Consider the following 120,859-nt stretch of genomic DNA (forward strand, 5'->3'; position numbering starts at 1 on the left):
AGAAAGGAATTCGATACTGTAAATATAGTGGCGACTTTTCAAGGACTTCTGAAAGGGGAGCAGAGAAATGGGGCAGTAGCTGGAGGGAGGAGTTAGAATTCAAGAGGAATTGTTTTAATTATGGGAGACATTACAGCATGTGTCCACACTGATGGGAACGGACTTTTCTGTACTGTCTTTTTCTTTGCTCATTCTGTCCCAACTCCCTCAGATCCTTCAGGGCTCAGCTCAGGTGCCGTTCTTCTCTGAAGCTGCCCCATCTTCCCTGAGCCAGACAGGGAAAGGACTCTTTTCCCCTCCCCACCCCTAATTCCCGTAGCACCTTGTTAAGGGCATTTATAATTTGCATTGTATGATTATTTGGGTACAAGTTTCCTGAGAACTGCTCCATATCTTGCACACCTTTGTATCCAAAGCCTCCCCACTTGTCATTTTTCCACTCAGGAATACACCTAGAACTGCTTGATAAATGTTTATTGAGTGAACAAGTGAATTCCAGGGAGCTGGATTTGCACTGGCTGGTCCAGGGACCTAGAAACAGCAATTTTATAAGTAGTGTGTCTCAAATTCTTTCCTTGAAATAGCCTTCGTAAAGTGAATGTTTATGTAGGATGGTCTGGGGAAATAACTAGAAGCAACTGAAATTTCCTTGAAGGCACATGTTTTCTCTGAAAATTCCTAAAAATTTTGCAACCTACCCTGATATAGCTCTGGGTTTATCTTATTTCCAAATAATGCTGTAATTTACTTACCATTTATTATTCAGTTTCTCCCAGAAGTCTTGAAGTAAAAATTATGCTTCAGAAAGTGGCCCACCCTCAGCAGTATGTGTCTCTTGGTTTGAGTATCTGATAGAGGATTTGACATTGAAGAAGTTGCTTTACAAAATAGTAATAATTTGTTAGCCTGCAAGATATTACGATAGTATTCTGCCTCTGGTTGGTGCCATGTTTTAATTATAGGAGAGAATATATGGAACATGTATATCTGCTTATAAGAGGCAATATTTTCTACTTAGGTAGCATAGTTTGGTGATTAATAATAAAACAAAAGCTTTGGAGTCATGCAGACTTTGGTTGAAATCTTGGTTATATTTTCATTCTGACTTTATACAAATTAACCCCTCTAAGCCTTGGTTTTCCCACCTATAACACAGAGATGGGAAGAATAATGTTCCCCGACTCCTTGGGTTGTTGTGGATATTGAGTGAGCTATTGCTTGCATAGCCCTTGGCACTGTGACTAGTACATAGTAAGTGCTCAATAAATAAATAAGTGGGCCAGAGACCCAGACCAGCAAACAGGTGATTACAGTTCTCAGTGAGAAGTGCTGGGGCAGGGGATACCGGGTCCTGTGGGAGTTCCAAGAAGGACATTGGGGAAGGCTTCCTGGAGGAATTGACATCCAATTTGAGCAGTTGAAAGGAGGTCGGGGAGTGCTATGGGCAGAAGGAAGAATAATGAGGGAGCTTGGCTCATGGCAGGAAAGGAGGGGTGAGAGGTAAGGAAGAAAATGAAAACGGCAGCAGCAAAAGATCATGCAGGACCAGGTAGCCATGAAAAAAGTTTGTCTTTCATCCAGAGAGCAATGGGGGCCATTGAAGAGTTCTAACCAGGCGAGCAACAGATCAGATATGCAAGACTGGGCACAGAGAGACTGGTGAGGAGGTCAGAGGTAGTGTGGCCTGGACTGGGGTTGGCCAGGAGCTGGAGAAGGTGGCTATATTTGTGAGACATTCAGGAGGTAGTGATAATGATTGAGTGTAGGTTGGTGGAAGGAGATGGGGAGGATGATCCTCAGGGAGTGCACAGTGGTGCCTTCCACCAAGACAGGGACAGAGAAGGAGCTGGGACCAGAAGTGAGGTACAAGATGCCCAGTTCGGTTTTGGCCATATAGACTGTCTGTGAGATAGTCACATGAAACCATCCTATAAATGGTTGGATACATAGATCTTAAGCCTTGCAAAATGTGGTAGGCTCAGTAATGGCCCGCAAAGATACCCAGGTCCTAATCCCTGGAATCTGTAAATGTTATCTTATATGGCAAAAGGAATTTTGCGGATGTGATTAATTTAAGGTTCCTGAGATGGGGAGATTATCCTGGATCATCTGAGTGGGCCAAAAATGTAACCATAAATGTGCTTATAATATGGAGATCAAGGGAGATTTGACCACAGAAAGGTAGGTAATATGACACAGAAGCAAGATGCCCTTTGAGATGGAGGAACTTGGCCACAGGCCAAAGAATGCAAGGAATGCAGTTCTAGAAGCTGGAAAAGGTGAGGAAACAGATGCTCCCCTAGAGCATTTGGAGGGAGTGTGGCCCTGCTGATACCTTGACTTCAGTCCAGTGAAACTCACTTCAGACTTCTAACCTCCAGGATTGTAAGAGAATAAATATGTGTTGTTTTAAGCCACCAAGTTTGCCTTGTTACAGAGGAGTCGAATACAGGAGACATCAACATCAATGGTGTAAAGAGAACTGGTGGAGTTGGATGAAGGTGTTCAGGAAGCCTGAGTAGAGTGAGAAGAGCAGAGGGTCCAGCATTTAAGATACATGCAGAGGAAGTGTACCTCAGAAAGGGCCCTAAGAAGGAGCAGTCAGAGAGGAGGAGGACCACTGAGGAAAATGGTCCTTTTTCAAAAAATGAAATTACTGTTTGCAGTAGTTCGGGCTGAAAACAGGCTAGAGTGGGTTGAAGGGTGACTGAGGGGTGAACCAGAGTTGTATTTCACAGTCTATTGGTCCTGTCTCCTCCACCAGATTGTACACATTTTTTCCAACTTTCAATTCTATTCCACAAATAGTATAAATTCATTACCAAAACGTTAGGATAGACAGATTAGCTAAAAGAAGAAATTACTCATAACATCCTCAGCTGGTAATATTTTAGTGTATATCTTTTCAGGTTTTTTTTTTTTCCCACTTAAACTACATAATCCTCTCAGTCACTTAGTGGGGTGAAATACCATTAGGCCATTTCAAGAGGTGGAAAATTCAGGCTTAGAGAAGCAAGCAATTTACTCAGCTGTACACAGCTGGTCAACAGCAGCACCAGGTTGGGGACTTAGACCTATCTGACTCCAAAGCCAATGTTCTTCACCGCAGTGCTTCCCTGATATTTTCCAGAGGACTTCGGGCTCCAGAACTAAATCTAAGTGGATTTTTATCCTGAACAGCATCCCTCATCCACCCAAATATATAGGTGGTTCCCAAGAGGCAGAGGATAGTGGGTGGGGAGGAGTGGCAATCTTTAGCCTGGTGGGGTTGGTGAGCCAGGTTGAGGAGTGAAAGGCAGGAGACTGAGCCCAGGAAGAATGAAGGTGTGGGTGAGAAGGCCGGATAAGAGGGAGCCAGTTCCTGAGCGCCTATTGAGTACACGCACGTGTAAGGTTCCCTCCTCGTAACATCACAACCAAGTGGGCATTAGACTTCCCATTCTGCAGAGAAGAAAACTGAGGTTCCAAGAAGGGATATAATTTTCCCCAAATCACACAGCTATCCGAGGCGCCGAGCCACAAAGACCCTGGAGGCGGGGCACACTATTTAGGGGAGGAGCGAAGGGGCCGTTGGGCGGCCCTGGCTGCACGCTGAGCAGAGGCCGAGAGCGGGGTATGCGGAGCAAGGGAGGGGTGGGGCGACTCGGGGCGGAGCGGGGCACCGAGATCCTCCCCCCCGCACCCCGGGCTTGGGAGAGAGACGAGGGGCTGGGTGAGGGCGAAGCTGACGGGGTGAGGTCATGAGGACTGAGAACTAATGGGTAGGAGAGGAAGACGCAAGGCGCATTAAGGAGGGATGCGGTGATAGGGCACCGAGGCTTTGGGAGGCAGGGAGACTTCGGAGGCCCGGGAGCGGGACAAAGGGGCGGAGCCGTGGACGCGCCGAGAGGGAGGTAGCTTTAAGAAAGGGAGGCCAAAGGACCCTGCAGAGAGGCATGGGCCGGGACCGCGGAGCCGGGTGAGGGGCCGAGGGCGGGGAAGTGAGCCAGGGGCGGAGCTCTCTGGGGATGGGAGGCCAGAAGGCTGGGTCGATGGGCCGGGGGCGGGACAGTGAGCCAGGGGCGGAGCTCTCAGGGGCTGGGAGGCCAGGTGGCTGGGTCGATGGGCCGGGGGCGGGGCAGTGAGCCAGGGGCGGAGCTCTCAGGGGCTGGGATGCCAGGTGGCTGGGTCGATGGGCCGAGGGCGGGGCAGTGAGCCAGGGGCGGAGCTCTCTGGGGATGGGAGGCCAGAGGGCTGGGCCGAGGAGCCGGGCGAGGGGCCAGGGGCGGGACTCTCAGGGCTGGGAGGCCCGCGAGGGCGGGGGACGGGCGGTCCAGGCTAAGGTGGGGAGCGAGGCTGGAAGGCCGTGGGCGGGGCCGAGAAGCGGGCGGAGTGGGAACGGTCTGGGCTCCCAGGACTAGAGGGGACGCGGCTGTGCGGGGCAAAAGCAGTCGGGGGCGGGGCGGCGCGGAGGCCAGGACGGCGCCCGTGGCGGGCTGGGAGGCCGGCCCAGAGCACTGCGGCGAGCGCCCCCCGGGCCCCACTCCGGCAGCCCCGGCGACCCCACCACGCGCCCGCCATGCCCGAGCAGCTCAGCGTCGCCGAGTTCCTGGCCGTCACTGCAGAGGACCTCAGCTCCCCGGCCGGGGCTGCCGCCTTCGCCGCCAAGATGCCCCGGTGCCGCGGGGCAGCACTGGCGCGGGAGGAGGTGAGAGGGCCGAGGCGGGAGGGGTCTGGGGTCTCGGCAGGGCTTCGCCTTGACCTTCACAGGCGTGACCGGAGCTGCGATGGCCCTCCTTACCGCGCCCCAGAAACCTTCCCCCTCCCTAGAGCTGTGAGAACAGAGTGCATCTCAAACATCTGCGTCCTCACCGTCGAGTGTTTGGGGGAGGGCCCGAGGGACCATTTGGGGGGTCCTCGAGGTCACCTCGACGACAGACTTCACAGGTCGAGGGACATACCCCCAGTGCTCTTCGTGACCTGCTGCGCCGTCGCTTGTGGGTTTGCTCAGCGCCTCACTGCATCTGTTTGGGTTTTCATCTTTGGAGCCCCACAAGTTCGCCCCCCAAGTCACTCCCCTTCTGGGAAGCAGACCTTCCAGCCTCAGTCCTGAACTTAACTTCTCCCTGGGAGCAGTGAGGCGCCCTCCCCCAGACTGCTGGTTCTGAGATTTGGCCGGTGTTTGTGGAATGAATGCGAATGAGAAGGCGTCAGGAGCCGGGGTTCACCTTGGCCAGGCTGTTCACAAGTTTACAGTCTCCTCTCCCCTCCCCTCTCCTCTTTGTCTTTCCAGAAATGCATCCCAGGCCTTTTCTTTGGCCCTTGCAGGCTGCCCCACCCCGTTCCCCTGCTCATTGGAGTTAGTTCCTTTTCTCCAGACCCGCTGCAGTTTCCCCGGCCTCCTCTGCAGGAATATTCTAGGGCAGACACCCTGAGGCTTTGGGCCAAAGGAGAATAATGTGTTTTTGCAGCTCCCTTTCAGAAGATGCCCTGAATTGGGGTGGCATTTTGGACCTCAACAGCAGCTCTCACCTTCCATCCTTCACCATAAGAATATTGAGCACCTACTGTGTGGTAGATACAAAGATTTATAGTTCATAATACCCTGGGCCAATGTCTTGGGATATCTCTTCTTCTCCTCCTCTCCCCAGCAGTCTGAACCCCCATCCCACAGTCTGTGTGTATCACTTGGTAAGGGTGATAGAGGACTGTGGAAAGATCACCCACTTTGGGGAAGGCAGACCTGTGTTCAAATTTTGGCTCTGCAGTTTGCCAGCCGTGTGAGCTTGGGCACGTGACCTGATCTGTTTGCGCCCTGCTTTTGGCATCTATAAAATGGGGATAATAATGTTTACCTCACAGGACTATGGTATTACATGAGGCCATGTATGTAAGGCATGCATTTTGATTAGTGGAATGATTATGGGGTTAATTGACAGACCTCTTTAGACAGGGACTGAGTCTCTTTTGTCCTCATTTCTCTCACAGAGCCTAGCCTAGTGCTTTGCATATAGTGGGGGTACAGGTTTTAATTAAAATAAGAAGCTTTGGCTTCCTTCCTTGGGCAGAACCAGTAGCTTAGAGTCCACCGCCTATGAATGTAGATTGTATTTTACTGGAGGCTCACAGGGAAACTGCCTCAGAGCCTCATCCTGAGGAGAGAGAGCTTCCTGAGGTTTGTCTTCATTTTGTGACCTAGAAGAGGTCAGTACGATCAGCATCCTTAGGGCTTTCACAGTTCACACACTTCTCTGGGTTGTTCATTAAAGTGTTAGAGCAGGATCAGGAGAAAGGGCTGTACTATGAACCCTTCTCCAGGGACAGAAATGCCCATTTATGCCCGTGCATCTGGCCTTGCCTGGCTTCGTGTGTGTAAGCACTTGTGTGTGCCTGGGGGAGAGAGCCCTTAGGATGGATGTGGAGGCCACAGCAGACTCCCGTCAGGGCTCAACTTTACCCCAGGTTAAGCCAGACAAAACCCAGTCTCCTTTGCCTTTGGGACTTTAGTTTGGTGCGTGCAAAGGTTCATTTTTGCAATAGAAAGGTTTCTGACACCCAAATACAGTTTTTCTCTTCAGCATTTCAGTGCCTCAAAAGTTAGAATCTGACCTTTGGATTGGACTTTCCTGAGGTTTCCTGTTTGGCTTTGCATTTGTGTTTATATTTACATGTAGTTTGATGCTGTCATTACCCCGATCTCAGTTCTGGGCATGACTAACCCCCAGGCTTGAAGCTCCATTTGGCAGAATCAAAATTTGACTGATTCTCAAAGCAAGTGTTCCAGTCCCAGCTGGTTTCCTGGGAGTAACTAGGGACTCTGTCCTGGGACTTGCAGTCTTTTTTTTGCAGTCCTGCTAGGAAGGACCCTGGGCAGGTTACAGGAAGCTAGAATGTCAGTGCTGAGGGACCCTTTAAGATAGAGATCACCTAGGAACTCTCTCATTTAAGATGGGGAAACTGATGTCCAGAGAGTGCTACAGACTTATCTAAACTCCCACAGCTGGGTAGTGGAAGAACTGGCATTTCTACCCAAATGTTCTAACCCCTGGTCCTATTCTCTTTCCTTCTAAAGTCCCTATGTAATTTCTCTGAACCTTAGTTATTTCACCCTTAAAATTTCACCCTATTTCACCTTCCTTGCTTACCTCTCTGGGTTGTTAAATGTTTTTTGTTTTTAATTAAAAGCTGCTCAAGTGTGAGGGAGTATTAAGACAGATGATCATTCTGTCAACCGTCGTCTTCCTGTCCTGGGCCCTTTACATCCATCATCTAATTGATATTCACAATAACACAGGTGAAAATGGGCCCAGGGAAGTTAAGGCAGTTGCCTTGTGCCACATAGTGGCTTTGTCTGACTTTAAGGCCTGTGCTATGTCAGTTCTCCATGGCATTTCTCTGCTAGGCACCAAGAACATAAAGATGCTGCTTAGCTTTGCTGGCTGGCTGGGGAGAAGTAGCCTGTCTTAGCGAGGTAAGTGGAACCCCAGGAGTCTGTCCAGAGTACACAGAGAAGGTATGGTTAGTGCCATAAGAGGCCAGTGGAGCGAGGGAGAGAGAGAGCAGTGAGGACTGGTGCAGTCAGGGAGAGCTTCCTGGAGGAGGTGACACTTCCAGATGGTTCTTGAAGGATGGAAGAACTCCATTAAGTGGAGACGACAAGTGAGTGAATTTGAAGACAGATGGGAAGAAAGCATATTCAGGAACCAAGTAAGCCACTGTGACAGTGCTGAGAATTCATGCTATATCATGTGTCTCAAACTACTAGTGAACTTAAATCTCCCAGTGGGTCTTGGATGAAGCAGTCCACCACAAACAGGGGATCTTCAAAGGCTTGTGTTTTATATATATTTTTTGAGATTTAATGAAGTTTTTTTTTTTTTTTTAATTTATTTATTTATTTATTTATTTTTGGCTGTGTTGGGTCTTCGTTTCTGTGCGAGGGCTTTCTTTAGTTGTGGCGAGCGGGGGCCACTCTTCATCGCGGTGCGCGGGCCTCTCACCGTCGCGGCCTCTCTTGTTGCGGAGCACAGGCTCCAGACGCGCAAGGCTCAGTAGTTGTGGCTCACGGGCCCAGTTGCTCCGCGGCATGTGGGATCTTCCCAGACCAGGGCTCGAACCCGTGTCCCCTGCATTGGCAGGCAGATTCTCAACCACTGCGCCACCAGGGAAGCCCTAATGAAGTTTTAATTGAACAAAAGACGTACTAATTTTTAATTAAAAATTTAAAATATATAACAAAAAAGACTAAAGTCACCTCTGACCATGTTTCACAATTCCTGTACTCTCCCCAGAGGTAACTGCTATGGAAATGTGCATGCTTCCCAATATCTGTCCTCAGAGAAAATGTATTATCAATAAAGGGGTGGTGGTTAAGAGGAATGTTTGCCTAAGTCGGTATCATGTCTTATAATGCATAGTTTTAAGTTTCATTGGAGTCAAATTTATCTTTTCCTTTGTGACTTTAGTGTTTTTGAATCTTATTTTAGAAAGGATTTCATTCTTAATTCTTAATATTCTTGTGAATTTTCCATTCTGCTTCATCACGTGTCGATGTTTGTTTTACCAAAATAATAACATTTTTATTTTGCAAAAAATAATAAAAATTATGTAGTCTTAGAGATTTTTTTGTCTGCAAGAAACAGAAACCCTCTAAAGCTTATGTTGAAGGGAAATTTGTTTTAAGGATCTAGAGGTGCCTCATGGGACTGAAGAACAGTAAGTCAAAGTAGACCTCACCCCGGCCTCACCAGGGCCTCATTTGAATCTGGGAAGTCATCAGGAACAAAGGCAGCTGCTTCCTCATTCCCGCTGTCTCTTGCCTCTTGTTTCTTTCTGCACAGCTAAACGGTGCTTTTGCTCACTTGTCATCACACAGGCCCCAAAGGGCATCACACAGTCTTCTGGGGAAGTCAGGCATCTTCAGCCCCCACATTCACGTGACCTCACTGGTCCAGCATCTAAAGGCAACCAAGCCAGTCTTGCGTCCAAGTTCCTGGCAGAGAGGTTGATGGCCCAGCCTAGCTTCTGGATTGGTTCCAGAAGCTGGGTCCCCACCCCTGGTTTCATCAGCAGAGGTCATGGAGGGATTGACTCAGGCAGGGAAACATGGCCACAGAGACCTACATTGTGGAAGGGGACACTTCTCGGAGAAGAGGAGCAGGGCCTGGAAAGTCCCCACCCGCACCCCCATGTGTCCATGGCCATTTCTCTTCATTTGGCACAATCTAGGCTCCAGGGAGAGGCACTGTGTTCATCCTGTTTTGTGCCTCTGGTTATCCAGGTGTAAAGGAACCCCAGTTTGGAATGCTCAGGTGTAGTGGAATTAAAAAGATGGATTGGAGAGCTCAGGGGGTACAGCATGACTTGGAGGGCCTTGACTGTCATTTAGGCATTTGGGCTTTTTGCTGGGCAGTGGAGACCAGTGGAGACCATGTTATCTAAGGAATGGATGAGGCCGGCCCTGCCGAGGGACACAGTGGCCAGCATCATGCATGGGAACTGCTCCATGCCAGGCCCTGTATTAGGCACTGGGTAGACACATTGCTTGTTAAAGAGACGCAGTCCCTGCTCTACTGAGCTTACAGTCTTCTGGGGAAGACAGGCAGTAAACAGGTAAACAAACAAGTCAGTAATTGCGCGTGTAATAAATGTCATGAAGGCTCATTCTCCCTGTCCAGGCCTGCCTTGAGGTTTGGTCCTGGGTCCTCATCTCTTGGCATGCTAGCCTCTCTCCCCAGGCAGTCTCATCCACACCCATGGGTTCAGTCCTTTTCCATCTTCAGGTGACTCACACATTTGTACCTTTAGCCCAGACCCTCATGTCCAACTGCTCACTCAGCTGTTTCATTTGGACATCTCAATGTGTCCAAAGCCACATTCATGACTTCCCCCCCAGGCTGGCCATTCTGGTGTTCCCTTCTCAGAGAGTGGTCCCTCCCTCTCTTCTGGTAAGCAAGCCAGAAGCTCCACATGCTCCCTTCATCACCAAGGGTCATCAGTGTTACCTTCTAAACATCTCTGCCGTCCATCTACTTCTCTACATCGCTACCCTAGTCCCCATCATCACCTCTCCCCTGGAACACTGCACTGGCCTCCTAACTTGTCTTTCCACATTTACTCTATAGCTCAGTTCTCCCTAATAGCACCGTGTGTCTCTCTCCTTTGCGGCACACATCCTAGATAAATTTTACATTTATTTGCATAATTACTTTATTAAAATCTGATTTCTCACTAGATTTTGACTTCCATGAGAAAATAACCTATCTCACCATTTTATCCCTAGTATTTACCACAGCACCATAGTAGGAGCTCGGAAAATATCGATGGGAGTAACAAATAAAGAAAAGAAGAAACCTGAGAAGGAGCATTAATAGAGAATAATGGTGTGAGGGTGCTCCAGTTGGAGGGAACATCTTAGGCAAAGGCCCTGAGTCAGTAAAGAACCTAAAGTATTTGTGACACTGAAAGGAGGCCAGAGGAGCAGAAACATAGCGATGGCAAATGGAAGAGTGACAACAGATGAGTTTGGGAAGGTAGGCTGGAGCCAGATCATATTCAAGTTTGTAGGCCCTGGTGGCAAGTTTGGATTTTATTTATTTTGCAGGCAAGCAACATGATCCAATTTATATTTTAGGACAGTCATATAAGCTGTTGTGTGGAGATGAGATTGGAGGGGGCAGGAGAAGACCCAAGGAGGCTGTTGGCAGTTGTCCATGGAAGAGACGATGGTGCTGTGGATAGGGCCATGGTTGGTGGAGAAGTGGACAGATTCTAGAAGTATTTTATAAGTAGTAGCATCAAGATTTGTTGATGGAGTGCATGTGGGGAGTGGTCAAGAATGGTTCCCAAATTCCTAATGGAAGAATGCCATTGCCCCTTCCTAGGAAGGGGAAATCTGGGAGAGGAACAGGTTTGGAGGAGAGTCAAGAATTCTGTTTTTACATCTTACAGGTCTTTGAGACATACAAGCGGAGAAGTCAAGAAGACATTTAGATGTATGAGTTTGGAGGTCAAAGGAGTGGGTGGGCTGGAGATACACATTTGAGAGTTGTCAGCATTGAGATAGTGGGTTTCAAACTTGGATCTGTGTAAGAATCACCTGGCATCATTCCCAGAGAGTCCAATTCAGTAGCTGTTTCTTACTTAGGCTTCTTATTGCAAGTAACAGAAACCAACCTGAGCCGATTTAGACAGAATAGATGTTCACTGAAAGGGAATATTCAGTAGTTCACAGGATTTCTGGGAAGCTAGAGAACTGGGGCGAGGCAGCAGGGGGGATCTCAGCCAAAATCACTCCACTGATCCAGTCTGGCGAGGACACTACTGCCTCGCACTAAATGCCACAGCATATACCACCACTGTCCCCTGGGGACTGGGCACCTTCACTGCTGTTGCCATCAGTATAAGAATGATCTTCCACTCCCTCTGCTCCTGATTCAAAGTCTGTAGTGAGTGCCTCTGATTGGCCAAGGCTAGCTCATACTTACCTGTACCCTAGCTGCAAAGGAGTCTGGAAAAGCATGAATTTGGTCTCGTCAGCTTTTGTAGGAGGCAAGCTCTGCTGAGACTTGTGCAGCAAGTAGTTTCCCAGGTGTAGGAGAGAGGTTCAGATACCAGTCTGGCAAAAATGACAAGTGTCCGGGACTTCCATGGTGGCACAGTGGTTAAGAACCTGCCTGTCAATGCAGGGGACACGGTTTCAAGCCCCGGTCCGGGAAGATCCCACATGCTGCGGAGCAACTAAGCCCGTGCGCCACAACTACTGAGTCTGTGCTCTAGAGCCTGCAAGCCATAACTACTGAGCCAGCATGCCACAACTACTGAAGCCCGCACGCCTAGAGGCCGTGCTCCGCAACAAGAAAAGCCACTGCAATGAGAAGCCCACGCACCGCCACGAAGAGTAGCCCCTACTCACCGCAACTAGAGAAAAGCCCACGCTCAACAACGAAGACCCAATGCAGCCAAAGATAAATAATTTATAATTAATTATAAATTAATTGTTATTTAATTAATAATAATTTAATTAATTTTAAAAAATGACAAATGTCCTTGGCAGGTTCACCAGCCTGCAGGAGGGTGTCCGGGAATCTGCATCTTAACCAGCACCCCCAAGAGTTGCCCATGCAGGTGGTCCATGAACCACATAACGCGTATAGTGCATTAGCTGGTTTTAAAGAAGTGGGAGTGGATAAAATCACCCAAGGAAAGGAATGAAGAGGACCTGGGCCCAAGCTCTGGGGAGCTCAGGATCGAGAGATTAGGATGGGAAGAGTAGTTAATGAAGGAGACTGAGAAGGAGCTGCCAACGAGGAAGGAAGGAAATCAAGAGAGGACCATGCCTCAGAAGCCAGGGGAGGAATGTTTCGATGAGGGAGCCACGCTCGGCTTTGTCGGATGCTGCCTAGATGTCCAGAGGTCACATAAGAAAATGACAGAGACACGACCCCTGACGTCGGCAACACGGAGGTCATTGATGACCTTGAGAACTGATTTAGGGGGAAAAAAAAACAGATTTAGTGCTATTTTCCCTTCCACGCTGGCCTGGACTGGATTTGAGGAGGAGGCAGATGAGAATTTTTCCTGAGAAGGGAAGTAGAGACATGGGATGGTGGCCAGGGACCTGGGCCAAGAGGGTTTTCCAGGCCAGACTTAGAACCCAGCTCCATCTGAGCCTAGCCTCTTCCCATTCCAGGCTGCCTCTGCACAAGGACACAGGGTTCTCCTGGAGTGTCAGCCTCAAGCCCAGTCTCACAAAGGCTCCTCACCTCCCCAGTGGCCGTCTTTGAGCCCAACTTCCTTGCCTGGTATTCAGCTGTTCTGGCCAGCGAGGTGACACAGGCATATTTGGGGACAGAAACTGGAGCTTTAGGTCAGAGCAGAAGGAAAATGCTTTCCTCAAAAGCAATTTGGTAGTATAGTCCTCAGACATCTTTGCTAGAAAGTCTCTTTGATGGGCCCAGAGTACATGAGGCAGTGAAGCCCACGGAGGCACAATGAGATCCCCAGAGTCTGAGGCAGGGCCCTGGGCCCCCTTTGTCCTGGGAACTTTGTGAGTGGGCATCACTGGGGTCAGAGAGTGGGCCTCACTGTGAAGGGTACAGGAGGCTGAGCCGGGAACAGCTGCTAAAGGTTTTCTAACTGGGCTGGGTTTTGACCTTGACCGAGCTTTTAAGAACTTCAGATGCTGTTGGCTCCATGCAGACCTACAAATCAGAATCTCCCAAGGGTGAGGCCTGGGTGAGGGAACAGTTAGAAGGTTCCTAGGCAACTCTGTTGAGCAGTCAGAGTAAAAACTACTGTGGTGAACTATTGCATGCCCCCTTAAGGTTAGTTATTCATTAAACACTATTTATTGAACACCTGCTGTATACGAAGGCGAGATGGTAGGTTCTGAGGGGATGGAGATGACAAGACAAGGTCCCCATCTGGGAAGAAAGACTCATGCCCTTGAAAAGATGATTGACAGCCCACAGCATAGAGGGGTGTGGCTGAGATCTGTGGAGACTGTCCCGTAAGTGAAGTCAGGCAGACCTGGGTTTGAATTCCTATTGGTTGTGTGACCTCGGGTACATGACTTGAATTTTCTGAACCTTGGTTTCCCCATCTGCAAATCAGGGTGATAATAGCTATCTTATGGGGTTGTTTGAGGGGATTACATATAAAGCATCTAGCATCTACCTGGCGCATAACAGATACTTAATTTTATTTAATTCTCTTTTACTAAAAACACAAATACACCTGCATATAGGATGGTTAAATAGATTAGGAACCACAGAGAAAAGGGGAGGATAATTGCAACAGGGATGAGGTAATTACTGTGAGTACGCACTAAAATTGTGCAGTCCTGGCACCAGAGCAAAAAGAGAAATCTGTGTACCTTGTGGGTGTCCGGGAATGAATAGCTGAGCCTAGGTCTGGATAAAGCAGGTTCTCCCCTCTGCTCTGCCCTTCGCTCTCTCCTCTCTCCCATCCATTCATTTCTTCATCAAACATTCGTTGAGAGCCTACCCCATTCTCAGTCCTGGCTACACGTTACAATCCCCTGGGTTGCTTTTAGGTAGATTTTTAAAAATAGAGATAAAATGCATATTACATAAAATGTACCATTTAAACCATTTTAAAGTGTACAGTTCGGCAGTCTTTATTCACAGTATTGTGCAACCATTACCACTAATTCTAGAACATTTCCATCAGCCCAAAAAGAAATACTGTGCTCATTAGAAGTCACTCCCCACTGTCACTTCCCCAGCCTCTGGCAACTTTCAGTCTCTATGGATTTGCCTATTCTGGACATTTCATGTCAGTGGAATCCTACAATATGTGGACTTTTGTGTCTGGCTTCTTTCAGTTAGCATAATGTTTTCAAGTTTCTTCCATATTGTCTGGATTGCTTTTTTTTTTTTTTTTAATTTATTTATTTATTTATGGCTGTGTTTGGGTCTTCGTTTCTGTGCAAGGGCTTTCTCCAGTTGTGGCAAGCGGGGGCCACTCTTCATCGCAGTGCGCGGGCCTCTCAGTATCGCGGCCTCTCTTGTTGCGGAGCACAGGCTCCAGACGCGCAGGCTCAGTAATTGTGGCTCACGGGCCCAGCTGCTCCGCGGCATGTGGGATCTTCCGGGACCAGGGCTCGAACCCGTGTCCCCTGCATTGGCAGGCGGATTCTTAACCACTGCGCCACCAGGGAAGCCCTGGATTGCTTTTAAAGCAATAAAAATAGGAATAGCAAACACACTAGGCAGTGTTGTAAGCATTTCCCATATACATTTTAACTCATGTAATCCCCACCAAAGGCACAGAGAGATGAAATAACCCAGTAAACAGGATTGCCAAAGAACATACAGGATGTGCATGCAAGGTATGGGACATGCTTATACTAAAAATTATTCACTGATTATCTGAAATTCAAATATAACTGCATGTCCTGTATTTATTTTTGATAAATTGGGCAACTCTGCTAGCAGTAAGTGGCAGAGCCAGGATTTGGACCTGGGCAGTTCAAAGCACACTTGAGTGCCTTACCTCTCACTCCTCTTCTTCCTACTCAGGGACTCTGACTTAACAGGTCTGAAGTGAGGCTCTGGAACCCTTATTTTTTTAAGCACCCCAGCTGATTCCCCTGGCAGCCTGGGGATGTGTCACAGGGCCTGGGAATACAGAGATGTCTGCTGGGCAGGATGGCTATCATGCAGCCCTCCCTGTATACCTGGTACTGGGCTAGGTACTTAAATGCCCGATCACATTCAGTCTCATGAGATAAGTGCTATTATTATCCCATTTGACAGGTGTGAAAATGGAGGCTCAGAAAAACTAAGTCACTTGCCCTAGGTCACACAACTAAGAGTACTGGAACTAGAATTTGGACCTCAGAACAGTGTGATGTCCTGAATTCTTAACCCCTGCTGCCTTTTCTGTGTTCCCACAGGGCCTTGCTAGTATCTATTCATTCATTTACTCACTCATTCATTCCACAAACGTTTACTGCTACTCATGTGCCAGGCCCTGTGCTGGGTGCTGTGGCTATAAAGGCAAATGAGCCAATCCTTGCCCTTTTAGCATTTTCAGCGCCATAGAGATTCAGACGTGGTAAATAAGGGCCACGAATGCTCTGATAGAAGGCTGTAGTGGGCACAGGGTGGCATAAAGTCAGTTTTGTTGTGATGGGGAGGGGGTGCCCTGTAAGCTGAGAAGGGAAAGATGGAGTGTTTACTAGGCAGAATGGGAAAAAGGCTTTCCTGGCAGAGGTCTAGCGGCTGGAAACAGCGTGGCACGTTGAGGAAACTGCAGAGTTGGGGAGGACTGGGGTTTAAGGCAGCGGTCCCCAACCTGTTTGGCACCAGGGACCGGTTTTGTGGAAGATGGTTTTTCCACGGACGGGGGTGGGGGGGGGGGCGGGGGATGGTTCAGGCGGTAATGCGGGTGATGGGGAGCGATGGGGAGCGGGGAGTGGCAGATGAAGCTTCGCTGGCTCTCCCGCCGCTCACCTCCTGCTGTGCGGTACCGGTCTGGGACCCAGGGGATTGGGGACCCCTGGTTTAAGGGATTCATGATGACTGTCGAGTTGGGGCAGGGAGGGATTCATCCAGGCCAACAAGGGAACCCAGAGGATGGGCGGCGTGGGGCCCTCTGCTGCTGTGTCCAGGAGGGCAGGCTGGTTCTCCCCAGGGTGGGGTGGAATTCAGGGCTTGGGGCCAGGAGTCAGATGGGAATCTTCAGCGATCCTCCTGCAGAGTTCTTGGTCTCTTAGCTCATCACCGCCGAGCAGTCTCCCGAGGAAAATCCCAGCCAGGAAACTTGGGGTTTGTGGAGGCCTCAGCACACACAGAGGGTGCGGCTCCCTTCCTGCAACCCCTCTTCCTCCCCGCTTCCCACCATGCTGCAAGGGGCAGCTGCTGAGGCTGAGCTGGCAGGGCTGGCCGGGTTCCCGGGCTGGGGAGACGGCTTCAGGGGCCCAACTGAAGGGGCGCACAGCCCGCCACAGGCTCCAGCAGCGCAGGAAGGAAAACAGCGAGAGACTGAGGGATCCTGAAATAATAAATGTCAGAGCTGGCAGGAGCCTTCCACGTCACCGCCCAACCCCTCGTTCCAGACAGGGAGTCGGCCCAGGGAGGGAAGGAGACTGCTCAAGGTCGCACCAGGGGCCGGGGCAGACCTGGGGCTGGCCCCAGGTCCTGCTCCAGGCCTTAAAGTGTAGCTCCTCCTGACTGTCCCAGCCTGGACTCTTGGGGGCTGGGGCTGGGGGCTTATCCAGATGAAAACCATTTGGAGACTTTTGCTCCTGCTGGTGGCTGAATTTGGGGCAGTCTTGCAGGATATGATTAACCCCGCCTCTGAGTCCCGGAGCTTTGACCTGGAAAGGTCATGTCTGTCAGCTCTAAATTGTATAGGTGGGGAAACGGAGGCACAGACGGAGGAAGGAACTTGCTCAGAGGGATACAGAGGGCCTAATGGCAGAGGCAAGCCTAAAATTCAGTGCCTCCCCTCCCTTCCCCCAAAGTGTTTCTGCATTGCTTCTGAAGATGCCTGACTTCCACCGTTAGAAAAAATATGACCTAACTTAATCTTCACAGTGATCCTTACAGAGATAAGTGGGGCTCAGAGAGGTGTGATAGTGAGAGAAGGCTCTGGAGGCAGAGGGCTCTACACTTCCTAGAGCTACTGACATGCCCCTGAGCCGGTTGCCTCACCTCCCCCAGCCTTGGTTTTCTCATCTGTAAAATGGGGAAGATATTAACTACCTCACAGGAATAAACAAGGTAACAAAAATAAAACGAGCACTTAGCAAGTGGGGTGGCGGTTGGATTCATGTAATCAGATCAGCCTGGGAGCTTGGAATCCGAGTGTCTCCTGTTGGCCATCTGCTTTGAGCTGGGCTGGGCTGTGCTCTCCGTCACACAGTCGAGCCTGGGGTTCAGGGCTGCACCCCCTTTCTCCCACTTGGCCTGGGTCTGCAGATGAGCCCCAGAGTCAGTCTTTCTACCACAAGAATTTTTTTTTGGCCACGCCACGCGGCTGGCAGGATCTTAGCTCCCTGACGAGGGATCAAACTTGTGCCCCCTGCAGCGGAAGCGTGGAGTCCTAACCACTGGACCGCTGGGGAAGTCCCATCTACCATGAGAATTTATTGAATCACTCCTCTCTTGTTCAGAACCCTGCAGGAGCTCCTCATCACCTGTGGGATAAAACCTAGAGGTTTGGGTTAAAAGCATGGATTCTGGAGCCTGACACCCTGGGCTGGAGTCTAGGTTCCACCACTTATCAGCTATGTGAGCTGGACAGATGCCATACCCTGGGCCTCAGGTTCCTCATCTGTAAAACCTCCTGGGGTTGTGGACAGGATTTGGTGAAATAATGCAAAGTCTGTCAGGTGCTTAGAAGAAGCCTGGCATGTGGCAGTGATACAAAAGCATCCCCTCACCTCTCATTAGGAGCATGGACTCCCAGAGGGTCATTCGGGGCCCTGCTTAGCCTGAGGCCTCACTGCTCACCACTTCCTCACCGGCCCTGGTAGGTGCCTGCCCCATAAGCTCCAGGCTGCTCCCCAAATGTGCTGACACTCCTACCCGGGGACTTTACCGAGGCGCCTCTCCCCTCTTAGAGTCACCTTCCCCGTCCTACTTTGCTCCACCAGTGTCTCCTCATTTTTCAAGGCTCTGGTGAAGCATCACTTCATCCCAGGGTGGGGTGGGTGCTCCTGGTCTGTGCCCCCCACAGGCTTCTCTTCTGCTCCAGCCTCACCCAGGCCTCCTCAGCTCTTAGCAAGCACATCCTTGTCTGTGTTCTGTCTTCCCCACTGGGCTGTGAGCACCTTGAGGGCAGGGCCCAGCCTGACCTCCCTCTCTTCCCAGCACCTTCACGGCCAGGCAAGGTACAGCCGGACACTCAGTATGTGTGGACGAGCCCCTACTGTGTGCCAGTGACTCTGTTGGAGACCTTGCCCCAGCCCCTCCCTCTACCCCACTGGGTGGAGAGGGGCAGGCTTGCAGATTTGAGGTTCCAGGGGAGATGCTTGTTCAGGGAGTAGAGCTGAGCTGGGATTGCCTGGAGGAGGGATGCTAGCGAATACTTCCCAGTCCCACCCTTGCCCCTCCTTGCTGGCCACCCACAAAGGGCCCTGTGGGGCTCCCTGCTTTCTTTGGATCTGCTGATTGGGCAGGTGGGTGAGCAAAAGCAAACTCTGAGCATGATGTGAACAGGACAGCTCACGTTTGCAAGGGCTACAAACTTAGCCAGTCCTTATTGATTCGATTCCCAGTGGGAGGTGGCTGGAACGGCACTGACTATCATTCCCATTTTGCAGATGTGGACCCTGGGGCCCAGAGACTGGAGAGATTGCAGACTTGCTCAGAGTCTTGGTATTGGGTCCAGAATAGAACCCCAGTCTCCTCTCTCTACATCCTGTGCTCTTTCTGCTACGTGCCCTCTTTGGAATTAGGCAACAGAACTTGTGCAACTTCCTTTAGCGAGCAGGTCAGCCTTAAGCCCTTCCTGTCTGCCCCTCAAGGACCCTCCCGCATGGCCCTTGCCCTCCTTTGCCTCTCTCTCAGGCCGACTTCTCCAAACCCCACTCTCTCCCATCCCATTCCTCTTATCAAAAGCTGTGCCCAGACAGCTGTCCATTGAAAGGGGCCCGCTCGTATACTAAGGTGTCAAGGGGTTTCAGGTAACAGTGCAGTGGTCCTCAACTTTTCTGAACATAGGAACCTCCTGTCTTCTTTCATTAACTTCACGTTGTAGAAATTTTCAAACACACAAAAATAGACTCACCCAGCTTCAACAACTTATTTCGCCAATTTTATGTTTTCATCTACTAGCCCTCATTTTTTCTTATGGAGAATTTGGTATACTCACAGAAAACAGAACAAAATGATGAACCTCCATTTGCTCATAACCCAGTCCTGCCCCGTGCCCATGCCAACCTGCTTCCCCAACTCTCATCTTGTTTTGAAGCAAATCCCAAACATCATATTGTTTCAGTCTTAAATATTTCAATACATAGCTCTAAACAGTAAGAACTTCTTTTTTTGCTTACATAACTAAAATGGGATGCCATTCTCGTACCCCGAAACATTAATAATAATCCCTAAATCATCAACTATCCAGTTTTCAAATTTCCAGTTGTCTCATAATTATCCTAACTTCTTTTACAGTTTATTTTTTAAAAAGCAGGATTCAAGTAAAGTCCATTTGTTGATGGGTGTTTTCAGGCTCCTAAGATTCCCCCTCCATCATTTTTGGTTTCGTTTTTTGTAGTCCACAGGAAAACAAACCAGTGGCTTATTCTGTGGTGTCGCATCGTCTGACTGTGCTCACTGTTGCGTTCCCCAGGTGTGGCTTAACGAGTTTCTCCATCTTCTGCACTTTCTGTAAATAAATCAGTAGTTAGAAATGAAAAGCCCCAGGGTTTTCTGTGCATTTTTTGTCATTTCATTAAATATTTGAAGTGTAACTCGGTTTGCTCATTAAAATATTGTATTTTATTTTTCACAGTTAACATGTAGTACATATAATTTCATCTTCTCTCGGACATCAAAGATCAAAGGAGCCAGGATTCTGCCACCTCACAGAAGGACCCCCTTTCTTAAAAATTTATCTTATTCAAGTATAGTCGATTTACGGTGTTGTGTCAATTTCTGCTGTATAGCAAAGTGATTCAGTTATACGTATCTATATATATATAGAGAGAGAGAGAGAGTTACACACACATATTCTTTTTCATATTCTTTTCCATTATGGTTTATCAGAAGATATTGAATAGTTCTCTGTGCTATACAGTAGGACATTGTTGTTTATCCATTGTATATATAACTGTTTGCATCTGCTAATCCCAAACTCCCAGGCCATCCCTCCTTCACCTCTCCCCTTGGCAAACACAAGTCTGTTCTCTATGACAGAAGGAACCCTTTTTAATGTCAAGGTTTCACTGACCTTTCCTTTACACTTGTACTTTTAGTATAGATTGATTGATTGATTAAGAAATATGGAAAAGGACAAAAAGCTACCATGAATTCAAAAATACATTTAAAGATTTGTGTCTTATTGATCATAACAGCTGCATTCATATTTGGAATGTGGTCATACTAATTTGTGAGACTTTTTTATTGGTCTGTAGTGCTTACTATATAAGTGTGCCTTCATAGGGCCATGGTAGTAACTCCTTGGACCTCCAGGGCCTGGGGCCCACAGACTGGGAATAAACGAAGGAGTTAGAGTCCAACTGTCCCAGGTCTATCTCGGCCACTTCCTGGCTGTGTGAGCTCAGGCAACTGTCTTTACTTCTCTGAGCCTCACTGACTCATCAGCCAGATGGGAATAAAAGCAATGACTGTCTTATCAGGATGCTATGAGTCTTAAAGGGTGGATGTCAAATTACTTTACAAACTGTAAAGCCCTGTGCAAGTTTTGGATTGTATTCTTTCCTTAGTTTGTTTGCATTTCCTATGAGACCTGGGGCAAGAAACTCATCTGAGCTTTTGTTTTGCAGTCTGTAAAACGAGGAGGTAATGTTAGATTATCTCCAATATTCTGTGATTTAGTCTCTCAAGGGACAACATCATGGTCCAAAACAAAGCTAGAAATTGGTTTTCTTCTCCTGTGCCAACTATACTCTAATTGGTAGAGGCTACCTGAAGAGCTGCCTCAACAGAATGATGGAACAAAACCAGAGTCAGTGGGAAAAATACTGTGACTGATTAATGATGGCTCCATTGGTCATGGGATGCCACAAAAGGGGTGCCTATGCCCCGTATTATAATGGTCCAAAGGAGTGAATGTCTAATGGTGAAATTTAATCTGCAGCTCTCAAGGCCTTAGCTTTAGCAGCTCTGCCCCCTGGGCTGGGTCGCCATGGTTACCACAGCTGGCTCTGAGAAATCACAGGAATGAAGAATGGCTGCTATTGATGAATCCTGACCCAGGAAGGGGGCATGCAGAAGGCCCTTCCAAGCAAGGCAGCTGGGCATGGCCCTAGTGCTGCCATCTATGATCTTTTGCCTTCAGAGAGCGAGAGCACAGTGTGTGTGTGTGTGTGTGTGTGTGTGTGTGTGTGTGTGGAGGGGGTGGGGGGGCCACCAAGGGCAGTATCACCAACTGGAATTCAGACTTTGTCCAGGCCTAGCCAGGCAAGGCTGCCTGAAGGACTCCAGTTGGTTTTCCAAGTTCAGACATGTCCCTGGTACTCTGAGTTTCGCCTGCCTTTGCCCAGTGCCTGCCCAGGCTCTTGCATGGACTCTTAGCTTTGAGAGAAATCTAAATGGCCATCACTACTAATCCAAAATCTGGTGCCTGAATCATGCTCTACCACCTGAAGTCCCTAAATACTTCAAGGTCACTCCCTCCAGGGTCACTGATTCTTGCTTAGGAACTTCTTCCTGTGTTTGAGCTGAAATCTGTTTCTGTGTCTCTAATTCTACCTCTCAGTCCTGGAAATCCTCTTCAGGGCCAACTTCAATAAATCTGTTTTCTCTCTAGTAGGACAGCCCTTGGAGTATTTGCAGTTGGGGCCCTGACACTGCTGTCAACTTCCTTTTCTTTGGACAGGTCTCCCTCTGTCCCTCCCTCCTCCCTTCCTGTGTGAGGGGATGTTGAGGGGATATGGTAGAGATGGTTGAGCTGAAATTTAGGCTCAGAGGCAGATCCAGTCCCAGGGTCAAAGAAGCTGTGTCCCTTAACCTCTGTGGGGCAGCTTGGTGTTATGGAAAGAGCATTGGCCCTGGATTTGACCAGACCGGGGTCTAAATTATGACTCTGCCACTGTTCAGCATTATGTGACCTGGACATACCTGGACATGTTCCTTCCCCTGACAGCTTCATCTATAAAAATGCAGATGGTGATGCCTGTCTCAAACGGTGGCTGGGAGGGTGACAAGTAAGAGTCTGGCCTAGAGCCCTTACTCAGGCACTCAGGACATGTAACATCTTGCACTTTGTGTCTGCCCAGTGACAGAGGTTTCACTGCGGTCCCTCTGTACCTGTGGTTCCCACATCTTGCTGAGCAGGATCATGGGGGTGGGGGGAGGTATCTTTAATTAGCTCAAGGAAAGTTGAGAAATTCCTAAACCAAATTCCGTTTAATTTTGCAATGGATAACATCATTAGCAATCAAATAATAATGTTCTAAGCACTTTACCTATGTGAGTTCATTTAATCTCCCCAACAACCCTATATAGTAGAAACTATTATCATCCTCATTTCGTGAATGGGGAAATTGAGGCACAGAGAGGTCACATAGCAAATACCAAAATGGAGCTAGAATTCAAAACCAGGTAGTTTGGGGCCAGCCTCATACTTTTAGCAATGATGGTTTACTGCGTCTCTGAAAGGTGGAATTAGACCAGTGATCCCCAAACTGGAGCATGCGTCGGAATCACCTGGAGGGCTCGTTGAAACTCAAATCGCTGGGCCCCACCTCCAGATTTTCTGATTCAGCTGAAGAATCTGCATTTCTAACACGTTCCCAGGTGAAGCTGATGCTGCTAACCCTACTTTGAGAATCACTGACTACTGGGGATTAAAAGGACTCCCTGAGTCCAGAGGCTGATTTTTGGGTTTTGTTAACCTATCCAGTCACAGGCATGGGGAATGAGGGCTGATCTCATACAGAGGCAGAAAACAAATCACAGTAAAAATCATACTCATATTTTCCAAATGCCCCAAGCCTTGGCACCATGCTGTTATGTCTGTGATCTCATCTAAGCCTCACAGTAACTCTGTGAGTTAAGTGGAGAATGGATTTTTTTCCCCGTGTGATATTATCTTTCTCCCATTTTAAAGAAGGGGAGGTTTAGAGATCTGGCTGGACTAGTATCACCCAGGTAGACAGTTTTCGGGGGACTGGGGCTAGAATCGTAGCTTGTCCCATCGTGCTATGGTAGCCTCATTACTGGAGTTCTAAAAACCTCTGTGCCTTTCTCCCTTCCCATCCCCAGGCTTTGATCCGAATTTTCTCCTTAAAACGGTATTTCTTTAGCTTAAATTTTTGCCCCATTGTATCATAGAGGGTAGGTGTTATCAGTCATTTATACCCCAGTGTGAATGATTTTCAAATATTTTCTTGAGAAAAGGGTGATTAGAATTCCCCCCTCTTTGTTTCCCCTTCGGGCACTTTGTGTTTATATGCCTGTGAGCCTTTTGAAGGAAGGGGCCATAAAATAGGCACCAGGAGATGCTTGTTGAAATGAATGAATGAATGAATGAATGATCCTCTCCTTGCGCATCCTTCCCAGAGCGAGCCTCCCTCCTCTAGCACTTCTACCATTTATACCTAGTACTCCCCCACACCGCGTCACAGAGCAGCCTCTTAGTCCAGTGCTCACGGCCAAGCACCACAGCTTAAAGCTTTCCCTGTTCCTCCTAAGCAGACACAGCTCTGCTTTCCCTGGGCTCTGAGGTACCTTGTCCATCTTCCATTATAACCCTAATCACATTGCATTATAAATATCTATTTACTTGGCTCTTTCTTCCCTTAGATGGTAGTGTCCCTAAGAGCTGAGATTGTGTCTCTTATGCAGGATGTGAACACATAGCAGATACTCAATAACTAGGTGAATGAATGAATGAATAGCTGTGTGAACCTTGGTTGCTAAGAGCAGTAGGGGCAGGAATGGTATCTTGCCAGGAAGCCATTTCCTGATACATTTCTGACAAGGGCATCAAGGGACAGTTTGTGGGTGATTAGGATGACTTGCCTGCCTGTACCAGTAACAGCTAGGTTCAGCTACAAGTGACAGAATACCTAGCATAACAGTGGCTCAAATAAGATAAGATATTTACTTTTCTTTCATATAAAAGACATCTACAGATAAGTAGTCCAGAGCTGATAAGGTGGCTCCACAGTCACCAGGGACAAGGCTACTACTTTGTTGCTCCACTATCCATAATATGTGGCTTCTACCTCATGGTCCAAGATGGCTGCCTGAGCTCTAGACATCACAAATGCATTCTAGATAGGAGAAAAGTATGACAGGACACCCCTCCCTTCCTTTTTTTCTTTTCTTTATTAAATTTTTTTTTCTTTATTTTTGGAGCGGTTTTAGGTTCACAGCAAAATTGAGTGGAAAGTATAGAGAGTTCCCAAACACCCCTGGCCCTACACAGGCACAGCCTCCCCTACTATTACCATCCCACACCAGCGTGGTACATTTGTTATAATCAATGAACCTACACTGACACATCATTATCACCCAAAGTCCATAGTTTACATTAAGGTTCACTCTATTTTTTAAAATTTATTTATTTATTTATTTTTGGCTGCGTTGGGTCTTCGTTGCTTTCTCTAGTTGCGGCAAGCAGGGGCTACTCTTCATTGCGGTGCACCAGCTTCTCATTGTGGTGGCTTCTCTTGTTGCAGAGCACAGGCTCTAGGCACACGGGCTTCAGTAGTTGTGGCGCGTGGGCTCAGTAGATGTGGCTCGCAGGCTCAGTAGCTGTGGCGCACGGGCTTAGCTGCTCCACGGCATGTGGGATCTTCCCGGACCAGGGATTGAACCCGTGTCCCCTGCATTGGCAGGCGGATTCTTAACCACTGCGCTACCAGGGAAGTCCCTTAAGGTTCACTGCTTCACCAGGGAAGTCCCTTAAGGTACATTCTATGAGTTTTGACAACTGTATAGTGACATGTATCCACTATCCTGGTATCATACAGAATAGTTTCACTGCCTAAAACTCCTTTGTGCTCCACCTATTCATCCCTCCCTTCCCCCAACTCCTGGCAACCACTGATTTTTTACAGTTTCCATAGTTTTGCCTTTTCCAGAATGTCATATAGTTGGAATCCTACAGTCTGTAGCCTTTTCATATTGGCTTCTTTCACTTAGTAATATGCATTTCAGTTTCCTTCATGTCTTTTGTGGCTTGATAGCTCACTTCTTTTTAGCACTAAATAATAGTACATTGTCTTCCAAGTTTTGGCAGTTATGAATAAAGTTGCTATAAACATCCATGTGCAAGTCTTTATGTGGAAATAAGTTTCAACTCATTTGGTAAATACCAAGGAGAGCAGTTGCTGGATCATATGGTAAATGTATGTTTAGTTTTGTAGGAAACTGCAAAACTGGATTCCAAAGTGGCTGTGCCCTTTTGCATTCCCACCAGCAATGTATGAGAGTTCCTGTTGTTCCACAGCTTCACTAGCATTTGGTGTTGTCAGTGGTTTGGGTTTTGGTCATCCTAATAGGTGTGTAATCCCTCCCTTCCTTTTTTTTTATAAATCCATTTATTTTATTTATTTATCTTTTGGCTGCGTTGGGTCCTCGTTGCTGCGCGCGGGGTCCTCGTTGCAGAGTATGCGCTTCAGTAGTTGTGGCTCGCGGGCTCCAGAGCGCAGGCTCAGCAGCTGTGGCGCACGGGCTCAGTTGCTCCGCGGCATGTGGGATCTTCCCGGCCCAGGGCTCGAACCGGTGTGTCCTGCATTGGCAGGCGGATTCTTAACCACTGCGCCACTAGGGAAGCCCCGGAAAGGTAGTCTTTATTGTGAGTGGCCAAGTGGCCATCTGAAAAGTCAGAGTTCTAATTGCTAAGGAGGAAGAGAGAATGGATTGGGAGCCAACCAGCAGCCTCTGCTACACTGCAGGGAAGAGAGATCCTCTCATACTAGCTTAAGCACTAAAGGGAATTTGTTTGCTAGGTTCAGGGGTATTTCATGGAGGCCCAAGGACAGGAAGTATGGAAGGGCCTCTGAGGGTGAAGGATCTGAAAAGTTGCCAGAAACCAGGGCAGCTCTTCTCTTGTGCTTCTCTGTGGCAGCATGGGTCTCATTTGCTTCTTTCTACACATTACTTTGTTCTTTTCCCTTTGCTTAAACACTTCCAATCAATTAGCTAGCTTTCCAGAGCCCAATTCCAAATTCCTTGGAAAGAGAATCTGATTGGCCCAGCTTAGGTCAAGTGTCAACCCTGGTCCAGTCAACTCTGGCTGGACAAACAAGGCAGCGAGGGCCCAACTGTAGAGGGGTTTTCAGAGAACGGGTGTCATGGGATAGGAAGACTCCCCAAAGGGTATCTAGAGCATGGACATAGACCTCTCAGGTCTGTGTCCCAGGGCTTTGCAAACCATCATTCATTTAGGTAAACAATTATTGAGCACCTTTTGTATGCTAGGCACATGGATCTGCCTTCTAGGGAGTTTTCTAAATCTCTTTGGAATTTGTTCATATCTTTAACCTGCACTGTCTTTTGGAGTGAAGTCCTAGCTCCTTAAATTAATCAACTCTTATCTTTCCCTTTCAAGTTTCAAGGTGGGAGTCAAGGGCTTTGGCAAACACGTGTTTCCCCGTCTAGGTCTTTGGGAACTACAGACATGTCGGCGTTCTCCCCTCTTGTCTTTGTCTCTCAGATAGAAACGTCTTAGTTCTTTAGCTGAGTCAGTTATGGCCCCCTCTCCCCAATTTCCCTAAGTCCTCAACTTTCTTTCTTCAGCTCTGGGATGGGCCTCTACTGGTCCCAAACATGAAAGTATCTCAAGGTCATACTCAGGGGACAGACTGTTAGGTTTCTATTCCCTGGAGGAAAAGTACCCAGAATTTGATGGGTACTTTTTAGCATCAGGAGCAACTGCTGACAATCAGAGGTACTGTTCATTTAGGACACACTCTGTGCTCAGCACCAAACTAAACCCTTTACGTGCATCATCTCATACATACAGTCCTCATAATAACCCTGAGAGGTAGGCATTATTTCCCTCATTTTACAGATAGCTTATCAGGGAGCTCAGAAAGAATAGGCAACTTGCCCAAAGTCACACAGCATCTGGGCAGTGGAGCTGGGCTTCAAAACCAGACCCCTCTCCCTCCAGAGGCTTCCCGTGTGCCCAAGGCGTCTGAAAACACTCCGCATTGCCTCCAAGGACTGCCTTGTGCTTGTCCTCCTGTGAGTTTGGTTTAGAATCTTTGCAGATACCATTCCAAATGTTTGCTAACTCTTGCCACATTGAAGTAACTCTTTGGCGATCAAATTTTGATCCCATTATCGTCACTGGACAAAATAGGCGGGGGCTGGGGTCAGGGTGCAGCCATCGTGTGTGGATGGAGCACTGTATTAGGGCACCCCCGGAAGCCCAGCTCTGCTGCTTCCCCACTATTTGACTCTAGGCAAGACCCTCCCCTCTCTTGGCCTCAGTTTCCTCATCTGTGGCTCTGTGGGCCCTTTGCAGCCCTAATTCTATAATTTAGCACTTAACTATGCATTTCATGAGGATTTCATGAGGCTGGCAGCTTCTATACCCCACTGAAAGAGGGGTGTGTCTGGGAGTTTTCCACCCGGGCTGAGCCGCCTGGGGTATGTGACTCCTGCACGTGATGCTGTCACATCTTCTGGCTTCCCCACAGTCTGCTGTTTGTTCTGCAACCCCTGGAATTTGGGGTTGCCTGATATCGTCCCAGCAATTCTCTCCAGGGGGGGCTGAGTGTCCACCTCTACCCTCCTCATCTCACTGCCCACCGATGGTGTCCCAGCCTCTTCCTCCTTATCCTCACGTGGCTGCTGACTGAGCCTGGGGTTTGGGGAACAAGTCTTTCCCCATCTGAGTCTTTCGAGAATATAGAGATGTCCATGTTTTCCTCTGGTATTTTGCTAAGCGTCGTGTATGTATCGTCAAATCATTCTCTCAGCAACTCTGTAGTGTCATCCTCATTTTGCAGACGAGGCACCCTAGGCTCAGAGAGGCAAACAGATTTATCTAGGTTGACACACTAGTTAGTGCCAGAGCCGAGATTCAAACCCCGGCCTGGCATACCCCACTATGCCACGTGCCTTGGAATTGCTGTGTTTCTTGTCCCGCATGAGGAGAAAAGCCTGGCCTTCCTGGCGTGGTGTGACTGATCTGTGGCTTCCCACGTGGTCTGGGTGGGGGAGGGTGGTCTGTTTATGTTTCGTCGGGGTGCAGGGGGACCCTAGGGAGGGAACTATGGGTGTGTTTGGAGGGTGGGATCGCAGAGTCAGGCACCCTTCCCGGCTGAGCATCCCTGAACCTCTGTCCACATTTGTTTCCAGATGCTGGAAGGAGACCAGGCCATCCTACAGAGAATAAAGAAGGCTGTGCGGGCGATCCATAGCTCCGGCCTCGGTGAGCGAGCCTGCTTGGTGCCAGCCTGGAGAGGCAGCCCTTTCCCCAGCTCCAGCCTGGAACTAACTCTGCGCCTCCCTGCTCCACAGGGCACGTGGAGAACGAGGAGCAGTACCGAGAGGCCGTGGAGTCCTTGGGCAACAGCCACCTGTCTCAAAACAGTCACGAGCTGTCCACCGGCTTCCTGAACTTGGCCGTGTTCACCCGCGAGGTGGCCGCGCTCTTCAAGAACCTGGTGAGGCCCTGCTCCTCTTTCACTCAGCCTCAGCCCAGGCTCAAGGCAAATCTAATCAGTGACTTAAAAACCTGACTGGGAAAGGGTTGGTTTCCACCCTTCTTCCAGGTTTCCCTTGACCTCTAGTCTCCCTTGATCTCTGACCCATGACCTGAGGTTCCTTTCCAGTTCTTTTTTTTTTTTTTTTTTAAATATTTATTTATTTATTTTGGCTGCGCCGGGTCTTAGTTGCAGCATGCAGGATCTTTAGTTGCGGCATGCGGACTTCTTAGTTGCGGCGTGCGTGTGGGATGTAGTTCCCTGACCAGGGATTGAACCCGGGCCCCCTGCATTGGCAGTGCAGAGTCTTACCCACTGGACCACCAGGGAAGTCCCCCTTTCCAGTTCTGACCTCCTATTTGCATTCTTCTTCCTCTCTGACTTCTTTCCGTCAGGCGTCTCCTCTCCCCTCTCTCCCTCCCTCCCTGCCCTCCTCCTTCTCCTCTGTGGTGAGCACCCAGGAGCAAAGGGGGTCTCACAGTGGGGAGGAGCCCCACTCAAGGGAGGGCAGGCTCAGGTTCCTGTCTTTGCACCACTGCCTCTCCTTCACCCTCTTTGTCCTCTGCTTTCCCAAGCATACCTGCTTTGTCCTCAAAGGCAAGAACGTGCCTTGCCTCAGCAAGCCTCTCAGCTCCTGCACGTAGCCCAGTGGCCTCAGGTTCCTTCCTGAGATGGCCTCCTCCCCGTCCGCCAAGTCCCCGCCTCAAGGCTACCCCAAGATATGAGCTCTTTCCTGGTGCAGGCATGGTTCTCAGTACTTCACGTGTGTTAACATTTCATCCTGGAGCACAGCTCTGTGGGGTTGTTTTTACTATTGTCCCCCCTGTACAGGCTAGGAAACTAAGACATGAGGTTAAGCACCTTGCCTGAGGCCACACAGCTGATTTGAACCCAGCATCCGAGCACAAGCCTGGCTGTACCACCTCCCAGGAAAGCCTCTCTCCCTTCTCCCTCTAGGCTCCATAGCTTTTGGCCCAGCTTTCGTGGCTCAAGCTCCACCCAGGGCCCTTCCTGGCTGGCGGGGACCACATCATCTCTACGAGGCAGTTTGCTTAGTGATCAAGCACCCACACCTCAGGCTTAGACTCAGGCCTTGAATCCCTGCTTTGCTGCTCACTAGGTGTATGACCCTGGGCAAGTCCCTCAGTCTGCCCAAGCCTCATCTGTAAAATGGGGATAACAATGGTCCCCACCTCACAGAGTGGTGATGAGGATTTCGCAAGTTAAGTGCCTGCTCCGGGGTAGCGCTCAGTGAACATTAGCTAATATTGCCGTCTGTCATCATTTTGTCTCTTTGCGTAGCACTGCCTCGCACCCTGTCCTGCATGTAGAGGCCTTTAACAGTGTTTGGGTTCAACTGAATCAGTGCCGTCTTTTGTCTTTACCTCTCCTCCCCTTGTTTCAGTCAAACTAGTGTTTGCTGAGGGTCTCCTCAGTGGTGGGCGATGTACCAGGGGCTGGTGACACAGGGAAGAGTCAGACTGCCTCGGAGAGCCACAGCCTAGTCGAGGAATTGAGATGTGAAATGACACCAAGCAAGACCAGCAGTGTGGCACAAACTCAAGGACCCAGAGGCTTGGGTCAGAGGCCTAGGGCTGCCATGGCTCAGAACAGGGGAGGTCAGGATAGGCCACAGGAGGAAGTAGTCAGGAAGGCTTCCTGGAGGAGGGGAGGCCAGAGCTGTACCTTGAAAGGTGGGCTGAAATATTAGATAGGCTGTTTTGAGTTGCCAAATGACAGAAATTCAACTCAAACTAGGTTAATCTTTTTTTTTTATGTCTTTTTCTCTCTTTCAATCTTTTTTTTTTTTTTTTGGCCACTCCACATAACTTGTGGGATCTTAGTTCCCTGACTAGTGATTGAACCTGGGCCCACCCAGCCCCAGCAGTGAAAGCACCGAGTCCTAACCATTGGACCACCAGGGAATTCCCTAGGTTAATTTTTAAAAAGAGAATTCACTGGCCCCTGTAATGGGAAGTCCAGGTTTGCAGCTGGTCTTAGGCTCCTTTTCGTTCTCTTAAAGAGTTTCTCTCTGTCTCTGCTCAGTGGGCAGGCCCAGATTCACACCTTACATAAGAAAGACAATCTTTCTTCCGTGACTTTGGCAGAAAAGTCCCAGGAAGTATTCTGATTGGCTGGCTTGGGTCACGTGCCTGTTTCTGATCCAATCACAGTAGCCAGAGGGTGGGGCACTCTGGTCAGCTCTGACTCCTGTGTTCACCCCATGTGACCATAGGGAATGGGTTCCCCACATTATAAGGGGAGTGGAGGAACTAGCCAGACAGAAACAACAGATGGGTGCTACAGGTGGACCTCAGAGGGTCCGAGAGGAGAGGTGAGGGTGTCCCTCTGGCAAAGGGACAAAGACAGGCTGACCATGGATGCCGTGGATTGAGCAGTGAGGTGATAAGGCGGATTAGTCAGGGGAGGGGAAGAGCTTTCACAGGAGGCCGACCCCACCACCCCTTGTACTCCTTCACCTTCTTGTCTTTCTCTCCCCTGCCTCCTTTACCCCAGTGCTGTCCTTGGCCTTGTGATGCTTCACCGTACCCTGAGCCCCTTGGGGCTGGATGGACGGTCACCCAAAGTGGGGTATGGGGGTCTCTGCTTTTTCCAGGTTCAGAACCTGAACAACATTGTCTCTTTCCCCCTGGACAGTCTGTTGAAGGGGCAGCTGAGGGACGGGCGACAGGTGAGTTTCCACGTGGGCAGCAGGGGGAGTGCAGAGGTGGTGGGATGGAGCAAGACAGGGGTGGGCAGGAGACCATAGGGGAGGCAAGGCTGGACTGAGGACGGAGGCCAAGCGAGGCTGTCACAGTGGGTGTGCTGACCCCATATTACTGACCCTCAGGATGACAGGAGGACCTGGCCCTGGGGTGAGCCTAGGATGGCTGACTTACTGTCTGCCAGGGCCCTTTACAGCAACCCAATGTGGGGGGTTCTGTAGGTGCTGTTATCCCCATTTTGCAGTTGAGGAAACTGAGGCTCAGGGAGTTTGGTACCTGCTTACAGTTTACACAGCTGGTCAGTGGAGGAGCCAGTGTGAGAGTCAGGCCTCCTGACTCCCATGCTTGGCTGCTCTCTCTGCAGCAGGCAGCTCCTGGCTCGAGGCAAAGTAGAACTCAAAGAGAGTAACAGAATAATCTCCCTAGGAAGTCTGCCCCAGAAGGCCCCTGAGAGGTTCTCCCCGCAGAGGCTTTCCTCCTTGCCCCAGGAACCACCCAAACCAGACCAGCAGCTTTTTCTCCTGGTAGACTGGGGCACCTTGGAAGTTTGGGGGTGGGGGGAGGGGGGCTGTTCTGAAGGGTGTGAGCAGCCTGCTGGATGAGGCCCAGGCAAACTAGGCCAGGGATCAGCCAGGTCTCTCCGGCTTGCTGTGTGGCCTCGGGTAGACTTCTTAGCCTCTCTGTGCATATGTCCCTCCACCTGTACCTTCCTGTTGAAAGGGTGAGCAAGTACCAGGCAGGAGAAAACAGTGGGGTAAAGTTAGGGGAGGATTCTGATCTTTATCCTCCATCCTTTTCCTCATGGTGATCTCCATCTTCTAAGGGAGGGGACTCAGGGCAGACCCCCCAAAATCTCCCCAATACCCTAGGCCTGAGCCTACCAATTCAGACGGATTACTGGCAACTGCGGGAAGAGGTCAGTTGGGAGAAGGGGCTCAGCTCTGAGAAATGGGGTTGGTTGGGTCTATTTTGGGGGGTCAGGTTTGCAGTCAGGGCTATGTGGGCAGGGGGTGGTTGGATTGTGGCTCTGAGCGGCACAGGGGAGCATGCAAGTGCAGGGTCCCCCTCATGGTAGCAAAGTGTACTGTAGATTCCAGACCCCAAGAGCCCCTTTGGGCAAATTGTTCTTTCTGAACTACAGGATTCCAAAAAGCAACTGGAGAAGGCATGGAAGGACTACGAAGCCAAAATGTAAGTGGCTGCGGCCAGGGTGGTTTGTCCAGGAGAGCAATGTTTCTGCTGCAGCGGGAGGCTGGATATGCGGAAGAACCTAAGTGCTGCCAGGGCACGTCACCCAGACGCGCATGGCACCTCGCTCTCTAGAAATGTTTATGGGGGCTGGTTTATGCCCAGGCCTGACGGGAGTCTGGGGGCTGGACCACGAGATGACTAAAGGGGAGCTATTGTGAAGGGACCCCAAGATGCCGCTCTCAGAGACCCATCTGCTCAGTGGTGCCAGACATGGGCAGAGAGATGGAAAGGAGCATCCATTTACTCAACACCTCCATGTGCCAGACATCCATCCTCACACTCACCCAGCCCTGTGAAGGAGACAGTAGTATCCCAATTATCAGAGGAGGAATTAGAGGTTCAGAGTGGTTAAGTTACTTGCCCGAGGCCATACAGCTCGGCAGAGGCAGAGCTGGGATTCACGTTCGTTGATCCTGTTTCTGCAGCATCAGGCAGTATCTATAAACATTTCGCTGGACATAGAGGACGAAAGGCCATACCTGGGCCTCTTGTGTGCAACACACAATACTCCAGATTTCTCAGTAGCTACTGGGACATTAGGGAGACAGAAGGAGTCCCAGGTACCCAGTAACCAACTGCCCCTGAGCAGGGACTCCTCGGGCTCTGCCTGCCAAACTCTGTCCAGGTCCTGGCCCCAGCCCTCTGCCAGGACCCAGCTGGGCCCACTGTACCTCAGGGCACCGTTTGCTCTTCTTTGTAAAATTTTGGCTTCTCTTGCATTTTGCAAAAGCAATGTGTTCATTATGAATAACTTAGAAAATATGGAGAAGTAGAAGAGGAAACATTTTTAATTATCTCTAGGAGAAGATGAGGGTCATGTGGGGGAATATCTAGTACTTCTCTATTGTTAGAATTTTTTTACATAGTGTGTGTAGCACTGTAATTTCATCATTTTAAAAAAGTGGAGGGGTGGGGGAGAGTTCCCTGGTGGTCCAGTGGTTAGGACTCGGTGTTTTCCCTGCCGTGGCCCAGGTTCAATCCCTGATCGGAGAACTAAGATCCCACAGGCGGCATGTCGAGGCCGGGGGTTGGGAGGGGGAAGCACGGGGAGGGGAAACTACCAAAAACCAGGAAGAAGAGCCTTCATTTCCAAGCCTAAAGTATTAACATCTTTCTAGTCATTTTTCTATATATAAAGAAATATTTTTACAAAACCAAGATCATAATAATCATACTGGAGTTTTTTCGCTTAAAAATACATTGTGACCATCTTTCTACATCATTACATATTTTTATACAACGTCACTTAAATGGGTGCACTGTGTGTCAACATATGCATAATCCACTATGTATTTAATCTGCCCCTGTTGTTGGGGAAGCATCCTCGGAACTAAATCCTTGCTCCCACCCATAATTATTTCTGTAAAATCCTTCCAAGAAGTAGATCCTGGAGCTTTATTGTTCCTCAGGCTCCCAGCACCATGGGGACCTCCCTGAGTCTGAAGGAGGCCGAAACTCCTCCCCCCCAACGAGGATCTCCATCTACACTCCCGCTGTGGGTGTAGATCTTGTGGTGAAGGGTGTGGGAGCTGTGATGAGCGTGGCCATCTGTTCTCATCAGAGGCCCAGGGAGGGGTGTGGACACGCAGGCAGGTGATCTTTCTCTTTATGATTTGATGTGTAATCACATGGTCTTCATCTTCCTAAGTGACCTTGACTAAGCCCTTAGCCTTTTAGCCTTTCAGGGCATCATCTACTAAATAGAAAGAATAAGCCCTACCTCGCTGACCTTCCCCAAGTAGCTCTGCTTTTACCAGATTGATATATTGATCTTGCCTGTAAGGTTTCGTTTAAAGAAAAGACTGTGTGTAATGATGGGGAAAGGGGCTTGTCTTAGGTTACGCAGTGAGTTATCGATAGGGCCTGGGCTAGAACCCAGGACTTCTGAGTCTGACCTTCTTCTTCCAGTGGTCTCCTGGCTCCTGCTTCTATAACATAGGTCGAGCTACATGTCCTGGCGCAGGTGTCTGTGTACATTCGTTTTATGAGGGCTCCAGGTATAGCTAGATATTAGCGAGCCATGAGTTGCTGTGTAATTCCACCTCATTCTTACCAAACCAGTCTGAGCAGCAACTGCAAGGGCCCGAGGGCCCTGATAGCATCCGTTGAATACCACCGGGATTCTCACCCCCTGGTTGTTTATATAGGGGACTCCCCTCTCCACCTGGGGCTGCTAAGAAAGGCATCCCAGGCCCTGTGCAGGGGACACAGTTATCTAGGCTGTTCCATTTTCAGGGATGTTTCCTCATCTGAAAAATGGGGCCAACAATACCTTGCAAGGTTGATGTGGAGATGAAATAAGTGCAGTGCATATACAGCCCCTGGCACTGCAGTTCAACACGTACTTATTGGCCATCTTTCTGAGCCAGAACTGGGGCCAGAATAACACAGCAAGGGGTTCAGAGGCAAAGGCCCAGACCTCTGCTCCTAGCATTTCCCCAACCAGCCTGGGATCTTGGGCAATTACCTCCCTTCTCTGGATCTCAGCTTCATCTTTTGGAAAATAGTCCCTGACCGTGATCTATCAGAAAAGACACTGTGACTGTCACCAGCTGGGGGAACCAGGCAGGGAACGGGGGATGAACAAATCTGAGCCACAGTGTTCGTTACCAGTGCTGTCCCTAAGGCTCTAGCATCAGGCTGACTTGGGTTCAAATCCTCTAGTACTTAGCAGCAGTGTGCCTTGGACAAGTGACTTATCTGTAAAATGGAGTAATGACTCCTGCCTCATGAGATTATTGCTTTAGTGTGTGAAGGGCCTAGCAGAGCACTCAGCACAAAATTAGCACTTAAAAATAATTATTAATAATAGCAGCTAATACTTATACTTAAGAGCTTCCTTTGTGCCAACTGCTGTGATAAGCTCTTTACATCTGTCATCAGTTATTCATCTTGGAAGGGAAAGGTGCTATTATCCCCAATTTATAGGTAAGTAGTGAGGGAAAAAATATCACCACAATCCCTGCCTTAGTGGATCCCACTGGTTTGTAAGCAAGAAGAGAGGTGGGTCCCAAAATAATGAAAATACAAAATGACAGTGCTATAATGAAGGCATCAGCACAGAGGTGGCAGAAGAGGCAGGCAGTTTTGGGGTGGAGGGAAGGGTGGTTGGAAAAGGCATCATAGGAGAGGTGGTTCAAGGTGTCAGGTTGGCAGGTGCATGATTCGTTTTGATTCCTTTCCTCCCCCATCTCCCTTCCCCCTGACCTCCTCACTCCACTGGTACCTGTTCCTCATCCCCTGAATAATGTTAGACTGTGGCTGTGGTCCCCTTCTCCAGTTATCTCTGTCTTCTTAGTAACTAGCCTTTCAGCACTTTTCACTCCTGCTGCAACTCCATTCAAAGAAAATAAAAATATTCCTAACATTTGAAATGTTTATGAAACATTGGTCATACTTTGAGGACAGGGAGGGAATGGGATTTGCTATTTTCTGTGTGGGGTTGTGTGCGGTGGAATGAAAGCACTCCCAGCTGTTAGTTTGAGGTGTATCAGGTCATTTCAGGTGACTCTCAGACTTTGTAGGGAAATCTTTGTAAATTACCATAGCTGAGGCTGAGGGACAGAGCTATGGTAATTCACAAGGCCATGTATCATACTTCACAGCTTATCTTCATCCTGAGCTAAGTAGCTTCTGTCCTTTAACCTCCACTAGACCTTGCATAAAAAATATTAAATAAATAAATAGGAAGTATGCTACACTAAAAAAATTATCTAGGGAATTCCCTGACGGTGCAGTGGTTAGGACTCAGCGCTTTCACTGCCGGGGGCCAGGTTCGATCCCTGGTTGGGGAACTAAGATCCCACAAGCCACATGGCGCAGCCATAGGTAGATAGATAAATAAATGCATAAATAAATAAAAATAAATTATCTAAGGGAATCATCAAGTTATTACTATAATCATCAGTATCATTAGCATCATCATAATCCTGTCATTTATTGAGGGCTTACCATACACCAGGGACTGTACTAAATGTTTCCAATGCATTAGATCATCTGAGAACTGGGCAGTATTAGTCTCATATTTGAAATGGGGAAACTGAAGCTTAGAAAGATTTATAAGGTTAAGTAAGCGAGGGAGCTGCCATTCAAATCCAGAATCCACATTTCTAGCCACTGTACTATACTGTGGCTTCCTTTTTGTCCATATACTGTGGAGCAGACTTCTTTCCACGCCAGTATATATAGATTTCCCCCATCGTTTTTAACAGCTGCATAGTATTCCTATATGTGCATGTAGCATAATTTATTTAACTACTTCCTGTTGATAAATATTTAGCTTATTTTTTCATTTCTCCCTATTTATTTACTTATTTTTTGGGGGGGCATGCCACGTATCATGCGGGATCTTAGTTCCCCCACCAGGGATCGAACCCATGCTCCCTGCAGTGGAAGCGCAGAGTCTGTTAAATCTGGAGCACCAGGGAAGTCCCTCTCACTTTTTGCAGATATGGTAACAATGTAGATGGGAGCTGCCCTTGCCCTCTCCCAGCTGCTCTGCCCCCTCAGTCTCCCGCCCTCCTTAGCAAGCTGCCAGGCTCATTGTTGCTCAGGCCTGGCCATCACTTCTCTCTCTGCTGCTCATCTTCAGATCCCAAAAAAGCATCTGCCCTGACCCCCAGGCCTGTTCACAGGGTCAGTCCTCACCTAACTCCACTCCCCTGCCACAGATTCCCTCTTGGGGTATCATAAAGCTTTAGGGAAATGAAGAGTAACCACTTCTGAGAAAATTAAAAACAAAACCACACACACACACAAAAAAACCCCTGCAGAAGTCTGCTCTAGAGCAGTGGGTTTCAGCCAGGGGTGATGTTGCACCCCCAGGAGACATTTGTGGTTGTCACAACGGGGCAGATGCTACTGGCATCTAGTGGGCAGAGGCCAGGGATGCTGCTAAATATCTTACAATGCACAGGACGGCCCCCACAGCAAAGAATCATCTAGTCAAAATGTCTGTAGTTCCAAGGTTGAGAAACTGCTCTCTGGGTCTCCAGGGACAGATTCTGCAAATAAACACCATTCCAGAGGTCTGACGTCCGTAAGGTCTAGAACTTTAGAACCAGAAGGGGCCTGAGAACTCAGTCTGGGCCATTGCTTCCTCAGTTTACAGATGGGAAAACTGAAGCTTAAAGGGGCCTATAATATTATACTGTAGTGTCTTCTGTCTGCTAAGTCTTTCGCATACTTTATCTCATCTGGGTACAGATAGAGGTCCCCATTTTCCAGATGAGGAGACTGGGGCTTGGAGAGGGGAAGTAATGCAGATGTAAGGTTATCCCACGTCTCTTTTCTTTGCTCAGGGCTGGCACCCACTGGGAGCAAAACTATACACAAGCTGTCTCCTTTACACGGGATTCACGGTCTCATGCATCCAGCCCCAGATTTAGAAATACTCTCCTGGCTGGGAGTGGGTGGTCTGATGGGTGTGGGATTTCCAGGAAACCATTTACACACAGTTCCACCCATCCACAAACAGGAGAAACCACCAACTCTGAGATCCTTAGGGGAGAAAGCCCAGGTTACTCTTAGCTACAGGATGGGAAGCGCTTTCTGTCTTCACCTACAAAGAAAAGAATCAAGGTTTTTTAAGCTTTAAATGGGAAGCTCCATGGCTCAGAAGAATGAAGGCACCTTGTGGTCTTTTAACCCACATGGTCCTAAATCCCTTCCAGAAAAATCAGAACTGGTCACCCCCAATCCCACCTGGCCCTATCTGAGCCCATCCCCTCCCTGCCTAGAAATCATCAATTCCTTCCCATTGCTCTTGGGATAAAGACCAAGAACGTCAACATGGTCTGACTCAGGCCCTGCGTGGTCTGGCCTCTCTTTACCTCACCTGGAACCACCTCCCTCTCCATCTCTGCTGTGATCCCTGATCTCTCCTGCCTCCGGGCTGTCACGTGGTCTGATCCTCCCACCCAGCCCTAGCTTCCTCTGACTTCAAATCTCAGCTCCAGCATCACTTCCTGAGTAGCTGGATGAGGTCGGATCCCCCATTTTACTCTCCCATTGCTCTCTTCAAGGCTGTGATTTGATTCAGGGGGCTGACACCCCCCTCACCAGCCTGTAGATTCCCTGAATCCACGCTGTTGACCGTTGTACCCCAGCCCCACCACACAGCTGCACAGAGGAGGGTCCCCTCACTCTCGTGTGCCCGTACAGACAGGAGCATGTAGGGATGGTGGGACATGCAAGGGGATAGTGAGAGTTGTTCAGGCCTCTCTTTCCTTGGGGCCTAGGGCCAGGCTGGAGAAGGAGAGGGACCGGGCCAGGGTGACAGGAGGGAGTGCCGGGGAGGTGGCGCAGGACACCCAGAGAGAGCGACGCGTCTTCCAGCTGCACATGTGTGAGGTAAGGGGTGCCCCAGGCCAAGGGAGGGGTGAGATGTGTCTTCCTGTCTGCATCCCTGAACACCCCCGGGGGCCCAGTCACAGTCTCAGCCCAGGTCCTTGCCAGATGGCCCTTGAGATGTCACCAAGGTTCAGTCATGGCCAAAAGGATTAGCCTGGGATGGGGACAGCAGCCCCTTGTCCCCAGGATTCAGCTTTGCTCACATCACACACCTTTCCCTGCCCTCTCCCCAGTACCTGCTGAAAGCCGGGGAGAGCCAGATGAAGCAAGGTCCTGATTTCCTGCAGAGCCTCATCAAGTTCTTCCACGCCCAACACAAGTAGGTTTCTCCCTGTGTCCCACCCCCATCCCCATGGTCCCTTGCCCCTTAACCCTTCAGGCAACCGAGAACAAGGCCACCCCCAGGGTCTGGCAGACCCTTGAGGCTTCTGTGTGTGTCTGTACCTCATTGGTAATGCTTTTTACAGCTGCTCTTTATTGAATGCTCACCACATATCAAGCACTACGTACCCTACACACCCCCCTGTGAGCAGCTACTGATATTATCCCCATTTTATAGATGAGAAAACTTAGGCTCAGATTTACTAAGATCACACAGCTAGGAAGTGGGATCTGGACCCAGACACTCTGACTCCGGGGTGCTGCTCGTGGCCGTCACACTATATTGCCCCCAGGTGCCCTGCGATCTTTAGAGCACCTTCTCCCACACTTCCCCTCTCATTTTCATCTCTCTCTCTGGTCCCTTGTTTGGCCTCACACCCTTAGCTTTTTCCAAGATGGCTGGAAGGCTGCTCAGAGCCTGTCCCCCTTCATTGAGAAGCTGGCGGCCTCAGTACACGCAGTAAGTTGGGCCTCACCCTTGAGCTTGTGGTCAAGTCCCCTGTCCTTCCGGGAGAATCTGTGGCCGTGGAATTGCTGGCTCCTGTCCAGAGAGCAAGGTGGCTACTGCCCTGCTGCTCTGGGTCTGGGCTCTGTACCTGGCACATCCGCTGGCTGGTGATGGGGTCCTGCCCTTTGTCCCATAGCTGCATCAAGCCCAGGAGGAGGAGCTACAGAAGCTGACCCAGCTCCGGGACTCCCTCCGAGGGACGCTGCAGCTTGAGAGCAGAGAAGTCAGCCCCTGAATCATACCCAACCAAGTGCCCACTCCCAAGGCCCACCCTGGAGGGAGGGAGAGAAGGAAGACCCCATAGCGTCCCCTTGAGAAGTCTCCGGGAGTGAGACCCCTGCAGATTGGGGCTCTTCCCACCCACATGCCCTGAGGTCTCCTTTGCATGTCCGAGGAACAGGAGACTCTGAGCCGGAAGAACTCAGGAGGTGGCTACAGCATCCACCAGCACCAAGGCAACAAGCAGTTTGGGACAGAGAAGGTGGGCTTTCTGTACAAGAAAAGTGATGGGTAAGTGACTCAGAGAGCTCAAGTAACTTGCCCAAAGCCACCCAGCCAGTAAATGATAGGGTTGGGTGAGCTGCCTGATGGGACTGTTCCTATCATTTGTGTAGACCCTGAGGGTTCCAGGACCCTCCACTCTGGCAGTGCAAAATCATCAGAATCCTGGGCTTGTGAATTTCTGCTAAAGTTGCTGGTTGTTCTTAACGTAAAGAAGAAGAATAGCAGCAGCGAACAATTTTTGAGCACTTATTATGCACTAGACAGTCTCCATAGCCTCACCCGTAATCTCTATAATATATTGACTATGCCTGGAAATGAAACTGTTGACTGTGCCCTGCTCCCTGGTGTAAAAAAACATCAGTCTGTGAAATGCAAAGGTCTTTATGGGAATCTGTTAATTTTTTTACTTACTAATCAGTTTTTATCAGAGAAGAATACCTTTGTTAAACCAATTAATATTTACCTCTTACAGGAAAAAGTGTCAAGTAGCTTTGATCATGGATTTGCTAATTTTATTTTTGAGGGCTCGATATTTATCTTGCTTTGTCTTTAACCATAATTCATCTGTTGTGGTCAAGAACCTGTTCCTCCTCTCAGACTAGGAAGTCCCTAAGGTTGGGAACTGTCTCCTCCATCAGACTGGAAGCTCTCAGAGGGCCAAGGTCACATGCCCCTTTAGAATAAAGATTCCTAGAGAGTGGGGCTGTCTGACTGGGAGCTTCCTAATGGCAGGGCTGTGTCCCCTCCAGCAGAAGGGAGCCCAGGGAGTGAGGGGCATAGGGGTCACGGGACAGAAGAGGTGAAGAAGTGAGTCCTGGTCCAGGACTCTGTTCACTGATACAGGGGAATTAGGTGTGAGCCTTGAGTGACTGTCTTTCTATCCCTCTGGGCCCTAGAATTCGAAGAGTCTGGCAGAAAAGGAAGTGTGGAGTCAAGTATGGCTGCCTGACCATCTCACACAGCACGGTGAGGCCTGGAGGGGTGGGGGGGTCTAAGGACATGATAGGTCCTCTCCTCCTGGTGTTCAGAGCAGACAGATGTCAAACCCTCCCTCTAAGACTAGTTGCAAACCTGGATCCAGGGAACTGGAGACTCCCTGTGGGAGGAAGGAGGGGATCCAAAGCCTCACACTCCACATCCTTGAGGTGCTAGGAGAGGGGAGACATAAACTGGAACACGATTATTATGCCCATTTAACAGATTGGGAAACAAGCCTAAGAGTTTGGGAGGCCCAGAGGGTAACATGTACATCCTCCATCCCCAATTTCGCACAGATAAACCGGCCACCAGTGAAGCTGACCTTGCTGACGTGCCAAGTGAGGCCAAACCCCGAGGAGAAAAAGTGCTTTGACCTGGTGACCCGTGAGTAGTCCCTGCCCCCTACCCAGCAACTGCCCAGGGCTTCTCTGAGAGACCTGTCAGCTCCTGGGAGGCTCCAATTAGGGGCCTGTGTCCAATTCCACATGTGTTTATCAAATAGTTGCTATGGCAGGCATAAGACTCCTTAAGTTCTGGACACACTTTTTAGAGGCTTCACCCCATGTCACATTAAACATTAAAATGCACCCACACCCCACATTAAATATGATTTCTGTAAAGCATATTTAAATGGATTTGGGTAATTTGGCTTTCAAAATTATTACTTTAAAATGTTCAGTTTTCATCTTTTGGGGTCTTGGTGACAGGCTTTTCATGAGCGCCAGCACAAGCTGAGAAAGACCTAGATCTGGTCTTCAGGGAGCTCTCTCTGGCAGGGGTGTGAGGTGGGGACCTGGAACTGCAAGGTGATGGGGAACGTCCAGAAGAGAGGTGCAGATATAGCACCATCAGAGATTAGAGTGAGGGGGGAATTCCCTGTCGGGTCCGGTGTTTAGGACTCAGCACTCTCACTGCTGAGGGCCTGGGTTCAATCCCTGGTCAGGGAACTAAGATCCCGCAAGCCATGCGGCGTGGCCAAAAATAAATAAATAAATAAATAAATAAAAATTTAAAAAGATATATTAGAGCGAGGGAAGGCCTGCCCTGCTGTGAGGAATCAGGAAAGCCTTCTCGGAGTTTAGCCTTGAAGGACACAGAACACAGAGTCCGGGGTAGGATGTTTCAGGAGATGAAAGGCATGGAAGCAGAAGAGTGGGTCTTCCAGTTTAGACAGGGTGCAGGGTTCCCATAGCAGTAGTGGGAGATGAAGCCTGGGACCGCCTCTTAAAGGTTTGGACCTTATTCCCTGGCAGGAGGGAGCCATGGGAGGCCTTGGAGCAGGGAAGTGGTGTGATTTGAGCAGAACCTTTGGCCCAGCAATCTGGCAGCTGGTGCGGGCTGGGGGACGAGGGGGAGAGGTGGGGAGCAGGAAGACCAGAAGGGAGGCTGTGGGGCTGGGAGGGGAGGTGGCCGTAGGTTCAGAGGCTCCTCTGCCCGTGAGCTGAGGGGAGTCCTGTGCCCTGGGAAACCTCGCCTGACCCTGGAAGCTGGGCTTCACACAGAGGGCCTTCTTGGGGTCCTACTTTGGAGGTTTCTTCTGAGAAACTGCCCCCTCTGCTGGCCACTGTCATTACCCGCCCACTGTAGCTTAGCAGAGCCTGGCCCCAAGGAACAAAACCTCCGTCTGGAGCCGGCGGTGGGGGTGAGGGCTTCCCAGGCCCAGGGCAGCAAGGACAGCAGGATTTCTGTGAGCCAGACAACGCCCCTCTCCCCACAGACAACAGGACATACCACTTCCAGGCGGAGGACGAACATGAGTGTGAGGCGTGAGTGCCCCCCACGGCTAGCCCGGGGGTGGGGGCAGGGGAGCAGCCTCCGGCCCGATACAGAACCGCACCACCGCGGGCGTCATCCCCACGCCACGCCGCACTCTCCGCAGGTGGGTGTCAGTGCTGCAGAACAGCAAGGACGAAGCCTTGAGTAGTGCCTTTCTGGGGGAGCCCAGCGGCGGCCTGGGGCCCTGGGGGTGCGCCGGGCTGGACGGGGAGCCCCAGGACCTCACGAAGCTGCTCATCGCCGAGGTCAAGAGCAGGCCCGGGAATGGCCAGTGCTGCGACTGCGGGGCTGCAGGTGGGGCCGGGCGAGGAGGGAGGTGGAAACGGAGGGGAGGGGCCTGCGCCTCCAGGCACGAGCTGCGTTACTTTGCAGACCCCACTTGGCTCAGCACCAACCTGGGCGTGCTCACCTGCATCCAGTGTTCCGGAGTCCACCGCGAGCTGGGCGTGCGCTTCTCACGCATGCAGTCCCTCACCTTGGACCTTCTGGGCCCCTCCGAGCTATTGGTGAGGGCGGGGCGGGGCCGGAGGGTGATTCGGGGCGTGGTCTGATGAGGGGCGGGGCTTGGGCCCGAAGGGCTCAGCTGGAGCCTGTGTGGTCGGATGGGGCGGGGCCAAGGTGAGTCAGGGCCAAGTTGGGGCAGGACCTAGACGAGCCAAAAAGAGGATGGGCGGGGCGGAGCCGAGCCTGGACGAGGAGGGAGGCTGAGGGGCGGGACCTCTGGAAGCTCAGTCCTCCAGGGGGCGCTGTCCTAACCACCGAGTCTTACCCCCACTGCTTTCCCGCGAACCCAGTTGGCCTTGAACATCGGAAACACTCGCTTCAATGAGGTCATGGAGGCCCAGCTGCCCTCGCACGGCGGCCCTAAACCCTCAACTGAGAGTGACATGTAAGGCGATTCTCAGCTGGGGGCGGATTCTGGCCGGGGGATTCTGCTTCCCTGGCTCCCAGGGAGAAGTCTGGGGAGAGGGGAGCCTCAGATCTGGAAGAGTCCAGGACGTGTGGGGTGGTTTCAAGGGTCAGCTGAGTAGAAACGGTCCTTGCTCTGGCATCCCGCGGTTATTTTTGGCAGGAGCACCCGCAGGGACTATATCGTGGCCAAGTATGTGGAACACAGGTTTGCCCGGCGGTCCACCCCCGAGCCTCAGAGACTCTGGATGGCCATTTGCAACCGGGACCTCCTGTCTGTACTGGAAGCCTTCGCTAATGGGCAGGACTTTGGACAGCCACTGCCGGGGCCTGAGGGGCAGGTGAGAACCCTCTCCAAGGGCCACTTATAACCCAGCCACACTTAACACACCCCAGTCCTCCTCCAGGGCTGGCTGTTACTCCCCCCTGCCCCACCTCTGACATCTGCTCAAACCCCACCCATCAGAGGGGTAAATGGGAGAGAGCACAACTTAAGTCAGGCAATCCTGAGCCAAAATCCTGGCTCTGTCTTTTCCTAGCTGTGTGATCCTGAGCAAGTTACTGAACTCTGAGTCTCATTTTTTCATCTGTAAAACGGGTTAATGATAGCACCCATGGACCTGAAGTGAGAATTAAGTCCCGTATGAAAGGGCCTGGTGCATAATATATGTGCGATAAATGTTAGAATCTTTTTTTCCCTTGAATAGCCTTAGAAATGGGGAGGGGTGGGTCAGATCAGAGCAAGGAAAGCCATTGCATTGGTGATTCTAGTAACAAACATCACGTGAGCCAAAGGGGAAAGGATATCAGAGTCATTTGAAGGAATAAATTGACACTGACTGGACATCAAAAATTGGACGCCATGTCTTTGAGCTGTCTGCCTGATATCTTGTGGGCTATCCAGTGGGCAGGGTGGGTGTAGCACTTAGACGGGGTAAGAATTTGGAACAGCCTACCCGTGAGTGTTAACTGAAAGCTTGAGGTTATTCGACGTCTCTGGGGGCAGTGAGAGAGGAGCAGAGAGAAGAGTCCAAGGCCAAGAACCAAGTTTGAGAAACACCTTCTACTGGGGAGGAGGAGGTAGAACCACTGAAGGAAGCAGTGAAGGAATGGCCTTTCATCCTCCTCCCAAACATGAGGTTTCCCCATTCAGTTTCCTCTCTCAGGGGTTCTGGCAGCTTCATATCTGGAGGTGTCAGGGGGCAGCAAGAGTTTAAGAGGGTAATATTGGGGGGCAGGTGAACTGGGGTAAACTCAGAGGTGTGAACATGTATTCAGGCACCTGGAGAGCTCGCCCTGCACTTGGCTGTCAGAGTCACCAACCAGGCCTCCCTGCCCCTGGTGGATTTCATCATCCAAAACGGGTGAGAACCTCCCTGCCCACCTCCTCACGCTCCCCTTGCCTTCCTCTTCTCCCCCTCTCCTCCCTCCTTTCCTCTCTCTCTTCTCCCCCTAACTTTGACCCCTTCACCTGTCTGTTCCCTTCCTTCCTCCCTGACCCACCCCCCCACACCCCGCCACAGTGGTCACCTGGATGCCAAGGCTGCTGACGGGAACAGCGCCCTGCACTGCGCTGCTCTCTACAACCAACCCGACTGCCTCAAGCTGCTGCTGAAAGGGAGAGCCTCAGTTGGCACAGGTGGGGCTCTGACAACTCCTCCATCAGACTCCCATTCCTGACTACCCCTCGTGGGGTACTTCCTGCCTTATTTCCAGACAGAGAGCACTGGTAACAAGCATGGACTTTGCGCACAGACTTGGGTTCTAATCCTGGCTTGCTTCTGACCACCTTTGTGACTTTGGGGTTTGTCCATTCATCTCTTGAACCTCAGCTTCTTCATCTGTAAAATGGGAATAATAGCACTGACCTAGCAGACCTGCTGAAAGGATAAAATAAAACAACTTTTCTTAAAGTACCTAGACAAATAAACATTAACTGAATCTGAATAATACTTACTGTTTAATGTGTACCTGGTAATGTGCCAAGTGCTCTATGTATATTAACTCATTTAATCCTCATAACAACCTCGTCAGTAGTTACAAGTGTCACACTCATTTTATAGATGAGAAAATTAAGGCCCAGAGAGGTTAAGTCACTTGTCCAAAGTCACACAGCCAGGAAGTAGCAGAGCCAGGATTCAAACCCAGACAATCTTGATTCCAAAGACTCATCCTAACCTCTGAGTTATAATGCCTCTTTGACCCTGACCATGACCCCTGACTTTATCCCTCACAGTGAACGAGGCAGGAGAGACAGCTCTGGACATAGCCAGGAAGAAGCAGCACAAAGAGTGTGAGGAGCTGGTGAGGTCTAGGGAAGGAGAGGGAGCCCCTGACCCTTTCTGTCTCTCCGTTGAGCCCCTGACCTTCTGAACTGCCAAGGCTTTGTTTTTGGCAGCTGGAGCAGGCCCATGCCGGGACCCTCACCTTCCCCCTGCACCTGGACTACCCCTGGGGGATTTCCACAGAGCCTGGCTCTGACAGTGAGGAGGATGAGGAAGAGAAGGTGCGTCCCAGCCCTCGTCTCTCAGGCCTCCAGACAGCCGAAGGGAAGACCTGATGGTCTTCCAGGTCCAAATGGGACCTGATGTGGGGAGGGGCGGGGCTGAGCTGGAGGAACCAAGGGCGTCCTCCCTCCCACACTTTTGCCCCAGCAGCGCTGCCCGCTGAAGCCCCCGGCCCAGGTCCGCTGGGCCAGTGGGAGGCTGGACATCAGCAACAAGACCTACGAGACCATCGCCAGCCTGGGACCAGCTGCCCCTAAGATCCAGAGTGAGGATTGCCCCCCACCTTTGCCGCTCAAAAACCCTTCTCGGACCATGGCCCAAGGGCGTGCGGGACATGCCAGTGGAGGTATGGTTGGCTGCCCAGAAAGATGCTCTCATGCCATTCATTGAGGGCCTGCTATGTGCTGGAGCACTGAGCTCAGAGTGCTGTGTTAGTCCATACCATCCTCACTGTCACCTGTCAGGTAGGGGTTATCATCTCCCCCTTACAGGTAAAGGAAGAGAGATGTTAAGTAACATGCCCAAGATCCCATAGCTAAGTCCCTGATGTGGGCTTCCAACCCAGGTCTGTCTTATTCCAAATTCCTCAATGCTTCACTGAAATAAAAAGAGAGAGAAGCATTTTTTAAGCATCCACTGTGTCTTGAGTCCCTTGGGGGCTACTGAGACACAGTCTAGTGGGAGAGATAAAAACTGGAATGTAATTCATTATAATATAAGGCACAGTGTGACATAGAAGATAAATCCCAAAAGGACGGAAGCAAGTTTTGTTGACTACTATTTCTCCAGCACCTAGCACAGTGCCTGGCTGCTGTCAAGAACTATTTGTTGCATGAATGAATGGGCTTGTTCTGGGAACTCGGGAGAGGGAGGGAGCCTATCCTGCTGGGATTGGTAGGTGGGTTAGGAAGGCTTCCTGGTGGGGGCAGCATCAGAGCTGAGCCTGAGGGACAAGCAGGAGAGTCCAGATTGAGGAGAGGGTGTGAGCAGAAGTGAAACAGTGCTAGTCAGTGTGGCCCTGGCCATCAGGAATGAACATCATGAACCACGAGACTGAAGCATGATGGGGAAGAGTTGAAGGAGAGTGCTGGAGAGATAGATGAGAGGTGGGGAATTGGGAGAGAACCATGATAGATCCCAGAGGCCAAAAGCTGCTTTGAAATTGAGCACAGGGTAAGTGATAAAGCCTGTCTTTATCACTTCTGATTTCAGATCGTTCCGAAGTTCCCAGCCTGAGCTCGGAGTCTGCTGGGGTCCCTGAGAACCTGAGCAGTCCAGCCTCCTCCTCCTCCAGCCTCACAAGCCCCGTGGAACCTGGGGGTCCCAACCAAACCCTACCCAGCTCTGAAGAGGGCCTCTGGGAGCCCCCGGGCCCCTCCCGACCCAGCCTGACATCTGGAACCACCCCTTCAGAGATGTATCCCCCTGTCAGGTTCAGGTTGGTGAAAGCCCAGCTGTGCAGTCTCAGCAAGTCTCCTGACCTCTCTGAGCATCCATTTACTTCGCCACCTCTAAACGGTGCCTGCCTGAAGCCTGGGATACCTTCCAGCGCTGAGGCCCATGAACAATGCAGAAATGCTAGACCTTAAGTGGAGGGTGATTGGACCCCTTCCCCCTTCACACACCTGCTCCTGCGTCTGGCCTGGAGAGCTGGGGAGGAGTCTGGGGCTCAGGCTGCTGAAGCTGGAAGAGCGAAGACCTAGTGCCAACTGTGGCTTGTTCTAGAGGTTCACAGTGGGGTTTTCACTCTGTCCCCACCTCCAACCCAGGATCCAGTCCTCTCTTCCTTGCAAACCCTTTCAGTTTGGAGTTTGGGGAGTAGATATGGTGAAATTTTCAGTGTGGAGGTCAGTTCTGGGCCTCTGGGGCCTGTGATGCACCCAGCCTGGGGGCCTCGTGGACTCTCTGCCCACCCAGTCCAAGCCCCCAGCCTTGCTCTATCCCTGAGCCCTTCCCCCTACTCTAAGGGGCTCTCTGGGTGCAGGGGTCACCTTGGCCTTTCCCTGTCTTCCAGCTCTGAGAGCACTCGCTCCTATCGGCGGGGGGGCCGGAGCCTGGAGGACTGTCCTTCAGCCCGGCAGCCTCTACCCAGAAGGAACATGCTGGTAAGACTCCGGGACTGTGGTTTGAAGGGCGGTGATAGGGTACGTGGGAGGCAGAGCTGGTCAAGAGTAAGTGTATTAGGGCGGCAGACCTCTCTCCAGGACTGGGGGCAGCCATCGTTTGACCAGTCCCTGTCCTGGTGTTCCTCCTTCCCCAGCCCAGGATGGGTGCAGCTGGGGAGAGCCCAGGCCTTGAGAGGCGTCAGAGGTGACAAGGCCCAAGCTCTGACTGTTCCCCAAGGGAGGGTGAGCAAAGCTGTGTCAGCCAGGCTGGTCGCTCAGAGAAGGAAGCACTCCCTGCAGACGAGGAAGGATTAGGGTGGCCGCGTACCAGCCATTGGTTTGCATAACTCTCCCCTTGTACAGGAGTCTCCTGGAATCCACTGAAACTTCCAGGCATTGAGGGATGTGACAGGGACAAGGCAAGAGCTGTCATCCTTAATCCAGCTTCTCCCTGCTGAATCACAGAGTCTTGCACAATCATACATATTTAGATGAGGAGCCTGGGAGTGGGCATAGGACAGAGGCAGTTGTGCCGAGAAGGAAGCCATCTCTGTTCCTGGTTCCCCTGGGGATTTGTCGGGGTTGGCGTTGGTTGTCTGTGTTGAGAGTAGGGGATGGAAGGAGCTGGGTCTCTCTAGGGAATCATCATCCTCAGTCTATCAGAGTCAGGCACCAGACACAAATGTGTGTCTACAACCAGGTGTCCATCACCCAGCATTTAGTTGATGCCTGTTGTTGAGACATGTGTGATAATAAGAGCCTGGGCTTTGAAGCGTGGAGGTCTTAGAAAAGTGGCTTCACTTCTTCAAGCTTCAGCTTCATCTGTAAAATAGGGATAATTTCATGTTCTCACAATAGGACCTTTGGAAACTGAGTGAGATAAACAGCTGGTATATAACAGGTGCTTAAGAAATATCAATTTTCATCCTTCCCTCCCCAGGTTGGCTTCACTGAAGGAGACGGTTCAAGGACTGCGGTTCTCCCAGCAAGTTCTGTGCAGCTTTTGCAAGACTAGCTCCTTACTAGCCCTTGCATGCCTGAACCACCCCCGTGCTGGACCCCAGATTCAGAGCTAGGACTTGAGCCCACAAGACTGGGGAGCTGAGGTGTTTATGCCCTGGGGTCTTGCTGTCTCTGTCCCTTGTGCCTCTGTGGCTGGCCTTCCTCCCTGACATGGGCCCATGCCCCTGCCAAGGGCACTGGGCCCCTCCATGTTAGGGCTGATGGCGGTTTGTCTCCATCTCATACCTGCCAGGGACCAGGGAGCCCTATGACTGGACCCGAGTGCTCCTGACCCAGCTCCAACTGCAGAACCTTCAATCCCTCATCAGACCAGGACTGTGTTTCTTCCATCAGTCTGGGGGGCTCTAACCTGCCTTCAACATTCTGCAGGCCAGGGATTCTGCCAGACTAGGGACTGTCTTCTCAGCCATTCATTAGCCTAGTATTCTTTGACTGAGTTCTGGCTCTTTGTCCATTCCTGTGCTAGGCACTGCAGATGTCACAGGAATAAGACAAAGGTCCTGCAGATGTGGTCCCTTTCCGGGCAGCTGGTCCCACGAGTTAGGCTTGGAAATGGGCAGGGCTAGATTCCAGAGGATGGTTCTGGGCTTAGGGGCAGACTGACAATCAGCTGGCTTACACCTGAATAACACTGCAGTTGTCTACAGCCTGTATCCATTCTGGTTGCTCAGTGCCCATGCTGTACCGGCTGTTAAATAAATATTCTGAATATCACTCCTTTTGAGGGACAGCACAGCCTTGCTGGGGACCTCTGTTGTAATAGATTCCCAGCCAGGAAGTAGAGGAGGGCTCACCCCCATTCGCTTACTCTCCTTGATTTAGCAAGAATGATAGGAATGGTCTGGGATGATTATCCTCACTTCGCTCCTCTTTCTGTCAGTCAACTCAGGAACCTTCCAGTCTCGGGGGAGGAAAGGGCCAAGAAAGGAGAAAGGAGAGTGATAGAAATGGAGGGTGGAGACTTAAAGGTTCTACTTCCCAGCGCCAGAAATTCCACCGTCGCTTTCAGGCCCGTATTGGAAGACAGATACACCTAAGCCATCATCAGTCTCTAACAGGTCAGCTTTATAGGCGCTGGGCACTGGGCCCTGGCAGGGATGGACCAGGACAAACAGGGGAGGCCAGAGGATGCCAATGGCCAATGCAGCAGCCTGGTCCGGGAGGCTGCGCTGTTTACCCTGGAGACCTGACAGGTCTGTGATCCCACAGGAGCGAGGTTGTCTTCAGAGCCCCCACTGTCTTGTTATTTCACTCGTCTCTAATAAAAGATTTTTCAGAGTAAATTTCAGTGCTTTCATTTATGTTCTCTGAAGAGCCATCGGGAAGGGGAGGGATTCTTAGGGCTTGGGATTCTTTCTCTAGACCTGCTAAGAGGGACAGCCGGGTGTAGAGCAGTGGTTTGCAACCAGGGGTGATTTTCCCCCAGGGGACATTTGACAAGGAAGAAACATTTTTTATTGTTCCCAACTGGAGGGTGCTGCTGGCATCTAGTGGCTAGAGTTCAGGGATGCTGCTAAACATTCTTCAATACACAGGCCAGCCCCCGCGAACAATGAATTATCCAGTCCAAAATGGTAATAGTGCCGAGGTTGAGAAACCCTGGTGTGAGGAAAGAGCACTGGACTAGGAGTCTGGAGACCTGCAGTTTAACTCTGCCACAGTCCCTGCTTATTTGTGAGGTGATCCCAGGAAGCACAATGGGTAGTAGGGATGTGAAAAAAAAAGAACGTGCCTTCAAGTTATCCCATCAAGAGTGAAGAAATCGGTGTATTTACTACCAACTCTGGTCTCTCGCTGGTTCAAGGGTCCTTTCTGGGGGTGTCAATTCCTAATTCTCTACTTCCAGGCTGCCCTGAAGCCCCCAGTCAGAGACATGCAGGAAGCTGTCAGAGGTGTGTCCAGGAATTGCCTGCTGGTGACCTCCAAGGTGGATGGGTAGGCAGAGGGGATGTAGAGGGTACTGACGTGTCTGATACGGTTGAGCAGTGCAATCCTGGGCCTCACTGGGCCTCAGTCTTCCAATCTGTACAAAGAAAGGGTTGGACTTGATGTTTTCTTAGGGTCCTTCAAGCCCTGAAGTCTTGGCTTCTTTTGATGTCACTCAACTCACAGTGGGAGCTGGGTGGAAGTTTGAGGAAACTCAAATCTGCTTTTTCTAAAAGGCAATCCTAAGTAATTGCAGACAGCTGTCTCTTCAACCCAGAGGGGCTTGCTTGGGGGTTGGCCAAGAAGTTTTAGTCTAACCTCCTAAAAGTGGCCGGCAGCGCTTTTCATGGTCAGGCCCCACCCACCTCCGACTCTCTGCCCCTCCCCGCCGAACACCCCTCTCACTGCTGTGCTGTAGCCACACCAGTTTTTCCTTCAACCCCGACACGTGAAGCACCCTCCCTTCCCCAAGCTTTGCACATTCGGAACTCCAGGAGGACTGATTTGTACCTCTCAGGATGCTCAGGGCTAAAAGTTCTGGCACCTAGTAGGTGCTCAATAAATATATGTATAAATGTTTCTTCTTCTCTTACTTTAACACTCTCCTCCTCCTCCCCCCAGCTCTCACTCAGCACTTCCACCCAAAGTTTAAACTTCATTTCTTCAGAGAACATGACACCCCAAATGGTGCAAGTCCCCTCAGATGTCTGCAAGTTATCCTCTACTTCTTCCTGACCCTCACCCCAGTTGTGATAACACAGAATTGACGGTGTCCGTATTTGTTTAAGATTTTTCTTACCCATAGACTGAGTCTCAAGCTTGCTGGGACTGGGTCTGTCTTACTCATTGCTTGGACATTCAATACATATCTGTTGAATGAATGAGAAACCCACCCCTTCCTACCTTGGTCCCAGCACAGTTAGAAGTTTTAACCAAAATTTTAGAAATGGAGACCTGATTGAAAAAAAAGGTGTTTATTTGGGGTTTGTTAGCACTGCACTCCTGGAGACACAGATTCAAGAAGCGCTTCAGGGCTTCCCTGGTGGCGCAGAGGTTAAGAATCCGCGCTCCGCAACAGGAGAAGCCACTGCAAGGAAGAGTAGCCTCCGCTCGCCGGAACTAGAGAAAGCCCGCCCGCAGCAACAAAGACCCAAGGGAGCCAAAAATAAATAAAATAAATAAATAAATAAATAAATATGTATATAAAAAGAAGTGCTTCAATTGTGTTCCGCAGGACTACAAAATGGGGAGGCTTATGAAGGCAGAAACCGCAAGGTTACAGTTAGTTACAGGAGTTGTTTATCAAGAATTACAATTGGAGGGCTTCCCTGGTGGCGCAGTGGTTGAGAATCTGCCTGCTAATGCAGGGGACACGGGTTCGAGCCCTGGTCTGGGAGGATCCCACATGCCGCGGAGCAACTGGGCCCGTGAGCCACAACTACTGAGCCTGCGCGTCTGGAGCCTGTGCTCCACAACAAGAGAGGCCGCGATAGTGAGAGGCCCGCACACCGCGATGAAGAGTGGCCCCCGCTTGCCGCAACTAGAGAAAGCCCTCGAACAGAAACGAAGACCCAATACAGCCAAAAATAAGATAAATAAAAATAAATTAAAAACTAATTCCTTAAAAAAAAAAAAAAAAAGAATTACAATTGGAGCTGGCCAGAAGTAAAGGTGCTTATTAAATAAGGATTGGTTGGGGTCCGAAATGGTTGCATAATTACAAGGGGAGACCTTGAGACCATAAGGTTTGCAGCTGGCAAGTGTGGTTCTGAGTACTCTGGTGATGTCCGTGGACCTGGTACAGCTCAAAGTTCAGGTTTTCAGTGATGCAGGGATGTGTCTGAAACCAGATCCTCAGCTGCTGCCAGACTGCATGTTTGTATGCCTGAACTGTGATCACTCTATTTTAATTTCAATTTGTCATCAGAAGCCAGGTGAGTCCACCCTGTGATGGAGGACGAGGTTCTCCAAGGTTCTCTCAGGAAAGTCTGGAGATTTCACTGAACGCTCCAAGCCACAACTTCCCATCCCCCCACACGGCGGACCATTTTTCATGCCTCCCTTCCAGGCCCATAAACACCCCCCCACACACTCCACACACACATAGGTCATTTTCTATCAATTAAACTCACGTTTAGGAAGGGATCTGGGTCTGCTGGGGACACTTGGAAGGTCCTTCCACAGGAACACAGATGTGCGCACAGCTGTGGAGGCATGATTCTGTTTCCTACCTTCCAGATCCAATCCCATTGGGGAGGCAGTGTCCTGACCCTGACTAAATAAAGGGCACATGCACCTGGACACGGATTTCTCAAAGTTTGGTGCACTTAAGAATTTCCCAAGCCCTCACTACTCAAAAGTGTAGTCGTGGGACCAGCAGCACTCGGGGAGCTTGTTAGAAATGCAAAACCTCACTGTAACAAACAAAATTGAGGGCAACAGTGGGCCTGGATACACGCGTGTGCACGAATAGTGAGCACAGGGTAGGACAGAATTGGATTTAATGATCATGCAAAATAATGTGATTCAAGCGTACCAAACTGCCTCCACTTGGGCACAGGCATGAACTAGGTCCGCCGGCTTTGAGCTGCAACGGTGCAGAGACACGGGAGCCCAGAACTCTTCTGGAAGCCTCCGGGGCGCCCTCGGGTGCCCTCCTCGCCGCAACAGCCTCTTGTGGCCAGGGACGACGGCCTCCCCATTCGCCAGAGAGCCCTCCTTCCCAAATCTCCCTTCAGCTCCCGGCGCCCCAGGACCGGCCCGAGGTGAAGGGCCCGCTCTCGCAGCCTCGTCCCTCTCTCGGGTGGCCCGACTGGCGGGCGCGGGCAATCTTTGCCCCGGCGAGTCCTTGAAGTCTATATTTAGTGCACGCCACCCCTCCCCCACTGTCGGGAGGCAGGCGGCCGAGGGGGTGTGGGGGGAGAGCCCCGCCCCGCCCCCGCCGGGCGTGTGTGTCGGGTGCGTCTGGGGCCCGCGCGGCTTGCGCGCCCTCAGCCTTTGCGCCTCCGGCCCCCGGAACCCGGCTGCGGCCCCTGCGCCCCTCGTCCCGCCGGGCGTCGCGGGCCAACATGGGCCAGGAAGAGGAGCTGCTGAGGATCGCCAAGAAGCTGGAGAAGATGGTGGCCAGGAAGAACACGGTGAGGCTGCAGAGTTCGGGCCACAGCCCCAGCCCGCGGGAGGCGCGGCGCGTGCGAGCCCGGGAGTCCCGGGGGCGCGTGCTGGCTGGGCGCCCGGGAGGCGCGTGCGGGACTCGGGGACCGGAGGGAGGCACGGCCGGGGCAGGGCTCGGCGCCCCTTGGGGACTGCTGGCACCTCGGGGTGGGCGTGTGCATGGCCCGGGGCTCCGGGGTGGACCGTGCCGGCCCCAAAGACTGAGCTTGTGCACGTACGCCTGGACCTGCAGGGTTGGGGCCCCTGGGTAGCTTGTGCAGGGCCCGGGAAAGAGAGTGAAGAGACCGGCAGCTGGAAAAAGACTTTCGAAGCCCCGGGACTCGGCGTGTGCAAAGCCCGGGGAGCGGCGGCGACTGCGGGACGGGGGAGCCGGAGACTGGGGAAAACAAAATCCTGGGTGACCGGAGAAGGGGCAAAGAAACTTGAACTGATGAGGGGTGCTGAGCCGCGTCTACCCCACACCCCGGGAGTGGATCTGGCAGAGAAAAGCGAAGGGCCTCGGATCCCTCAACCCCACAGCTTGAGGCTCCAGGAGCTGCTCTGTTTGCAACTCTCCCTTTCCTTGGCCGCGGGTTGGGGCCCAGGCGGGCGGGGGCCGAACAGGTGTCGGGCAGCCGCTGCGCCCATGGGGCCCGCGGGGCGGGGGAAGGGGGACCGGCTGCAGGCCTGGGCTGCGGGGTGGGGGAGGCTGGGGTGTGAGAAGGGCCCGGAGGTTGCGGGGAATCAGGGATGGAGGCCTTACCTGCGGATCCCTGAGCGCTCAGTGCCAGGAGCCCTTAGTGCGGGCCGACTTGAAGTTAATGTTTGATCCTCCCTGTGATCTTTGCTCAAGTTGGCTGCCGCCCTGTTGCCTAGACAAGCAAACTTGGCCTTGTGACGGAGAGGGCTGGAGCTCACCAGGAGAGGGAAGAGAGAGGAGGGTAGTCCAGCAGGCAGGTCCCTCACTGGGTCCCTGTCCCAGAGCCCTCCTCCTCCCACCATCTGTAGGCATGTGCTGGAGCAGGACCTGCATTTCCAGCACATTCTGTAATCCTAGGAGCTTGAGAGAGGGATGGACCCTAAGGGTGGTTTTAGAGCAGGGAAGAGGGAGAGGTCGCTGGATCCATGGAGTGTCAGGGAGCTCTCCAGTAGACATGGGCAGTAATGAGTTGGTGTCCATATAAAGACCAGAGCCTCAGTTTCTTCACCTGTAAGAAGATGAGATTACCTACCTCCTGGGAAGGAATGTCACTGGATTTTTGTCTCTGCTGGTGGTGGTGAGGGTGGAAGAGATGTGAAACCCTTAGGAAGACCTGGACTGGTGCTTGGGAAGGCTTAGAGAGTGACTCCTGCTTTTGCACAGCCAGACACAGAAACCTGCAGAGTGTTGGGAGCCCCCATTCCAGGATGCTCCAAAGTCAGTGAAACTGAGCCTCAAGTCATCAGGCTCAACTGGGGGCGGCAGAGCCCAGCCCGGGGCTCCTGAACCAAATTCCAACTCAAGTAGACAGGTTATCCCAGCCCTGCCCCTTGCTGACCCCAGGTTTGGGCCAGGAGATTCTGGGCCTCTAGGTGAGGGGTGCAGGGGCAGCTTAGGAGACCTGAGAAAGGCAGCTTGGCTGAGGAGGAAGGGACCTGCCTTGGCCTCCCCTCACTCCTTTTATGGACCTAGACCCACCACTCTGCTTTCCCTCTCTGGCCTCGATTTCCTCTTCTGTGAAATGGGAAGAGGAAATGGTGTCCCTTGGTGAGGATTCCTGTGGAAGTACCCAGAGCTTTCTCCAGGAAAGATGCAAGTCTGGCCTCAGGGTCCCTGTAGCACAGAGCCAGTCTGCAGCCACGTCTGCGCCTGGGTTCTTGGCAGCATCTGGGTGGGCACAGAGCTCTGGGCATGTGACCTAGTAAGGTGGGGCCTGCTCTGGGAGCGAAAGTGGGCCCGCCCAGTGGTGGTTAGGGAGAGGAGGACACACTTCCTGTAATAAGACGGATCTTCCACGTTGCAGCTCAGGCCCAGGGTTTACTGCCAATTACTGAAGTCCCAGCAACTTAGGGCTTTTGTCAGATGCTGGGAGCGCGCAGCAACTGTAACAGCTTCAGACTTGCAGCCAAACAGCCTCATGATCACACACAACAAACATAACTACATACATGCAGCCACACACAATATAGCTAAACAAGCAACTATGAACATAACTACACAAAAGACGTGGTTACTGACCCTGACATGACTGACACACTGACCATTATATTTGCAGAAGGATACACAAAGACAACTACACACATGCCTACACGTGTGCATGCACACAATAAGCTACACCCCGACATGCAAATCTACAAACTTAGCAGACAGCCACACTTACACGTTCAGACGTGTTATGACACGGCCATCATCCCTCAAAGACAAATAAACACATTATGCTTCGAGCAGTGTACACACAGCAGCTCCGCACCTGGACCAGAGATACTGCTGGCTGTGCATCCCATTCGTGCATGCAGAGAGACACAGCTGGCGACATTTGCACAAGGCTTTGTGAGTCCAGCTACAACCCAGGCTCATGGCTGTTCTCCAACATGACCCAGTTATACAGTATGACATGCAGAGGCACACGCCCAGTGGTGAGCTGGAACTGGCTTAACACTGTTGAACTTTCAGGAGTTTTGCAAGCCAGTTGTTAAATACAGCCATTGTTTTTAACATTAAATTATACGCTTACAATTAAATAAATTATATTAAAAACAAAGGTCATAAATACTCCAAAATCATCACTTCCTTATTATTTTATTGCATTTTACTGTCATCTATGGTCTGGAGGTTATTTACTTCTGTTATATCAATATGGTTTCGCATCACACATCTCTTCCCAATACCTCCTTCAGGTCAGTCACAGCATATTGGTATCTTGACATTGGCCATGGGAGGAGTATTGACACCACAGAAATGGGCAAACACTACGAATCAATTTTTTTCCTTTGAGAACTTGTCGTTAAACATTGACCAACATACCACTGCACTTACCCATGTTGATATTTCATGATTGCACACGTCTAGCCAGACCTATATCCATACCTACCTACATGGTTGTATATTGGGTCGAACCTGAAGGGCCTAAGTTTGAATCCCAGCTCAGTTCGTATTTCTCTTCTCTGAAAATGGGATAATGATTCTGTAAAAATGGGAATAGTAATAGGACCTACCTCATGGGGTCATTGAGAGAGTTAGAAGAGATAATGCATGTAAAATACTTAGAACCGTGTCCAGCAGATAATAAGCCTTTAATTAGTGGTACATGCAGGCTTATGTGCCCACAAGTTCACGTGCACACACATCCACAGGTCACGCCTTGGAAGACAGACTATGAACCCAAGTTCTAAGGGAGGCTGAGGACTGACAGAGGGCAGCTCTTGGGATGTGGCCCAGGAAGACTGATAGGGAGGGGCTTGGCGGCTGGCAGTGCACGGTGGGACCAGGACTCGGGACATACAGAACACAGTCAGCTGGTGCTCCCCAGGGAACCCGTCTCAGGACAGGAGGCCGGGGCTGGCTTCTAGGAAGTGGGTGGAAAGAAAGAGAAGGCTGAAATGGGTCAGGGGTTGTTCAGGGCCTGGCAGCCAACAGCTTTTCACATCCGAGTCTCCTTTCTTCCCCTCCCACGCTCCCCTCCTGCCTTCTGCTTTCTGCTTTATTCATTCACTCAGGGAGATGCTCCCCGAGTGATGAGTTCAGTATGCTGAAGCCGGAGGTCTCAGAGATTAAACAGTCCTCTTCACCGGAGAGAAAAGAAAGTACATGTCCACACAAACACTTGTACATGAACGTTCCCAGCAGCTTTATTTGTAATTGCTGCAAACTGGAAACTACCTAGCAGTCCCATTAACAGGTGAATGGATAAACAAATTGTGGTATATACATGCAATGGCAAACAACTCAGAAATAAAAGGAACTGTGGATCTGTGCAACAATGTGCATGAATCTCAAAATGATTACACTGAGTGAAAGAAGCCAGATGCGAAATTCCATTACAGTCACTTTCTATAAAATCCTTAAAAATGCAAGCTCATCTAGAGGGGTTGAGGGTGCAGCGAGGGATGTATAACAAAGGGGCACAAGGAAAATGTCAGGGATGCTGACTATGTCCTTATCTTGACTGTGGTGATGGTTTCAGGGGAGTATATGTAGGTCAAAACTCATCACATTGTAGCCTACAACATGTGCGTTTTATTGTATGTCAGTTATACCTCTATAAAGCTGTTTAGAAAAAGCCACAGTCCTCAACCTACAGACGGTCCCAGTTGGGAAGTGAAGGGAGGCAGATACAGACATAAAAGCAGAAGCAATAAGCCATGAAACAATTAATTTTAGAGGAAGAGATGGGGAAGGGAAGAGCATGCCCAGTGGAAGGAACAGCAGAACCAATGGCTGGGGGTCAGGGTGAATGCGTAGGGCTGGACCCTGGCTCAGAGGGGCTTGAACCCAGCTGGGTGGTGGGAGGTGAAGTTAGAGAGCTGGTTTGGGGCAGAAGCTTTTTCTTCTCTCCTCCTTCTGTTCCTTGTCTGTCCTTCGACCACTTGGCTGCCTGTATCCTGTCACTGGAAGAGTCTCCTCCCTACCTCCTGCCACCCTCCTTCCCACTGAGACCACACAATGGTCAGAGAGGGGCCTGGGGCAGACCCCACGGGCCTCAGCCCTCACCTTGTGGCCTCCCACAGGAAGGGGCCCTCGACCTTCTGAAGAAGCTGAACAGCTGGCAGATGTCCATCCAGCTACTCCAGGTGGGTGGGGATGGCCAGTGCCTGGAGTGGAGGGTGACTTTGTGGGGCAGGGAAAGACCCTTTAGGGGGAGCCCTCCAAGGATGGGGTCTGGGAGGAACTTCTGAAGGGAAGGCGGCAGGATGGGATCTTGAGGTACTCTGGGGGTGGGAACCCAGGCCTTTAGATGATGGCAGGGTAGCTTCTAAGCCCTTGGGGCCCTCTGGATCTGGGGGAAAGACTGACTTGCTTTCCTTGTGTACCCCAATTCCCAAGGCCCTGGGCCTGTGGGATCCAAGAGGCCAGTGACTCAAGGAGAGGGAAAAACCCCCCATTTTTAGATCCTCCATGTGTTACCCATGTAGCCCCCAAACTTTACCAGAAGCTCTTGGCCCTGAAAAATTAGCACATACCCAAGCTGTAGTAGCCAGAGCTGTGTCTTAAGCTGAAACTTGAACTCAAAGACACCAGGGGGCAGAGAATGGGGAGGAGTCCTGGTCATCAGCCAGACGCACCACCACTGCTCCAGCTTTTCACCAGAGCCGCAGTTACCCATCCCTGCAGGGCGCTGGGCCTTGGGCACTGACCTCACTCAGGACAGCAGATCAGGGCCTCGGTTATAAGGTCAGGGTTATTACCTCAGCCACAGGTCCAGACTGGGCCAGGGGAAGGGGGTGATTGAGCTGGGGCAGGTCTTGCCAATTAGGGCAGCCAGTCCAGTGGGTCCTGATTCCCAGACCGGCCACTAACCCTCGCTTTGCAGACCACCAGGATTGGAGTTGCCGTGAATGGGGTCCGCAAGCACTGCTCTGACAAGGAGGTGGTGTCCTTGGCCAAAGTCCTCATCAGAAACTGGAAGCAGCTGCTGGGTGAGAGGGGCAGCGTCGCTTGGGCCAAGTTTTCCTCCCAGCACCTGGATGGACGGTGCCCGGCTTATAACAGGCACTCAGTGTATGGTTGTTGAATGACTTAATAAGTGATAGATGGCCTCTAGTGGGACCGCCAGTGCTTGTCTAAACAAGTGGGAGATTTGTAGATGGGTGGGTTTTCCTGTACATGTTCCTATGTATATATATATATCTGTGTGCTTGTGTGTACATATCTGTATATACACATTGATATGAATATGTGCATAGGTGCGTGCAAAGGTCTTTCTGTCCCCATGTGTCAGCTTCGGTTTGCACACACATGTGCATATTGGATATGCACTTGTTTCTAAACAGGTATTTGTTGGGGGAGGGGGAGGCTATCTCAGTCCCTGACCTTTGCTCCTTCCTCCCCAAGTCCTGGGTTGGGCTGAGACAGAGTTAAGGAACAATATCACCATTTTGTTTTTACACTCCCCAGCACCCCCCAAAGGAGAAAAAAGAGAGGAAAGAGTAAAAGCAAAGAAGAAGGAAAAAGGGCTTGACTGTTCAGATTGGAAGCCAGAGACAAGCCTTTCTCCACCAAGGAAAAAACGAGTGGAAGAGCCCAAAGACAGGTATTTTTTCTGGGATGGAGAGAAGGGAGCTGACACTTGTCACATCCTATGGCAACACCTCTGTTTATATAACTTCATTTAATCCTCACACACCAGAAGGTGGTTATTGTTATTATCTCCTACAGTGCCCCCTCTGGGGGGTCTTCTTGGCTCAATGAGACAGACTCACAAGACCCAAACAGGCCATTCCTGACACAGGCTTTGCCTAGAAGGATTCAGGGACAGGAGATGCACTGTGCCAGCAGGGTAGCCTCAGGTGTTTCTCATCACCAACAGTTCTCATAGGGGACCACGCAGCATCCAGAGCTATTCTCTGGCCCACCCAGGTGACATTCTCAGGTGCAGAGAATGAGACCACAATGGGTGGGAACCCCCTGACTTAGAAGCCCCACGTCCTAAATCTTATAACAGTCCCATAGACAAAGTTTCCAGGATCCCAGCAAGGGCAATGACCAGTTACAAGAGCAATGACCACTGCACTCAGGGTAGCCCAAAAGCCGTGGTTTTCCACTAATCATTTATAGTTCTTTCATAACCCTTCCTGTCTAGACACAGTTTACCAATCAGCACTCATTTGCACTAGAAGCAACGCTGCCTAGTAGTACGCTGACGTTCCACCTTTGTCAGGGTTCCAGGTAAATGGGGCTAGGAACTTACTTGTCCACCGAGAAGGAAAAGTGTTTTGTTGGCTCTTTATTCAAATTGCCATTTAGCGATGCGGAAGCTGAAGGTTGGGGAGCAGGGCCTTTCCCAAGATCACACAGCCATTTATGTGACAGAGTGGGATTCCCATCTTTGTCTGTCAGACCCCCAGACCTCTGCTGAGGTCTCAACACCGTGCCCGTTCCCCTTTGCCCACCCCAGCCAGGGTCCCCCAAAATGCATGACTTTCTGATAGACCCAAATGCCTTATCCATGACAGTAGATAAAAGCCTTCATGGATGGATTAGTAAGTCCTACCTATTCCCTGTGTGACTAGACAGATCACTTAATTCCTTAGGGAGGGGGTCATCTAATAGATAAGGGGGTGAGACTAGATAACACTGAATGGTACCTGATGGTACTAGATAATACAGATAGTATCGTGATATACCAACATTTTTAATGTACATATCTTTTTTGCCAAGTATATCCACTACAAGGAATTCATTTTAAGGAATTAATCAGATTAAACATACAGATGATATGTTCTGTGTGTAACATTTTTCAGCTGACATTACTGAAACATTTTTTCCTCTGAACCCTTTTTAAATGAATGTTTATTATAATTCTATGAAATAAGTGTTTTTAGGAAATGATGCTATAAGAGGAGTGTTTCTTGACCAGGAGGGAGATATACCTCCACCACACTACTCCCATTTTTAGTTGTAAAAATAACTGTGGGGCAGAGGAGATGCTCCATGCTACTCTTCCCGCAATGCACAGAATAGTCCTACACACCAAAGAACCATTTATTACGTTCAAAATGCCAATAGGGCCCCCATGGAGAGAATGGAAGAATATTTAATGACATGGAAAAATAGTCACTAAGTATTAAGAGAAGCTGTGTACTATATAGTGTACTATATAGTATGATTCCATTTTTATAAAAATTAAATAAGTGAATTTTATGTACATGCATAGGAAAAAAGACATGAAGGATATACACCAGGATGGTAATACTGATTATTTCTGGGTGGTAGGATTGAGAGGTTTTTTTCCTTTTTTTCTTCGTCGTCTTCTTTTTTTTTTTTTTAAGATGTAATTTTTTTAAGATTTATTTTTATTTATTTATTATTTATTTTTGGCTGCATCGGGTCTTAGCTGCGGTATGCGGGATCTTCGTTGAGGCATGCGGGATCTTTCGTTGCGGTGCTCAGTCTTCATTGCGGTGCGCGGGCTTCTCTCTAGTTGTGGCGTGCGGGTTTTCTCTCTCTAGTTGTGGCGCTCAGGCTCCAGGGCGTGTGGGCTCTGTAGTTTGCGGCATGCGGGCTCTAGTTGAGGCGCGCAAGCTCAGTAGTTGTGGCGCGCAGGCTTAGTTGCCCCGCGGCATGTGGGATCTTAGTTCCCTGACCAGGGATTGAACCCGTGCCCCCTGCATTGTAAGGCAGATTCTTTACCACTGGACCACCAGGGAAGTCCCTCTTCTTCTTTTTGCAAATTTCTGTATTCCTAATATTTTCCCAATAAATATGTACCAATTTTGAAATGAGAAAAAATAATGAAACCATCTTTAAAAAAACAAAAATGTATCTGTGTGATTGTAATTAAGAAGAGCTTCATATTCTATGTTTTACAATAAAATTTTTTCATCTGTATTGTTTTATTCACAATGATTCTGTATTGCTTTTGAAATCAGAACAACAGTACTTTTAGGGCCTTCCTGGTGGCGCAGTGGTTAAGAATCCGCCTGCCAATGCAGGGGACACAGGTTCGAGCCCTGGTCCAGGAAGATCCCACATGCTGCGGAGCAACTAAGCCCGTGCACCACAACTACTGAGCCTGCGCTCTAGAGCCCGCGAGCCACAACTACTGAGCCCATGCACCACAACTACTGAAGCCCGAGCGCCTAGAGCCCGTGCTCCGCAACAAGAGAAGCCACCTCAATGAGAAGCCCACGCATCACAACAAAGAATAGCCCCTGCTCGCAGCAACTAGAGAAAGCCCGCATGCAGCAGCAAAGACCCAATGCAGCCAAAAATAAATAAATAAAATAAATTTTAATAAATAAATAATAAAAAGTAGGAAAAAAATCACTCACATCCCCGCCACCCCAAAACAATCACTATTAATATTTTGGTATGTGTTTTTTCTATTTTCTCTTTGTTTTCTATAGTCATCATCAATTTTATAGTCTGCTTTTTAAAATGCAGTACTTGTCAAATGATTCTGTAATCTTTTGTATGTTCTATTGCTTTCATTTTGCTAATTTTGCAATTGTATCCCACTTGGAGAAATCCTGATTGGCATTTAACTTTTCACATGGTGTGTTTGGTTTTCCCAAACGGGTTAGAAGGTTGGCTGCCAGGGATCCTGTGAGCCACCGTGCCCCGCACGGAGTGAGCATTTATTGAATACTGCTAGGGCTGGCTGTACCATTGCAGTCCCCTGTGGAAAATTCATGCTCTGGCTGGTCTGGCCATGTCTGGAGCAACTGTTTGGTTCTGAGCACCTTAGCAAATGAAGCCTCAGGATCTTGTGAGATGTAGTTGAAAGACAGAGGCTGAGGTGACCAAAGGGTATATGGGACCAATCTGTGGAATAGCGAGTGTAGACGTCGGGGAACAGATGGCAGCCTGAACACAGGTGTTTCCTTTTGCTCTGTCCCCATATCCCACTGAATGCTCAGCAAAGGGATTTCTTTTAAAGGCCTACAAGGACAATAGGTAATGGCAAGGAGACGGTTGGAAAGCAGAAAGCCAAATTCTGGGCTGAACTTAATCACTTACACACACCCTTAGACTCTGAGACTCAGTATTATGGCCTAAGCGTCATTATCTCACTATATATAAAGTGTATGTGTGTGTGTGTGTGTGTGTGTATACATACACATATATATATATATCCTTCTAGAATTTTTCCTATGCATTTACCCATGAAATACTTATTGTATTAATAAAATGGAATTAAACTCTATGTTCTATTTTGTAGCATTTTCACATAATATATTTATTTATATCAACGGTGAGTCACATTTTTATAAAAAGTTTAGAAAGTCAAACACAAGAAGAAAATAACAGAAATAACACTGTTAACATTTTGATGTATATCTTTCTCATCTTTTTTAAGAACATATAGAGAGAGAGTTGTATTTTCTTAATAAAATTGGGACCTCACTATGTACTGTGTTGTAACCAGCATTTTACATTTAACAACATCCTGGGGCATTGAATTGTTAATGCCAGCTCACTTTTCACCGCTGGAGCTATGAGATAAAGCTGTCACCATGGCTGAGCAGACAGTGGTCCCCGCACCTTGCTGGGAGAATCTAGTGGGCAGCGGTCCTATTTCAGCTCAGTTGATGAACTTCCTTTCTTTTTAGTTTTCTTAATGACAATTCATTATCATTATTTTTTATATAAACTCTATAACCACATTAGTAAAATGTAAAGTAAGAATTAAAAATATTTCTTCACAGTTTGCCACTTCTGACAAATGAAACAGCTTTCATTTTCTTCTCTTCCCTCCCAGTCCTGATCTACTTACATACATAATTTCCCAATTCCTGTAGGCAGAGTCTACAAACTATTACATCCCTGTTCATTTATCTTCCTAGTGTATTCTAGGCATTTTCTCATGTTCCTGAATAGTTTTCATAATGATCATTTGCAAAAACTGCAGAATATTTCCGGTTTGTTCTGAAAGGAAAAGCAATGAGGAAGGGCCAGAAAATGGGGAGTCTCGGGAGTTGTGGGGAGAGGCTCACATCTTCCCTCCTTTCTCCCGCTGCAAGAATTGCAGCTTCCAGCTCTGCCTGCACCTGTCCATCCCCATGGGGCACTCGGGGAGGAACCCCGCAGAGGAACTTCCAGGGCCCCGTGTGGGACTGTGAAGGAGGGTCTCTGCCCCTCTCCCTTTCTGCTGCCTCCCCCTGTGTTTAAGCTGGGGCAAAGGTCCAGAGCTGGATGAGTCTGGTCCACAGGATAATTAGAGCTGGCCCCTGAACCTTCCTCACCCACTGTCTCCCAGACCACCTGGAGGATGAGATGGGAGCTGGAAATCCATGCAGGAACCTTGCATAATCTGGAAGACCAGAAATCAGATACCTAGGATTATGGAGTATTGAGGACAGCTTTGTGGTGGGAACTGCTGTAGGGATGTTAATGATCTAAATTCTTCTTCCCAGCCAGCCCCAAGACATAGGTCCTTTTCTCTCCATTTGACAGATGAGGGAACTGATGCTCAGAGAACATGACCTGCCCAGGGGCAGGGCTGGGATTACAAGTCATGTCGTTGCCTCCCTTTTTAGAATGATATATGTCATATATGTTTGTATGCGTGTAGAAAAAGATTTGGAAGGAAGGACATTAAACCTAACAGTTGTTACCTCTGGGCAGGTTTCTTTTTCCACTTTTTAAAATATTTCTTTACTGTTCGACTTCATAGCATTCAGCAACAAACATTTATAGAGCACCTACTCTGTGCCAGGCACTGTTCTATTCACTTGGGAGAAGTCAGTTGAATGTATTAGATTGGGCCTCCCAGAAGCAGACCCTGAGACACGGATTCAAGTGCAAGAGGCTTATTTGGGAAGTGATTTCAGGAAATGCAGACAGAGGAGTGAGGAAGTGAGACAGGGAAGGGAAGGGAACTGGCACAGGGTGTGTTCGTGAGCAGGTTACTGCCCTGGGTCACCAGGGCTTAAATCCCGCTGGAGAGCAGTGGAGAACACACCTCAACTGACCCTCTTGAGGGCCAAGGAAGCTGGGGTATTTGCCCACCTATTTCCACGTGTCTCGTGGAGGGCTGCTCCTGGGGCTAACTCCCCAGCACTTCCTGCCCACCAGTCTGCTGGCGCTGGCTGGCACGGAGAACTCCCTGGGGCAGAGGCCCAGGGGATTTTGCAGGAGGAAGCCCTTGGGCCCCAGTGCACTTGGGAGAAGGAGTGCCCAAGGAATGATGTGGGCCCAGCAGAGACAGCGTTCACCACAGTGAACAAAACCCACCAAATTCTGCTCTTTTGAAATTTACATGAGGGGTGCTCGGACAATGCATAAAATAGGTAAACAAATAGTCTGTTAGAAGGTGATACTTGTGCTGGAATTAAAAGGAGAGCTGGGGGACTTCCCTGGTGGTGCAGTGGTTGGGAATCCGCCTGCCAATGCAGGGGACACGGGTTCGAGCCCTGGTCTGGGAAGATCCCACATGCTGCGGAGCAACTGAGCCCAGGTGCCACAACTATTGAGCCTGCGCTCTGGAGCCTGCGAGCCACAACTACTGAGCCCGTGTGCCGCAGCTACTGAAGCTCACGCGCCTAGAGCCCGTGCTCCGCAACAGGAGAAGCCACCGCAATGAGAAGCCTGCACACTCTAATGAAGTGTAGCCCCTGCTCGTTGCAACTGGAGAAAGCCCACGTGCAGCAACAAAGACCCAATGCAGCCATAAGTAAATAAATAAATAAAAATTTAAAAATAAAAAGGAGAGCTGGGTAAGTGACCTGGGGAGTTACAATTTACAAGCAGATTAAAATGATAAAACCAAAAAAGGGGAAAATGCATTCTACCGTATAAAGACTGTAGCTACATGTATTTTGGAAAATGGGGGGAAACTTTTCCCTTCTAATCCCATCACCCTGATATAACCATGGTTAGCATTTGGATGTATTTTCTTTTCATCTTTTCCCCTCCTAAGCATTACTTTTCTTGCCTGACTTCATACACGGTATGCATCTAAATTTGGGCCCTGCTTTTTTCTTTTTCTTTTTGGCCGCACTGTGTGGCATGTGAAACTTCCCCAACCTGGGACTGAACCTGTGCCCCGCTGCTGCGGAAGCACAGAGTCTTAACCACTAGACCACCAGCAAAGTCCTGTATCCTGCTTTTTCACTTGCCGTTTTAAACCCAGCTCTTCTAGCTCCAAGGCCCACATGCTTCTCTCCTCCTCTTAAGGTGCCCACAGGAGAGTCTGAAGCTGATCTTCTCCAGCTCCTCATGAGAATTGACAATCCCAGGAATTCCAATCCATCGATTCCAGCTAGCCAAGGCCTGCCTGACAGCGAGGAGGAAGGGCCTGCTGAGAATTAGTTATTAATAATTAGTAACACATGACATAACACATGTAACATATCTGACACGTATTAGGTGCTTGGCAGATCTTGGTTTCCTTCCCTCGTATTACTTCATTTGATGGAGGGTAGGTGAGGGTGACCAGCCAGCACCTCCTGGAGCTCTCCCTCCCAGGCAGCTGTGGCCCAGATGGGCTTCGTCATCCTCAGCGCAGCAGGCCTGGCTCCAGGATGCCTTCTCTCTGGCCTCTGAGCTCTCTAGACCAGTACTCATGCTTAGCCTACGAGAGTATCTCATCTCCAGTTTCTTTTCTTTCAGGAGAGACTCTGTGGACTCCAAGTCTTCGGCCACCTCCTCTCCAAAAAGACCATCGATGGAAAGGTAAAGGAAGCCATGGACTTCTCCACCCCAGCAGCCGTGTTCAGCATGTGTGTCTCTCTCTGTTTTACTGGAGGAAGCCCGAGGCAGGGGAGAGGAGGAAACGTCATATCTTATGTTGCCTCTGATTTCTAAGACCACACAGTAAGACTGGGTGGGCCTCTGAATCAGAGGTGTGGCTCCTTCACTGGGGTGGCTGACCAATCACTATTGCCCCATCACTGTTTGGGGAACATTCTCAAGGTCAAGTCGAACCCAGTGAGAACGGGTCTTGAGAGACTGTACCTGGGCTGGGATCTCTGGGTTTGGGCAGAACTGGTTAGGGTGTCTACCCTAAATCATCAAGTCACTCATTCATCAAATGTTTATTGAGGGCCTACTATGTGCCAAGAACTGTTCCAGGTGCCGAGGATATAGCAGTGAACAAAAGAAACAAAAATCCCCACAGGCATGAGGCCTATTTTCTCATGGGGGAGACAGGTAATACATATGATAAGTAAATCACACGATGGTTCAAAAGGTGATAAATGCTATGGAAAACAATAGGGCAGAGTGAGGGGGATTGGGAAGGATGGTCACTGCAGTGGTCAGGAGAGCCCTTGTTGAGGAGGTGACCTTTGAGCAAAAACGTGAAAGAAATGAAAGGAATTAGCCTGGCAGACATCGGGGTCATTCCAAACCAAGTGCTTGGAAGTGGGAGTGTGCCAGGCAGGGTCAAGGAGCAGTGAGGTGGCCAGTGGGTCTGGAGTGGATAAGTGAGGCGGGGAGTTGGAAGATGGAGTGAAACAGGAGCCACTGGAGGGTGCTGAGCGTGGAAATTCTATGACCGAATTTATCAGGATCCCTCTAGCTGCTGTGCTAGGTTGTTAGGGCCAGGGGCAGAAGCAGACAGACCAGCCAGGAGACTGTTTCCATAATTCAGGCAAGATATGATGGTGGCTTGGATCAGAGTGGCAGCAGTGGAGGTGGGGAGAAGTGGGGGACCCCAGGTATATTCTGAAGGGAGAGCTGTCAGGATTTTCTGACAGATTGGATGTGGGTTACGAGAGAAGAATACGTGTCAGGATGACTCCAGGACTTTTCACTTGAGCGTCTGCAAGGATGGCGTTGCCGTGGATTGGTATGGGGAGGACTCTGTGTACATCAGGCTTGAGGTGGGAGATCAAGGGTTCAGGTTTGGATATGTTGGATTTAGGGGTGTATAAATCATTCAGGTGAAGAAGTTGAATAGGCAATAGCTTAAACGAGGCTGGAATTCAGGAAGAAATCCTGGGCTGGAAATAGAAATTTCAGTCATTAATGTGTAGATAACATTTGAAGCCACAAACCTGGATGAGATCACCAAGGAGAGATTGTGGATTGAGAGAGGAGTATGAACTGTCGTCCAGGAGGGAGGTCAGAGGTCAGAGCAGGAGAAGCAGGGCGAGGGGAGAGCAGGGCAGGCCAGGAAGTGGCTTAGAGGTCGTTCAAGGCAAATGATTAAGGTCCAGGGGCCATACTGGATGCTGGGGTGATCAGAGGGAGTGGTAAGGGTGTTGGCTTCTAGGGGAGTGTGTGTGGGAGCTGCCCAGTTACGTTAGGCCTAACGCACCAGTAAGACTGACATTGGAAAGAAAAGAAGAGGCGCAAATATTAGGTCGTTTAAGGTTTCATGAAGATAAAACAGGCCCGGATGTTGATGGTGCTGCTGTGTTGCGTAACCCAACCCTGGCAGCCAAGTGCCAGCTCCAGCCATTGAGTGGAGGCTCTCTGGAGTGCTGCTTGGAGAGCGAATCTGAGGCTGCATCCTACATCAGAAGAAAGGAGTTTTGTAGTCAGTTAGCAACGTCTGCCATGGGTGAGGCCTAGGAATTGAGGCTCCAGCATCATCCTGGTTCTAAAGCAGCCTCTCCTCGGCTTGCAGACAGCCACCTTCTCGCTGTGACTGCACGTGACAGAGAGAGGGAGCTTTCAGGCTGTGATCTCTCTTCTTCTTCTAAGGGCATTAATCGCATCATGGGGCCCCACCCTCATGACCTCATCTAAACCTAATTATCTCTCAGAGGCCCCACCTCCAAATACTATCACACTGGCAGTTAGGGTTTCAACATATGAATTTGGGGGAGACACAAACATCTGGTCTATAATATAATGTAATAATGGGAGGGAGGAGAAGAGCACTACTGGAATTTAGTAGGCAGGGGCCAGAGATGCTAAATGTCCCGGATGTGAAGGACAGCCCTGCATAAAGAAGGACTGTCCTATCTGAAAATGAAGCACTGACCACTAACCCATTTCTGGGTTCGATGTTATAATAAATACATTTGGCATTTGTGTAAGGATTTATACCTTCAGGCTCTTCTCCTTACTTTCCCTTGTGGCCTGGAAGTCTCTTGGCACCCTTCCCATAATGCATTCTTTCTCTGAAGGTCAGTCAAGCAGAATATGTTTGGCCTTCCAGTAGTTGTGCCATTTCTTGCTGGTTCAGTATTGGGGGTGGGCAACCCAAAGGAAGAGAAGCAAGTCTTGTGAATTCGCTTTATCCACTACCCAGATTGTTTCCTGCACTCTCTACCTCTCTATTTTATCTTTCTCATTCATTCATTCATTCAGCAAGCATATTTGTTGAACACCTTCTTGCAAACTCAACATCCTCCAGGGGTCAAGGGCATGTGCACACACTGGGTGACTGGTGGAGAGTACCTGCCCATCTGAAGGGGATACCCACTACCCAGCCCCAGCTGGTTGATGCTTTATGGAAATGCAGGCCCAGCGTGCCATGCCTTCCAATTTTTTAAGGAAAGCTGGCCAATTAGATTTTCATAAGAAACGCCCAATTTTATATATTGGCAACATATTCAGATTTTTCTAAGACACAGTAGGGCAAACAAAACATCTGTAGCCAACCAGTTTGTGGCCTCTAAAGCCAGGCAAAGATACAAACTCATGATCTCTGCCTTCACACAGCTAATCACTAGTGTGGAGGCAGACACCAAAAAATGCTTGTTTTTCGAAGATATAACGCGTAATGGGAACACAGTATCTCAACATGACTGGAGAAGTCAAAGGAGACTTCAGGGAAGAGAGAGTATTTGTGCTGAGAAGTGAAAGATGAATTGCCTGGTAGACAAGCCAATTGAGTGCATCCCAGGCAGAGGGAATGGCACATGCAGAGGTGTGGCAGTATGAGTGAGCATGGTGCTTGGAGAACTGTAGCTGGAGTACCAGGGGACAGACCACAAAGGCCACCACTGTGACAGAGAATAAGGTTGCACTTTGCCAGCTGCCCTTAGGACCATTTGTCTTAATCGGTTGACTTTTGTTTTCACCTGAGCAGTTTCCGCAGGCTTGGTGGTGCAGTAACCAAAATGCCCTCGAGGTGGCGCATAGGAGCAGCAAGACGGGCCTCCAGGTGCCTCTGCTCAGTCCTGGGGCAGGAGGATTTTTTAAGAACTTGGTGATGTCAGACCACGGGCTGGTGCTGGCACTGGCACATCCGGGGAGCAGAAGGAAGCTGCTGACAAATTCAACACCCCCACCCCCGCCCCCGCCGATGATGCCCTCTCTGCAACTTGGCGCAGTTCCCAATCATGTGCATTGAAAGCAAAATGAGCGTGGCTGCCTGATATGCCGTCCAGACACGAATCCCAGCCAGCCAGTCAGCTCCTAGCCAAGAGGAGGGACTGAGGCTGGGAGTGCCTTGCCAGGAAGGTGGGGGGGGAAATGCAGCAGGCAGCCCAGCCTAGTCCAGGTAAGGGGACTCTGGAAAACTCTCCGCTTTTTAGGGACACAGTGAGATGTGTTGAAAAGAATTTGGAAGGCAGACAGAGCTAGATGTGTGGTCTGACTCTGCCATTTGCAAGTTGGATAACCTTGAGAGAGTCAGTTCAACTCTCTGAGCCTCAGTCTATTGAACTGTAAGATGGGGATAACTATGACCCCACCTCTCAAGGTCACTGTGAGGATCAAATGAGATAACGAAATGCTTAGCACCATCCCTAACCCAAATGAATACTCAATAGATGCATAATGCTTAGTAATAATACTCACACTTAATGTGGCAATCTCTGTAAATAGTCTGTGTCTGGAACTCTCTTAGGTGCTTTAATCTTCTAAGCAACTCTATAATGTGGGTACTATTGTTTTCTCCATTTACATGTGAGAAAACTGAGGCACCTAGAGGTTAAGGAACTGACCCAAGGTCAAATAGCTGCAAGGTGGTCGTGTCAGACACTGAACCTGGGAGTTTGGCTCTGGAGCCTGGGTTCTTAATAAATATACCACCCCAGTGTAGCTGTCCCCAAAATGACAACTGTTGTTAATGTTTCTTACTATTATGCCTCCTTCCAAGCAGTGTGCTACTGACTCCTGGTGGTTCCCCATTGGTGAGTGCTAGACATTGAGGGTGTGGTGATGGGCACACAGGTCAGTGAAGGGCAGCACCAGGAAGAATCTGGGGCTCCATCCCAGCTGTAGGAGATGGGTTGGCCCAGGTTGTGGGAGTTGACAGATGCTGGCTCAGAGGGAGATCCCTCTCTTAAGCCTAGAGAAGTGGGGCAGCTGGTTTTCCAAAGAGGACCTGTCCCTGCCCATTTCAGCTCTGTCTAGACCCCTGGATGTGCCTTTCATCTCTTTGTGGCCAACTCCCTCAATTCCTCATCTGTTCATTCATTTGACAAAGATTTATCATGTGTCTACCTAGAGCCTTGTCACAGGTGCTGGAAGACAATGGTGAACCAGCTGATGGGGTCCTCATACTCTGGAACCTGTAATCTGGAGATGGAGGCAGACAGTGTTTATAAACACATAAACAAGTTAATTTTAGACTTGGATAAGTGCTGTGAATGAAAGAAATCAGGTCATGTGCTAGAGAGTTACAGAGCAGGACAGTCGGCTTGGCTGGGGTGGTCAGGGAAGGCCTCGCTGAGGATGTGACATTTGAGCTGAGACCTGCCTGGTGGGAAAGCACCAGTCATCAGTTGTAGGAAAAGCTGGAGGAGGAAGAGCCTTCCAGGAGGAGGGACCAGCCAGTGCCAAGGCACTGTGGTGGGAGTGATAGGTGTATTTAAGAAACAGAAAGCAGCAGTGCAGTGGGGGACTTCAGTGAACTGTGAGGGGAGTGGGGCATGAGATTAGGTCAGAAGGGGAGACAGGGGCCAGATGTAGAGGGGAGGGTAGGAGGCCATGGTGAGGAGTTTGACTTTATGCTGAAAATGATTGGAAACTGTTAGAGGGTCAAAAGCAGGGGAGTGATGGGATCAGGACCCCCCAGGCTGCTGTGTGGCAAACAGATTGTAAGGAGGGCAAGAGGAGACCAGCTTTGGGGCTATTGTGGCTGTGCAGGTGAGAGCCCAGGGGCCGAGACCAGGGTTGGGTGCAGGGGGATTCATTTTGGTCGCAGGCAGCCCTTAGACTTTAGAGTTTATACCCTTCCCAGCCTTCCCGCACCCACACCTTTACTCCCGCTGAAATCTGACTACAGGAGAGAGCTGGTTGGATCTCAGCTTCCCTATCCCTCCCTGTGCTCTGCTGCCAGGCAACCCAGTTGTCAGACAGAGCTGGGTAGAATCCAGGGTAAATTAATCTAGAAGAGTAAAGTTCAAACTGCATTAAAAAAATAAAAGCTAGAGAATCCCTTTGGACAAAATTTTTGGGAATTCAAAATGTAAACCTTGGGAGTTCCCTGGCGGTCCAGTGGTTAGGACTTGGTGCTTTCACTGCCCTGGGTCTGGGTTCAATCTCAGGTTGGGGAACTATGAAAAAAAACCCATAAACCTTAAAGGGGCAGAGCCTTCCCTCCTCAGACCACCCCACTCCTGTGGCAGCACTGAGACACCTTTGAGGAACCTCAAGGCTCCAGAGAACACAAAACTCTCAGTGGTCCAAGGGTATCTATGGTGACAGAGGGGATCCAAGGTTAGGACAAGTAGCACAAGTTGGGGGATGAGGAGGCGGACGGCAGAATTCACACTGATCAGTGTTCAGCAAGTTGTCGGATGGGATTCTCTTGTAACCCCAGGTTTTTAACACTGGGAAGCTTGAGCTACTCAGCCAGCCTCACTCCCAGACACAATTTCTTGGGCTCGACTTTTCAGAAGCCCAGCATCATCTTCACTAGTATTAAGTACGTTCATATTGCTGTACAACTATCACCACCATCCATCTCCAGAACTTTTTCATCATCTGAAACTGAAACTCTATACTCACTAAATAATAACTCCCCATTCTCCCCTCCCCCAGCCCCATTCTACTCTATGAATCTGACTGCTCTAGGTACTTCATATTAGTGGACGCTTACAATATTTGTCCTTTTGTATCTGGCTTACTTCACTTATCATAATGTCTTCAAAGTTGTAGCATGTTTCAGAATTCCATTCCTTTTATAGCTGAATAATATTCCATTGTGTTATATACCACATTTTACTCATACATTCATCTACTGATGGACACTTGGGTTGCTTCCACCTTTTGCTGGCGGCTTCTTGAGAACAGGAAGACAGGAAGCTTCCGGTCTGAGCCATCAGCACAGAGGGACCACTCATGATTGTCAAATGTTAGCAAACAACAAAAGTGTTTCTCATGACAAAAGTATCAATAGATATATTCTTTATAGAAGACTTAGAAAATATGTATAAGTGAAAGAAGAAAATGAAAATCTCCTATAATCCCATCTCAGAGAGATAATTGCTATTAACATGGTGTTATGGTCTGAATATGTGTGATCCCCCAAAATTCATATGTTAAAGCCCCAACCCCCAATATGACTGTATTTGGAGATAGGGGCTTTACGGAGGTAATTAAGGTTAAATGAGGTCATGAGGGTGGAACCCTGATCCAATAGGATTAGCATCTTTATAAGAGACACCTTGAGAGCTCACTTGCTCTCTCTCCACCACGTGAGGGCTTAGCAAGAAAGAGGCTGTCTACAAGCCAGGAAGAGGGCTCTCACCAGAAACCAAATAAACCGACACCTTGATCTTGGACTTCGCAGTCTCTAGAATTGTGAGAAATGAATTTCTGTTAGGTTATGCAGTCTATAGTATTTTGTTATGGCAGCCCGAGCTAAGACACATGGTTATCCTTCCAGTTCATATATATTTGTGGTCTTTTAAGCCAAAACCAAAATGGGATCATTCTTAGGCAGTGTATCATAGGAGTTAAGAGCATAGACATTGGAATCAGATAGATCTAGGTTCAAATCTTAGCGTTGTAACTTTAGGCAGAGCTCAGTAGTGTAACTGTTTCCTCATCTGCAAATGGGGATGATTACAGTATCTACTTCCAAGGACTGCTGTGAGGATCAAATTAGAAAATGCTCCTAAAGTGCCTGGCACAGTTCCTGGCACATGGTTAAAGACAATTCTCTTAAGTGGTGGTAAATTCATTATTCACTGGACTGTAGTGAGGGAACTTTTCTGGTTTGTCTGCTTTATCCCTTGTTCTTAGCACAGGACCTGGAAAATAGGTGCCTAATATTTATTGAATGAGTGAATAGATGGTTCTATGAGAGCAGATAGAGAGAGCAGCTAGCATGGTGCCTGGTGGATGATAGAGTTATTGGCATCGTTACACTTTCTGTAACCTCTCAGTAGAGTACAGTGGTTGGCTAAGTGCCTGGGTACCAGAGTTCACCCTCTTGGGTTTCAATTCTGGTTCTACTGGTTTCCAGATATGTGACCTGTCATATTATTTTAAATGCATCTTTAAATGCATCTCTCTCTCTAAAATGCACTTTAAAATATAACTCTAAAATGGGGCTACGTATAGTACAGACCTCATGGGGTTGTTAGGAGGATTAAATGAGATGATCCATGTTAAGTGCCTAAAATAGTACCTTCCGGACTTCCCTGGCCATCCAGTGGTTAAGACTGCACGCTTCCAATGCAGGGGACGCGGGTTCAATCCCTGGTTGGGGAAATAAGGTCCCACATGCCGCACAGCCAAAAAATATATATATATATATAGTACTTTCCTCATATGGTTTTTATGAGGATTAAAGGAGATCATCCATAAAAACATCTAGAATGGTGCTCAGTAAATGCTTTATTCACTGAATGTCAAAATGTCTATTACTGATTGTCATCCTCAGATCAAACAGCGGCAAATCGAAAGCAGAGACTCCCAGAACACCCAGCAGCCCCTCGAGCCCCACCTTTGCCCCCTCTGTCTGCCTCCTGGCGCCCTGCTATCTCACGGGGGACTCTGTCCGGGACAAGTGTGTGGAGATGCTCTCCGCGGCCCTGAAGGCGGACGGTGAGAGGACCTGGGCCAGGGACGGGGGAGGGAGGGCTTCCCAAGGTCAGGGAGAGGTGGTCTTTCTCAGAACCCTGAAAGTGGTACAGGATGTTAGAGTCCCCTGTCCAAGCAGGCTTCACTGCCAAGGTCATCTCCAGCTGATGCCTGTGTTTCCCGAATCTCTTTTAGACGATTACAAGGACTATGGGGTCAACTGTGACAAGATGGCATCAGAAATCGAAGACCATATCCTTGAGCTGTGCCAGGGCTGTGGGTGCCTGAACTGTCCAGTGGCAGGTCTCCCAAGTACAAGGGATCCAGGACAGTGAGTGGGCAGTGGAAGGACTCAGGCATAGGCCCCTGCTCTGCCCCTGAACCTGAGTTCTTAATTCTAGCTAACATCTATTAAGTTTGACACCTGCCGGCCTTTTGACAAGCTGTTTACGAGCAGTACATCATTTCACGTTGAGAACAATCCCACAAGGTAGGTTCCCTGTGGGATTAATCCCATTTTACAGATGAGGTAACTGAGGCTCAGAGCAGCTAAGTTACATGCCCAAGCTCATACAGTTAATAGTAGTGGCAGAGTTGGGATGATTTGAACCCAGAATATGTGACTGTAGAACCTGAGGGCTCAGACAGGCTGTGTCTTTTTTTTTTTTTTTTAAGATTTTTTTTTTTTGGATGTGGACCATTTTTTGAAGTCGTTGTTGAATTTGTTACAATATTGCTTCTGTTTTATGTTTTGGTTTTTGGCCAGGAGGCATGTGGGATCTTAACTCCCCAACCAGGGATCGAACCTGCATCCCCTACATTGGAAGGCGAAGTCTTAACCACTGGACCTCCAGGGAAGTCCTCAGGCTGTGTCTTGACGTGCCTGGGTTGTGACATTGTCAATGAGTCGAGACAGAGAGAGAGGACAGCATTCCTTGTGCTCAGCCCTTCCCTCTCTTCCTCCTCTGAAGATAACAGCTCCCATGTTTGACCCCCTAATATGTACCAGGCACTGTGTCCTGGGCAATTGACACTTCCTACCTCTGTTAATACTTGCAATAATCTCTGTGAGGCAGGGGCTGTTGTTCCCATTTTACAGATGAGGAAACTGAGGCTGAGGAACTACTGGGTATCAAAGCTGAACTGAAAACCTTGGTCTTTGGATTCCATGTCCTGAGTTCTTCCCTTATGCGCCATGCTTCCACTATCTGAAAGCAGCCTTGTCTAGACAGAGGAGGTGACTACCATGTGATAGGGCCGATTGCACCGAAAGATTTTTTTTTTTTTTTTTTGGTTGCACCACACAGCATTCAGGGATCTTAGTTCCCTGACCAGGTATCGAACCCGGGCCTCCTGCAGTGGTAGCGTGGAGTCCTAACCACTAGACCACCGGGGAATTCCCAAGATTTCTGTCTTGGCAGGGGAATCCCTCCACACTGTGCCCCACTGAATGAATGCATGGAATTCCTTTTACTGAAGACAAAGCTTTGCATATCAAAATGGTATGGAGGGTGGGAACAGAATCCCCAGGGAACAGGGGTCTGAGTGTCCCATTAAGGCCCTTTTCTGGCCTTCTGGGCTCTACCTAGGGGCTCAGCTGGGGTTGGGAAGGTACAGGGGCCGATCTCAGAAAACAAACTTCCTGCTTCCATCTCCTGCCTGAGAACCACCCTATTATCTTTCAGCATATCTGGGAGTTTCCCTCCACCATCATTTAGTTATTAACCAGCACTTCTTGAGCTAATCTAACACCTCTCCAAGTACATTTTCATAATTTCCAATTAATTCAGTAACACAGAACATGAGGTATCAGAACTCTCAGGAGCTTCATCTTTGTTTTCTCCCAAACAGTTGTCCCTCCAAGCAGGTCCCTCCACCTTCAAGCCCAGTTAGAGACAAAGGTGGATGATCCAGTCCATAGTTCCACTGCTGGCCTTCCCTCCTCTGAACGACCCTCTTCTGAAGGAAAGGAAATCAAAGCTGCACCAACCCTTTAGCTCTTTGTTCTTAGGTGGTGGGAGGTCAGGGGAAGGATAAGTTTGGGGGCTTGAAAGCTCTATGTCCTAAAAAAGATCTGACCTCTTTGGAGCGACCCTGGACTAACATGGCAGCCGTGGGGCTCACATATGCTCATCCGGGGGGTAGGGGCCTATGATCCCTAGGTCTGCACTCCACCTCATCCCCCTCTGTGACCTCAGGAAATGGAGGCAGACTCAGGAAGAGGCTGATGAAAGGATTGCCAGCCCTGCTGTCCCCACATATCAAGCAGATCCCCACCTCCAAGAATCTCAAACACAGATTTTTAAACAAATATTTTAGCTTTCAAATGCATTAGGGCATATTCTTTCTTTTCACATTTGTATTGTACAAACAACAATCAAGGAAAACATAAATAATACCACCTTCCCTCCCACCACTTCGAGAAAGCCAGCTGTGTCCATTTTCCCACATTCCCCACGTTCTCTTTCTTGTATATGGTTTTTCCCAGCAAAGGCTTTATCTTCCTGATTCTTCTTAGCTTAGGAGACCAAGAAAATGTGGCTTTGTTCCCTGAGGTCCTCCAGAGGATGGAGGAGGGAGGAGGGGGTGGGAGGCCTGTCTGGGATGCAGTGTCTGGACAGATAACTCACTGTGGTCGGTGGCCAGGGGCGACTTCCTGCTGGGTGAGTGGAGAGAGCATTACCGTTAGGAGGGGGTCTGGCTTCCAGCCCTGACTCTGCCGGGAATGTGCCCTGTGACCTTGAGCAAGGGCCTGCACCCTTTCTTAGCCTCAGCTTCCTCATCTATTAATGAGCGAAGTAACTCTGACCAGCAATTCCCAAAGTGGGTTCCGCGATAGGTATTCCCAGAGAAAAGGGAGGAGGGGCAGGCAGGTGGGTCTATGCTCTAATATGTTGGGAACACCAGAGTAAACAAAACTCAACGATTTCTTTATTGCAATACTGCCTAGAGCCTTAGACATGTGGCCCCTAATCTTATGTTTTCCTCTGACGGCTGGACTTACAACCTCCAGAGGCCCTTTCAAACTAGAGGTTATCCTCATCACTATCATCTTAGCCCCTAAATGTTGAGCACTTGACATGCCCCAGACACCACGCTAGTGCCTCATGCAGCTTAGCTCACGGAATCCTCATAACGGCCTTTTATTTATAAATAAGGAAGCCGAGGCACAAAGAGGTCATGGGACTCACCTGAGGTCACACAAGAGGCTTAGACAAACCCAGGCTGCCCATTCCTGGGGTCCCTGACACCACAGTGCTTGAGATGACCTGCTGTCACCTTGGAGGCTATTTCCTTTCCTTGATATGTGGCTGACCCCAAATGCCCAAGTGAGACCCCCAACTTGGGGAGTCAGAGGCCACAAAGGTGCCTGACCCCTTGTAAAAGTCCAAGGAAAGGAAGAGGTGGCCTTGCAGCTCCTCGGGCTTCAGGGACAGGCTCCCCGTCCTTCTGTGCTCCTCTGCGAGTGGCTGGCCCTTGACTGTGTCACATATCTACCAGGAGCTCAAGAGCACAGATATGAAGTACCGGAACCGCGTGCGCAGCCGAATCAGCAACCTCAAGGACCCCAGGAACCCCGGCCTGAGGCGGAACGTGCTCAGCGGGGCCATCTCCTCTGGGCTCATTGCCAAGATGACGGCAGAGGTGAGGGTCGGGGCCGGGACCTCTGCGTGGTGGGACAAGGGGCCGGGCCCCTCCAGCCTTGCCCAAGTCTGAGAGGCAGTGGCTTGTAACTCAGTGATGAACCAGGGGCTTCCCTAGCCGGACCGTCTAAGACTCCCCATCCCTCAGGGCCCCTGGACCATCAGGACAGTGAACACAGCTACCATGTCTTCAGCACTGTGCTAATCGCTTTGGTGTGTTGGCCAATTCTAGCTTCACACCAACCGAGACAGAAATGTTTATCATCTCCATCTTATAGGTGAGGACACTGAGGCTCAGAGGACTTAAGTGATCTGCCCGTGCACACAGCTAGAAAAGGTCGATGCCAGGAGCCAAGCTGTCTGGCCCCGGAGCACCCTCTCCTCCCTGCCTTGTGATCTGCCTCCCTCTTCTGCCTCATTCGGTCCTATATCCCATTACTCAGCTCTGGGCCGAAGCCAGAATCGGAGTCCCTGACTCCATGGAGCACAGCCCAAGGTGCGGGGACAGACATGTATACAAATACATATAATACAGAGGTGGTGGCTGCCGTGACAGAGCCACCATGGGAACTTACAGGAGGGAAGGATTGACCCAGCTTGAAGGGGTCAGTAAGGGAAGGTAAAGGGAACAAGCCTGTTTGAGGAAGTATGTGCAGTGGTTAGAAGCTCGGGGCCTGCGCCGAACTGTCCGGGTTTGACTTCTGCCTGTGCCACTTAGCTGTGTGATCTTAGACCAGCCACTTAACCTCTTTGTGTCTCAGTTTTCTCACCCGTAAAGTGGAAGTAATAACAGCTATCCCATGAAGGATTGAATGAGTTAACACATGTGAAGTGTTTAGAAGGTTAAGGCAAGTAAATCCCTCCCAGGAATTAGTATATGTTAGGCCCATTCACTGGCCATTTCATCACAGTGCTATCAAAGAGGAAATATTATCCCCATTTTGTGGACGAGAAAACTGAGGCCACCCTCAGCTCATAAGTGATGATGAGGATTTGATCCCAGATCTGTTTATTTCAGAGTCTCTATCTTGGAAAGACCTTTGTACACCCTCAGGTATGAGTGGCTCTTTGCTGCCAGAGCTAACTCAGGGGATTCCCCGCAAGCACATGGCAATGGCACTGCTAAAGCGCTACTAAATCCAAGCGGCCCAGAGAAGGGGAGGGGAAATGCACTGACGTCCTGGAGTCTGGGTGTGCCTTGGGGTGTCTGGGAACCCTCTGAAACTATTGTCAAGAGTGTGCCTCTGTGTGTTTATGGTGTGCGTGATGTGTATGTATGTGTGGTTTGTGTGATGTACTGTATGTGTGTGTGGTGTGTGTGGTTAGTGTGTGGTGTATGCAGGTGTGTGGTGTGTGTGTTATGTAATGTGTACGTGTACATTTTTCTGAGAAGACGGTTTGCTGCTTTCCTCAAATACCTGAAATTTTACAAAGAGCCCTGGCTTTACGATAAAATGGGGAACTTGGCACAGGTGGACAGGGATATCTTTTGGCTTAATCTAAAATATATGCTCTTTTTAGGCAAATAACAACATATACCCAGAGTTACAAATTGCAACTTGACTTAACAGAGTATTATCCTTCCCTGTGAGGTGAAGCTGTGACTTTGATGGGAACCCAGCCTGCATTTCCTTCTCTCTGTCCCTCACTCTGTGGCTCTGGGGTCCCTCTGCTTCTCTTTGTGTGTGTGTCGTGGGAATGCTATCAAGAGACTGTCTTACAGGCAGTTCCAGAAACATTGGGAAACCAGGCCCCGGAGAACCAAGAGCAAGGTGTAGGCACAGGTGTGAGCCAAACCCAGCAAGTTCCCAGAAGCTGGTGGCCAGAAAAGAGCTGGGTGACTGAATTAGGACAAAGACAGGCCCCAGAAGTCTCAGCAAAGGAACCGGCCAAGTCTGGCCCCATCCAAGGACTATTCACTAGAACAGGGCAAGAGAATTGGGTGATCAACCCAGGCCCAAGAAGAGGCTGACCAGGCCAAGGGCAGCAAGCCAGGACTGCATCACGCCCTCCACAGGGACTGCCAGTGCCAGCCGCTGAGGAGCCCCCTGCCCGCAACCCAGGCAACGGAGGCCCAGGAGCCCTCCTTCCTGGGGTCAACTTTTGCTCTAGGCAGGAAGTTTTTATATGAGATAGAGGATCAGACTTCCCTGGTGGTCCAGTGGTTAAGACTCCGTGCTCCCAATGCAGGGGGCCCAAGTTCGATCCCTGGTCAGGGAACTAGATCCCGCATGCTGCAACTAAAAGATCCCACACGTCGCAGCTAAGACCCGGTGCAGCCAAATAAATAAATAAATAAAATTCTTTAAAAAAAAAAAAAAAAGAGAAAGAAATATAGGACCATTTTTGCTCCAGGAAGAAAAATAACAGGGACTTCCCTGGTGGTCCAGTGGTAAAGAATCCACCTTCCAATGCAGGGGGTGCAAGTTCGATCCCTGGTCAGGGAACTAAGATTCCACATGCTGCAGAGCAGCTAAGCCCATGCGCCACAACTACTGAGCCCGCACGCCACAACTAGAGAGAAGCCCGCACACCACAACTAGAGAGAAGCCCGCGCACCACAGCGAATGCAAGATCCCACGTGCCGCAACGAAGATCCCGTGTGCCGCAACGAAGATCCCGTGTGCCACAACGAAGACCCGACACAGCCAAATAAATAAATATTTTAAAAAAGAAAAAAGAAAAATAACAGCTTGGGGTTGGGCTGCCTGCTATGCTGTGGCTCAGAGGCCAGGGGCTCCCGTCAGGCAGAGCCTGGGGCAGCCGATGCCTGTGTGAGTGAGTGGACATCCCTCTCTGCCTCCTGTGTCTCCCTAACTCCCTTTTTATGTCTCTTTCCTGGTCCACCTGATTCCTTCATTCTTCCTCCTTCTCTCTTTTTCTCTCAAACCCAGATGATTCAAAGAATGGGGCAGATTCTGAGATACCCATTAGAGCTGTTGAGTGGACATACTGGCAGCCCACAAGGAGAGGGGTTTTGTTCCCAGCGTTAAAGCCAGTGCCTGGTGTGTCATAAGTACTCAACAAATATTTAGCAAATTCACATTGTACATGACATGAAGATCCAGTGTCATCTCTACACTTAGTTTCCTCATTTTCAACCTTATTTTCTATATTACTGTACTGACCCCGTGTGTCTTTGATGCTGCCTCCTAAATGAGGCAGGAAGAGATAGGTAAATGGATTGGTAAGTGGATAGAGTTTTCCTGATCTCTATTTCTTTTTTCTTTCTTTTTTTTTTTAATTGAAGCATAGTCGATTTCCTGTTCTCTATTTCTTAGCTGGCACAGTCTGACCCACAGCCACATCTCCCACACTCCTCACCTTGACCCACACTGAGTACCCTTCCCCAAACATGTTATTCTTGTCCTCTGATCTCTGGCATCTATTATTCTCTTGTGCCATCCCCCTCAGGAAGTCCTGCTTATCTTTCAAGACTGGGGAAGGTGTCAGCTTCTTTAATGAGCCTCCCTGCCCCCAGGCAGTTAGCCACCATATGGGCTTTCCCTACGCTTTGTATACCTTTGCTTTAGTACCTCCTACACTATCTTGCAATCTTGTTTAAATGCTTGGCTGTTCTACTAGATTAGCATTACCTGGGGACAGGAACCAAATCAGGTCTGAATCCTTAGGGCTTAGAGGCAGTGGTGGGCTGGAGCCAGCTCCTACCAGCTCAAGAGAGATGATTATGTGTAGCTCTTCCCAACTCTGCATTCAGTTGTATCACATAGTAGCTTGAAAATGGCCATGGTGGGAGTGTTTACACCATGGAAATCTGTAAATGCTACAAATTAGCCACCCCTGCAGCCAAAGCCAGTTTACCAGCACACCAGTGCAATGAAAGGCATTCAAGAAATTGACATCCAATACATTTTGAATGAATAAATGTATTATGCTCTGGAAAGTCCCCCAACATTAAAGTTAGCTGCTTTTTGCTTATATGGCCTGGGGTTGACTTGTTTTTGTATATACCCCTGCCATTGGTTAGGACCTAGTCCTTGAATTTGACACAGTAGGACATTCGTGTGTACTAGGATAACTTGGGGGCACTAATAAAAATGCATATTCCTGGACCTGCCCTTAGAGTTTTAGATTCATAGGAATCTGCATTTTGTCAAGAAACCCAAGTTGTTTTAATGTAGCAGTCAGCATACTAAATTCGTTTGACCTTTGTACCAACTCTGTTCTCCACAGTTTAAGGGGTCATGCTAGATGGCAATAATTAAAATGTTTAGCCAGTGCCAAATCCTCTTTTAAAAAAAAAGTTTTTTTGTTTTTTTTTTTTGACCGTGCCTCGTGGCTTGCGGGATCTTAGTTCCCTGACCCGGGATTGAACCCAGGCCACAGCAGTGAAAGCACTGAATCCTAACCAGTAGACCACCAGGGAACTCCCCAAATCTTCTTTTAACATTAGCTTCGGGACTTCCCCAGCGGTCCAGTGGCTGGGACTTTGCCTTCCAGTGCAAGGGGTGCGTGTTCCATCCCTGGCTGGGGAGCTGGGATCCCCCATGCCTCTCGGCCGAAAAACCAAAGCATAGAAGTGGAGGCAGTGTTGTGACAGATTGAATAAAGACTTTAGAAATGGTCCACATCAAAAAAATCTTAAAAAGGAAAAAAACTAGCTTCAGCCATCTTCCTCCCCCCAAACCAACACTAACTAGAGCTCTCTCCGGTTTGAGTGTCTCCCTCTCTGCTCTCTTCTGGAAGAAGTTCAAGGCAAGTCCAATGGCCAGGGGAGGGACAGAAAAGGGGAGGACCTGGATAATGCAGACACTAGGTGCCTACAGTGAGCTGACGAGAGACAGGAGGCTCTGTTCTGTAGGAACTTATAAAAAAAGATATTCCATGATGCAATCACAGGTGAGCAGTTAGTTGTGTGAACCCAGGAGCTTCAGGTCCTGCTTGGGTGGGGGTAACAGCAGTAAGTCATGAATAGTCGAGAACAAGGTTCCCACCAGGCAGAATGGCCTGGCCGGGCAGGGTTCCCAGCTCAGACGGGCAGTGGGTCAAATCCAGACTGGAAGGACAAGGGGAACATCATAGATCAGGTGGTCAGTAATCAAGTCAGCTTAAGCAGGAAGGTACACAAGAGTACCTGAGGAAATGTACACAAGAGTGTTGATCCTGGGGGAAGCTATTTGCCTTGTACTCTCCTATATGCGCCCTACTGTACTTGGCCCGGGTTTGACCTTCCACCCAAAGGCAGAATGGGGACTCTTCTGATAAAGCCTTTTCCCAGCTGGGACAGGGCCAGGGCTCCTGGGGCTCCCTGGCCCTGAAGGGCAGACTCATTTCTCGCCAGGAAATGGCCAGTGATGAGCTGAGGGAGTTGAGGAATGCCATGACCCAAGAGGCCATCCGTGAGCACCAGATGGCCAAGACAGGCGGCACCACCACCGACCTCTTCCAGTGCAGCAAATGCAAGAAGAAAAACTGCACCTATAACCAGGTATGGGGTGGGGGAGGGGCCAGGGGGGAGGAGGCGACAAGGGCCAGGAGGAGCTTAGGGACAAGCCAGCGGGGAGAAAGGGCTAAAACTCTGGGCTGCAGAGAGAAGGGCAAGTCTTGGTACACCAACATGATACATCTGTGGCTTCTAGAAAAGATGCACGCAGAAGCACCCAGATCTGAGTCTGTGAGACTTGGCCAGCGTGTTCTGGCCTGCCCTGAAGCAAGAATAAGAGGGACCAGACTCACAGGGCACAGAACAACTGTAGAGTCACAGATGGTTGGAAGGGAACTTAGCAATAAAAACTCTGCTCCCTCACTTTACACACAGGGAAGCCGAGGTCCAGACAGGGACAAGTTTTGCGGCTTTGTCTAAAGTGGCAAAGACAGTGGCAGAGATGTTAATAAACCCAGATCCAGACCTTTCTGCCTGTAATACAGCCAACTTGGTAGTAAAGCCTAAGGGATTTAGCCCCGAGTTGTAAGGGTGAAGACCACTGCCCTGGCATGGGGAGCCGTGGGAGGCTGTGGAGGCCTCTTCTCTGAGACTTAAAAGCTGTTTCTGGGTTGTACGTGTTATGCCCTTGGGGCACCAGTATTCTTGGATTCTAATTGGTGCTTTGTCACTCTAGAACTCTATTCATTCCCCCATCTGCTCTCAAGCAAGATTTATCAGAGCACCTTGCCCTTGGGGATCTGTGGCTACAGCAGAAATAGTGAGCCTTGCCTTTCAGGAGTCCCTCGGAGAATTCTAGTTCAGGAATCTGGAGATGTGTGTGCAAGTTCCTGCTCCTTTCCAAGCACGTTTCCCTGTGGAATGACATGCCTCCTGTGCATCGCCTCCCACCAGAAGTCAAATGCCCATTCGCAAAGTTCTCTCTCCACAGAGAGACCCCAGTGGTATCCTTCCTCAGGTGTCATTGCTCTTCAGTGACAAGGCTGTGCTAGGCTGTGTCCTCCTGGCCCACTGCTGGACTCACCCATTAGCAGGGGGCTTCCCCCCACTCCACAGACTCCAGCTGACATGTTCATAGCTGAGTGTCCACAAAGCAACAACTTGCTACATGTCATGGCCACCCAGGGTTGGACTGAATGGTCTGGTTAAGGGGATGAGAAACTAGAAAACAATATTAAATATCCCCAATGATCTTCAAATCCCTTTTCCTCTCTGGGTCTCAGTTCTTCCACCTGTAAAATAAAGAACAAACTGGATGATCCCTAAGGGTGCTTCCAGCTCACTCAGTTCTGATCAGAGAGGTACATCCAATAGGATGTGTTAATTTTTCCTGTAGGAGATGAGTCTTGAAGCAAGAGAAGACAGATCAGTTCAGAAGAATCAACAACAAGAGTGAGAGTGCAAAGGTCAGGTTGAGCCAGGGAGATTCTGGAAGTGAACTGATGGAAAACATATGAATACACAATGGAATTCTTAGTGATAAGGGAATTGCCAAAGTGGAGTGGGAGTAATGGTGCCAACCTCTGGGATTTGGACCTACTTCTACAGACAGTGGGAGCCATAGCAGGTTCTAGAGCAGGAAAGTGACTTCATGAGCGGTCCCTGCTCTCTTTTTCTCTCAGGTGCAGACACGCAGTGCTGATGAGCCCATGACTACCTTTGTCTTATGCAATGAATGTGGCAATCGCTGGAAGGTCTGTATGTCTGTATCTTTCTTCCTTCCCTGTCCTCCACAGATGCTGCCCACATAAGGAGTAGGATGCCCACAGCCCAAAAGGGGCCTCATACATGGGGGGCTTGCCAGCCTCCACAGAGCAGGCCTGCAGAGCTGGAGATAGTGGTGGGTTGTTTTGGGGAGGTGGGGACAGTGTACATGTGTATGTGCATGTTTTTTTTTGGAAAGCACCCAGCTGGGGTGGGGACAGCAGCCCGCATTTTATCACAGGAAGGGCAAGTCTGTCATTTGAACACAGACGGAATCAGCCTCCTGAGATCCACAGAGGGGAGGAAAAACAATAGCACTCTGCATTTGGACCACGCCTCTCTGCAAAGTGCTTCCACAGATGGTTCCTTTGAACCTGGTCACAGCCAGGGATAAGGAGACAGCGTTGCCCCCACATGCTCCCAGGTCATCCTCCCCTCCTAAAGCAGCTCTGGAAAAGCCTTACATTACCCAAGGCTGTAACCCAGGTGGGCCCCAGCTCCTGCAAGGGCAGCGGTTTTGTTTTCAGGCATGGGAGCCAAGCAAAGACTCCTCTCAGAGTGCTCCTTCCTGCCTCGTCTTCTGAAACAACTGAGTGTGGTCACATGATTAATGTCCGTTTACAGTACCATCTGACTTGCATGTGTACTGTGTAATGTCTGGGCCACCGGGCAGGCTGCAGGTGCTCCTAAAATTGTAAGGTACTTAGCAAGGACTGAGCATGGGACTGGGAGTCGGGAGCCCTGGTTTCAGGTCTCCGCTCTGCCCTACTCGCTGCGTGATCCTGAGCGTGTCACTCACCTCCCATGGTTGATGTGACGATTATTACATATGCACACACACTTTGCAACAACTAAGAGAAATGTTCCTTTATAATATTACTCTCATTTTCAGATGAGGAAATTGAGCTACTGAAATGGTTAACAAGCATAAAGTCACAGAGTTTCGAGCACTGAAAGACAGTACTCCAAATTCCTGATTGATTGAGTTTTCTACAACTTTATGTAGGGCCTCAACAGCCATGGGGCCTCATAAGAACTGCCATGTATTTTAGGGTAAAAGTCAGACAATTATGTATTTTTCTTTTATTCACTTATTGAGCATTTAGGGATGGGGCCAGTATAATGGCCTACTGGTTTAGAGCATGGGCTTTGGTATCAGGCTCAAATCCTAGCTTTATGACTTACAAGGTGACTTTGCTAAGTGACCTGAACTCTCTAGGTCTGGATTTCCTCATCTATAAAATAAGGGTAGGAATACTTAGCCCACAGAGCTGTACTGAGGATTGAGAAGGTAATACACATAAAGAATTAACAGGGCCTCTGATAGCTCATGTGGTATCTTTGTCAAATTAGAAAGAAGTGTCCTTGCCTCCAGGTAGACACAGCCCTGCACCAGGGTACAGAGCTTGGCAAAGAGCAGGGGCTGAGTTTCAGCCCCAACCTGCCCCTTTGGCCAAGCTCTCTTGTGCAGTGAACAACCTGTACAGCCATACAAAAAAGCCCTGAGCACATACGTGCCTGGTACATAGAAACCACCATTCTTACTATTCTGAGTTTGTTACCTATTAGTATTCTGGGAGCTTCGGCAAGTCATTTAACCTGTCTGAATTGCTTCTTTACCTGTGAAAATGGAAGAGATATGATAGTGCCTATCTCACAGGGTGACTGTGAGGATGAAATGAGTTAATATACGTTAATACTGCCTAGCCCAGAGTAAGTGCTCAATAAATTGTAGCTATTGTGTTACTATTGGGCAAAGGACATTCTACATGCTCCAAACCCAGCTCCTCCTCCCTGATTCCTGGAGAGAAACTGGAATTTGGAAGTTGGAGAGGCAGGTCCCACTAGAAGTGGCCGCTACATGGCTTCTGACAAAATTTTCAGGTAGTGTCCATTGCCATGTGGGAGACCTAAATTCTAACCAAGCTATTAGTAATAATCACGGTGTTATTTCTGACCATAAATTGAGAGCCTACTGCATGTCCGCCATCGAATTTCCATTCATTACTTGATATGCTTTTCTGCATTGATCGGCATTATGATCCCATTATGCAGGTGAGTGATTTGTTCGGGGTCACACCGCTAATAATGGCAGAGCTGGGATCTGGACTCTGGTCCGTGTGGCTCCAGACCCCACCTTCCTTTTCATGTCCCTCCACCTGCCTCTAGCCTCCTTGAGTCACGGCAAAGAAAATTCTAAAACATTGTTGCCTTTTTGGTTTTGTAGTTCTGCTGATAGAACCACCAGCCAGGATTTCAGTGAACAAGGTGAGGAAGAACAAAGAGAAAGCACTAAGCCATCGTAACTGGAGAAAAATAAAAATTAAAATGAAGAAAAGAACTTAACTCTGAATGGGACATTAAGGATCAGAGGGAGAATGCTTTTACAATTAATAATCAGTTATTAATAGTGATTGACTAATAGGGGGAGGCTAATTGGGGTACAATGCTTAGTCCGTGTTGACAGACCCCTTGTAGAAACTCAGAGCCTCAGAGCTGAGGTGCCGTATCTTTGACAGTGACTGGCAGACCTTTGCTTTGAGTCCCTTCCTTCACATCTGAACCTCTCGGCCTTTTCTGAGTTGAAAACTACCAGACCGACTCAAATCTTACCCAGCCCACCATGAATCACACGTGCAGAACAGTTGGCACATGGTTTGGCTTAGGCAGATATGACTTCCACATCATGTAGAAAGATTTCTTTCCCACTCATCTCTTCCCAGACTCTCTGCTATTCCCTGTTCCTAGCTTGTTTGGGGGCCTCTGAGGACTTGTGCAGGGCACAAGGGCCCTTGTTGTGTTTCTCCCGTGATGAAATTGGCTTGCTTTTTAAGCTGATAGGAATTTTAGGCAAATCTGGAACCTTCTGGAAAAGCCTTGGGGGCAGGTCTGGTGGGTCTGTCCTGGGTCTCAGTCTCTGACTGTCCCTGGCCTTCCAGCAGCCCCAGGCTGAGGCTCCTGGACTGTGTTTTCTAAAATAATTAATGCGTAGGAGCTTGTGAACTCCTGGGAGCTTGGGCAAGTCACTTAACCTCTCTGAGCCATTTCCTTACCCATTAAAAATGGGAGTGGTACTAGTGCCTGCTTCATAGAGTTTCCATCTGCCTTGGTTCACACTTAGGGTAGCTGTTGGGGTAACTTCAGTCCAAGTTTCTTATGTGCCCTGGCGGAATTGGTTATCACCTTCCTCCTTCCACCCAAGTGCCTCCTCCTGTAGATGAAGCCTGTAAATAAACTGTGTACAGAAACCTGCCACCATGTCCAGCTTCTCAGCAGTCAGATTTGGGGTGGGTCCTTTGGAAGGAATGAAAATCCTCTCACATGAGATACAATACACACAGCTCATAAATGGCAGATCCAGGACGGAAACCCAGGTCTCCTGCTTCCTGTCATTGTGCTCTGTGCTATGAGAAATCCAGGGCCATACGCAGTGCTCGGCCCCTACCTTCCAGGAGCTCCCAGCCTGGCAGGGGAAGAAGCCACAGGCACAGACTTCCACACCAGATGGGGTGTGATAAATTCCTGAGGTATGAATATTACCCACAGAAGTGTAGAAGGATGTTGCTTAGATACCCAGGTGCTTCTTAAACTGTAATATAGGTGGGAATCCCCTGGGGATCATGTTAAAATGCAGATTCTGATTCAGTGGGTCTGGGGTGGGGCCTGAGATTTTCTTCTTTTCTAATGAGCTCCCAGGTGATGCCAACGCTGCTGGTCCACAGACCACACTGGAGTAGTACTGGTTGAGATATCCAGATTTTTCTCTGCATTATCTAATCCTCCATCCAAACGTCTAGAAGTCAAAAGCAGAACAAAATAGCAACCACTATTAATATAATAATATCAATAAATGTTACTTTTGGGCTTTTTAAAGATGGCACCCTGGGGCGATCTTCAATAGTCACGGTCTAAATGTCCGTTGCGCTCCCGGTGTCCCAAGGATTTACAGCATAGGAAAAAATACAAAACTGAATCTCTACCCTCAACAACCTTACCGTTTACAAAGGAGATGAGTCAGATTAAACAGCAGAAGAACAAGTCGGCTCCAGTTCGCACATCTATACAGTACACATCTACATTCGCAAAAGGACACAGAAAAGCATGAATAGGCCTCAGACTGTGTTCATCAGCAGGCGTCAACACCCTGCCCGCTGGTCTTCCTGTATCCACCCAGGACCCCCTCCAGTTCATGCTCTCCACTGCGCTGACCAGAATAGGCTTTTCAAAATTGCAAGTCTGATCATGTTACAGCCCCTGCCCTCCAACTCCACCACCCCCATTTGCAACCTTCCATTTTTTCCCACGACTCTTGGCAGGGCCTAGAAGGCCCTGCAGGGCTGGCCTCTGCCTCTCCCCGACACTTTGTGCTCCAGCCGCACTGGCCGTGCTGTGCTCCTCCTCGTCACACAGGCTTTGCACATGCTGTTGGCCAGAATACATGGTTTAACCCCATCGCCTCCCTAGTATCAAAGATGAACAGAAAAAAAAAAAAAAAAAGATGAAGAGGGTGCAAGCTTCAAGGGAGTTAGCGTTAACTCTACCTCCCTGAAAGGCTTCCTAGGGGGAGGGAGATTGCTGCTACCTTACAGGAGGAAAAAGACAACATTAGGTGAAACAGAGAAGCAACATGGTTGGGATGGAGGAAAGAAGGTCTCACCAGGAATGTTAGGGCCAAATGACCTTGAAAACCAGAGTCAAGATCCTATGACCAGTTTAGAAGAGGATTTCAAATGTTACAGAAACCTGAAATACTACAGAGAAGTCTTTCTTAGTAGTCTCATCCAGACTACCAAATTTCTGTCTTTAGTTCTGAGGTGTTTTTTTTTTTGAGCTTGAGACTTAAGTCACCAAGTGCCTATCTGGATATCTACTCCAAGTACCCCACGGCCCTCTCAATACAATTAATCACAAACTGAATTCACATCTTCTCTTTCTTAAATCCCCTCTTCTGTCTTTTCTATTTGTCAACTAGTTCATTACTTAGAACCATCTTTGACCCTTTCCCCTTGCCCTCTTCATTTTATCAGTTCTATAGTCTCTCCCTTACCCAATCCTTCTCTCCATTGCCATCACCATCAACAGTTTCTCTCAGGTCTTCTTTTTTCTCCAACTGATGCCAAGGCCTTCTACTGGTCTCCCAACTCAAAACACTCCCTACCGGGACTTCCCTGGCAGTCCAGTGGTTAAGACTCCGCGCTTCCAATGCAGGGGCGCTTCCAATGCAGGGGGCACAGGTTCCATCCCTGGTCTCGGAACTAAGATACCACATGCCGTGTGGTGCAGCCAAAAAAACAAAAACAAATAAACAAGCAAACAAAAAACAGTCCCTACCTTACCTGCATGAGCCATGCATGGCTCTGAGCATCATTCCCCCAATCATTTTCAGTGGATTTTCACCAGCTATACTTGGTCTGACTTTCAAAGCTCCCTTCCATCTGCCCGTCTTTAGTGATTTATCTTCCACCCCTGCTGCCCCTTATGCTCCAGCCTAAGGGAGGTATTTGTCCTGTTCTTGAAAACCTGATGGACCTTCCCAACTGTGACTGCCTATTCCGATTCCCCCTCCTCCACCCCAGTCCAAATCTTACCCATTCTTCAAGGCTCACCTCAGATACATGTCTTCTACGAAGTCTTCTCTGATGCCCTGGCCACAAGAGATGGTTCCTCAGAACTCCCACAGCACTGTGAAATGCCAATAATTACAGTGCATTCTACCATGATGATGATAATTTCTTTGTATGACAGTGTCAATAATATCTATTAAGGGGACTTCCCTGGTGGTCCAGTGGGTAAGACTCCACACTCCCAATGCAGGGGGCCTGGGTTCGATCCCTGGCCGGGGAACTAGATCCCACATGGATGTTGCAACTAAGAGTCCGCATGCCGCAACTAAAGATCCCACATGCTGCAGTGAAGATCCCACGTGCTGCAACGAAGACCTGGCACAGCGCAGCCAAAATAAATAAATAAATACTAATTTAAAAAAAATCTATTAATTTTTGAGCATTTACTAGCTGGGTATCTTGGGCACATTATGTAAATTCATGCCTTTGTCTTTCATCTATAAAATGATGGTAATAATAGCACCTAGCTCATAGGGCTGTTGTGAGGATTCATTAGAATTATACCTGACACAAAGTACCTGATTAGTGAACATTAGCTATTGTTATGAGTATAGGGGTACTTTATATTGTCTCAACTAATCCTCAGACCCCCTGAACTAGGTTCTTTTTAAAAAAATTTGTGGGTTGAGAACTGGTGAGTTTTAGATTAAATGAACTTGTGTGCAAAAAAAAATTGTGGGAGGGCTTCCCTGGTGGCGCAGTGGTTAAGAATCCGCCTGCCAATGCAGGCACACAGGTTCAGCCGTGGTCCGGGAAGATCCCACACGCCACGGAGCAACTAAGCCCGTGTGCCACAACTACTGAGCCTGCACTCTAGAGCCCGTGTGCCACAACTACTGAGCCTGCACTCTAGAGCCCGTGTGCCACAACTACTGAGCCTGCACTCTAGAGCCCGTGAGCCACAACTACTGAGCCCACGTGATGCAACTACTGAAGCCCACGTACCTAGACCCCATGCTCCACAACAAGAAAAGCCACCGCAATGAGAAGCCCACGCACCGCAACGAAGAGTAGCCCCCGCTCACCGCAACTAGAGAAAGTCCGCGCGCAGCAACAAAGACCCAATACAGCCAAAAATAAATAAATAAAATAAATTTATTAAAAAAATAAAATAAAATAAATTTTGAGAAAATATACATAACAAAAAATTTACCATCTTAACCATTTTTAAGTGTACATAAAGTCCAGTAGTGTTAAGTACATTCACATTGTTGTGCAGCCAATCTCCAGGAACTCTTTTCATTTCGCAAAACTGAACTTCTGGGGCTTCCCTGGTGGAGCAGTGGTTAACACTCCGCGTTCTCAATGCAGGGGGCCCAGGTTCGATCCCTGGTCAGGGAACTAGATCCCACATGCATGCTGCAACTAACAGTTCCCATGCCACAACTAAGGAGCCGGCGAGCCAGAACTAAGGAGTCCACCTGCTGCAACTAAGACCCAGCACAACCAAATAAATAAATAAAATGTAACCAAATAAATAAGTAAATAAAATAAATATTAAAAAAAAAACCCTGAACTTCTATTCCTATTAAACAATTCCCCATTTCCCCCTTCCCCCGCCCCTGGCAAGCACTATTTTACTTTCTGTCTCTATGAACTGTATTATTATATTCTTTTTACAAACCAAAAAAACCGAGGCTCAGAGAGTAATTTGCTTCTATGAGACAGAATCTGGACTTGAACCTGGGCCCCCGTTCATGCTCTGAGTCACTTTGAAATATGATTTCACCTCACAGATGGGAGGTGAAAAATCATCTGTGATGCGTTTTACCTCTCCTACAACCATGATGGCCACTGTGTGACAAGGCCCTCCTCTGTGCCCGTGCATTTTACATTTTGCAGCCATTCTCACATTTAATCCTCACAGCAGCCCTGCGGTCACTGTGAGGGGCAGTATCCTATCTCCCAGCACAGTGCTGGTACAGGACAGAGACAGTAAACGTGTTCAGTGAATATAGGCCTATTTGATGCCTTTAAATGGGTTAAACAATACTAAATAAGTTTGTTGTGCATTTTTAATGCAATTGTTTACATTACTTGAAAATGTTGACTCTCTAAGGAGAAAACCAGCTGAAATGCATGAGGTCATAAAGAGCTTCCCAGTCCTCGCCACTCCCCTCTCCTCCTGCAGAGTCAATCTGCTCTTCTCACCCCAGGCCACCCCCCAATCTACACTTCATCACCAGCATTGCTGATCCACAGCCAAAGCCAGAGACAAACAGGCAGGCAGGCAAAGGGACATAAGAGGCTGTCCCTGCTCTGCTTCCTCCCCCTGCCTCTCCACCCCCATACTCTTCCCTCTAACCATACCCAATCCTGACCATTCTGGAACGCGCTCTGTCCTTTCACGCCTCCGTGACTTTGCACATGCTGTTCTCGAAGCCTGGAATGCTTTCCCTCCCCTCGTTCTCCACCTCCGAGACTCCTACAGTCTTTGCAAGCCAGCTCCGAAGTCACCTCCCGTGTGAAGACTCCTCCCCTACCCGCCCCCCAGCTGTGAGCCCGCCCCTCCTCGAAGCCCACTAGCTGGCTCCTCCAAATGCTCTAGCAGTTGGACTGCAATGACTGTAAGTCAGGATGTCCCCAGCTCCTTGTGCTGAGATGAGGCTTCATCTCTGCTCTGAGCAGGCGTAAAGAGAAGCCCGGATCACTGATTTTTTTTTCAATGTTCTTGGTATATTTGAAAATGGAGAGGTAACAAAACAAGATCTCAAATATTGAGGCATATTTTTCAATGTCTAGCAAATGAATGCTTCCAATACAAAAAATTATAATTGTGCTGCTCACAAGAATTATAGGATTTATTAAAATATAATAATTTATAGTGCTCCCCAGGCACAGTGGTCTGTTAATAAGAAACAAGCTTCAGGATATACAAGGAGGCTCTTTGATCAAATTGGTCAGTGGATTTGACATAATGTAAAACCCCATTTGCAGATAATGTCAAAAGCCTAAATTGGAGACCCTGATGAAATGGTACTCCTGGCCCCTTTCCCCAGTGGTAGGCTGTGCTGCTGCCTCTCTACACACAGTAGGTGCACATTGTTTGCTGAATAATGGTAACAAACACAGCTTTCCAAGTTGGTTATTGAAAACCCACACACAATAAGTATCCCTGGGAAACAATGAAGTCCTGAACAATGGGGCAGGAAGCCACCTCCTCCTCCAGTGACCCCCAACTCTCAAGAGTCCAGCTGAAGGCTGCAACAGGAAACCCCTCACCCACTGTCTTTCCTCCCTCTCTTCCCGACTCAGGGGCCACCCCCACCCAGGGGCACCAAATGCACTCATGCTTTCCATCCGCTCTCGGCCCCTCTTCTCCTCTAGCCTCTGGAGGGTCCCAGGTGAAGACAGAGAAAAGCACTTACTCACAGAAGGAGGCAAGCAGCCAAGCTGGGCTTGGAGAGTCGTCCTGCCCCCAGGCAGCCCTGAGGAATAAAAGGAATGGCGAGAGGACAAAGAAGGACTTAAAGCTCTGGAACAAGGGGAAAGAAAAGGCCTAAGAAAGTTTACAAAGCAATCTGTCAGAGAAGGGATGAAAAGGGAGCCCCACTGAGCTGAGGGGCTCAGGCACTCACCTCACCTTCGGCCCAGTTAGAAACCTGCAATTACTTGGCCAAAGTCTGAACCAATCTCCCTCTTCCTTGTCCCAGAGGTTTCCCTGGGATTGCAAGGCCTCACCTTGCTGGGTTTTTGGCAGCCCCAAATACCTCTGCTCTACTCGGCTCAATACACCAGTTCTCTTGAACCCAACTAACTGGCTCAACTTCCAGTTCCCTCTGGATTTTCAGCAGAAACACTATGGATAATACAGTCATCAGCAGATCCTCAAAGCTATCCAGCTACTCTGACTGCCCAGATGTTCTGAGCCAGTGAAAATATCCACAGGCCTTTCTGAAACTCTCTCCTGCCACCAAAGGCAGGATTAATAATAATACCAACTATCATCTGAGTGCCCACTCTGTGTCGAATGCTTTAAGTCATCTCACTTACTGCTCACCACCACCACCTTAGGTACGATTACCCAATTTCACAGAAAGGGAAATAGGCCTGGAGAGATTAAATGTCTTTCCAAGGGATACACAGCCTGGATTCCAACCCAGGTCTGTCTGACCTTGGTGCCCACACACTTCCCACTCAGGACACTGCCTCTTGGGGACCCTCTGCGATTCTATTTTTTGTGGTTCCCATATTAATTTTAGATGGGGTAGGATGGTACAATTCTGTGGTATCTAAAAAAATTCCTTGCCTCACAGTTGGGAGTGAGAAGAGGAGCAGGAGTGGGAGAGTCTGCCTCATGGCTGGGTAGGGTCTTAGTTCTTTTTAGACACTTGAGAAATTTAACCATAAATAACTGGGCACTGGGAACAGGACACTCACTAATAAAAGCATAGCCTAGAGTCACGTTTGAAGAAAAAAATTCAAGTCACTTAGTGGGTGGACATATCTGCAAAACAAAAGAAAAGCCCCTTTCCCAGCCCAGGCAGAGAAGTCTCCTGTACAGTTAGAGACAACAGGCTTCTGGGCACGTAGCCAAGGTTCTGGGGATATTTATAACTTGAAGAGGGTGGGAGTCCCTAATAAGCTGCTATATTCTTTTTCCATCACTTCCCTCTCCAAGGCTACAGCGAGCTCAGAGCTCTTCCCCACGCAGAATGCCTGCTTTCCCTAGTGCTCGGCTTCCATTGTCTAATTTTCTCATCCTGGCTGGGGAAAGGGAAGGCTGCAAGTCCTTCTGTTCGGAAGAACTCCAGTTGAATGTAGCATAGCTTCTGGTGGCGTTTCTTGGCTAGCTGCTGTGGTCTCAGGAATCTGCCTATGAGCCTGTGGTTTCTCTGAGCTGTCTGAGAGTCTGAGGTCTCGAGAATCTGTGAGTCTTTGGGATCCGCCTACGATCTCTGGGCTTTGCCTGCACGTCTACGGATTCGAGATCTACCTGCAGATCTGAGATAGACAGGATCTGCCAGTGACCCCCAGAATCTTTCCGAACGTCTGTAGTCTCAGAGAACCCTGCCTGCGGATTTGAAATCTGTTTGAGGCCTCTTGGATCTTGGAGCCGGCGACCTAGCGGATCTTTTGCGGGCCAGGAGGTAGGTCTGTTCGTTCCCAGTTCGGGTTTTCCGCTTCCCACCTTCAGCCGGTCAGGGACTGCTAACAACCTAAGGGTCCACCGGGCGTGGGCCGTTATAGAGGCCCACGATCCCATCGATGCGGGAGGCCGCCAGGAACCCTTTTAGCAGGCAAGCCCTCAGGGATGATAAAGACGGTCCTTCCCAACCCTGGGGTCTGGCTCGCTCCAACTTACGTGCCCCTATACTCCACCCTGGCCTCTGATTTCCCTCCGGCTTTTGCGTCCCCTCCGCTAGGCGCAACTCAGCCTGCCCCTCAAGGAGCGCCCTCTTTAGAAGGACGCCCCTACAGGGTTAACAGCGATGGAGCCGGGACACAAGCCTGGCCCAGCCGCGGACCACACTTGCTGGCGGACGGGCGGCGCGTTGCCCCCTAGGAGTTGTAGTCTGCGTAGCAGTGTGAGAATGCCGCAGTCGCTGCTGGGTGATGTAGTGCGTGGGTGGAGCTCAAAGTTCCAGCGCGGCCGCTGAGTCTCCCCTGGGGAGTGGGCGGCTGCTGCTTTCCTCTCAGGCCCAGAATGTCAAATGAGAGCTAATCCCAGCTGAACTCAACACAGGCCAGCACCTAAATTAGGCTGGACGTCGCAGTTAAGGTCCGACTCAAGATAAGCTTCTAGGGACGTGAGGAGAAGCAAGGCAACCTCCCTGGCTTAATCCGGCTGTGGTCTCCAAGAGAGGAGAGCGGAAGATACTCCGCCCTGGCTAGGAGGACGCGCTTTTTTCTTTACCCTTTTGTTCTTTTCCCTCCGTGGCTTTTGGCCTCTGACTGGCCTTTGTACGCCCGAATGGAACTCCAACTCCCGACAGGCCACGGGGGCGGGCGCAGGCGTGATAAAGGTGCTCGGCCGTGCTACAAGAGGCGGGCCTCGTATTCCCTTCGCTCGCTGATTGGCTGAGGCAGCTGCCGGAAAGGGCCCAGCCTCGACATGGAAGAGCAGAGGCGTTCTGTGGGCTGGGCTGAGAGCCTCCTCCCTGAGACAGCCTCGGCTTGACCCCCGGCCCGGGAGGGACCGAGCCAGGGGGCTGTCTTAGTAATTCCGGGAGCCTCCACCCCTTGGTGGCGGAGACACGGAGGGCGGGTCGCGCTCGAGGGTCAGGGAGGAGAGTGACCCGGCCCGGATTCAGGGCCCTCCCCAGTCGCCTGGCGGCCAGAACTCCAGCCCCGGGGAGTGGGCAGGGCCTGTTTCTGTGCCTCACGCCCTGCTTTTCGCCTCCTTTAGCGCTGTCTGCTAGCTGCTTTTCCTGCTCTCTCTCTCTCCTGGGAGGCGAATCCTTGAGCCCGAGATGGCAGCCACCCTGCTCATGGCTGGGTCCCAGGTAAGCCGGGGGTGGCTTCTCGGACCCTGCCTGTGCTTACCCACCTCGTCCCTGCGTTTCTTTGCTCCGCGAATCTCTGTGGGAAATTCCGTGAGATTAGTAATTCGCTTGCTTCGGTATTCTGCCTCCAGAGGCCCAGTATCAGGACAGTATAGACACAAACAAGCATTTATTGAACACCTGCTGTTTGCCTTTAAATACTGGGGAGACAAAAGATGCATGAGGCATGCCCTCCCTGCCTGCTCACAATCAGTAGGAAGACAGATGCATCCGGTTAACCATGAAACTACATGATAAGAGCACTATTTTCTGTAGGAGCAACATGCTGTGGGAACCAAGAAGTAGGAGTATTAATTCTCTCTGAGGTGTGGGAGGGAGGGAGGGAGGGAGGGGTGGAGCAGAGCAGCGAGATGGGGCGCATTGAAGAACAGTCGGTGCTGGAACAGGGCCTTAAGGAACAGTAGGATTTCACTACCCTGAGAAAGATATTCCAAGAAAATAGGAACATTGTGGGTAAAGGTATGGAATGATGTAGGTGCTAGTTGTATTTTGAGAAAACTACTGCTAGAAAGTAAGGTTCGGAGTGGGGCAGGGATATCTGGCCATGGGACCAAAGCAATCAGCTCATAAATTGCTCTCTCCTTTACCACATCTCTTTGTTGCTTGTTTATTTCTCGTTTGGACTCTACATATCAGACCTAATACCTTTTGCCTCCTCAACAATTCTAGCCATGTGTCTAATTTCGAGAAGAAAAACTGGTACTAACCTCCTAGATACCAAGTATTGAGGAAGCAATGTGTGATTTCAGGCACCTGTGACATTTGAAGATATGGCCATGTATCTCACCCGGGAAGAATGGAGACCTCTGGACCCTACACAAAGGGACCTTTACAGGGATGTTATGCAGGAGAATTATGGAAATGTTGTCTCATTAGGTAAGGATTCTCTGTCTTTCTCCACCCCACGTTTTTGAGACTGTCAAAAATGCCTTAGCTCTTTCAACACAACCTAGTTAGTTGATTCTTAAAGCACTTAATTGGATTTTGGCTTGAGTTGAGTCCTCAGGCAGATCTTTGAATGCGGGAATATCAAGGTCGTATGGTCTAAAATGAAAGATCGTTCCTGCACATTTTAGAAATACTCAGATTTCTTGCGCCCTGAGTCATTTGCCATTCCCCAGCCTGTCTGTACAGATCACTGACCAAACAGGTCTGACATAATGGTGCTTGCCAGGATATAAATGCCCCTGTAAATGGTGCTTTTACTAGAAGATAAAGGGGTTCTGACCCAGGTTCATGGGAAGGCAAAAGCCACCTTTTTGTGTTTGCTTTGGCTTCAGAGCTGTAGCTTTGCCTCAGGTCCTTTATTTATCCAGAGCAGGTACTTGTCTAGAGACGTTTCAGAGTTGATCATAGACTTTGAGTGTGTCAGATGATGTTGTTGCAGAAGAATCCTGAACTAAATGAGATCACAGATTCTATTAGAGAGGGAAGCTAATTGTTTTGGTGGTCTGCAAACCTGTCTTTTCTCTTAGATATCCTTTGGTCTGGGTGTAACTAGAATAAACAGTGTATTCTTGAGCTGAAAGTCTTTTGACTCACTTTGTCTCCTGTTAGGACTTGACAGAAGTTAGCAATCATGTATGGTTGACTAGGTCATCTGCCATTCATCAGGGTTATTCCTTTTTATGAAATCTTTATTCCTATAGCTTTTAACAAACAAAAGGCAAACTGTGAAGGGTTTCCTTTTTAAATTGGGCTCTCTCTGATGTCCCAACTTTCTTGGATCCTTCCTTTCAAAATGCAACCAGAAGTGAAGTTATCTACCCAGATCTATTGTAGTCAGTAACCCAAATATTCCACTCAAACCAACAAAAGCAAGAAATGAGAATCTTAAAGAAATGTGAATTTATGTGTCAGTGGTCCAGCCCAAGGAGCACATTTTGGAAGGATGGAAGCATGGAAACACACACACACACACAAATGTTTCTTGCCCATATAAGTTTGGGAGTGGGTTAGATAATGTTTACAAGGCTTCTTTACTTCAAGACTCTTCAGAACCTTTAATGTGATATCAGGCGTTTTGAATTTCTAAGAAGATGATGTTGTATGCACCACTTACCAAACTGATTTATCCCTGGACCTTTTCTCCCAGCATACCTAGTAATCTCTTTCTGAAGAGTGTACCAAGAAACACAACTTGGAAAAAGCAGTGTCTGGTAGAAGGTTTCTTGTAGACAGTGACTTTGTATATTTTGATTTTCATTTAAAGTCTTTACCTAGTCAATGCCAAGAATATTCTGAGCCAGGCATCTTTTTTGCCTTCTCCAACCTTCCCACCTCTATTTTCATTAAAAGGCCACTGAGGGAATTCCTTGGTGGTCCCGTGGTTAGGACTCCTTAATTTCACTGCGCTGGGCCTGGGTTTGATCCCTGGTGGAGCTCCCCGCAAGCCACATAGCGCGGCCAAAAAAAAAAAAAGCCACTGAAAAATAGCAAGTAACATTTGGCAGTTATTTTTCCTGTCAACCGAGACTTGATACAGATTGATAAAAATTTGTTTTTCTCCATGCTAACCCAGTAGGTTCTTAGTAAATATTATATAACGGTAATGAAGAAGGCTTGACAAGTTAAGAACATACACATACACACACATTCATTCACATATAAAATATCTAGGCTCTTGGCTTTTAGAAATTCTAATTTAGAGTCTTTTATATTTTCTGTTTATGGTTTTCTTCTTTTGAAACACCAGGAACATATACAGTATTCATAAGGAACCATTAACTGTAGTGATACAGAGCATGAACTTTTATCAGACAGAACTGGATTTGAATCTTAGCTTCACCATTTACTACTGTATGACCTTTTGCGAGTCACTTCTGTGGGCCTTGAATCTCTCATTCATAAAGTAGGAATCATCATAATGCCTGGCTCTCAGGGTGGCTGAGGTAATTCACATAAAGAACTTAGCACGGGCTTCCCTGGTGGCGCAGTGGTTGAGAATCTGCCTGCTAATGCAGGGGACACGGGTTCGAGCCCTGGTCTGGGAAGATCCCACATGCCGTGGAGCAACTAGACCCGTGAGCCACAACTACTGAGCCTGCGTGTCTGGAGCCTGTGCTCCGCAACAAGAGAGGCTACGATAGTGAGAGGCCCGCGCACCGCGATGAAGAGTGGCCCCCGCTTGCCGCAACTAGAGAAAGCCCTCGCACAGAAAGAAAGACCCAACACAGCCAAAAATAAATATAAAAAAATATATATATAAAAGCCCTTTTTTAAAAAAAAAAAAAGAACTTAGCACAGTGCCCAGCACACAGTAGATAATTTTTGTGTGTGTTTACCAGTATTATTCTTCACCTTTTATTACAGATTTTGAAATCAGGAGTGAAAACGAGGTGAATCCAAAGCAAGAGATTAGTGAAGATGTGGAATTTGGGACTGCATCTGAAAGACCTGTTGGGAATACTGAGGACAGTCCTGAAAGCGAAGAGGCCTTTGAAAACAGGGATAGATCAGAAAGACAATGGGGAGATCTAACAGCAGAAGAGTGGGTAAGCTATCCTCTCCAACAAGTCACCGATCTGCTTGTCCACAAAGAAGTCCATACAAGCATCCAATATCATATATGTTCTCATTGTGGAAAGGCCTTTAGTCAGATCTCAGACCTTAATCGACATCAGAAAACCCACATCAGTGACAGACCCTATAAGTGTTATGAATGTGGAAAGGGCTTCAGTCGGAGTTCCCACCTTATTCAGCATCAAAGAACACACACTGGAGAGAGGCCCTATGACTGTAATGAGTGTGGGAAAAGTTTTGGAAGAAGCTCTCACCTCATTCAGCATCAGACAATCCACACTGGAGAAAAGCCCCACAAATGTAACGAGTGTGGAAAAAGTTTCTGCCGGCTCTCTCACCTAATCCAGCACCAAAGGACCCACAGTGGGGAAAAACCCTATGAGTGTGAGGAGTGTGGGAAAAGCTTCAGCCGGAGCTCTCACCTAGCTCAGCACCAGAGGACCCACACAGGTGAGAAGCCTTACGAATGTAATGAATGTGGGCGAGGCTTCAGTGAGAGATCTGATCTGATCAAACACTATCGTGTCCACACGGGGGAAAGGCCCTACAAGTGTGATGAGTGTGGGAAGAATTTCAGTCAGAACTCCGACCTCGTGCGCCATCGCAGAGCCCACACAGGGGAAAAGCCGTACCACTGTAATGAATGTGGGGAGAATTTCAGCCGCATCTCACACTTGGTTCAGCACCAGAGAACCCATACTGGGGAAAAGCCATATGAATGTAACGCCTGTGGGAAAAGCTTCAGCCGGAGCTCTCATCTTATCACACACCAGAAAATTCACACTGGAGAGAAGCCCTATGAGTGCAACGAATGTTGGCGAAGCTTTGGTGAAAGGTCAGACCTAATTAAACACCAGAGAACCCACACAGGAGAGAAACCCTATGAGTGTGTGCAGTGTGGAAAAGGTTTCACCCAGAGCTCCAACCTCATCACACATCAAAGAGTTCATACGGGAGAGAAGCCTTATGAATGTACCGAATGTGAGAAGAGTTTCAGCCGGAGCTCAGCTCTCATTAAACATAAGAGAGTTCACACTGACTAAGTCCTGAAATTATGACTGAGAAATGAGTCATTTGAAGGTACAATTTTATTTGATATCAAAGAGCTCTCTCAAGACTGAGCTGCTTTTACTGTACTGAATTTCCTTGTTGTGGGCCACAGTTTAAAACATCGAAGAAGACAAGCCACTTGAAATTCTGATCCATGGCTTTGGGAATGGTATTCCTTCCTCCAAAATAGTGATTTTTATTCACCCAATATTAATGAATTATTTCATCAAAATCAGCCCCACAAGTAACTGGAAATCTGAAGACCAGGTGCTAAATGCTGGTAAATGCTCAGGCCTGGAAATGGAGTAAATCTTTAAAAGTAATTTCTCCCGTCCTTGGCCCAAAGAACTATGCTAGGGGAAATATTGACCTGTGATAGGGTTGTCACAGCTGCTTTGGTAAAAGACAACCAGAGACCGTGCCTGAATTGCCACACCTATTCACTCACCATAGTAGCTGGGCACACACATCTTCCCTTCAAAGGGCTTTCTCCTTGAGTTGCTCATGCATTTGTATCTTTCTGTCTTCCTAAGAGCAGGATTCTGCATGATGGAGGCAATGATCATAACTTTTTGCCTCATTGTTTATGATTAACTTTTTTAAAGCTTTCATGATTGTGAAAGCTAACTGAAGATACAGATTGAAAGGAAAATGAGACACAGGTTTGGGGACCAAGGACTCATCAACAGTGGTGACTTTAGCAAGAGATGCCCACTGTTATTGCCATTAATCAGAATTTATTAATTTTCTTTGGGGATCACTGTAGGGAATATTGTAGGGAAAATATCTTCAGGAAAGATAGGACCATAAGTGATGGTGGAGTGTAAGGAGCAAGTGGAATTGACCACTTCAGGGAAGGAAACAGAGTCCCTTCCCAAGGAACACAGGTCATTTCTCTGTTCTTTCTCCTCTACCCTTTAAGATCAATTCTCCCTATACTGCTAACTCTAGGATTTGATAAGGGCCACATCCCAGTGTTTATCTTAGCTTGCATAAGGGCATGTGTATGTACATGTAAAACGTGTATTCCTGTTGTTTTTCCAGTAGCAGAAACTTAATTCACACTGAATTAGCATGTTCTTGGGTGATATTGATCATGTGACAGAACTACAGACATAACTCCAATGTGAGAAATGTCCTTTTTTTCATTCTTTATGAAAAAAAATTGAAACACTAGTGCTCTAATGTGTACTCTCCTGTAAGATCTGTCTTTGTACAGAACCAAGCACTTGTTTGTATGTATCAGTCAGTTGGAGATTATTACCGGACAAATAGGTTGATTGTCCTGTTCTCAGACTGAATTATCTTCTCTTTGGCCTAGTCACAGGGAATTAATAAAACTAGATAGGAATGTATTTCCATTCTCCCAGCCTACAGATTTAAGTGGTTAATATAAGAGTTGACCCAATTTAAGCCCAGTAGTGTCAGTTCTCCTTATCTCAGCCCAAATAGGAATTAAGAAATATCCCAAATGTTGATGCTTATCCAAGCATTTGGGGGTGGGAGTGGGAGGGAACTGATGCCCAGGAGATGGGACTAGAGTGAGGAATATATATTTTTTGAGCCTGCCCCATGTTTTTTCTACTGTATTGTGAGTGTTGTAACATTTGAAAAACTTTTGCCATAGCTCTTTGGGACTTGGCGTTAAAGGAGCCAGTGGTCTCCCTTGGGTAGTGTACTATAGTGATTTATTATGACCCACAACCATGTGGGTCTGCATCCCTTGCAAATGACACAACCTCAGAAGTAACAATGAAAAAACACTCCACCAAGTAGGTGTCTTTATGTTGTCACTCTTATTTAAATACAAACTCGGGCAGGGAGCATGTTTTTTGTTCTATACAATATCTAGCTGACTTTGGGTATTCATATTTTGATTGTTGAATGACTTACATGTTCTTGATGACTAAACTCAAATGTCTTTTTCCCGTATCAGTGTTGCTGGTGGTTTTAATGAATATCAAAGTTCTCCTGTTGTTTCTGTGAGCCACTAGGGGCATCAGCTTCCAAGTGGCTGTAGAAGAAGACAGCATCTCCATGACCTAACTATTTCACCCCCTTTTCCTTCCCTACTCCCCTGCCCCACCCCCAAGCTGTTCGTTCTGCTGCTTTTGGCTTCTGAGTGCCCCAGCCATCTCTCCAGACATGTACACTTCAGTTGGGAAGTTAAAAGGGCAAGGGCCGGACCAGCTCTGTCTCCTCTCTTCCTGCCAATTGTTGCCCATTTGCTGTGTTGAACTCTGTGTAAAGTTATGCCTCAGTCTCTCTTTGCTAAAGCTTTTTGCATGCCTTCTGCTCCCAAGTCTCTGGCTGCTTCTGCACACACCCTGAACACATTGTGCCTGTTTTCTATGGTTGTGGAGAGTGAGTGAACACGTAAGTATGTACAGCAGTTTTCCTTATGGTATTGGTCACAGTTTTCTTGTGTCTATCTATATCTGTATTATTCTAACAATATCCTGTAATTAAAAGTATAATTTTTAAAATCAAAAAGCTGAGAATTATTTTAGTAATCCAGCACCAATTCATAAACGGCTTTTCATCAGGTTTATTAAAATTGGGCACAATTGTTTTTATATTGATGCATTTGTACAGATGTTCTTGTGGGAATTTGGGAATACTGTGTCTTCACATATTGGTGAGCCCTCTGGATATTACCATATTTTGGCAAGTGCAAAAACCTGGACAGTTCCCTATGAAGATTAGGCTGGTGGCAAAGCAACATGGAAATATTTGATATGGGTAACTCATTAGCTTTGGCGAAGGGAAACAGAAGCAAAAAAAAAAAAAATCCTAACGGAAAAATGAGAGGAGGCCATATTGCTTTAAGGAGATATTTTTGAGTATCTGTTAAGGATACTAAAACAATTTCTATTAAATTAGTATTAGGATCCTAGAACAGAGATACGTCTTAGAAGCAAAGGCTCTATATTCATGACATGATTGTGCAGTCTGTCTAAGGCAGTGATTATGTTCTACTAGGGTGTGGCCATGATTTTCAAATTACTTACACGTAATTTTATCTTACGAAACATTTTTTTAAATGGAAGGCCAGTCTAGGCAGAGGTAGGAAGTGGAAGTGCTTTAAATCGGGGAAAAATACAAATACGAAAGAAAAGTTTTAATTAACCCTATGGCCAAAACTGGAAAAAGAAAGAGATTTTATCAAACCTTTCTGTTTTTTTGGCTGCACCTCATGGCTTGCGGCATCTTAGTTCCCCGACCAGGGATCGAACCCGTGCCCTTGGCAGTGAAAGCGTGGAGTCCTAACCACTGGACCTCCAGGGAGTTCCTGTAAACATTTTTTAAAACTCCTTTTCTCCTTTCTACATGTTCAGCATTTTTTATTTCTGGGTAGGAAAGTTTAAGGAAAATGCTGGAGAAATTCACCTGGAACCTTTCCTTCAGGGCATTTAATATGTTAATGTTTCGCCATTATTATAGTAGAGGCAGATTTCCTTCTTTGAATTTTCTCTAGGAGGCTAGTCCTTTGTTATGGCTGTGCTTCCAGCCCATTAGGACCCCACTGAGTCTACTGAAATGATAATTTGTTAAATGGTTCCCTAGTGTTTCAAAGGTTAGCGTTCCTGCTGAAAAAGGAGTTCCTACGCCCAGGGAGAAATGCACCTCTTTGAAGCATTGGTTAGATACCTAACTCTGTAATGGAGTAGCCGACTGGGACCTGCTTATCTATAGGAGACTTCAAGATGAAAAGTTGTTAGGGTGGGACTTCCCTGGTGGTCCGGTGGTTAAGACTTTGCCTTCCAATGCAGGGGGTGTGGGCCCGAGCCCTGGTCGGGGAACTAAGATCCCACGTGCCTCGCGGCCAAAACACCAAAACATAAAACAGGAGCAATATTGTAACAAATTCAATAAAGATTTTAAAAAACGGTCCACATCAGAAAAAAAAATCTTAAAAAAAAATTGTAAAGCAGTTATACTCCAATAAAGATGTAAAAAAAAAAAAAAAGAATAGATGGAAGATAAGGAATCAGAAGCAGCCGGTTGAAATTACTTCAGACTTTTTGTGAAGATGAGAGATAAGTCTGTACGCAAAGAAGTAAGGAATAAGTCCTGGAAATAAAGCAATGGAAAAGGTTTTCGTTTAAGGACAGAGAACACTGTGATACCTGAATAGGCAAAGGGGAGAAAATTAGTGGAGAGAAAAGGACTGGAGAAAATAAAAAGTTGTTAGTGAAAAACAATTGTGTAAAATGAATAGAAGAAAATTACCCTGTAATGACCTAAAACGGTTTCATGGTGAATCCCATTGTATTATCTGTTTTCCTAAATGCTTCATATTCCAAGTTTGTATCATTTTCGGCTTCTTCAAAGGTGCTTTTTTTCCCTCTGGCAGAGACTGAGGCTGATAACATCAAAATCTCACTTTGAATTTCACACCAGCCCCTGCGGCTGCCCTGTAGATGTCTCCACTTGGAAATTACCCAGGCAGACCCCAAACTGAATTGACCACTTTGTTCTATCACCATCCCCCCTCACCTGCTTCTCATGTATTTCCTAACTCAGTCATGGCCTAGTCATCCAAGCTAGAAACTTGCATATCATACTTGAAAACTTCTCCTTTAGCCACCTTCCCAAAATCAATAATGAAAATTAGTTGAATAATAAGTCTTATGACATACCACCTCCTAAATAGTTCTCAAATCTGTCTACCTGCTCTCTGTACTGCCACCACTTATCATGTGACCTTGGGCAAGTTACTTAGCTTCTCTGTTCCTTGGATTGCCCGTCTGTAAAATGGGGGTAATTATATCCATCTCACAGAGTTGCAAAGATTAAATTAAATAATGGGGCTCAAAATATTAGCTGCAGTTATTCAGACCATCACCAAGCCACATCCTGCTTACTGAAACAAGCCTCTTAATGAGTCTCATCTATTTTCAACCCCCTTGCATCTACTCTCCCTTGCTGCAGCTAGAATGATCTTTCTGAAGGGCAAATCCCTTCAGGCCACTCTTCTGTGCAAAACTTTCTCATGCTTTCCATTGCCAGCAGCATACAGTGTGATGTAGGTCATCAAGATCTGGCCTCTGCTGCCCTCGTCAGCTTCAGTTCTCTGCACTTACCCTGTACTTGAAACGCTCTTCAAGCTGCATCTCTTTCTCTCCACTCTTCTGGTCAACTCCTCCTCATCCTTCAGGTCTCATACCTAACTTGTTCTAGGGAACCTTTCCCGATCCCATGAGCCTGGATCAGGTGTTCCTGTTCAGTGTTCCCTGGGATTATCCTACTGAAAGCACTTTATTCATTTTGTAATTGCCTGTTCACTTTTTCATCTCCTCCATTAGACTTTGATATCCTTGAAGAAATCACTGTGTCTTGCTCATCATTGTATCTTCAGCCCCTAGCAAAATATTTGACTTAGAGTAGGCAGGCAACAAATATTTCTTGGATAAATGAGAGGAGAATATGTATAAACTTAATTCCCTTCATCAGGACTGGTGACTTCATTTCTGATTTGTCACTGCACAAGCTATTCGTAAAAGAAATTCTGTAGAAACGGTAGATATTCTCTCATTGCATATCTGGTGAGGCCTAATGCAAGAGGAAAAAGGCACCTAAAGGCAATGTGGCCCAAATAAGACACCCCCTCCCAAGGTAAAGCTGGGATAAAGTCACCGGCCCCTCATGCTCCAGTACTTGAATCATTGTCATCTTTGGAGGGTTATCTAGGATTAGACATCGTGGCAACTTTGGTGACATGTTACAAGGCAAGCTCTCAATACAGGAAGCTTGGGCAGGATTCTAAGCTCCCAGCTGCAGTTTTGGCTGTTGGTCAACCTCTGAATTCTCCAAGCTGAGCACATAAGCCAATAGTTGTAAATATTTTCAGGAGGATTCAGATTCCTTTGAGAATCTAATGAAAGTTTTGGATCTTTTGTTTGAGAGTTCTTTATTTTGCTTACAAGTCCTTTATCAGATATGATTTGCAAATATTTTTCCTAGTCTTTGGCTTTCCATTCCCTTAACAGTGCCTTTCAAAGAACCAAAGTTTTGGGACTTCCCTGGTGGCACAGTGGTTAAGAATATGCCTGCCAATGCAGGGGACATGGGTTCGAGCCCTGGTCCAGGAAGATCCCACATGCTGTGGAGCAACTAAGCCCGTGCGCCACAACTACGGAGCCTGCGCTCTAGAGCCCATGAGCCACAACTACTGAGCCCACGTGCCACAACTACTGAAGCCCGTGCACCTAGAGCCTATGCTCTGCAACAAGAGAAGCCACTGCAATGAGAAGCCTGTGCACCACAATGAAGAGTAGCCCCCACTCCCCACAACTAGAGGAAGCCCACGCGCAGCAACAAAGACCCAACACAGCCGAAGATAAATAAATAAATACATTTATATTAAAAAAAACCCCAAAGAACCAAAGTTTTAAATTTTGATGAAGTCCTGTTTTCTAATAAGATTTTTACCCAAGATTTCCTTTTCTAAATCTCCATATTGATAGTTCTTGAGTTACAAGACTTCAATCTTTGGTTTTTAGGCAAGGGAGGGAAGAAGAACGCTTTCTAGACTTCACCCTCATTTGGTTATGTCCACTCTTGGAGTTTGGATTTTAGCCCAGGTAGTACTGCCATTATACCAGAGCAACAGGGCCATCTCCCTGAGCCCTGCACTTTAAAGTTGCACCTTTACTCACTAGGCCAAGGGAATGTGCCCATCTAGAGCTCATACTCCTCCCTCCCCTTCTAGATCACGAACCTCAACTATCTAGGACCTTGGAATCCTTCGCCAGGACAGTCCACTTCAAGCCTCTTCCCCAAGTTTGTTCTCTTGAGGGCAAACCAATCTCCATGTGTGTACCCATAGCCCTTGGTTTGGGAGGATGGACAGAGATTGGACCTGCAGCCACACGCGGACCTGAGGGCCCTCCTGGAATAGGACAAAGCCAGAACAGGAAAAGAAGGGGCAAGCTTTCATCTGTATTTTTTTTTTTGGCCATGCTGCATGTGGGATGTTAGTTTCCAGACCAGGGATCAAACCTGCACCCCTGCATTGGAAGCGTGGAGTCTTAAACACTGTACCACCAGGGAAGTCCCTTATTTGTACTCTTGCTCAACTCCTAGTCCTAGCCTCCAGGCATACTATCAACTGTTTTTACCAGTGACTTATAAGGAGTCAGAACCTATGATATCCAGATTCCTGAGGTGAGTAATTTGTTGGATGGATGAGTATGCTATGGATGGAACCAAAACACACAAGGAGGAGGAATCTGGGGTGGGTATAAAGGATAGAAGTTAATTAAGTCATTTAACAAAAATTTGTTGAGCACCAACGATGTACCTGGCATAGAAATGAATGAGGCAAAGACTCTGCCCTTGTTGAACTTGTGTTCTGTGGGGGAGGTGGACAATCAACAAAGGTATACATAACATCAGGTGGTAACAAGTACAATAAAGAAAAATAGAGTAAGGGAAGGGGAGTGAAGGGGGACTGCTATTTTAGACAGGATGGTCAAGACTCTCTAAAGGGGTGACATTAGAGCAGAGTTCTGAAGGAGCTGTCAGGATATCTGGAGGAAAGTGTTCTAAGTACTTAATTTACCAAAGAGCAAATGTAAGGTGCTAGGCAGCGGTTGGCATACTGGAGGAACCAGACTGGGGTAGGTGGAGGTAGGGAGGACGGGGGCAAATGGTGGGAGATAAAAACCATCTTTAGAGACTTGTTGAGGAGTTTGAAGCACCTGTTACATCCAAACACATGTTCATATGCCCAGCAGGTAGTTGAAAATATGAGTCCAGAGCTCAGGACCCCAAATGGGCTTGTAGATAAAGAAATGGGAATAGTGAGTATGGAAATGAGCAGTGAAAACCATGCAAGTGAATGGGGTGGCCCTGATGGAGTGTGAGAACAGCATCAAGGATGGAATCCTGGGAGCACCAATAGGTAATGATGGGCAGAGGAGAGGAGTATTACAGAACCCAGAGAAAAATCAGGAGAGGAGGGTCAGAGGGCAAAGGACGTGTGACACATTTCAAGATGTCCAAATGCAGCAGATGTCTAGTGATATACTGTATTTGAAACTCTTTGTAAATGGAAAAACTCCATGCAAGCATAGGTATTATATTATTGTTAGTATTAATGATAATCAGAGAGCACTTTCCCCCTTCCTCTAATGGTTATTTTAACTTAAAAGTAATGAAAATTTAGTTATACACACGTAGTCTATTTATAATCAATTCTTACTATTTTATTGCACTTTCAAAACAAAACAAACATAAGTAAGTTATACTGAGGGAGCAGGACTCACAATCCCTGTTAAATCTGATTTGTGTAACAGTATAACATGTATATTGGTATATGGGTAATAATCGTAGAATTCTACTGGATTTTGGTTAAAAGCTTACGGTAACACTTCCTAAGGTTTGTCACACATAACTCTTCTGTCTGCCTATAGGGAAGTCTTAAAATAATTAAAACTCAATGGACCAAATATTATGTTCAACAGTCTCCTAGAATTTGATTTCTGGAATTTAGGTGGCAGCTGCTGCCACCGCCTGTGCCAGTCTCTTTAACGGCTGCAGAGTTCAGTGTTAGTGGGTAGATGCACCAAGGTGCTGATGGTGAGTCTCCAGGGAATCCTGCTGTTGCTAAGCGGGAAAATGTGATGTTAAATTCTTCCAAAGACCAAGTGTTCATCACTGTTAAATTGGACTTAACAAACCTAATTGAACTTGAAAGTTGATTCTTTTTTTTTTTTTTTTTTTTTTGCCACACCACGTGTTATGCGGGATCTTAGTTCCCCAACCAGGGATCAAACCCGTGCCCCCTGCAGTGGAAGCGTGGAGTCCTAATCACTGGACCATCAGGGAATTCCTGATTCTTGTTTTCTTTCTTTCTTTCTTTTTTTAATTAGATTTATTTATTTATTTTTGGCTGCCTTGGGTCTCCGTTGCTGCGCGTGGGCTTTCTCTAGTTGCCGTGAGCGGGGGCTACTCTTCGTTCTGGTGGGCGGGCTTCTCATTTCGGTGGCTTCTCATTGTGGAGCACGGGCTCTAGGCTTGCAGGCTTCAGTAGTTGTGGCTTACGGGCTTAGTTGCTCCGCAGCATGTGGGATCTTCCCGTACCAGGGCTCGAACCCCTGTCCCCTGCATTGCCAGGCGGATTCTTAACCACTGCGCCACCGGGGAAGTCCAATTCTTGTTTTCCTGAGTTTGATTGAGGAAATGAAAGGTTGGAAAGGAGAGCTCATTTTGCTAACTTTCTTTTTCACTTTTTTCCCCCACTTTTTCTATATTCCCTCAACAGAACCCAAGGAGAGCAGAGAACTCATTTTAAAAAAAAGGACAAAAATAATTTCAAATTCAGAGACTACCAACTTCAGGTTTGGAAATATGAAGGCTTAAAAAGACAAAGGTTTAACTTTATTGGGTTTCATTCATCTCTTCTGGCTGTGTACCATAATGATTATGAGACTGGAATTTGGAGTTACATCAGAGTCTGAGTCTCAACTCTGACCTGGGAATTAGTTTCTTCATCTGCAAAAGGGAGATGATACCTTTTGGTACTTGCCTCATATATTGTGAGCATTAAATGAGATAGCATGGCAAATGCTTTAAAACGTTAACTAGTATTATGAAGTCTATGTAGGTATAATCTCCATGGGATGTTTTCTTTTCTAACAAAGCTACCCAAACGGTTGTTGCTCAATGTTGAGACCTTGTGAGGCCACAGTTTTGTTCTTAGATACTGTCATTTCTCAGAACATGTTCAAACTGCATTGCAAAGCCAATTTGCAAAGCACATAAGGAAAATGTTCTCATTATCTTATATCACAGTTTGCTTTGGGCTCTAAATAGTATTTTCTAACTTATTCATCAGATTGACAATGATGGCTTTTTGACTGGTAAAAATGTCTACCTCTACAAATGAAGAATCTGCCAATACTAAGACTTTAATTGAAAAGGAGCTTGATGAAGTAGCTCAAAACTCGGTTTGAGTCTTTGTTCACCTCTGTGGCTTTGAGCAAATGTTTTAACCTCCCTGAGCCTTGTTTCTTCAATAAAATGGGATAATATTACTAGCCTTTAAGATTTCATGAGAGGATCAGCAACAACATTTGTAAAACACTGGACACATAGTAAGAGCTCCATAAATGGTAGTGATTATTGTTTAAAACGTTGTGTCACTAAGATGAAGAAACACTCTTTCCATTTTAAAACAGCTTGATGAATTTGAGAATTAGAAGGGAACTCATTGGGCCAGCTAGGATAATCGTCAAAAGAAAAAATGCAAAAATGATGATAAAGCAGGCACGCAAAAATGATGATAAAGCGGGCCTTGGGGTAAGTTGACTACAAGCTATTGCAAGCCACCCATATGGCAATTTGTTTTTTAAAAGAAGCATAATCCTAGGAGGTAAAAATGAGAGACAGTGTTCAGCTCTGGCCAGTCTTGATTGGAGCACTACCATTTTGGAAAATGGTAAACAAAGACATTTATTATTTATTTATTTATTTTATTTTTGGCTGCGTTGGGTCTTAGTTGCAGCACGCGGGATCTTCACTGAGGCATGCAGGATCTTTCCTTGCAGTGCGGGCTTCTCTCTAGTTGTGGTGTGCGGGTTTTCTCTTCTCTAGTTGTGGCACGTGGGTTCCAGAGCACGTGGGCTCTGTAGTTTACCGCACGCAGGCTCTAGTTGAGGCGTGTGAGCTCAGTAGTTGTGGCGCGCGGGCTTAATTGGCCCGCAGCATGTGGAATCTTAGTTCCCTGACCAGGGATTGAACCCGTGTCCCCTGCATTGTAAGGCAGATCCTTTACCACTGGACCACCAGGGAAGTCCCTCTATATTATTTCTTTTTTCCTTTCCCCTGTGTTTGACTTCGAACTGTGTCTGGGATGGCTTAACCTTGTTAGTAGCAAGTGAAGGCATTTTGAAGAGGCTGAATTGATGTAATCTTGTTTGGAGTCTGAGGAATAGACTGTTTCTTTTAGAATCATGAAAGGGACAAGCAAGATGAAGATTAATCTAAGGATCCAATAAAAAGGTTTGGTAATTTTAAACATTCTTTGTTAGTTCAGGTTGTAAGTGGTAAAAGTCAAAGCTTCAGTTTGAATATTCTGGTGCCCTGTAATTGTTTTAAGAAGCAAAAGCATATTGTTCATTGACATACCAGTCAGACCACAGATTTGGTCTGTCACAGGGCAGGGCTGTGGACTCTCGCTGTGCTGTGTTACCTCATCTTAAAAGGTTACAGATAGCTACCCACCACCAGTCCCTCCCATCAGGAAGCCTGCACAAGCCTCTTAGATAGCCTCATCCACCAGAGGGCAGACAGCAGAAGCAAGAAGAACTACAATCCTGCAGCCTGTGGAACAAAAACCACATTCACAGAAAGATAGACAAGATGAAAAGGCAGAAGGCTATATACCAGATGAAGGAACAAGATAAAACCCCAGAAAAACAACTAAATGAAGTGGAGATAGGCAACCTTCCAGAAAAAGAATTCAGAATAATGATAGTGAAGATGATCCAGGACCTCGGGAAAAGAATGGAGGCAAAGATCGAGAAGATGCAAGAAATGTTTAACAGAGACCTAGAAGAATTAAAGAACAAACAAACAGAGATGAACAATACAATAACTGAAATGAAAACTACACTAGAAGGAATCAATAGCAGAATAACTGAGGCAGAAGAACAGATAAGTGACCTGGAAGACAGAATGGTGGAATGCACTGCTGCAGAACAGAATAAAGAAAAAAAAAATGAAAAGAAATGAAGACAGCCTAAGAGAGCTCTGGGACAACATTAAACGCAACAACATTCACATTATACAGGTCCCAGAAGGAGAAGAGAGAGAGAAAGGACCCGAGAAAATATTTGAAGAGATTATAGTTGAAAACTTCCCTAACATGGGGAAGGAAATAGCCACCCAAGTCCAGGAAGCACAGTGAGTCCCATACAGGATAAACCCAAGGAGAAACACACCGAGACACACAGTAATCAAACTGGCAAAAATTAAAGACAAAGAAAAATTATTGAAAGCAGCAGGGAAAAACGACAAATAACATACAAGGGAACTCCCATAAGGTTAACAGTTGATTTCTCAGCAGAAACTCTACAAGCCAGAAGGGAGTGGCATGACATATTTAAAGTGATGAAAGGGAAGAACCTACAACCAAGATTACTCTACCCGGCAAGGATCTCATTCAGATTCGATGGAGAAATCAAAAGCTTTACAGAGAAGCAAAAGCTAAGAGAATTCAGCACCACCAAACCAGCTCTACAACAAATGCTAAAGGAACTTCTCTAAGTGGGAAACACAAGAGAAGAAAAGGACCTTCAAAAACAAACCCAAAACAACTAAGAAAATGGTCATAGCGACATACATAACGATAATTACCTTAAATGTGAATGGATTAAATGCTCCAACCAAAAGACACAGGCTTGCTGAATGGATACAAAAACAAGACCCATATATATGCTGTCTACAAGAGACCCTCTTCAGACCTAGGGACACATACAGACTGAAAGTGAGGGGATGGAAGGAGATATTCCATGCGAATGGAAATCAAAAGAAAGCTGGAGTAGCAATACTCATATCAGATAAAATAGACTTTAAAATAAAGAATGTTACAAGAGACAAGGAAGGACACTACATAATGATCAAGGGATCAATCCAAGAAGAAGATATAACAATTATAAATATATATGCACCCAACATAGGAGCACCTCAATACATAAGGCAACTGCTAACAGCTGTAAAAGAGGAAATCGACAGTAACACAATAATAGTGGGGGACTTTAACACCTCACTTACACCAATGGACAGATCATCCAAAATGAAAATAAATAAGGAAACAAGCTTTAAATGACACAATAGACCAGATAGATTTAATTGATATTTATAGGACATTCCATCCAAAACCAGCAGATTACACTTTCTTCTCAAGTGCGCACGGAACATTCTCCAGGATAGATCACATCTTGGGTCACAAATCAAGCCTCAGTAAATTTAAGAAAATTGAAATCATATCAAGCATCTTTTCTGACCACAACGCTATGAGATTAGAAATGAATTACAGGGGGAAAAAACGTAAAAAACACAAACACATGGAGGCTAAACACTACGCTACCAAATAACCAAGAGATCACTGAAGAAATCAAAGAGGAAATCAAAAAATACCTAGCGACAAATGACAATGAAAACTATAAGACACTGATGAAAGAAATTAAAGATGATAGAAACAGATGGAGAGATATACCATGTTCTTGGATTGGAAGAATCAATATTGTGAAAATGACTATACTACCCAAAGCAATCTACAGATTCAATGCAATCCCTATCAAATTACCAATGGCATTTTTTACGGAACTAGAACAAAAAATCTTAAAATTTGTATGGAGACACAAAAGACCCCGAATAGCCAAAGCAGTCTTGAGGGAAAAAAACTGACCTGGAGGAATCAGACTCCCTGACTTCAGACTATACTACAAAGCTATAGTAATCAAGAAAATATGGTACTGGCACAAAAACAGAAACATAGATCAATGGAACAAGATAGAAAGCCCAGAGATAAACCCACGCACCTATGGTCAACTAATCTATGACAAAGGAGGCAAGGATATACAATGGAGAAAAGACAGCCTCTTCAATAACTGGTGCTGGGAAAACTGGACAGCTACATGTAAAAGAATGAAATTAGAACACTCCCTAACACCATACACAAAAATAAACTCAAAATGGATTTGAGACCTAAATGTAAGACCGGACACTATAAAACTCTTAGAGGAAAACATAGGAAGAACACTCTTTGACATAAATCACAGCAAGATCTTTTTTGATCCACCTCCTAGAGTAGTGGAAATAAAAACAAAAATAAACAAATGGGACCTAATGAAACTTAAAAGCTTTTGCACAGCAAAGGAAACCATAAACAAGACGAAAAGACAACCCTCAGAATGGGAGAAAAAATTTGCAAACGAATCAACGGACAAAGGATTAATCTCCAAAATATATAAACAGCTCATGCAGCTTGATATTAAAAAAACAAACAACCCAATCCAAAAATGGGCAGAAGACCTAAATAGACATTTCTCCAAAGAAGACATACAGATGGCCAAGAAGCACATGAAAAGCTACTCAACATCACTAATTATTAGAGAAATGCAAATCAAAACTACAATCAGGTATCACCTCACACCAGTTAGAATGGGCATCATCAGAAAATCTACAAACAGCAAATGCTGGAGAGGGTGTGGAGAAAAGGGAACCCTCTTGCACTGTTGGTGTGAATGTAAACTGATACAGCCACCATGGAGAACAATATGGAGGTTCCTTAAAAAACTAAGAATAAAATTACCAGATGATCCAGCAATCCCACTACTGGGCATATACCCAGAGAAAACCACAATTCAAAAAGACACATGCACCCCAATGTTCATGGCAGCGCTATTTACAATAGCCAGGTCATGGAAGCAACCTAAATGCCCATCGACAGATGAATGGATAAAGAAGATGTGGTACATATATACAATGGAATATTACTCAGCCATTAAAAGGAATGAAATTGGGTCATTTGTTGAGACGTGGATGGATCTAGAGACTGTCATACAGAGTGAAGTAAGTCAGAAAGAGAAAAACAAATATCGTATATTAATGCATATATGTGGAACCTAGAAAAATGGTACAGATGAACCGGTTTGCAGGGCAGAAATAGAGACACAGATGTAGAGAACAAACATATGGACACCAAGGGGGGAAAGCCACGGGGGGGTGGGGGTGGGGGGGTGCTGAATTGGGCGATTGGGATTGACATGTATACACTGATGTGTATAAAATTGATGACTAATAAGAACCTGCTGTATAAAAATAAAAAAAATAAGAAAAAATAATAATGGCCAAAAAAAATCCCCAAATTAATAGAAAACACTAATCTACACATCTAAGAAGCTCAAAAACAAACTGGATACAAGATTTGTTTAAAATCCAAAATCATTTACTGTACTAATAAAGGACAAAAACCACATGATCAATAGACAAAAAACATTTGGGAAAATCCAACATCCATTCTAAAAAACTCTCAACAAACTAGGAATAAAAGGGAAGTTCTCCAAAGTAATAAAGAACATCTACTAAAAAAGTACAGCTAGTAAAAAAAAAAAAAAAAAAAAGGTTAAGAGATATAGCTGGAGCTCTCCCTAGCAACTCATTTTTATTATATCTATTTATATACTTGTCCTGACTTGTCAGCTAGAATGTAAGCTCTCAGAGGACAGAGATTGTTTTATTCATTTTATATTTCCTACTTTCAACACAGTGATTTATACGTAGAGGGTGTACAACAAATAACTGTATAATATTGCATTCATGAATGCACACACACACAATTGTTTTTGAAATGCAAAGCTCAGGTGACCATATTTTCCAAATCAAAAAAATCAAGATATGTGGTCTGAAAAGGTGGAGTATACTTAGGAGGACCATATGGGTGAATATTTGAAATATTTTCTCAGAAAATATTGGGTGATAGAATCACTTTAATTACAGTATCCAGTCCAGGGGTTCTTATCCTGTGTTAAATGGACTTAAAAGAATCTCTGAATGGAATTCACTGGCCCTTTAACTTGGAAGGGAAAAAAATAACTTTATTTTCACTAATATACTGCCAAAATTAAGCATTTTCCCCATTGTGAATGTAGGTAACAAACCAGAGAATTAGCAGTACTTTTCACTCTGTCACCAATAGGAATCACAGATATTTTCATACACATTATAGTTGTGGGATTTCTTGAAATATCTCCTCATTGCTTACATTTCAATAGTTCTTTGACCTGCTTCACAATCTTGATATTTAATATTTAAAGAAAAAGATTACTATGTCACAAGAGTTTTAAAAATGTATTTCCTGATTGTATTTCAACATTTGTAATGCTATGTATTTTACTTTATTTTATGCATTTAAAAACCTAAAAGATCCATAGCTTTTACCAGACTGTCGAATGGCACAAAATAGGTTAAGAACCCTCGAGCTAGAAGCAGATTTATGTGAAGCTAATAAAGGTTAAGCTTCGAAGTCCCTTTACCATGCCCTTCCAAGACTCTGTTCCTAAATTTGTATTCATCATTTTATATTATTTTTCTAAAGGATCCCAGCATTTGTATAAGTTTCACACCCCATAATACAAAAGTTGGATTCACCGTGACGTTTAGCCCAGTACCGGGCACATAGGTTTTCCATAATTAATTTTTGGTTGATAGCTTCTGGGAAATTTAAACGATCCTCGAAGTTATCTGGAAATCTTGCAGACCACCGCTTGGCTTCCTCCACTTCCCGAGAGGGATGGGGCAGTGGAGATGGGGTCGGGAAGGAAGGGCCGTGGGATGAGATAGGTTTGGACTAAGGCAAGACAGGGAACAACCCAGTAAGGGGTGGAAGGTGAGAAATGCTTAGGAAAAACAGGAATTAGTCTCCTTTGGGAATGAGCCCTTTTCCTTGCACGGCTCCTTTGGTTTCGTAGATGCATACATCTGCCCTATCTACCTTGTGAATATTCATTAGCTCCAAACCCCGTGAAGAAAGATCTCTGCTCTGTCATTTGTAGGTAACATTGCTCTTGAGAAACGCCCACTTCAGCGATTTCCCTCACATTCTGAGCTGCTCCCAACGATGTGTGGAAGGGAGCCCGGGAGTCAGCTTTCCGAGCGTTCCAAGGGACGACTTTCTACACGAAGAAATTCTCCAACAAAACAGACGAGCCAAATCCTTAAACCGCGTTCTAACTAGAGCCCAAAAGACGACCTAGAGGGAGGCCGGACCGCGTGGCGGTGGGCGTGTCTGGGGCGAACGCCGGCGGCGGCGGCTCCCGGGGGGATTACCCGCGCTGTGGCGCCAGCCAAGGGGCGGGAGGGCCGCGGCCGAACAAGCCGGTGCGGACGGTAGGGGGCGGGGCTCCGGAGGCGGCCTACTTTTTCGGCCTCGCGCCGGCAGCAGACGAAGAGGGCGGAGCCTCGGCACCC

At 48.0% G+C, this 120,859-nt stretch overlaps 3 protein-coding genes across 9 annotated transcripts; all 3 read left to right on the forward strand.

Annotated features, from left to right (window-relative positions):
* Positions 1-4,144: 4,144 nt before the first annotated feature.
* ASAP3 (ArfGAP with SH3 domain, ankyrin repeat and PH domain 3) lies at positions 4,145-51,109 on the forward strand. Of its 4 annotated transcripts, XM_061184755.1 has the most exons (26): positions 4,145-4,159; positions 4,532-4,687; positions 28,461-28,533; positions 28,623-28,768; positions 31,425-31,499; positions 32,675-32,724; positions 39,024-39,135; positions 39,369-39,454; positions 39,901-39,976; positions 40,161-40,247; positions 40,419-40,534; positions 41,425-41,494; positions 41,803-41,890; positions 43,224-43,272; positions 43,386-43,576; positions 43,655-43,788; positions 44,077-44,171; positions 44,355-44,532; positions 45,470-45,555; positions 45,715-45,830; positions 46,428-46,495; positions 46,590-46,697; positions 46,846-47,044; positions 47,911-48,136; positions 48,713-48,803; positions 49,744-51,109. In XM_061184755.1, the coding sequence occupies exons 2-26, from the start codon at positions 4,559-4,561 to the stop codon at positions 49,816-49,818; spliced, it is 2,724 nt and encodes a 907-aa protein (XP_061040738.1). In that variant the 5' UTR covers positions 4,145-4,159; positions 4,532-4,558; the 3' UTR covers positions 49,819-51,109. The 4 variants fall into 4 exon arrangements, with proteins under 4 accessions (XP_061040738.1, XP_061040739.1, XP_061040740.1 ...); XM_061184756.1 differs by lacking the exon at positions 4,145-4,159 and having other exon boundaries at positions 4,408-4,687; positions 46,849-47,044; XM_061184757.1 differs by lacking the exon at positions 4,145-4,159 and having other exon boundaries at positions 4,408-4,687; positions 40,425-40,534.
* Positions 51,110-54,679: 3,570 nt separating this feature from the next.
* Positions 54,680-90,518, forward strand: TCEA3 (transcription elongation factor A3). Its single transcript, XM_061184759.1, has 11 exons — positions 54,680-54,889; positions 59,610-59,672; positions 60,413-60,518; positions 60,997-61,132; positions 68,155-68,217; positions 76,283-76,446; positions 76,618-76,673; positions 79,912-80,067; positions 85,369-85,515; positions 87,093-87,164; positions 89,402-90,518. Exons 1-11 carry the CDS (start codon positions 54,821-54,823, stop codon positions 89,408-89,410), a joined length of 1,041 nt encoding a protein of 346 aa, XP_061040742.1. The 5' UTR covers positions 54,680-54,820; the 3' UTR covers positions 89,411-90,518.
* A 7,181-nt stretch (positions 90,519-97,699) lies between these two features.
* Positions 97,700-106,332, forward strand: ZNF436 (zinc finger protein 436). 4 transcript variants are annotated; one of them, XM_061187009.1, is made up of 4 exons: positions 97,700-97,888; positions 99,148-99,244; positions 100,054-100,180; positions 102,617-106,332. In XM_061187009.1, the coding sequence occupies exons 2-4, from the start codon at positions 99,212-99,214 to the stop codon at positions 103,867-103,869; spliced, it is 1,413 nt and encodes a 470-aa protein (XP_061042992.1). In that variant the 5' UTR covers positions 97,700-97,888; positions 99,148-99,211; the 3' UTR covers positions 103,870-106,332. The 4 variants fall into 4 exon arrangements, with proteins under 4 accessions (XP_061042992.1, XP_061042993.1, XP_061042989.1 ...); XM_061187008.1 differs by lacking the exon at positions 97,700-97,888 and adding an exon at positions 98,876-98,958; XM_061187010.1 differs by lacking the exon at positions 99,148-99,244.
* Positions 106,333-120,859: the final 14,527 nt, after the last annotated feature.

Source organism: Eubalaena glacialis, chromosome 3, assembly GCF_028564815.1.
Source record: "Eubalaena glacialis isolate mEubGla1 chromosome 3, mEubGla1.1.hap2.+ XY, whole genome shotgun sequence".
Classification (NCBI taxonomy): domain Eukaryota; kingdom Metazoa; phylum Chordata; class Mammalia; order Artiodactyla; family Balaenidae; genus Eubalaena; species Eubalaena glacialis.

Bases quoted from the DNA above. Each gene is read 5' to 3' on its own strand.
- ASAP3 (XM_061184755.1), top strand. From the start codon at position 4,559: ATGCCCGAGCAGCTCAGCGTCGCCGAGTTCCTGGCCGTCACTGCAGAG. The intron at 28,534-28,622 runs GTGAGCGAGCCT...CCTGCTCCACAG, and splicing joins GATCCATAGCTCCGGCCTCG to GGCACGTGGAGAACGAGGAG. The intron at 31,500-32,674 runs GTGAGTTTCCAC...TCTGAACTACAG, and splicing joins AGCTGAGGGACGGGCGACAG to GATTCCAAAAAGCAACTGGA.
- TCEA3 (XM_061184759.1), top strand. From the start codon at position 54,821: ATGGGCCAGGAAGAGGAGCTGCTGAGGATCGCCAAGAAGCTGGAGAAG. The intron at 59,673-60,412 runs GTGGGTGGGGAT...CTCGCTTTGCAG, and splicing joins TGTCCATCCAGCTACTCCAG to ACCACCAGGATTGGAGTTGC. The intron at 60,519-60,996 runs GTGAGAGGGGCA...TACACTCCCCAG, and splicing joins AAACTGGAAGCAGCTGCTGG to CACCCCCCAAAGGAGAAAAA.
- ZNF436 (XM_061187009.1), top strand. From the start codon at position 99,212: ATGGCAGCCACCCTGCTCATGGCTGGGTCCCAG. The intron at 99,245-100,053 runs GTAAGCCGGGGG...GTGTGATTTCAG, and splicing joins TGCTCATGGCTGGGTCCCAG to GCACCTGTGACATTTGAAGA. The intron at 100,181-102,616 runs GTAAGGATTCTC...CTTTTATTACAG, and splicing joins TGGAAATGTTGTCTCATTAG to ATTTTGAAATCAGGAGTGAA.